The sequence below is a fragment of the Malania oleifera genome, chromosome 5 (assembly GCF_029873635.1).
Source record: "Malania oleifera isolate guangnan ecotype guangnan chromosome 5, ASM2987363v1, whole genome shotgun sequence".
NCBI classification, from domain to species: domain Eukaryota; kingdom Viridiplantae; phylum Streptophyta; class Magnoliopsida; order Santalales; family Ximeniaceae; genus Malania; species Malania oleifera.
Window position 1 is genome coordinate 7,825,004 of NC_080421.1, and position 131,996 is coordinate 7,956,999.

General features: G+C 35.0%; 3 protein-coding genes and 1 non-coding gene across 4 annotated transcripts; 3 read left to right on the forward strand and 1 right to left on the reverse strand.

Moving 5' to 3' along the window:
* Positions 1-28,927: 28,927 nt before the first annotated feature.
* Positions 28,928-29,001, reverse strand: TRNAN-GUU (transfer RNA asparagine (anticodon GUU)). Its single transcript has one exon. It is a non-coding gene; the product is annotated as a tRNA-Asn (tRNA).
* Positions 29,002-29,811: 810 nt separating this feature from the next.
* On the forward strand, positions 29,812-58,929 carry LOC131156458 (uncharacterized). The gene is made up of 11 exons (XM_058110159.1): positions 29,812-30,010; positions 30,246-30,337; positions 45,479-45,584; positions 46,359-46,457; positions 46,575-46,640; positions 46,807-46,923; positions 47,432-47,506; positions 56,503-56,605; positions 57,528-57,575; positions 58,213-58,334; positions 58,491-58,929. The coding sequence occupies exons 1-11, from the start codon at positions 29,936-29,938 to the stop codon at positions 58,590-58,592; spliced, it is 1,005 nt and encodes a 334-aa protein (XP_057966142.1). The 5' UTR covers positions 29,812-29,935; the 3' UTR covers positions 58,593-58,929.
* A 2,618-nt stretch (positions 58,930-61,547) lies between these two features.
* LOC131156459 (uncharacterized) lies at positions 61,548-62,441 on the forward strand. The gene has a single exon (XM_058110160.1). It carries the CDS (start codon positions 61,691-61,693, stop codon positions 62,204-62,206), a length of 516 nt encoding a protein of 171 aa, XP_057966143.1. The 5' UTR covers positions 61,548-61,690; the 3' UTR covers positions 62,207-62,441.
* Positions 62,442-66,869: 4,428 nt separating this feature from the next.
* On the forward strand, positions 66,870-70,208 carry LOC131156460 (uncharacterized). Its single transcript, XM_058110161.1, has 2 exons — positions 66,870-67,740; positions 67,936-70,208. Exons 1-2 carry the CDS (start codon positions 67,282-67,284, stop codon positions 67,978-67,980), a joined length of 504 nt encoding a protein of 167 aa, XP_057966144.1. The 5' UTR covers positions 66,870-67,281; the 3' UTR covers positions 67,981-70,208.
* Positions 70,209-131,996: the final 61,788 nt, after the last annotated feature.

The window sequence follows — 131,996 nt, forward strand, 5'->3', positions numbered from 1 at the left end:
ACTCAAGCCCAATAGTGATTACATTGCTACATACGTAACTACACAAGGTCACCTAGTCTTACATCAATTACATTGCTACATATGCAACTACGATGTGACGACTCAGGCCCAATAGTGATTACATTGCTACATACGGTGTAGAACACACCCCTCGGTGACCAGCCGGAACATACTGGTGATATTTCACACCCCGGATATAGAGCCAGCAACTCTCGCCCATGGTACATAACCGATACATGACTATTTTACAAATCCCTGGAATCATTTTGGAACTCACGTTCCTATACATTTCAACGTACGGTAATTAGCCGCCACGTAGCTGTTTTACAAATACCTAGAACAAATACATACAACCATACCACACTTATTTGGTTTACGGAAAATCATATCGTTTACAAATTCAAGTATATAGTTTATGCAAATATGGATTACGGTCACCTCAATAATACAGTTTCAACGTAACTAACAGTTTTCCAAACCAAGTAGAGATGATACTTGAAATCCCCAATTTTCCCGAAAACTGTAACTCGAAAATCCCATATTTTTACTTGATAGATTTCCCCAAATAAGTAGCCATAACATACATACGATCGTAGTCTACAAGCTTACCGATCCTGATTTCGAAAATAAACTGATATAAACAGAATCCCCTTACCTTAACCCGAATTCCATCTACGAACTCTACGGTCCTCCTCAAAACTACGAACCGAGACTCTAAAACCTACAAACCACAGTACAATACATACTTACAATCTGTACTACTACATATATACTGAATCAAAAACGAAAATCGAGTCTTACCTCAATTTTTGCCCGAAACCCGAAATCCTCCGAAACGAGATTCCAATCCGCTAGAAACGTAGAGAATCCTTTCCTAATCCTCGCAGTATCGTTAGATTTACGAACCGGGCAACGATTGGCAAACAAAACTAGAGAGAGAGAGAGGGTAGAGAGAGTTCTAGAGAGAGTTTGGGGAAAACTTAATCCCAAAGCAACCCAAAAATATCTTTTATAGGTCTTTGACCCGAGAGGATTCGTCGACGAATTGAGATCCTCATCGACAAATTCTTCACTAGCCTCGTCGACGAGCCAGATATTCCAAATTTTTTGGACCTCTCGGCATTCACTCGTCGACGAGCTTCTGAATTTCGTTGACGAGAAGCCTTTAGCCTTCGTCGACGAATTATGGTCTCATCGACGAAATTTGTGAAATTCCATTTTTTTCCCTTCTTTACATAATAAGTTCATACATCACGGTTCGGGTTCATACACATATCAAGTTCGATTATGTTAATTACAATTATCGAGATTGTCAATGTGAAAGTGACTTTATAACCAAAAATTTTGAAAAATTGAACCAAGACAAATGACTAAACAAATTTTCAACGTGATTTTGTTTTGGTTTTTCTTGGTAACAAATAAATTTTCAATTTTCTAACTTATAGGTATTTTAACTTCTAATAACAAACATTGCCCTCTATGCTGTTTATAAGGCAAAACAAATATTTTCTAAGTTTAGCGTAAAATTTAACATTTCAACCGATAACTTTTCTATCCAACCTTTTCACGCCGATTTTTAAAAAAAATAAAATAAAGTAAAATAAAATACACCAGCATAACATACCTTTCACAAAATCAAGTGTGCATTTCATGTGCTTCTAACCTGAATCTTAGAGAGAGGGAGGCATGAGGTATCAAGCATGGCCCTTTCTTAGCACTTAGTATGAATTTTTTTTTAGGATTTTGATATCAATGAAGTAAGCCAATGCATCACTAATTGTCTAAATTAATGTAATGGTAGGATTTTGATATCAATGAAGTAAGCCAATACGTCACAAATTGTCTAAATTAATGTAATGAATTTTAATAGTTTAATACTTAAAACTATTCATGACCTCTTAAATCTCCTTGGAATCAATATGGATTTCATGGTAGTATGTGTCTTGTCTCACCCACACCAACATCACCTTGGATTTTAGTTTCTTTCTTTCTTATTTCCCTTTAAACATTTTCATTCTTTATTTCGACAATTACGAAGGACTAATCTTGACTCGATGAGTCAATATTGAATAATATGAGTATTGCATTGGCATACGAATAACAAATATTTAAATTATAAAAATAATTTTTTAAAACATAGAAGAAAATAGCATATGTAAATTTAGACTTAAACTGTCAGTAATTACGTTTCTTTAAAATCCTAAAAATACAAAAAAATTATGTAATTTTTTTCAATTTAATTTTTCATCATGAAGGTTAGCGTCCTTCGCGTTTTCACATAGTCTAAACTAATGTAATTTGTTTATTAATTAATTATATATATTTGTTTAAAATTATGACAGTGGTTATGACACGTTATTATTCAAGTTTAATATAATTAATTAAATGTTAAGTCATGGGTAAGTATTGGGAGGACTACATGTGTGTGTGTGTGTTTTGTCATAATGAATAATTAAGTGATTAAGGTTTAACTTGCCCCAATGCTTAGGTAGTTTGACTTATCAACAACTTTGATATTTTGGAGACATGTTGAGGGAATCAAGGAAATTCTAATTTTCTTGGTGGTTGAGTCTTCCTATATTGATATAAGTGTTGAGCCTTTGATTTTTCTTTTTAAAATTTTTTTTAAAATTTATGAGATCAAGAAAGTGGGTTATTTTTAAATATTTTTAACTATAAAATTAGAATATATTTGTAAGAATTAAAGAAATTGAGTTCAATTAGGTTTAATTAAATCATATAGACATGGATAATACAAATGTAAATAAATAAATATTATATTAATTAATAAATAAATAATTTTCGGGTGCTCTCGTTATTTCAACCCGTACTTTCTCCTCTTAATTATGCAAATAGTATTTCGTTTTATATTTTACTTAGTGCATGTTTGGAACCCATAAAAAATATTAGAGAAAAGAAACGAAAATACAGGTGAATTCATATTTTCATGTTTAGTTACCAAAGAAAGTGAGAAAGAAAATAAAAAATATATCAAATTTATAAACAAAATTTTAATTTTATACACTATTAATATTTAATTTTTCCCTAATTTTTAATCGTGTTCAAATAAACTTTCATTTTTTATGGTATTCAATAAAGAAGGAAAATATAAGGGAAGTGATTTTTCTCTTTATTTTCCTTTCCTTTCTTTTCCTTTCCCCAATCAAAATTTTTAATCCAAACGGACCCTTAATATCTACAAGATAGACACTTCAAATATTTATTTAAATTGTTTTTGGTAAGACATCCTTAACCATTGGAACTTGGTACTTTAATGTTGGAATTCTTGAATTTGTATTTTCCGAGGAATGGGAAAGAGAATGTGATGAAAGACGGATGGCCTCTCGAAGCTTAAGCTTATTATAAGCTTTCGATAACAAAAATATTTGTAAAATTTCTCATAAATTAACATTATATTAGAACGAGAAATATTATTCAAAATCACTAAGTAAGATTTCCTAAATTATTTTCATCAGTCAAATATTTTCTCACAAAATAAATTCTATGAAAGAAAATTCACTTCACATGTTGACTAGAAGTGAAAAGATCATATGTTCTTGCGAAAAGTCAAACTTGCAATAATTCTCAATATCCAACCAAATACCATTCCCACATTTTAGAGATAATATCTGAGTTAGAAGTGTTTCTCTTCAAGACTTTTCTTGGCATTATAATTATTGAAGTTGGGCTTTCCTAGGTCTGCACTTATGGCCCCTTGGAATTTAGAAAAAGAAAGGAAAAAAATTTAATAAGTGCAGAGCAATTTAGTCGTGAAGAACATTTTTTATTTTATTTTTTAAAAAATTATAATTAATTTTTAATAAAATTTGTATGAAATAAATAAATAATAATAAATAGTTTTGTTAATATTTTTTTGAAAATAGTTTTATTTTATTTTGTGTTGATTATGTATACAATTTCTTCTCAAAATTCACACAAAGTTAAAGTCAATCTCTAAAGTTCACATTATCTTGTATACTTTTTGAAAAATTAAAAAATAATTTGTTTTTTTTATTAATTTTAAAATTTATAAATAAAAATAAAAATTTATTTTGTACATTTAAACAATTCATTTCTTTTCTACCTTTTTAGTAGAAATTTTGAAAAACTAAAAATAAATTAAAATTTTTATAATTATTTAGAATTTTCTTCAATTAAATGGGCCTAATTTTCATATTTAACTATAAAAAATGAAAAAAAAATGGAGAAATATATATTAACCCAATACATAAAACTTTAATTCTATACATCATTAATATTTTTTTAATTCTTAACTATATTAGAATAATTTTTTATTTTTAATAATATTTAATATATAACAAATATTTTGAAAAATATCCTTTTTTCCATTTTTCTTTTTATCTCTTCAAACAAAATTATTGATCCAAACACAATAAGAAAAAAAATAAATTATTTGTTATCTGTGGACTGGATTATCCGATGTATAAAATATTAAAATGCCTGACCCTCTAGCCAAACACATCCCTAAACTTATCATTGACAATTGACATGCAAAAAACTATTTGACCAGAGTCATGGTCCTGCGCAATTTCAGGTTCTGCGACATAACATGGCAAGTGGCTTAAAAGGCTTCACCTTTTGGATGTGAATTGATAAAGGCTTTTATTGAATTGATGAATAATTTAGAAACCCAAAGAGTGATGAATCATGTGACCAAAAAATATCACAAAAAGTCAAATTTTTAACACATTCATTTATTAAAGGGTTAGTTTCCACACTTTAATTTGGTTCTAGCATTAATTTGGGAGGTACAATTTGCATCTTCAATTTAAGTTTGACCAAAGTCATAGTCCTACACAGTTTCAAACATGACAACATAACAAGTGGCTTAAAAAGCTTTCCGTTTTCAATGTGAGTTGACAAACACTTCATTTGAATTGATGAATAGTTCAGAAACCCAGAGAGTGATGAATTATGTGATCAGAATGTCGTAATGTTCAGAAAAAAGGATCTGTAATGGCGAGAGGTGATAATATTAAAGGTTCGATGAGTTGTCACTAACTCGTTATTTACTTAAGTGCGATTAGTTTATCTAATTACTACTTATTAATTGGTCTCTAAACTAATTTTAAGGTCAAAGAACCAGTAGTTTCAGTCAACATTTACTAGAATTGGGATTAGGAGTTTAGTTATGTGAATGGCAGGTATAAGCACCCCCTACAAACTCGTTTTATGAACGGTATCTAATCAACCATGAATTATCCATAAACTGAATCTAGTGGTCTTTAATTAACTCCTTAAAAAAATAAATAAATATTAAACATTTAAAAGAAAATGTGAAATAAAGTGCAATTTAGGATTAAGGTCTAATAAGACCTCCAAATAAAAAGATTTTATTAGATAAACTCCCCTTAAAACTAATACAAATGAGGTTTGAAACACTTATTTAGCGTTTGTTTAATCATTGAGACGCACTCACACAAAATAAAATATATAGATATATTTATACATACATTATTTCCTCAAAATCACGCAAAAAGTCTTTAAACATTTTTTTTATTTTTTTGCATTTTCCTGCAATTTTTTGAGATTTTTAAAGAAAAATTCCTTCATTTTATTTATTTTGATATTTTTATTTTTTTATCATTTTTTGTTATCTAAATCAAAATGACTCAAATAATTTTTATTTATTTTTTTGGTGATTTTTACTGATTTTTATACTATTTTTTAAAAAAAATAATTAAAAATTAATTTTTAAATCCGAAAATAAAGTGAGCGGGTCAAGATGGATCAGACTAGTTGAACTGGTCTTAACCGAGTCAACGAGTCAATTTATGTTGACCAAGGTCAAATTTGGTTGATCCAATTAGTAAAGAGGGTTGTCACGTGTCAAACGGCGGTGGTGACACATAGCGTTGCTATTTTATATTTTAAATTATATATATTTTTTGAATTTATTGCAGTAGAGTGACGCCAGATGAACCAAAAGGAGCTTGTATATGAAAATACGACAAAATAAATAAAAATCCATTAATCTGAACCGAATGTGACTTGCTTAAATCGATTCGAAACTAATCCGTACATTAAATAAGTCGAATATGATTTAAACTTTTTTTATCCGACTCTAAATGAGTCGGTTGATGGATTTAAGATTTTATCTGATGGATATCCGTCTATCCGCAAATAATTAATGTTCAAATTCGTTGATAATCTTAGATATTCATGGTTATTAGGCATAAATTAAATTCATATAAATTCTATTGGTTTAGGCATAATTCCACGCCCCTAACTCTTACATTATTGCATGCGTCTCTAGCTCTAACCATGTCTACATTGTCAAGCCTAAATACTCAATTTTCTAGTGATAAAAATAAAAATCTCTAAATTCATTTTTTAAAAATAAAACAATTATAATTTTATGATTTGTCGTTAAATGTTTAATAATTATCAATTTATAAGTTAAAAAATAATTTTTATTATTATGTTACAAAATAAATTACTTAGCAGATGGTAAAAAAATTATATTAGGAATGAGAATAATGAATAATCCGTCATTCATCACGGATTATTCAACATAAACTATTATAAATCTGTAACTTAAAGTCATATATTATTTGACCTAATCCGCTTTGTCGTGAACAATTGACGTGCCTAGTTAAATGAGTGGAGCTCAACTTCATTTAGGCTACAATTATTTAATAACTAATTAAAAGAAAATCTTATAAGTCACTCATCATGAACATAATTAAATCAAACAAAATTCTATCAACTCAAAATTTCAAATCGGTTATCTTTCCATTGACACCGATAGAAATATATAAAGATAAGATAAGCAAGTTGTCGCAATCCAAAAATAGAAAAATTGAAGAGAGGAAGCAAGGAAATATCGGAGTACAGCACGCATTAATGTCTGTGGTATCCCATACTTCACGCGAAGATATCGGAGTGCAGCATGCATTTATGCATATGGCATCCCATACTTCACGTGGAGATAGTTTTTTTGGATTAGTAAAATTTAAAAGAAAGAATGGCAATCGGACGGCGCCGGGGGTCCCTACATTTTCGCTGAATTCAAACTATAAAAACCATGCCTGACAATACTCTCTCTCTCTCTCTCTATATATATATATATATATATATATATATACACTACTATAATTTTGGAATTATTGAATATTTGTTAAAAGTCGGGGTGAAAATTTCATCGGTTCAGTGATTTTGATTAATTAACCAAATTAATAAAAAAAATTGATTAAAAAATCCCATTAAACGAACTCCACGAAATTTCATATTTAACTGAATTTAAAACTGACCGAACTTGGTGAAGTTGGTTAGTTAACCGAATTAATCAAAAAAATTTGGTTAAAAAATCTCATTAACAGAACTAAATGAAATTTCATATTTAACCGAATTCAAAACCGACTAACCGAATTTCGATTAAATCGGTTAACCGATTTTAACCAATTCAATATTTTAATATATATATATATAATATAAATAATATATATAAAATTTTAATATATATAATATATAAAAATAAATAAAATTCTCGTATATATATAATATATAAAATATTTTAATATAATATATAATTATTTATTATTAATTTATACTAGTCGGTTAATTCGGGAATTAACCGAACCAAAAAACTGAGCCGAAAACCAATAATCAAAATTCAACGAAAATAAAATCGTACTTAACCGAATAAATTTTAATCAAATTATGCTCACCCCTAGTTAAAAGCATTTAGGCTTATTTAGTTTATAAAAAATTGTTTTAATTTTATTTTTAAAATTTTTAAAAATTAAAAATATCTTGTTATTTTTAATTTTTCAAGATTTTTACATACACTAAATTTAAAAATGAAAAAAAAGAAGATATATTTTTTTGGTTGAATTTTTTCGGAAAATTCTAAAATTTCTCAAAAATTATTCATACCATTCTTATTTTCTCTTTTTGTAAGAGTACCTATTCATGTTAGGTGTATTTTAAGAGATGCTTTTAAAGAGATAGTGTCACACAATAGAATATATGTGCAGTATTATCATTTTTCATTTTTTTTTTGTTGATAATTTTATATTCAATCTTATTTAAATTTGGACGTTGATAGAAATTATTCATTTCGTCTCCCTGTCGAAGGCAGATAAAACAAGAATGTTATGAGCGAACCTAAATTTTATTTTAGAGATGACATTTATTGATATCATCTGCGAATAAGAAGATAAGACTATATTTAGAACAATATTTTTCTCGTGAGTCGGGAGCCACATGTTGGACTATTATTATATTTTATTTGTTTTTAATTTTGATATTTGGTTTTGTTAATTTTACTGTATCTAAAATATATATATATATATATATATATATATATATATATTTGTAAGTGAAAAAGTTCTCAATACTTTTGGATGAAAAAATAATTTTTTTATAAACTGGACTTTGAATCTCTTGTAAGTGGAGACAAATATTTTATCTTATAAATTTAAAAGCATCGGTTGTTTTTAATAAATAGTATAATATTGATTTAATTGTAACTTAAGTAACTGAAATAAAACTTAAATTGAAACTAATTTTTAGAAAGACAATGTTGTCAAAATTGAATGCACGGCGAAATAAAACGATCTTACAAATGCAGCAATCAACAATGAAATATACAAAATAACAATCACGCAGATTATAATGAAAACAATGACAATGACACAAAGAATTACGTGTTTCGATAATACTTACATCCATGGGAGCAATCGATAATGTAATTCTTACTATCTTGTGTCTAAAGACACTTTGTTACATAAGCGTATATCTATAAGTTCTCGGAGGCTTTCCCTTCGAAACCTAATATGTCCAACGTCCTAATTCAAAATTTGAAAATAAATACTGATTTGTCAAGCCAAACCATCAATGTTTGCAAAGATACCGTCGACGATTTAATACCGAGAGCAAAACCGTTGATGGTTTCCTTCTACAAGTCAGCATTCCTGTTTTCTTCATGTTTTTTCTATATATATATATATATATATTAATTTGGTCGAAGACTAGTTGATGATTGAACTAGCTAGACTCATTATAGACAATAATCCATTCCTTATCCTACTCTTACCTTTGTTTGGAGAGATCTTAATTTGGAGTTATGCTTTGTTTGGATAAGATGTAATATAAAATTGTATTGAAATTTGTCCAAATCTACCTAAATTTAAATAAAAAATTCGAAATTGATGCTCCCAAATGCAATATTATTACTCTCGGCCCAAAGTTGTAACTTGTGATCAATATATGTAATAAGGAAACCTCTAATTAAGCAATTGAATTTTCTTTAAAAATTTTAAATAATTATATAGGTAACCTGTTTGATGACCTGAAAAAAATTCTACTATATATATATATATATATATATATATATATATATATATATATATATATTTACATAAAACCCTAATACCATATATATACCTCCCGACCCCCAAGTGGGTAACCGGATACAACAGTCCATAAGTTATACTACAACATAGCGGAAGTATAATATACATACATTTCATATGCAATACCAGAGTACTACCATCTCCGAAATACATACACAAATCCCAAAACATAATACATCCATAATCCATCCCCAAAAATATAGAATACATCCTTACACACCCCGGGGTCACACTAGAACTCGCCCTGGGTGTAATGCCCCGGCCCTCTAGGTGGCCTCGGAGTGCTACTAAACATACATACATTCTAATACCTTACATATACAACTCGCCCAAACAAAGGAAAACGGGTGTTCCATACTAATCTGTATAAACATACACAGCGAAAATACAAACATCATCTAATATATACCAGAGTTTCTAACTATTTTCCATATACATCCATACATAATTAAAACATAATCTGCTACTATAATCCCCAAAAGACAGATACTGACTAATATCTCACCAGTTTTGACAATGACTATTTGCTATCTAACTTTGCCTAGAAGAACGCTAGGCTTGATCCCTCGGAGGATTTGAAAATACATTTGTATACTAGGGCGAGACATCTCTCAGTAAGACGAATTACATTATCATTAGTGTGTGGTTAACATGAGATTTCATGTTTACATAATACTGCTAACATTAATCATTTAACTGTCATTTAAAACTGTACTAAATGTATATCTAAAAAATACATGCTTTCATAATAACATACTGATGGCTTAATATAGCCATTTCTATAGTAAATGTGCTCATATATGCCTAGAAGATACAGCCTGGTCTGTAGGACTAGCGTCGGCATGCCATCACATACACGTGCAACATGTTTCTTCTCATGACGGGTTGTGCGGACCGAAGGCTGGACCTAACAAATAGCCAGCCGACTATAGCTAAGTCAGTCGTGAGATTAGTACAAGGTGCCCTACCCCAATGTCTAAGGCTTGAGTCATCCGTTTACTTATACTGCATCGGATTCGAGCCGCAGAAACCTTTTGGGAGTACGTTACCTATGTCACCAATTTTCCCCCCCCCAAAAAAACAACCATTCTCATCCCCACTCTCGTGTGTGGATGCACCGCTACAGACATTTTAGTCTACGTACCGAACTTTACTGATAACGTAATAACAGGACTCTACTGTCATATATGGCAATTTACTCATATAAAACTGTATTCATAATTCATTTTCATAATAACGTACATATCGCCCCCCCCCCCCCCCCCACAAGAAAATCTACATCTTTGTTGGATAATTGATTGGTAAAATCGGAATAATTCCCCCCATATCATATCTCTCATTTCTCATATCTCATATCTCGGCATATAGCCATTACATTTTAGTATTTCACAAAACCTGCTCATTTAATGCCAATTAAAACTATACTCATGCCACACAATTTTTCATTAGTTAATTCATAAATAAATTATATGCTTGATAAAGTAATTTCTGCTGCTAAAACTTGGGTATGAATATCTCCAAGTTGTTATTTTATTAAATATCGAACCCCCCCCCCCCCCATTAAAAAAAATGTTAAAAAAGAAACTCAAACAGGGAAAATGGCAAATCCCCTACCAACCAACTACCGCTTTGGTTAATTTTAAAATAAGCTTATGGTTTAAAATAACGATTTTCCAACAAGTGAAAACGTTCATAAAGACCTATACTATATTTTAAAAATATCATACTTAAATTTAAACGGTTGGTTTCAAAAATAAAGTCTGTTAACCAAACCCTAGGTTCGGAAACCCTCGAAAAGTCATAACTAAATATATAAAAATCATTTTAACATTTCATTCGGTTAAAACTCTTAAACATAACTAACATAATATAATCCCCTTACCTGATTCCTAGAAATGACCTGAGGCGCTCGAAAACCGCACCCGAACTTTTCCCTGAGTTCTAGAATCTACTCCATTAGACTCATAGAGATTTACCCCCTGATCCTCATGATAACTTTTGATCGTCAAAATGGGCGACAAACGACGAATGATCGAAGAGAGAGATAGAATGTGGCGTGATTTCTAGAGAGAGAGAGTTTTTAGATTTCTTAATAAAGAAGCAAAAAAAAATCCTATCTATAGCCCCTTTTGTATAGAGACCCCGACTCACTATCAGAAGTTAATAATAGAGAAGGAGAAAAGAACTAAATTTACTATACCAGCGGTCTCCGTGACGGAATGTAGCATGCCTCGTCGCGAACCATCTTAGGGGATCGTTGACGGGGACATGTGTCTCGTCGATGAGAAGATATCGAGATGCTATTTTTCAGTTCTGAATTTCGTCGACGAGGAATAGCTATTTGTCGATGAACTTCCTTTGTGGACTCGTCGACGAAGTGACGTGGCTCGTTGACGAGTGCAGGTGTATAAATAGCCTAAACTCGAATTTTTCTGCAGATTTACGCGCAGAAACCCTCCTCTCTTTCTCTCTCTCTCCTCTTCGTCCCCTCCCCCTTTTCTCTAAGATTTCAGGTCGGATTCTCTCCGGTTCAACGATCCAAGGCCACCACGACACTCCTAGGAAAGTTCTCTTCAAGTCTGTTGGAGTGGATCGTTGGTGGGGTTAACTTGGATTTCACTCCAAATTTAAGGTAAGACTTTTTATTCAATATTTAGCTTTCCTACAGTTGTAGGAAATGTAATACTCGAAGAAATAGTGAGGTTTTGTTCAGGGGAATATTGTTTTTAGAATATTGAATGGAGAACCCTACGGGTGTAGGACTAGACATTGTAGGGGTTTTTCAGTAGTCAGGTAAGGGAATAAACTAAAGCAGTAATTTTTCATGAAAAGTATTATTATTTAATAGCAGGTTTATGTTCAGAAAGCATGTATTATGTATAAGCATATTTGTGAAAATATATATATTTGGGAAAATACTGCTGTTACACAGGAATATGTATTTTTAGTATGAAATGTCAGGAAATGTGATTTCAGAACAGAATTCATGATTTTATTCACTATTATGTGGCATGAATATTATTTTACGCATATCATATTATGTTAAATCAATTTTATAGTTAAAACATGTTTTAGTGATTTTCAGAAATAATAGGATAACGTAGTACATTATGATTTCAGAATACATGATAAATAATACATTTATTTAGTTCAGTATGTATGTTATGTTCGGTGCAAGGTCGTGATTGATAGCCAGTGCAAGGCCGCAGTTATGCATTTTATTCGGCGCAAGGCCACAGTTATGAATGTATTCGGCGCAAGACCGTAATTATTTATGGTATTGCAGAATTTAGAAAAATGCTATCAATCTATTTACGTTAAACAATATATTATCATGTACTATATGTTATCAGAACCCGGATGATGGTTTGGTTTGGTCTACACCAAACCATTTTCCCTCTTTTCTTATTTATTTTATTCTTATTATTTTTCGGGTCACTACAACCTCAGTTAGAGAGAGAGAGAGAGAGAGAGAGAGAGAGAGGGGAAGAGGAATAAGTTTTAACCTAAAAAAAAATGAATTGAAACCTATTTATAAGTTTAGGACCCAGGGCAAAACCGTCGACAATTTGGTTTTTAACCAAACTGATTTTTACTGTTTTACCCTTACCAAGCTGTGGTAACTCAAAATCGTCGACAGTTTTATGAGCTCACCCAAAACCATTGACGGTTTGGAAAATTTTCCTTTTTCTTACTTATTTTTTTTTTATTATTATTTTTCAAGTCTCTACATTCTCCCCTCTTTATAAAAATTTCGTACTCGAAATTTGTTACTCATCATCACTTATATCACCAACTGAAAAACAAATCACTGAATCTTTATTAATTACCCTCACTTATGACGGAGGAATACCATGGTTACATCTAAGGCTTTTGGGAGATTACAATCAATCACATAAAAATAAAATTCTCCTAAAAACCATTCATAACCTAAAATAAAAAACACTAAATTATAATCAACTACCCTTCACTATACACATCAAAAATCAAAAACAATTACATACCTTTACCTTTACTAGTTCAATATTGGGCCCCGTTGAATAGGTGTGGATACCTCTGGCGCATCTTCTCCTCTAACTCCCATGAAACTTCCTCAACTGTGTGGTTGCGCCAAAGTACTTTTACCAATGTGATCCTTTTAGTGCATAACTCTTATTCCTTTCGGTCCAGAATTTGAACAGACACCTCCTTATATGTCAGGGTATTTTTGGGTTCCATAACTTCATAACTGATCACATGTGAAAGATCTGAAACGTACTTCCTCAACATGAACACATAGAATACGCCATGGATCCTAGATAGTATCAGAGGTAGAGCTAACCTGTAGGTAGCTGGACCAACTCTTTCCAATATCCCAAATGGTCCAATATACCTAAGGTTTAACTTACCCTTTTTCCCAAATCTCATAATTTCTTTTATCGGTGCAACTATAAAAAACACATGATATCCTTTATCAAACTCCAGCTCTTGCCGATGAGTGTCTGCATAACTTTTCTGTCGACTTTGAGCGGTTTTGATTCTGTCTCGGATGAGTCAAATTTTCTCAGAGGTATATTGTATTATTTTCGGCCCCAAAATATGCTTTTCACTGATTTCATCCCAATATAACGGGGATCGAAACTTCGACCATACAACGCCTCATATGGTGTCATCCCAATACTGGCCTCGTAACTGTTATTATATGCAAACTCAACCAATGGCATATACTGGATCCAACTACCACCAAAATATAATAAATAGGCCCATAGCATATATTCCAATATCTGTATAGTCCTTTCTGTTTTTCCATCGGTCTAAGGATGAAATGTTGTATTGAATGTCAGCTAAGAACCCAAGGCTACTTGTAAATTCTTTCAAAATTGAGATGTGAACTGTAGGTCTCGAAAAAAAATGATGGACACTTGTACGCCATGCACTTTGACTATTTCTTGTATGTACATCTCTGCCAATTTACTTATGGAATAGTTATCTCTAATAAGAAGAAATGGGCAGTCTTTGTCAGTTGGTCAATGACTACCCAGATGGCGTCCTATCCATGAAGTGCTAGCGATAATCTTGTGACGAAATCCATAAAGATATGCTCTCACTTCCACTGGGGATGTGAAGTGGTTTCAATGGTCCCACCGATCTTTGATGCTCAGCCTTCACCTGTTGCTATGTCAAACATCGCTCTACATATTTAGCAATTTCTCTCTTCATATTGCTCCACCAGAAGGATACCCGCAAATCCCTATACACTTTTGTGCTTCCTGGATGTACCGTATATAAGGAACGATGCACCTCTTCCAAAATAGTATTTTTAATTTTAGTATCATCGGGTGCATATAACCTACTATAAAATCTCAAAGTTTTGTCATTTGAAATATTAAAATATGTCGCCAACCCGCTCTGAACTTTATCTGCAATCATTACCAATTCTGCATCTTTCATCTGAGCAACTTTAATTCTTTCTTATACAGTGGGCTCAATTATCAAATTGGTGATGAGTGCCTGGTGATTTCCCTCTACTAATTCCAAACCCCATCTCTTTAAATCCATCTTGACCTGATTTGCAGTTACTATTGTTGATACGAATGCGCACCTTGACTTATAGCTCAATGCATCAGTTACCACATTAGCCTTCCCTGGGTGGTAACTGATGGTATAGTCGTAATCTTTAATCAGCTTGAGCCACCTTCTTTGTCTCATATTTAGCTCCTTCTGCGAGAAAAAAATACTTTATACTTTTGTCATTAGTAAATATCTCACACTTTCAACCATACAAATAATGTCTCCAAATCTTCAATGTTTATACCACTGTTGCTAATTCCAGATTATGTGTTGGGTAATTCTTCTCGTACTCCTTGAGTTGTCAAGAAGCATAGGCTACAACTTTTCCCTGTTGCATTAGCACACATATGAGCCCCTTCTAAGACGCATCATTGTAGATTACAAAATCCCCTTCTCCTGAAGGGATTGTCAGTACTGGTGCATTGATGAGTTGCTGTTTTAATTCCTGGAAGTTTTGTTCGTACTCATCTGTCCATTCATATTTTATATTTTTTCTGGTTAATCTCGTCAAAGGGCCTGACAATTTAGAAAATCCCTTTACAAAACGGTGATAGTATCCTACTAATCCCAAGAAACTCCTGATCTCGTGGGCATTGTTCGTTTTTACCCGATTCACTACTACCTTTATCTTGCTTGGATCCATAGAAATACCACCCTTGGATACCACATGCCCGAGGAATGTGACCTGTTCCAACCAAAATTCACATTTCTTAAATTTGGCATACAACTTCCCTTCTCTTAGCATCTGAAGAACTATTCTCAAGTGATCTTCGTGCTCCTTGGGGCTCCTTGAATACATCAATATGTCATCAATAAATACCATAATGAACTGATCCAGATACTGGTGGAAGACCCTATTCATCATATCCATGAATGCAACAAAAGCATTCGTCAGTCCAAACGGCATAACCAGGAACTCATAATGGCTATACCGAGTTCAAAACTCTGTTTTTGGAATATCCTCTGCCTTGACCCTCACTTGATGGTACCCAAATCGAAGATCAATTTTAGAGAAAACTCGTGTTCACTGGAGTTGGTAAAAAAAATCATCAATATGGGGAAAAGAATACTTATTCTTAATCGTCACTTTATTTATCTCCCTATAATCTATACACATCCTCATCGACCCGTCTTTCTTTTTCACAAAGAGTACTGGTGCTCCCTAGGGTGACACATTGAGCCTGATAAATCCCTTGTCCAACAAATCTTGCAGCTGTTCTTTTAGTTCTTTCAACTCCACCAGAGTCATTTTATACGGAGCCTTAGAGATTGGCGCCGTCCCTGGAGGTAGATCAATAGTAAATTCAACTTCACGATTATGAGGCAACCTCGGCAAATCCTCTGGAAACACATTAGAAAATTTACTTACTACCAGGATATCTTCCAACTTTAATTCCCCTTCCGACGCTTCCTTTACATAGGCCAGGTACCCCTGACATCCCTCTAGAAGCAATCTCCTTACCTGAATAGCCGATAACATCTGCAATAAGGAGCGCACACACGTCCCAGCGTATCGGTACTCTTGTTCCCTTGGAGGTCTGAAGACTACCTTTTTCTTATAGTAGTCTATATTGGCATAGTTAACAGCTAACCAATCCATTCCCAAAATCACCTTAAACCCATGCATGTCAAGAACTATGTTGACCCCATGGGTCACACCCCATTTTGTAAGACACATACCTTGGTAGTTCACGTTGTTAAGTTGGGTGGTGCAGGATCATATTAGGAAGATCAACTGATATCACATGAAAGCAAAGCATGAAGACCCTGAGACTTTAATTTGTATGTGTCCATCTTGATTGTAAATATTGGTCTGTAATATTAATTAGGCAGAAATTTCTATAATATTTTGCATTTCAATTATGTAGAGGTATTTGGAAGTCTCACAAGATCCATAGTTTGACCATAGGGACCGAATGACTTTAATGCCAGGTTTTTTGGCATACTCGAAAAGACCCTAGGTTCCTACACTTAGTGCACAAAGTCCCTAATATCACTTATAATATCAGGGGAATTAATCAAAGTGAAAATGAACTTAAAGGCCTAAAGGTGGAGGTCGTCGACGAACACCCAATGAACAATTCACACCCTCAGAGCCCAACTGTTGAGAAGTCAATATTTGACTACACTTCGGGCGACCGAACCCATTTTTGACTTATTGTCCCCGGCCGCCGAATCCCTTGAAAGGGGACTCCCTCACCACCGAGCTACCAAACCATAACATTCAAAAGGACCCCGGGCGACCGCACATGATTTCTGGCTACCAAACCCTAGACCGTGCACCCGAAGTACGAAGAAAAGTTCTGACCTTTTATTCGGGCTACCAAACATGACACGGGTTGGACCAAACCTATTTAAATCACTTTTATCCGTGTCTATCGGGGCGACCGACCTTATTATTACAGCCACCCCCCGACCTCGGCGATTAAATTAAATTAACCACGATAAATTGTGGTTAAGTTGGTTAATGAGCTTTTAACATTTTGAATCTTTCTAATTATTCCCCACAAGTCCCCAACGATTATAATTTGAACCCCTGCCTATAAATCTAGGTTCAGTTGTGAGGAATTGTAACAGATTAGCAAAAATTAATTAGTAAAAATCCTCTCTCATTTCAATACTCTTTTTGTCCAAATATCGCAATTTTCTATTCCCTTGATACATTTTAGTATTGTAAGATATATTTTGTTGTGCTAGTTTTATTAAGTATTGCTAATACTCCCAGTGTGCTTGGTGACTTAGATAGATTATATTTTGGCGATTTAGTTCTTGGTTTACCACAGATTTTTACTACATAATAAAGCTTGTGTTTGAGATAACTAGTAGCTTATTGATATTGCATTAATTATTGCCAGTTGTCCAATGCTTGGTTTTTGTTATGCAATATTTTTCAACACAACATTTTCAAACTAGTATTGTGGATTTCATTGAGGAACATCTTATGAACTAGTTTTGATTATCTGATCATATCTTTAATATTATTTTGCACTGAGTTGTGCATTGCTTGATTCCAAGATACTGCTTGTTTTAAAACACTCTTGAGCATATTAGCAATCATATCTTATTGAGTGTGGCTTGCATAAAAATACACATCACTGAGCTTACATTTACCTACATTGTTGATGTGTATGTGATTGATTAAGTATACTGCGCGTATTTGGGTACATATCTGCTTTATATGAAAGCACAATCACTATACCAACTTGATTGAGAAAAATATTGTTGTATTTCTAGACACGGGCCTAAAAAGGGAGACTAGCCTTTTGAAATAGTCCCAGATTGGTTTAAACCCGGTTAGGAAAGTTAGGTGTGACATCCTGTTAAGGCGTGTAGGTTGAGGTCAACCCTGCTAATTGACCTGGTTAAGGTTGAGGTCAGCCCTGTGCTAATTGACCTGGTTGTAATCGGTGCCGCTCCACCCTTAAGTGAACTATTAGTGGAATCCTCGAGCTTGCAAGCTAGAGGTGGGTACGTAGGCACAGTTGGCTGAACCCCAATAACATATCGTGTGTTTGTTTATATTTTCGCACTTTATATTTACCGCACATGTATGTTATTATGTGAATGATGCGCTTGATTTAAATTTCCGTATATTATATTTATCGGCGTATTTGGAACTGCATAAAAAGACCCTAGGTTGTAATATTCTTCTAACATCTAGTTCAACCTAGGAGAAAAGTTTAAAATTACAATTCACCCCCCTCTTAGGAATACACCAATTTTAACAAACTACTAAATTAGCAGGAAATAGCCTCCCCCGAATATTGATTGGACAGTCCCTAAGTATTCTCCTGCACACCACTACAGCTCCTGTCGATGTAGCCACTAACAAACCGACATCAACTGGCTGAGCTTCTATTCCCCATATTTTGACAAACTCCCTAGCTATAAACGAATGGGTCGCCTTTGAATCAAATAAAATAACAGCTTTATATAACAAAACGGAAATGATACCTGTCACCACATCGCCTGTTGCCTCTGCATCTCTTGGTGTCAATGCATAAACTCGCATCAGGGCGGTGTCCCTCTGCTAATCGCCTCGAGGTGCTTGGTTGTTCCATTGGTATGGTCTAGGAGTAGACGCATTGTTCAGATGCACACGATAGTCTCATGCCACATGATCGGGTTTATTGCGTCGATAACAAACCACCGCTCTCGCCCAACATTCCCCTGAATGTCTCATATAGCATCGAGGGAAAATAAAGGGCATTAGATTACCCTGAGGAACTCGGTGTCCCTCTAACTGCCTATGGCCCACATCGTATCTCCTCCACTGTCCCTAGTTGGTACTTGCCTGAAATCCAGGAGGCATGAGCCTCTTCCTCTAACTCTGTCCTCTTTTGCCCCTTTGCCGACTAGTCTCTACCACAGTGGCTTTATCCACTAGTTTTGAAAAATCCAGTATCTATAGAACTGCCACCTGCTTATATATTTCCTGCCTCAGCCCTCTCCAAACCTCTACGCCTTCCTGAACTCATTAGGAATCATGAATGAGGCGAATTGAGAGAGTTCCATGAACTTAGCGGCATACTTTGGCATTGTCAGATGACCCTGAGTCATATTCATAAACTCTTCTATCTTAGCATCTCTGATGGAGGTGGGAAAGTAGCGGTCGAAAAAGATCTCCTTAAAGCATTCCCAGGTTAGTGTTACTGGTACTGACCTCTACTCCTCGAGAAGCTTCACTGCTAACCACCATCGCTCAGCCTCTCCTATCAGCTTAAATGTGGCATACTGAACTTTATGCTCATTAGTGCATGCAGTACAGTCAAAATCTTTTCAATCTATTGCATCCAATTTTCTGCCATAATTAGATCGGCACTTCCCGGAAAAGCTAAGGGTGTCATCTGGGTGAACTGCTCTATAGTGTAGCCCTGGTCTACTGGCGGACAACCCTGCTGCCTAGAACTCAATGCTATATCCGCCATCACCTGCTGAGCCACGCTACATAGGACTTGATCTAAGTCACTGGAACACAAGCTGGAAGCCCCCACATGACTACTATCTCTCGCGTTATTATTTCCGAGGTCCATCCTGAAAATAGAACAAAACAATCTTAGAATTTCATTATCTTATTATGACAGGTACTATTATGTAATTAAGAAAACAATTTAACATTTCACACCTTCTATATAAACCTTAATACACAAATCAAATACAAAACCATCGATGGTTTGCACCCGCCTCACTAAACCATCGACGGTTTGGCCCCAAAATCCCTCTCCTATCCTTTTCTTATTTATTTATATTTTCTTAACCATTTCAAGGGTCAAACCTCTAATCCACATAATTCCAAACTATCCAACCAACTAACATATCAAATTCCAGTCTCTCTGCTCAAAAACAAAAACCATCAATGGTTTGCCAAAACTTTCCTGAAACCGTCGTCGCAAGAAAACCACAGAAGACCGTCGATAGATTCCTGCTTCCAAGCTTCGAAACTAAGACTCAAGATTCTATCTAGCTTCCAATCTTGACTTGCTAGTTTCCTAATCTACCCATGTTCTACCCTCATTAAAATCCATTCCTATACTCTGGTATTGCTATCCGTTGAAGTCCGCAGAACTTAACAACTTAGGCTCTGATACCAAACTGTGACGACTCGAAAATTCTACTCTATACATATATATATATATATATATATATATATATTCATAAAACCCTGATACCATATATATACCACCCGAATCTCAAGTGGGTAACTAGATACAACAGTCCATAAGTTATACTACAACACAGCGAAAGCATAATATACATACATTTCATATACAATACCAAAGTACTACCATCTTCGAAGTACATACACGAATCCCAAAACATAATACACCCATAATCCATTCCCAATAACACAGAATACATCTTTACACACCCTGGGTTCACACTAGAACTCACCCTGGGCAACACAGTCTATCCCTTCCCTGGAGCGCTTAAGTCTGGTTTCCTAGATTCCTTGAAATGTTGCATTTTATAGGGGCGAGACACCTCTCAGTAAGGGAATAAATTATTATCATGGTGTGACAAATGAGTTTTAGGGTTCTAAAAGCACATTCATTAAATAATTAAATTTAATTGATAAATCATAATAACTGTGCTCATATCCATATACATATATATACATTTGCAACCATATATTTTTCTAAAAAATATGTACTTGCTTAATACGTTTTCCTAGGTCCAAAACCCAACATGTCTGTAAACGTAGATTTATCATGTCTGTAATGAGAAACCATCCTGAGGGCAAACATACATCACCATCATGTAATCACCCCATATGACCAGGTTGTGCGACCTGAAGGCGGGACTTAAACCATGGCATGCCTACTAGGTTAAGTCAAAACAATTCTCGTTTGTAGTACGATTGGTCCACCGCAGCTTGGTCCGAACCCAGGGGCCGTCAACATCTCTCCGCAGGCCCAATCAACTGCCAATACCAACACTCTCCCCAAAAAGTGTGGTTGTACTGACTCATATCCTAGCAACGGTACCGTGCTCTCATATACATCACTTGTTAATCAGGGTTCTCATTTCCACAATTCCATAGTAATTTCATTATAACCATTATCATTTATGTTATTTCATTCCTCAGTTCAAAAGTCATGTCTGTATATATATATAACATTTCTCAGTATCAAATTATCATATTTGTATAAATCACATTCCCAGTATCAAAATATCATATTTGCATTTTCAATATTTCCATAGACCAGTATATATATCACATTTCATCATAAACCAGCATAAATTACATTTCTTATGCTACACAAATTTTAAATGATATTTCACAAAATAATATTTGGCCAAATAAATACATGATAATTCAACTAGTATTTTCAAATGCTTGATATGTCAGAAAACTATATATACAGTATTTTCCATATTCTTATACTTTCAATTAATTGAGTTAATTTCCAAAGTACTTGACATAATTTATTCCTCTTACCTAATTCCTGGAGATATGTCTGCAGGGATCCTAAACAGTGCCTGCGGCGTTCGCACAAAACCTTGTATTCATATACCCTAATTTAATCAATTCAGCCATAGAATAATAATAACCATTAAATATTTCATAAGCCCGCACACTTTCAACAACTGATTAAATTTTAAAACATCTTACTTACCCTAGTTTTGAAGTGGTGCCTGGGAAGCCTAACCCACAAAACCACTTTGATTAAATTGTAGAGAAACGTCGCCAAGATCCCGATATGACGTTTCTCTTTTGATTCGGGCTTAAACCGAGCGAAAAATCGAGGAGGGAGAGAGACTACAATAGCTAGAGAGAGAGAGAGAGGGGAAGAGGAATAAGGTTTAACATTAAAAAATGAATTGAAACCTATTTATAGGTTTTGGACACAAGGCAAAATCGTCGACGATTTCTTGAAACCGTCGACGGTTTGGTTTTTAACCAAAATGATTTTTACTGTTTTACCCTTTCCAGACTGCATTAATTCAAAACCGTTGACGATTTTATGAGCTCTCCCAAAATCGTCGACAGTTTGGCTTGTGCTAAACCAAAATTTCCTTTTTCTTACTTATTTTTTTATTTTTATTTTCCAAGTCTCTACAAACCTGTCCTTCATGTGTCCATACACATGTTTCCTAAATTTCAAATATATTAAAAATTGATCTATCTTTTCATATGTTGATATTAGGTGGTGTTTGGTAATTGGGAATCAACTCTAGGAAACAAAATCGGAATGGTTGATTCCCCTTTTTGACATTTGTTTTACGGTAATCTCATTCCACGCACAAATGGGATTTCCCCTTTTACCTATATTTTGATTTTTGTCTTTGAAATCAAATTCTAATTCTTGAAAATATAGTATTTATTATAATATGATATTTTATATTAATATAAAATAGTATATATTACATAATTTTTTTAAAAAAAATATTAATATCATGATATCATTACTAATATTTAAAATATTATAATATACATCATTATTAATATTTTTATTATATATAATAATGTTATAACATATAAAAATTAATAGAACAATATTAAATGTTAAATAATATGGTATACTCGTAATATGATTATTGATTTATTATATCATTATTTTTAATCTGAAAAATAAATAAAATAAACTAAAACATTTATTGTCATTATATATATATATATATATATATATATATATATAATAATAATAATAAAATTTAATAATGATATAGTATAGAAAATATTTAATGCTTGCACGTATATACTATATATAATATAATAAGATATATACTACATAAATATAAAAAAATAATATTTATGTAATACTATATAATATAATATATTACAAAAGTCTACAAAATAATATTAATATTATAACATCATTGAATATAAATATATAATAATATTTTAAATATAAAATACTTTTACAATAATTATTATTTATATTATATATAATAACATTATTGTGACGACCTGCTTAATTTCCACATTTTTTTTCCATAATATAAATATAATACCACAAAGCTTAGCAGATCATAATCCACCTGAACCTGTGGGTACCACAGATACATTAGAAACACATCACGGAAGCCTATGCAGTAGGAAACATAAATCATAAACACCTCATTATACTATACATTACAATACCAGAGTTACTACAATCATTGTATATATATGTACACAACACACAACCCAAAAGATGTCTTAGGGTCATTTCCACAAAATACATCCGACCCTATCAAAACATTTACCTTTCTGGAAGGAAAGATCAATCGTACTAGATCAGCGGGGCTTTACCCGCTCTCCTATCAGGGGCTCCTGAAATGTTAATAAAATTCGAGGTGAGACACCTCTCAGTAAGGGAAATAAACTAACACTAGTGTGTGGTAACATGAGCATTTTTGTGTATACATATAATCATAAACGTAACCAGTAAAACTGTATATCCATCATTTCTGGGAAAACATGTATAATCAAACATGGCAAAACATAATGGTTTCCATAGCATAATTCATCTCATATAAATAGTAATACGAAAACAATCCTAGTAAGTTAGCTGGCTGTTGTCATGTATTACCCCCATGTGACTGGGTTGTGTGGCTCGATGGCGAGACTTAATAATGGTTGACCGACCACTGCCAAGTCAAAAGTATAGTCTGTAAGTCTGATAAGTCTGCCAGACCTGGTCTGTACATCAGGGACGCTCACACACGTCTTAAAAACCACATCGACCATCCAATCTCACACCATTCCGTACAGTCGTGTTAACACAAATGTCATGATCATGATGACCATGAACACATAGTAACGGTACCGTACAAGTGCTAGCGTAGACCAAGCCAACCAGATTCTGAGATCATATAACATATACTAAAACTGTGATACATGGATATTTCATATCATTAATTATCAAAGTAATCATATCATTTTGCATATTTACGTATATCATAAAAATCATCGGCCCGTACGCCGGTATTTCACATTTTACCATAGTTCGGCCATACGTCGGCAAATCATATTCATAGCTTAGCCCATACGTTGGCAAATTACATCCATAGCTCAACTCGTATGCTGGAAAATCATATAAATAATTTAGCCCGTACGCTGGCAAATCACATCTATAGCTCGGCCGTACGCCGGCAAATCATACACATAACTCGGCGTACGCTGGTTTTTCGTTATAAAAATTTGTACCATCAACACATTCCTAGAAAATAGTATTTTGTAACAATTTCTACTCATGTCACACTAAACAAGTTTTTCGCATATTTAACATACCATCATTTTCAACAGTATTTTCCTAAATATAAATCATATATAGATATATTTATTTTCCCGAAATCTAATGCTATAACAATATACATATTTTTCATAAAATACTAACTTAGTTTATCCCCTTACTTGATTCCGAAAAAGCCCCTAAGAGAAATAGCCCCGCACCTGTAGGGTTCCCCGTACAACACCCTTGAAATAACATTCCCCAGAACTAAAGTTCAGTATTTCTACGCATACTACACTTTCTACAACTGTCAAATAACCAAATATTGAGTAAAAAGTCTTACCCTGGATTTAAGATGGTTTCCAACTCAGCCCCGCCAACGATTCGCTCTGGCAGATTTGCAGATAACTTTCCTAAGAGCATCGTGGTGGCTTCAGATTGTTGAACCGGTGAAAATCCAGCCCAAAAACTTAGAGAGAAAGAGGAGAAACTGAAGGATGAGAGAGAGAGAGGTTCTGCGCAAGAAAATGAACTGGAAAATCACATTTAACCCTATTTATACAGCGGGATTCATCGACGAGCCACGTCACCTCGTCGACGAGTCCTGTAGAAAGTTCGTCGACGAACCTCAACCCTCGTCGAAAAATTTCAGGCTTCCAAAAAATCCTCTCTCGGTATCTTGTCGTTGACGAGACGGAACTTCGTCGACGAGATCTTGAAGCACCCTCGTCGACGAAACCCCTGTGTTCGTCGACGAAGCTTGGAAAATTTCTTGAGACTATCCCATCCAAAATGTAACGTCGTCGACGAAGTCGACTGCCACTTTCTGTTCCTATTTTCATTTCTCTTTATTTTATTATTTAAATACCACTATTCTTCGGGTCGTTATAATTATAACACATAAAAAGTGATAGAATAGTACTATGATAAAATTGTGATTATCATTATGAGTAACCTTACCGTAAAATAAAATATCAATTATTAATATCATTAATAAGAATATATAATAATAAATTTGAATGATATAATATATAAAAAATAATAAAATGCTATTGTGTAATAAAATATAATACTATGTCGGTTGTTTTATTATATTGTTATTTTATATTAAATAATAAATTATGTTATAGTGTTATAATGCATGAGATTTTTATTTAAATTTGATAAATTACACATCAAAAAATCCTATAAAATATAAGATAAAATATATATTAATAACATAGTTAAAGCAAAATAATAATAATAATAATAATAATAATAATAATAATAATAATAATAATAATAATAATAATAATAATAATAATAATAATTAATAAAATATAATATGCAAAGTATAATCAAGTATATAATTATCAAAATGATTTTATTATATAAAAAAATTATTATATAATTTAATAAAATAATATTATGTAATAATTACATATTTATAATGTTATTATTCCATATTAAATTAATTAAATAAATTTGTATACTATAATGACATAATTGATAAATTAAACTAATTTTCGATTCCTATGTTTATATATGCCAAACACTAAAATACAATTTCGATTCCGATTCCTTGTTGAGTTAAGCATGAGAGAGGAATCTGACATTCCATTTCCGATTCTGATTCTAACTGTGAACCAAACTGTAACACCCCAAACCCGCCATGTGAGGCCCGGTGCGTTAAGATACCGACACGCGTCTCTAATACCATTCACGCAGTGGAAATAATAAATAACTTCAAAAAGAAATACCAGAGTGCTATATTTACATACGTTGGTCCAAAATAATTACAACCTAATCCTTCTTAATACAAAACTAGAATGTATATATATTAAACATAAACTAAAAACATATCCAATCTGCTATATTTAACTCAAAAAACTACCACGTCCTGGAGCTATCTAAGCTCGATCACCAAGATGATCTGAAAAGATTTAAAATCATCAACGAGGTGAGACACTTCTCAGTAAGGAATAAATAGTTTATAACAGTGCGTGGCTGAAGTGTTTAATATGCAATATAAAAATATCTGTCCGAATGCACTCCCAATCTTTAAGCAGCCCAAAATATCATACTCAAAGCCATATCATGGTCAATGTCTTTATCATCCAAACTCATGCCAACAATTAAACATATTTTACTGATAATTCTCGAGGATAAGGAATTCTACCCGCCCATACAAGTAGATTCCATCTGCTCTAGTGCTAACAACAAGGCACTCACCATCCTCAGTAAGCACTCAGGTTATGTATTTAGGTAAAGTCACCGAGAATAGGGAAGGTCACCCGCCAATACAAGTGACTTCCCTCTACTCTGATATCCATAAATAATTACCAGAGTACTCGCATTTCTCGGCAAGCCCTCAGGTGGAGTAATTTACTTTACCCTAAATACTTAATTAAAGTCACACCCAAATCAATACCAAACATATCACAAAGTCCCTCACAGGATAATCAACGTAGTTGTCAACCATACCCACACAGGGTCCACAATCATGCAGAAAGCAACGTCCACACAGGACTAATAAACCACATTGCATATATGTCCACACAGGACTGGTCCACATGGGACTAATTAAACCACACCACATATATGTCCACCCGGGACTAATCAAACACACAGGTGACAAAAAAACATCACGTTCATGGTAAATAGGTAAACAACCTCCTCATATCACTGTCAATGTTTGCCTCCCAGTATAAACGTCCATATAACGACCTCCTCATACCACTGCCAATGTTAAATCGTCATTTACATGAACCACACCACAGATCAATAACCAATCATCCACAACCACACCATTACCACAATATACACAACCATTCAGTATTTTCATCCAAACATAACTCACAACCAAATCCAGTATGTTCAACCATACAAGAATTACAACCAAACAATATTCACAATCTCAATAATTCATCATTCCACAGAGTTTATAATCATTTAATTGTCAAAATGGTTTCAACCACACGATTTTTCCCATGTTAATACATCTATAATTAAAACAATATTTCCAATACCAGTATATTGCAGAAAACTATACCTGTATATGTAGGAATTTTTACCCAAAAATTAGTCATTTGAAATTATTGAAAACCTATTATAAAATATTTCCCCTTACTTGATTCCTAAAAAGCCCCTAAGAACAAACAGCCTAACATCCACAGGGTTCCCAAATAACACCTTCTAAACAATATTTCCCATAACGAAAACTCAGCATTTCTACGCATACTACATTTTCTACAACTGCCAAGAAGCTAAAAACTGAGTAGAAAGTCTTACCCTGAATTTGGGATGGTTTCCTAACTTAGCCCCACCGATGATCAGCTCTAGCAAGTTTGAAGAGAACTCTCTCAGAATTATCGTGGTGGCTTCAGATCATCGAACCGAGTTAAATCCGGCCCAAAATCGAAGAAAGAAGGTGGTAGGGCCGAATTTCTAGTGAGAGAGAGAGAACAATGCAACAATTTTCGCGCAGAAATGAAAGATTTCAGTATTTATATTGTGGCCTTCGTCGAGGAGCCACGTCACCTCGTCGACGAGGTCATGTAGAAGACTCGTCGACGAACTATCCCTTCGTCGACGAAATTCATAGATGCTCGAATCATCCTCTTGGTATTTCCTCATTAACGAGACACGTCACCTTGTTGACGAGCTCAATTGTAACTTCGTTGACGAACGCTTCCTCCCTCTCTCCTATTATTTAAATATTATAATTATTCGGGTCACTACACAAACATTGTCATAATATATATAAAATTAATTTGTCACATATTTAACATTTAAAACAAAGACATACCAATATGCCTCTATATAATTTCTCAAAAACTTGATCATTGCAGCCTTTCTATAATAAATAGATGACCTCTTAAATATTTTTGCTACAAAAATGAAAGTAGCTCGTCATTCTGAACTTATTGAAGCAGTTTAAAATAGTTTGGCACGACAAAGGACTTGTCTCTCATCTCGAACTTATGCACTTCTATTTTTAAGTAAAAATATAAGATCTCTAATGACATTCCAATAATCTGAAAATGTCTTTTTTTAAAAAAATAAAAATAAAAAATTAACACAATGATAAATTGCATTTCTTAAAAAACAAGAAATTGATTTTGATGGCATTTTTCTAAAGGAAAGAATTGCATTAACTTGGCTTATATGTATTCAAATGGGAAGACAGAAAAAGTCAATGAGGTATTTTTAAAATTTTATTTTTGGATATGAGGAACTCCGGCACGAACCTTTTGGAACTCCCGGGTGCGGCACGAAACCCCGGAGTATTGTCTGCTTCCCCATGTATCTATTTTTGGCTAAGCATTAAAATAAAGAGGTGGGGATTCAAAAGAACATCGCTAGAAGGAGGGCTTGAACCTCCGACCTTGTGGTTAACAGCCACACGCTCTAGCCAACTGAGCTATTCCAGCTTGACGTCTTGACGAGTTGGTTGATAAAATTAAATTAAATTTTTTAAAAAAAGGAATCGCTCTCCTCCGCGGTAAAAATTTTATTGACAATTGCATGTGTGCACGCAAGCACACTACCAAAAATGTAGGCAACACTGTCAATCTTACTCTGGCAAAGGAGCTTTAAATTGTGTTTTATGTTATGATTACAACATTACACAAATAAACACATTTAATTAAAGAATATGAGATTTTTTTATTAAAGGTTTTAAAATTTTATTATATAGAATAAAAGACATCAATTTCATTTTTTGGATTTTAAAAATTTTACGAGTCTCCATCATGTTTGATTTTGTCCATTTATAGCCAAGTAGTTAATTGTTTTGCCTTTTTTTTAAAACAAAAATTATTTTTACACATAAAATGTCATAAATATTATTCAAATATCTAAATAAGTTAAAAAAAATAAAAATTAAATTTTTGGGAATGAATTTCAATTATTGAAAAGATCTATATAATCTCTCTCAAAAAAGCGATGGATATGAGTTTTTAATTATCGTCAAAATAATTAAATTTTTAAAAATTTAATTTGACTTCTGATGATAAATTGACAAATGTGATACAAATATGTCACATAGAAGTTAAGGTTAAGGGAGCTCCTTAAAATATGCAAAATTTCGGAAAAAGTTCATACCTATTTAGTAGATTAGTGTATTTTCTCTAATTATATAAAGCAAAAAAAAAAAAGGGGATTTGGGGGTGAGAGGTGTGTTACTTTGTTGTACTCAGGCCCAATGGGCCTAGTAGGCATTGGACAAACGAGCAGAAGATAAGATGATTCAATTGAACCAAATCCACTTCCTTCACCCCCGCCCACTCCTCTCTCTCTCTCTCTCTCTCTCTCTCTCCACACCCGCCAGACTGAGCTGTTGCGAGCTCCGTCCAACCGTTTCCAATGGCCGCCGCAGCCTTCTCGATGATGGCGCAGTCTCCGTTCCTGAGGCTAAGCCCTTTGCCTTTTCACCATCCGGTAGCACTCTTTCCTTCTTTCTCCAATCCACATCCTTTTTTTCCTTTTTACTCTCTTTTTAGTCTCAGTTTCCTTGGAAGCTGAATGGAGATTCAATTATCCTTTGCTGCTTCTCCGTTATGCTTTTCTTCGTTTCGTCATTCGTGCTGGGTATTTTTGGTTATATTTGGGCCGCTATCGTTATTTTATTTTTATTTTTTCCAAATTTTAAGCGTGCTATTGCTCCGTAATCTAGATTTCATTTCTCCCTAAATGGAATACCGAAGTTGTCGGGATCGGGAATGTGAGGCTATTCTCTTCTGTTACTCTAATTCAGTGCAAGAAGAGGTATTTATTTGTTTGTTTATTTTTCAAATGCTTTTCTTCTTCATGATCGAAAATAGTCATGTTAAGATCTATCAGACGATTTAAATTGAATTGCAGCTTAATCAGAGTGCATTGAATATTTAGTTGATGCAAGCCTTAATTATCGTGTAGAATGGTCATAGATATTTGTATAGTATACCTTATCAATATTGATCTACTTCCGTAGAGAAACAGGAGTTGATATTTGGCTGGAGCAAATCAATAGACATAATAAGCTTTTCAGTTTTCATGCATACATTTGTGTCACGAGCTAAACTTGTTCAGCGCATTATACTTGCTTGTGACCGTTTGTCTCGTATGCTTGGGATGAGTTTCCATCATGTAAATGCTAGTGCAGGATTATTTTCCAGTATTTGTTTCATTGTATGCCAAATAAGGCCGCATGACTCCTCCGTCACTTTGATGTTTTCTAGTATCAGGATGATATTTACATAAAAACCTCTTTAGGGAAGAGTGAGTGTTTATCCATCTTGTAAAACTCACTATCTATTGTCAACGTATTTAGCCTACTTGTCTCCCTCGCTAAACACACAATGTCAACGGAGGTGTTGTTAATGAATTGCGTTGCTTTAATGTTTACTGCTTGCTTGTCACTGCTTTCGTGATTGATTATTGTTTTTACTACCATTTGATTGAATGCTAATGAAAGTATTTCGTGGATGAATGTTGGTAAACGATAGGCTGCCTAGTTAAGCAAGAGTGTTTTAGCTAGCGCTGCACGGCCCTTTCACAAAGGCGTGAAAATAGTTGGCCTGTAATAATTTGCCATGGAAACATTATTTAGTGCTGGTAATTTCTTAATGACATGTCTCTTTTAGGAGAGACAAGTCCATCCCCAAAACTACAACATTTCACATTTTTGTTTCAAAAGCTAAGCACATCCTAAGAAATTTTGTTCATGCTCATTCAAGTGAACTTAATATTGTGCTCAAGGACTGCATCTTATGTGGTGTGACTCACTAAGCAAAACTGGGGCCTCATTCCATCAGGCTCCGAATGTAGACCTATTAGTGTAGCATTGTATTTGTACTGTTGAGGTGCGCAGAGCTGTTAGAGTTCTTCTTTTTTATGCTATTCTCCTTATTTTATTTTATTTTTAAGGAAGAAGAGGTATGCAACTTAGTTAAAAAAGAAACCCTCGCATTTACTAATGTTATGTTTGGTTTACAAAATGGAACATGCAAAAGTTGTTATTTCAACTAATGTGGAATAACATATGAATAAACTTTCCCATGGTAATATTTCAGAATGATGCTTCCATGTATTCTCCATATTCATTAGAACAACACTAAGATTTTCTTGATAATTTGCCTGGAATGGCACCACTCCCAATACAATACTTACTCCATTCCTTTCTTATTTCATACGTCAAACCAAATGTAACATAATGCCATACTACTAATATGATAAAAGAGTATATGCTCTTTGAAAGTTTGCTATGACCATTTCTTTGCGCTGATCTATGTATGATTGTGATAAACCTAAGAAAATAACTTCCCAATCTTCAACTAAATTCCACATCCTTCTAAGTTATTGAGAGGTCCTTCTATTCCTTTAATTTTAGAGGCTCTAGAGATCACACTATAACAGTGATAAATTATCTACTATATAAGGTCGACCTTTTTGAAGTTGTGTGGATTTGTTCCAACTCTTCTGAGTTTTATGCTTGAGAGTGGAACCTTAAGTGAAATAGCTTGACTTGCTATGTCTTGAGCATATGTGATGAAGCTTTTTTTTTTTTCTTCTTCTTTTATATTATATTTTTTTAAAAGGTAAAATTCTCTTAAGGTTCTTTGTAGAATTTTCATTCTAAAAAAATTTATCCTTGTGCTAAATATGTACACAATGTAACATCACATGCACGTGTGTGCACCATGTGGAACCGCCTCCCTTATGGGGAATTGAACCTTGGCTTCTCTCACGTAAGGCCATGACTTGATCCTTAGGTTGCAAGCCCAAGCTCTTATCCTTGTACAACTAAATTGTTTTCAATTTTTTATTTCTTTTTAATTTTACAATTTTTGCCCTTTTAAATTGAGAGTAACTAGTAATTTTCTAGACACAGATGATTTGATTATGCCTATCCCCCTTGTATCATTTTCATGTTAGAATGGCAGAATGCATTGGCGTTCACAATATAACAAAATTTTAATTTTTTTTTAATGTAACATTTAGCTATTTTCCTTTAAATTAGAAGAATAATAGTTCTGCAGATGCTATATCACTTTTGATTTGATTATGCCTGCTCCCTCTTTATTATTTTCACGTTAAGGTGGCACAATGCATTAGTTCACAATGTAATACCTTTGCAATTTGTTTCCTAGGGAACATTATCTTGCCATCATGCACCCTTTGGGATTACACATTGGCAGCATGGTAATAATGAATTGAAGACTAGTCTAATGCTCCTCCTCCAATATTTGTTAATGTTAAGGCTTGATATACACTGTTAGCACACAACCTAATAGCTTAAGCTTTTAGGTAAAGTGGTAGTCTAACATAATATCAAAGCAGGTTACCAGGAGGTCCTAGGTTCTAGTCTCCTTGCCCACATTTTATTGTGCGATGTTAAAAAAAAAGTTATTTGATCTCAGTAATGAGTGTTATTTATTGTGTGTTTCTCTCCACATGCTTTTGGGCTGCACGCGCGGGGTAGTGTTAAAGCTTGATATACATTGTTAGCCCGCAACCTAATAGCTTAAGCTTTTAGGTAAAGTGGTAATTTAATAGTTAACATAATAAATGGAATGCTCATTGTTACCCCTGGTTGTTCCTTCCCATGGACTGTTGGATTTGAGCCTTTGCAATAAGGGCTCCCCATTTTCAACCACGTGCCACTAATGTTATGACGCATTATTAAGGAGTAGACTTGGTGGGTTGAGAAGAAGGCAAGGTAAGTTGTCATATCGCAAGAAGCACTTCCTTACAATTTACATGATCCCTTAGGAGTTAAGAAAACCAAGAACACGAAATAAATGATTCACCAACCTAGACGTTGTTGTCACCACTCTGGAGTTTATGTGACACTTGCCCTATGCCATTAGTTGTCTAGACTTGTCAATGAACACTTGTGGCCTTGTCTATGGAACTCCACCTTAATGAGGAAATGATTGCATTCCTCAGATTTACAAAAAAGTCTCTCTCTCTCTCTCTCTCTAAAAAAAAGGAAAAGAAAAGAAAAGAGGAGAATGCCACACATCTTGACCCTTCTAACTGACATTTATGAACACCAAGCCCCTCATGCGATTGCTCAGAATTGGCAATTCTATCATGTTTACTCTCTTTTTATTGATTTCAACAATGTTTAGGTTTGACCGTCCTATTGAGAGCTATCATGCTCTATCCAGGATTTAGGATTTTTAATGATTCAATTTTAATATACTATGCTGTTTAGGGAAATAAGACAAATGGGAACAATTGTCCTGCCATGTGGGAGTTGAGGGTCCTACAAGGCAGAATGTGATGTGTTAAAAAATGGGGTGAGCCTCTCCTTCCTCTTCTAAATCAATGTGGAACTGTCAATAGAAGGCCATAAATTATGCCTTGTTAATAGCTATAAATCTAGGCTGTATATACTTTCATAAATAGGAAAGGAGATTTAGCTTGCCATGTATAGCTTCCTAAAATCACTCTATGTAAATTGGCTGACTTACCATATATAGCTTCCTAAGATCACTTTGAGTAATTAGCATGTACAAATTTAAGTTTCCTTGTATAACTGACAGTCTTGCCTATATAATGAAAGACGTTCTCAAAAGAGAGGACAATTCGAACCATTCTGTTATGGTATCAGAGCTATTCTCTAAGAAATCTCAATCCTAGTTTTCTCAGTCATAGCCTCAGTACTTATGGAGAAGTCAGATAATGTTTGTGTCAGATTCATTGGCAAAAATTATGCTGCTTGGGAGTTTCAATTGGAGACCTTTCTCAAGGGTAAAGAGCTGCGGGGACATATAAATGGCAGCAGCAAAGGGAGATCTACTGCAGAAAGGTCTGTGGCTGACAAGGCAGCTTGGGATGCCAAAGATAATCAAATCATGTCCTGGATTCTTGGTTTTATGGAGCCACATCTGATTCTTTCTCTGCGTCCTCATAGGTCTGCAAAGGCTATGTGGTATTATCTCAAGCAAGTCTATAACCAAGACAACAATGCTAGGCGCTTCCAGCTTGAGTTGGCCATTGCTATCTATGCTCAAGGGGATCTATCAGTTCAAGACTACTACTCTGGTTTTCTGATTTTGTCGAATGATTATTCCGACCTTGTTACAGCCACGGTCTCTGCAGAAGGATTGGAGGCAGGATTGGCGACAGTACAACACGTACACAAAACCAGCCAAAGAGACCAATTTCTAATGAAATTGAGGCCTGACTTTGAATCTATTTGTGCCTCTGTAGTAAATAGAGATTCTGTTCCAACTTTAGATGCCTGTTTTGGAGAACTCTTGCGTGAGGAACAACGCCTCAATACTCAGAATATTATGGAGCAGTCTCGTGTTGCTTCTATACTGTCTCAGTTGCCTATGCTGCTCATGGCAAGGGGAAGGGTTGGCTTGAGCACCACACAGTGCTATAGCTGTAAGAAATATAGCCATATTGCCCCTAACTATCCTCAGAAATTTTGTAATTACTGCAAGCAGCCAGGGCACATTATTAAGTACTGTGCTATCCGTCCTTCACGCTCCAACAAGGTCTATCATGCTGTTGTTACTGGTGACTTACAGCCAGCTATGCCTGCTGCTACTGCTGCAACTTCTGCTGTTGCTTTACAGCCTCCAGCACCTTTTCTAACTCAAGAAACGGTGCAAGAAATGGTTGTGAGTGCATTTTCAGCATTGGGTCTTCAAGGTACTGGTTCTTCATCTCCCTCTTGGATCTTAGACTTGGGTGCTTCTAATCATATAACTAATTCTCTCCATGGTTTAAGTAATGTCAGAGAATATTGTGGCTTTTCACATATTCAAACGGCCAATGGTAGTGCTCTACCCGTTGTGGCAGTTGGTGGTGTATCTTCTTCCTTTAAGGGTGTTCTTGTATCACCTAATCTCTCTGTGAAGTTAGTTTCTGTTGGCCAACTTGTGGACCAAAATTATGATGTACATTTTACTCATGGTGGTTATGTTGTGCAGGGTCAGATGTTAGAGTAGTTGATAGCGAAGGGGCCCAAGAATGGGCGTCTCTTTTCTCTACAACTACCCGTTCCATGAGGCTTACCTTCTTTCTCTGTACTGTCTTCACTTTGTAATAAGTCTAGAGTGTCAAATGAAGTCTGGAATAAGCACCTTGGTCATCCTAATTCTAGGGTTTTATCTTATTTTTTGAAATTTGGTCTATTGAATAATAAACTTACTAAAAGCTAGAGAAAGGAAGAGCAAGGACTTTGGAAATGTAAAATGTATAAAAAGTGAGGGTGATATTGTCTTGGTTAAGGACGAAGATATTAAAGAAAGATGGCGAAGTTACTTTAGAAAGTTGTTTAATGAAAACCAAATAGAAGGCTTAAACTTAGAATTGTCAAATGAGGAAAAGACTAAAAGTATAAGATTTATTTGCAAAATTAGAGTTAACGAAGTTAAGTTTGCACTAAAAAAGATGAAAAATGGGAAAGCTATAGGATCAGATAACATCACAATTGAAGTTTGGAAATGCTTGGGTGATAACGGAATTATATGGTTAACTAATTTATTTAATACAATTGTAAAAACTAAGAAAATGCCAGATGAATGGAGGAAAAGCACTTTAATACCTATATACAAAAATAAAGGAGATATTCAAAATTGTAATAACCATCGTGGAATTAAACGTATGAGTCATACGATGAAACTATGGGAAAGGGTAGTTGAACAAAGATTAAGGTTAGAAACGAAGATCTCAGAAAATCAATTTGGTTTTATGCCTGAGAGATTTAACACAGAAGCTTTTTATCTTTTAAGAAGATTAATGGAAAAGTTTAGGGAAAAGAAGAGGGACTTGCATATGATATTTATTGACCTTGTGAAAGCATATGATAGGATACCTAGGGAAGTTCTATGGTGGGTTTTAGAAAACAAGGGTGTATGTTGTAGGTATACCGATGTCATTAAGGATATGTACGATGGAGTAATGACTAGTGTAGGGACTATAAATGGAGAAACTAGAGAATTTCCATTTACCATAGGTGTACATCAACGATCTGCTTTGAGTCCTTATCTTTTTGCTTTGCTGGACCAATTAACTAAGAGTATTCAAAAGGAGGTTCCATAGTGTATGTTGTTTGCAGATGATATTGTATTAATTGATGAAAGTAGGGACGGAGTAGAGGCTGAATTAGAATTATGGAGAGAAGCTTTGGAATCTAGAGGCTTTAGGATAAGTAGAAATAAAACAGAATATATGAAATGTAATTTTAGTAATGGTAGGAGGAATATTGGAGACAAAGTTAAACTTGATGATGAAGAAATAAATAACACTTGTAGATTTCGATACCTTGGATCTATTATGCAAGCTGAAGGAGAAATTGAAGATGATGTAATGCATAGAGTTAAAGCAGGTTGGGTAAAATGGAGAAGTGCTTCAAGTATGCTATGTGATTGTAGAATACCCTTAAAATTGAAAGGGAAGTTTTAGAAGACAGCTATAAGACCAGCTATGCTATATGGATCGGAATGTTGGGCGACGAAGAAACATAATATCCAAAAAGTAAAAGTTGCGCGAGATGAGAATGCTTAGATGGATGAGTGGTATAACATTGAAAGATAAATTAAGGAATGAACATATTCGTGGTAAGTTAGGTGTAGCTCCTATAGAAGATAAGATAGGTGAGGGACGACTTAGATGGTATGGACACTTGCAACGTAGGCCTTATAGTGCACCTGTAAGGAAGAGTGACTTAGTTACTGTGGGGGGCAGTAGAAGGGGTAGGGGTAGACCTAAAATAACTTGGGAGGGGATAGTGAGTAAGGATTTAATATTCTTGAATCTATCAAAAGAAATGGTTCATGATCGCATAAATTAACAGAAAAGGATTCATATAGCCAACTCCACTTAGTGGGACTAAGGCTTGGTTTTGTTGTTGTTGTCGGTCTATTGAATAATAAAGAGCATTCTTCTTCCACTATGTTTCTTGATTGTGCAACTTGTAAACTTGGCAAAAGTAAGACTTTACCCTTTCCTTTTGAAGGAAGTAGAACCACCCACAGTTTTGAGATCATTCATGTTGAAATATTGGGTTGATAGTCAACTATCCTTGTAATTAACTTTGGGATTCTTTCCTATTCTAGAGACAATGTAGCTGTCTAGTAGGTGTGGACAGATTCATTATACGTGTAGCTTGATTGTAGGATCTATACCTCTGACCCATCTCTATATGTACTGTACGAATTCATTGAGAAATATAGAACGAACAAATATTCTTCTCAAGCTCTGTTTTTCAAGTTGGTATCAAAGCCAGGTTCCCAAAGGACCTCTCTTTTTCCTGATCGTGTCCTCCATTGACGCCACACCGAAAAAAACTTCGAAACCTACTCATGTTACCATGAGCAAGTTAGATTCTAAAGCATCTAGGAACAAATATGCTCCTATCATTGTTTAATCTAAAGGTTCATCATTCAACGCAAGGATTGTACTCAATGAAACAAATTATGATGTGTGGTCTCAACTCTTAGAGATGCATATTGCAGAGAAGGAGAAATTCTCCTTTATTCGTGGAAACTCACAACTACCTACGAGAAGGATGATCAATATGAAAAATGGTACGCAGACAATCAAAAGGTCAAGCGATGGCTGCTGATGTCTATGTCCCCAGAAATTATGAAGCGATACATTCGCTTACCCACTGTGCGTGATATTTGGAAAGCTTTTTTCAAATCTTTTTATGATGGAGCAGATGAGTTACAAGTTTTTGCCTTAAATCAAAAAACTTTCTTTGCCAAACAGAACGACAGAGTACTTTTTGTGTATTATGGAGAAGTAACCGAGATTTTTGGTGAGTTGGATCATCGTGATAAGGTGGTTATGGAGTGTGAGAAAGATGTTAAATCTTATCGAAAATCAGTTTAGCGACAAAGGGTGCATATTTTTCTTGCAGGATTGGATGGTGAATTTGAACAAATCCGTGGTGAAATTTTGAGAAAGGAACCTATTCTTGAATTAGAAGAATGTTATACACTGGTCTGCCGTGAATTTGTTTGATGCACAACGATAAATGGAGACCCTGAAAAATCTGAAACTTCAACCATGATGGCTCGAAACGGGCCTCCTCAAAACGAGCAGGACTGAATAAAGTCCAGCCATCACAAGACAAATAATGGTGTTGACAAATCCACCTATAAATGCACTCATTGTGATCAAAATGGTCATACCAAAAGTTGATGCTTTGAACTTGTGGGGTATCCAGAATAGTGGGATCACAACCGTGATCCACGGAAGAGGAATCCCAAGAAGACCTCTACTGCTGTGATTGTTGAAACAAAGGCAGAGGATGAGGTTGCTAAAAAGGTCTCGGCATTGGCAGCAGTTGCAAGTAATGGTGGTAAGGTTTTAAATATGTCTACACCTGTTTCTAATGGTGCATGGATAATTGATTCTGGTGCTATAGATCATATGACATTTGATTCTAGATAGGTCTCAACCCTTAAACCGTCTTCACTAATGTCTGTTTTCACTGCCAATGGTACTTCGACCCCAGTTATTGGGGGAAGGATCTTTGCCCCTCACTGATACTTTGAATTTAGATTCTATTTTAGTTGTTCCTTCTTTGAACTATAATCTTTTGTCAGTTTCCCAAATAACTGCTGCCTTATTTTGTGTTGTAATTTTTTGGCCTGAACTTTGTGTGTTTAAGGACATCTGAACGCGGCAGACAATTGGTTGTGGTGTTAGGCGAGGGAAGTTGTATTACCTAGAATTGGTGTCAAAGAGTTTAGACAAGTTGGGTCAAGCTCTGAAGGTGGATGGTTCTGAGGGGGAAAAAAAAAAATCTGACGTCTTGTTATGACATCGACGTCCGGGACATACTTCTTTTGGTTACCTCAAGAAATTATTTCCTAATTTATTTGCAAAATTTGATGTTGTTAGTTTCCAATGTGATATTTGTGAACTTGCAAAGAGCCATTGTGCTTCATTTACATTAACTTTGAATAAAAGTTCAGCTCCTTTTATGGTTATACATTATGATGTTTGGTGTCCATCCAAAGTCACTACCTTAGGTGGATCATGTTGGTTTGTTACTTTTATTGATGATTGTACCAGGATGACCTGGGTGTGCTTGATGAAGTCCAAAGGGGAAGTGAACTTATTATTTCGAAATTTTCATAAAATGGTTAATACTTAGTACAATGCACAAGTTCAGGTCCTTCATAGTGACAATAGAGGAGAATATTTGAGTTCTGAATTGTAGCAATATTTGGAAGCATACGGAATTATTCATCAAACTACTTGTTCCTATACACCCCAACAGAATGGGGTAGCTGAGCGAAAAAACCATCACTTATTGGAGGTTGTCTGCGCTTTATTGATAGAAAGCTCAAATGCCGTTATCTTATTCACTTTCTTCTGCAATGTATTTGATCAATCGAGTACCCTCGAGCACTATTGATTTCCAGACACCATCCCAAGCTATTTCTAAAGCGATTGTTGCCCCAACTGTCCCAAACTTACCTCCTCATGTCTTTGGTCGTGTAGCATTCGTACACCTTCATAAGCATTAACGCAACAAGTTGACACCTCGAGCATTGCAATGTGTCTTTCTTGGGTACGCTACTCGTCAAAAGGGGTACCGATGCTATCATCCTCCAACTCAAAGAATGTTTATTACTTTGGATGTTGTTTTTCATGAAGACTCCATGAAGACTATGGTGTTGAGGAAGCTTAGACTCTAGACTATGATGTTCACATTTCTAAAGAAGGGAAACTCCCTAAACATGGTAACCGTGATGTGGGTAACTTGGATACAAGTGGTATAATTTGGACGCTAGTGGCGATGAACACTTACAACTTGGGTCAACCAATCAAGAAGTGGGTGAATTGGATTTGAGTGGTACAACTTTGGACCAAAGTGGTGATGCACACCCAGAAACTGAAGTTGTGGCTCCACCTTCGTCCGAGTCCCTCGCACCACAGGCAACTAATACACCAAACCAATTTCTTGCTGTGGATGTTTTTGTATTAGTTAGAAAACAGCTACCACAACGTCACACCAGAGTTATTCCTAAACCCACATATGAACCTAATCCTTCTAGTATAGTTAAATATCCTATGAGTCACTATGTGTCTAACCATCGTTTGTCATAATCAAATCAGTCATTTGTAAATCAATTATCTACTGTATCTATTCCTAACAGTGTGCAGGAAGCCTTAGCTGACCCAAGGTGGAAAGTTGCTATGAATGAGGAAATGAAATCCTTGCAGAAGAATAAAACTTGGGAACTTGTTGATTGTCCACTAGGAGAGAAACCAGTTGGATGCTGGTGGATTTTTATTGTGAAGTACAAAGCAGATGGTACAATTGAACGCTTTAAAGCAGGATTGGTTGCAAAAGGATACACCCAAACCTATGGGATCGAATATACAGATACTCTTGCACCTGTAGCTCAAATCAACATCAGTCGAGTATTGTAGTCTCTAGCTGCGAACTTGGACTGGCCATTACAACAATTTGATGCGAAGAATGCCTTTCTACATGGCTAGTTGACCGAAGAAGTCTACATGGATCTCCCACCAGGAAGCTGATACCAAAAATACATAGTCAGAAGGTGTGCAGGTTAAAAGAAATCATTGTATGGGTTGAAACATCTCCAAGAGCATGGTTTGGAAGGTTCACAAAGGCTATGATAACCTTTGGCTTCCATCAGAGCAATTTAGACCACACTTTATTCCTGAAGAAACAACCAGATAAAATCACTGCACTTATTATATATGTAGATGACATGGTAGTCACAGGAAATGATCTTGAAAAAAGGAAAACACTACAAAGTTACTTGTTCAGAGAGTTCGAAATGAAAGACCTCGGTCCCTTGAAATTTTTCCTTGGAATTGAAGTGTCTCGATCTGATAAAGGGATCTTTCTCTCTCAAAGGAAATATGCCTTAGATTTGTTATAAGAAACTGGTATGTTAGCATGTCAACCAACTGATACACCAGTGGAAGAAGGTTTGAAATTATGTGTTGAGTCTAATAAGGTACCAGTTGATAAAGGGAGATACCAGAGACTTGTAGAAAGATTGATGTACTTAGCACACACAAGGCCTGACCTTGCCTATGCATTGAGTATTGTCAACCAATTTATGCATGATCCTGTAGAACAACATATGAATGTTGTTATGTGTATTTTGAGGTATCTAAAGTTGGCTCTTGGAAAGAGAATTTTGTTCACTAAAAATATAGATTGTCAAAGCGTGGAAGCATATACTAATGCTGACTGGGCTGGAGCAGTAGATGACAGGCGATCTACTTCAGGATATTTCACCTTTGTAGGTAGTAATCTCGTTACATGGAGAAGCAAAAATCAAAAATGTTGTTGCACAATCAAGTGCAGAAGCTGAATTTAGAAGTATGGCACTTGGAGTTTGTGAAGTGTTATGGCTAAGCTTCTCTTGAGGGATTTGGACTATCCACCTAGGCAACCAATTCGTCTATATTGTGAGAATAAAGTAGCATGTGATATTGCCCATAATCCGGTTCAACATGATCGTACAAAACATGTAGAGGTAGACAATTTTTTCATTAAGGAGAAGTTGGATGAGCGAATTGTGGAGTTGCCTAACATTCAATCAAAGGATCAGTGGGCCGATATCCTCACCAAAGCAGTTTCAAATTGAGTGTTCTCAAAGTTTTTGGGCAAGTTAGGCATGTGTGACATCTATGCACCAACTTGAAGGGGACTGTTGAAATATTGGGTTGATAGTCAACTATCCTTGCGATTAACTTTGGGATTCTTTCCTATTCTAAAGACAATGTAGTTTTCCAGTATGTGTGGACAGATTCATTATACGTGTAGCTTGATTGTAGGAACAATAGCTTGATTATAGAATCTATACCTTTAACCCATCTCTATGTGTACTGTATGAATTCATTGAAAAATATAGAACAAACAAATATTCTTCTCAAACTCCGTTTTTCAAGTATTCATAGTGATGTCTGGGGTATTAGTCTCTATTATTTCTCATGCCCAATACAAATATTTTGTGACATTTATCGATGACTACAGTAGATATACATGGGTGTATTTCTTGTGGCACAAATCAGAAGTTTTTCATATGTTCAAACTGTTCTTAGCTCTTGTTGACACTCAATTTTCAGCTGCTATTAGTCTGACTCGGGTGGGAAATATATGTCTCATGAGTTCCAATCTTTCTTGCAATCTAAAGGTATAATCTCTCAACGTTCTTGTCCATATACTCAACAAAATGGAGTAGTTGAACGAAAGAATCGTCATTTTTTAGATGTTGTTCAGACCATGCTCATTGAGTCTTCGGTTCCTCCTACGTTTTGGGTAGAAGCACTTACCACAGCAACCTTTCTTATAAATAGATTTCTTCCCAAGTTTTGGATTTCAAGTCTCCATATTTCAGACTTTATCATCGCAATCCTATTTATACAAATCTTAACATTTTTGGGTGTGTATGCTTTATGCATCTTCCCCCACTGGACAGAAACAAGCTTTCTGCCCAATCCATCCATTGTGCCTTCTTGGGATATATTGTCATACAAGAGGGTTATTTTTGCTATGATCCAAACTCTAATTGGGTTCGTGTTTCAAGGAATGTGCTCTTTTTTGAAAATCAATGGTTCTTTCCTATGTCTTCCTCACCGGAGTCTCTTGTTACTTTCTTGCCTTCTTTTGATGACACTTTTAGTGCTCCTAGTACTCATGTTGAAAGGTTCCAGCCAGGCATGGTATACCAGCGGAGACCTCTAGTGCTGCCCCCTTCTGCTCCTGTCTTGCCATCTGCTCCTTTGTGCCGCTCCTCTAGAGTATATGTTCCTCCTAACCATTATGGATTCCCGTCACGTATGGCAGGTACTACTACTTCTGCACTGTCTGCCACTCTAAATTCTATTGCTATTCCTACTGGCTACTCACATGCAGTCAAAGAGAAATGCTGGCAGCAGGCCATGCAGGAGGAACTATGTGCTCTTGAGGCTAATAAGACTTGGGAAGTGGTGGATTGTCTTGCGGGTGTGACTCCACTTGGATGTAAGTCTATTCTAGTAAGGTTAAGTCTGATGGTAGTTTGGACAGGTATAAAGCCCACTTAGTAGCTCTTGGAAATAATCAATAATATGGAGTAAATTACGAGGAAACTTTTGCTCCGGTGGCCAAAATGACCACCATCTGCACAATTTTGGCTATTGCCGCTTCTCAAAATTGGGGTTTGCATCAACTGGATGTGAAGAACGCCTTTCTTCACGGGGATCTCGAGGAAGATGTTTATATGCGTCTTCCTGTAGGTTTTCTTTCCACCCCTACTTCGGCAATGTGCAAGTTGCGTCGCTCCTTGTATAGTCTCAAACAGGCCCCTCGTGCATGGTATGAGAAATTTACTTCTACCCTACTCAAGTTTGCTTTTCTCAAAAGCAAGTATGATGCATCTTTGTTTCTTCGAAAAACTGAGATTGGTGTTGTCATTCTCTTGGTGTATGTTGACGACATAATCATCACGGGTACTGATTCGGTTCTGATCTCCCAATTAAAGCAGTATTTACAGGATTCTTTTCACATGAAGGATCTGGGATCTCTTACGTATTTTCTTGGTCTAGAAATTATTGCTGGTTCACATGGCATTTTTCTGTCACAGCACAAGTATGCCCAGGATTTGGTGGCTGCTGCTGGTCTCCAGGACTCTACCCCTCTTGATACTCCTATGGAACTTAATCTCAAGCTGCGCAAAGAAGAGGGTGACTTGTTATCAGACCCTGTAGCCTGTCGTACGCTGATTGGCAGCTTGGTCTATCTTACAATTACTAGACCTGATATTTCTTATGCAGTCGAACAGGTTAGTCAGTTCATGGCTTCTCCTCGGAACCTTCTTATGGCTGCAGTTCGACGAATCATTCTTTATGTCCATGGCACAGCTTTGCGGGGACTTTCTATCCTGCTGGTACTTCACTTGATCTTGTAGCATATAGTGATGCTGATTATGCCAGGTGTAGTGACACTCGATGTTCTACTACGGGTTGGTGTATGTTTCTTGGTCCGGCTCGTATTTTTTGGAAAAGCAAGAAACGGGACTCTGTTTCTAAGTCCTCTACTGAGTCTGAATATAGGGCCATGTCCCAAGCTTGCGCGGAGATACATTGGCTCTGAGGGCGCTATTGACTGAACTTGGCTTCTCTCTAGGTGGTCCTACTTCTCTTCATGCGGATAATACTAGTGCCATTCACATTTCAGCCAATCCACTTCATCCGTGAGGCATTTGAAGCTTAGACCATCTCTCTTCCTCATGTGTCTAGCAATCTTCAAGTGGCAGATATTTTCACCAAGGCTCTCACACTGCAACAAAATAATTTTCTTACAAACAAATTGATGCTTATAGATAGCCCACATCAATTTGAGGGGAGATGTCAATAGAAGGCCATAAATTATGCCTTGTTAATAACTATTAATCTAGGCTGTATATACTTTCATAAATGGGAGAGGAGATTTAGCCTACCATGTATAGCTTCCTAAAATCACTCTATGTAAATTAGCTGGCTTACCATATATGGCTTCCTAAGATCACTCTGTGTAATTAGCATGTACAGATTTAAGTTTCCTTGTATAGCTGGCAGTCTTGCCTATATAATGAAAGACCTTCTCAAAAGAGAGGACAATTCGATCCGTTCTGTTAGGAACAAGTTCCCTTGAATTGAAAAATGTGGTTGCCTTTTCTTCACATCCCAAAAGTTCTCATCTGGTAGTATGAAATGATTAATGCAATATATCGTTGCTCTTTGTTGTTCTTATGATTTTTGGTAGATGTGATTGGTTGCCTGGTAAAACTATTCATTCAATGTCATGTTTCATCATTTTCCCAAGCTTCCCTTTACAGAAATGATTGTTTTTCAATAGATATGTTCTACCAATCTGTTATTTTACAGGTGAACTTATTTGATAGTAAAATAGAATGTTTGGATTTAATAATACAGGAGAACTTTGATATGTGCAGTCAATCAAGATGCTGAGGAATCTTATAAAAAGACTGTAGAAGTGGATAGATTGATAAACATGCTGAGGGATGCAAATACAAATGAAGTAGGCTTGCAGACCTTTCTATTTGATTGCTCTCTTTTGTTGAACTATGGATTTTTAAAAAAAAAAATTTCATTGAATATAAATTTGTCACTTTCATGGACCTTTCTATTTGATTGCTCCCTTTTGTTGAACTATAGATTTTTTCAAAAAAGAAGTTTTTTCATTGAATATAAATTTTGTCGCTTGATACTAGTTTATATAGTAGGTCAAATCATTCTTATTACACCCATTTAAGAATTGTTGGCAGTATTGGTTAGCCTGCATCATATTCATGCAGGACAGACTCATAATTCACCAATTCCCCTTAGGATTTGAGTAGATATCTTTATGAGTTGTCCGAGTCATATGAGTGCAGCTATCATTTGCCTTTGGATTTGTTACAATAAGACCAAATAGGTCATAAAGCAGATGCCAACACTTATTACTCCTTAGACTTGTTCCATAAAAGATTTTTCTATGTTGAAAATGTTTAAACGTAACACTTGCTGCTCAAGATTCTCATGCTATTGAGTGTCTGGGGAGGGCAAGAAGTGCATAAGTTTACCTTCATGCCTGGAGAGATTGTTTCTGTGACTTCAATAATTATCCTACACATATTGGTGTATAATCCTTGTGGGATTGGTGATTGCTAACTCTTTTGACCTGATTTAATCCAGATCCAGTAATTTGTAATGTCTAAAAGTTGCTTGTTTGAATCTCCATCCATGATCTATCTTGATAAACCATTTTTTTTTATTTTAAATTTAATACGTTTTCCCTGTCTTCTGAAAACAGCTTCAGAAGCTTGTGGGTGAGAATATCCTTGCCTTCAATGAAGATTTTTGGATACGCCTTGCAGCTAGAAGTGACACCTGCAAATCAGAGGATGATAAAGCACGGTTTTTGACTTGGTTGATTTTTGTTTTAGGATGTTTCTAAGGTGAATTTTTTTCTTGTTTCTGCTGTGTTTGCATAGAAATTGTTTTGACGTATTATTTTATTTGCTCACAGAAAGATTATGAGGAACTGGCAGTATCTGTAATGAGCGTAGTGGATCATTTTGTCCATAAGACCAATGTACCCTCTCTCTCTCTCTCTCTCTCTCTCATGCATGTGTGCACATGCTTTTTTAGAGGAATCCTGCTTGATCACTTTGCTAATAGTTTCATCAGTACCATTTCTGTCTGTCATATTTTTGCTTTGTTACTTTGTATGTTTATTGCACATTTGTTTACTCCTACAGGAAAAAATAGAGTCATCAACTGATATACTTAAGGAGATATTAAAACCAGTAGTTGGTGAAGGGGAAGAAATTGCCTGGCCTCCCAGAGATCCTGAAGCACTAAAGTTAATGGAGAAAGTAATTGTTTCAACTCTCTTGAACTATTTTTTTTGTTTGCACAGGGGCTTTTAGAGAAGTCATAAACAAATATATATATTTATAGCCATTTTTTTGGTTCTTTGGAGTATTTTACTGTGTATAAGACAAAGTTATACTTCGTCTTCCACTTTTTGTCAAGGCTTCACCTAACAGTGTTTTGCTGCATTGCAACATTTTCTAGACACTGGTAGCAGATGTTAATGTTGCGGCCTACATACAACGCAGAATTTATGTCATCCAGTCACGCATGGAATAAAAAATAATAAACAAATGTATGAAGATATGACTTATTTTCTATCTTAGCAGACCCAGGGTTCTCATTATATTTACACACACATACAATTTTTACAGTTCTAGAGCTACTAGAAGATTTTACATGCAAATTACGAATGTTTTATTTCATTTTGGAATGACAGAATGAAAAATTGCTGCATCTGTCTCTGAATGATTATGATGGAATTTTACAAAAGTTCTTTGTGATCAATAGGAAATAATCCAAAGGGTGCAAGAGGGGCAACTGGACGAAGGATTTCTTTCAGAAGTTAATGCTCAACTACGTCAAGTAAGTCTCTTGACTCTTCTATTTTGTATGCACATGCGCACAAACAAACACACACACATCCAGGAATTGCACTTCTATAACTGATATAAAGGTTTTGAATTGGTTATACTAGGGAACTCTATGAGTGTTGGCAAGTATGCAAAATGCAGCATTTTTTTTTTATGAAGAAATTTTGTTAAGGAAAGAAAGACAAATACAAATAAAGGAAGACAAGAAATCTGCCAAACTAAACAAAAATTAAGAAAGAAAAAACATAAAGCAGAAAATCAAGCAACGGTAGAAAATATAATGAAACTTATTGATAAAATGATCGAAGATGGTGATTGGACAATAGGAAACAAAATAGACAAAAACACTCTTTGGAGTATGTGGAGGTGATTCTTGAAAAGTGGGGAGAGCTTTGTTGTGCACAAGTAATGGATGTTTTGGAGAGGGCCTAGAGAGGAGGCTTAGGCAATTCTTAAGAAGGTATTTTGATGGATGTAGGGTTTTCTTGAACTAGTGGGAATCCAAAGTGGAGAGAGAGAGAGAGAACTTGATGGCTCTAGTCCCTAAAGCTAGAAAAAGTTGCTCGTGAAGAATAATAAGGGGATATTTATAGAAGAGAAATAAAATGGTGCAAGATATTATTTTCCAATAATAGATTGACACATCACATCTCAATTAATGAAAAATAAGATATATTATTTGAAAAAATTTGACAATGACAGATGGTTCAAATGAGAAGAAAGAAAGAAAAGACGTGTCATTATTGACGCACAAACACTTGAGCAACTTAAGAAAAGGCTAGGGGGTAGGAACCTACTTAGCAAACCCTGACTCAAGCCCATCAAACCAAAACTCTCTAAAAGTGAACATCCCAAGACTGAAATTGTTAGAGACCCCCCGCCCAATGTCTATATGGCCAATCTTGGCACACGCCACCGATATTGACATCCAACAAGAATGCAAAAATGATATAATTAACACTTAATTAAATTAATGGTGCATGCATGTTTGACAGTGATCAATTTGACAACCTAGGGCAAAGTGGTAATTTTACGCATTTATAGAGTATGATAGTTAGTTCTATTTAAAAAATATCAAAGGAGGTTTTAGGAATCTAGAGGAAGTTTCTGGGTTAGTGAAAAGGAGTCGGTAGGGGGCGGGATCAAAATGTCAAGAAAGACAAAGAACGTGGTTAAAAACATGGCAAAAATATAAAAACATGGAAAGCTTCAAAAAGCATAATGAGACAAGAAAAGATGCAAAAAGCAGTGTTTTGGTGTAAGAATAAGACATAAAAGAAAGATATGGTGAAAAGTTACTTAATAATCTATTTAATGAAGACTAAGAAGAAGGCTTAAAACTTAGAATTGGCAAATGAGGAAAAGGCTAAAAAATTGAGATTTATCCACAAAATTAGAGTTAATGAACTTGAGTTTGCTTTCAAAAAGATGAAAAATGGTAATGCTATAGGACGAGATGTCATACCAATTGAAGTTTGGAAATCCCTAGGTGGAGTATAACTATTTGGTTAACTAATTCATTTAACACAATTATAAGAAATAAGAAATGCTAGATGAATGAAGGAAACGTAATACCTATATACAAAAGCAAGGAGATATTCAAAAATTGTTACAATTATCGTGGAGTTAAACATTTAAGTCATAAAAAAGTGTCATGGAGCAAGGACCGAGGTTAGAAATGAAGGTTTTAGAAAATCAATTTTTTTTATGCTTGGGAGAGAAAATATAGAAGCTAAATATCTATTAAGAAGATTAATGAAAAAGACTAGGGAAAGGAAAAGAGACTTGTAAATGGTTTTTGTTGACTTAGAGAAAGCAATAGGGGTACCTATGGAAGTTTATGGTTGGTTCTAAGAAAAGGGAGTATATAGTAGTAGTATATTGATGTTATTAAGGATATGCTTGATAGAGTAATAACTAATTCTCGGAACACAATGGAGAGTCTGGGGAATTCTCAAACATAATAGGTGTACCTCAAGGGTCCGTTTTGAGTCTTTATATTTTTGCACATGTGATGCATGAACTTACAAGGAGTGTTCAGAACGAGGTTCCATGGTGTATGTTGTTTGAAGATAGTATTGTCTTAGTTGATGTAGAGAAGCTTTAGAGTCTAGATGTCAAGTATAAACATGGCAAAATATATGAAATGTAATTCTAGTCATGAGGGAGGAATACTAGAGATAATATTAAACTTAATGGTCAAAAAATTATTAGCACAAGTGTATTTCAATATTTTAAGCTGGTTAGGTAAAATGGAGAAGTTCTTGGGTTGTATTGTGTGATCCTTGAATACCCGTAAAATTAAAAAAATAAATTCGTATAAGACAACACTAGCTATGCTTATGGAACAGAAGTTGGGGAGCTAAGAAACAACATATCTAAAATGTAAAAGTTATTGAAATGAGAATGTTAAAGTGGACGAGTGGTATAGCTCTAAAAGATAAATTAAAGAATGAATAAATTTGTGGTAAGTTAGGTACAATGCATATCAAAGATAAGATGAGGAAGATGGTTTGGGCATATTCATATCATAGGCCAAATAATGCACCAATGAGGTGAAGTGAGCTAGTTGATGTGAGTGGTAACAGGAGTAGGGTAGACTTGGACTAATTTGAATGAGAAAGTAAGGATGCAACAACTCTCTATATGCGATATTGCTCAAGATTGTGCAAATTGGTAGAAAAGGATTTGTGTAGCTGACCCAACCTAGTGGAACTTGGTTTGGTTGTAGTAGTTGTTGTTTTAGTAAACCAAACAAAGAACTAAACTCTTTATTCTTCCAATCATGCTGGATGCAAGTTAAAGCAATTATTGCAATCACTTGTGCTAGAGGACCAAAAGGAGGCAAAGCACAAGCTTTTTTATGTGTTTAGAGAGTGTTGGGTTTGCCCTGGTGCTTTCGAGGATTTCTGTTGACTTATTTTAGAAGAGTTGGGAGGCATAAGGATGCGAGGAAACTTTGGCAGTGTGCTGTTTTTGCTGTCTTTTGGGTGATTTGGCCGGAGAGAAATGCTCATATTTTTCGAAAAAGTCAAGCTTTGTCTAGAGATTTGATTTGGGATTAGATTTTTTTTTTTTCCTGATTTCTTGTGGATGTCTTCATCATCAGGTTGCTTTGAGACTTGGGAGTGTCAACTTTTATGATGTGCATCAGATTGGTTGGCTCTGCAAGCTTTATTTTGATTTTATAGCTAGTTTATATTTGATTTATTTTTCCTTTTTGCTTTTTTCTGTAAAAAAACCTTATCTTTATAAATTTATAAATTGTAACTTAGTAATTGTGAGTATTCAATAATGAATTGTAGAAATAAATTGAATTAATAAATTGAAGAATTATGCTTAATTACTGAGCTTGCTTATTCTCTTTGGGGGAATTGGAAGTGTTTCTTTTATTTTGCCACCTTTTAGTTTGTACTGCAACCTCTATTTCTAAGATCACATCTTAATATGATGACACTATTGTTTTACTTGGGTGTTTTTTTTTTTTTGGAGTAATTTTTGGTCACTAATAAGCTAAATAATGTTCTTCTACTCATCTGTATGAAAATTTTGGTTGTAAAATGTTGTTGAATCTGTTATATTTCAATTGTTAATTTGTATTAGATTTCCGTACAGTTTGAAAAAAAAAATAGTAGTATTTTCAGACCATTTTGTCTTATTTTAAAAAATATGAATATTTTTGTCCACAAAATGATTTACACTATTTGTACTTTTATAAATAATGTATAGGAGATAGATTGCTTACTGATTTCGAGTGACTTTGTTCATTTTGGAAGCTAATAAGGGCAGAACCTAATATCTTTAGAAGTTCAAACCCAATTACTGTGTTCTAAATCCTCCAGAAGTTTACTCAATATTTCCGAATGGCTCGTGAAAATCATTTTCACAGTCAATAAAGCTCTTTATACTGTTAACAAATGATGTCAATTACATAAACTCTGGCTTAATTCTGAAAGATTGTGCCAAAAAGGAAAAATATATGATGTCTTTGCAAGAGATATAGAGGGTGTAAAAATATTTTATTATTATTATTTTTTTAAAAACATTCAAATCCATCCATTTTGACCTATTTTCACCTATTTAACTGGATTTTCACTGCTTTTTATTATTTCCAACTTTAAGGGCTTAGACTACTGCTGGAACACTGGTTTGAGGTCCAGCTGATCGAATTTGGTCTTTAAAATATTTCTTAAATGCATATAGAAAGGGGTGATATGGTTTCTTCTATGTTTTTGGCATCAAACTGATCATATGATTTTAATATGTTCAAAGTGATATATTTTGAATATTTCAATATAATATATATAGTTTTGCCAACTAAAAATTACAAAATTCTGTAATCAATAAACAAATTGTTTTTAAATCTGAGAAAAATAATAAATAGAATTCAAAAGCTGGTCAAACTGGTCTTTGTCTAGTTTTCACCAATTCTTTTGGCTTTTGACTTCCTTTTTATTATTACAAATTGAAGGAGAGAATATTGAAATTAGGAATAGCTTCCCAAGTGGGGTGAATTAGATTCTAAAAATTTCTTTTAATTCCTTTTAAGATACCTTAAACTTCTTTTATTTCTTTTAACCAATTTTTGACTTGTTTGTTTAATTCTTTAATCAATCAAGAACTTAGTTTCTTTATTTAATCCTTAACCACAGAAACATCCAATCATTCAACAATAATTAGAAAGCAAACAACCAAGCCAATACACAACACTTATGTAATATAAAAACTCAAGATTGTTGTTTGTTTATATTAGTCAAATTTGAATCAAGTCCTGTAGTGAATGAGAATTTATGCTTGTTGATGTAAAGCCCTGTATAAATGAATCCAATCCCTCTTTCCAAATATTTAGAACTCAAATAAACTCTTGGTAAATTTATCTTTGGGATGTTAACCAAGTAACGTATTCTCGTATGGTTTCCGCAAGATATGGTGTAACCAACGTACTCCCTTTCGGTTTCCGCAACCCAAATCAAAATTAAACCTTAAGTTTGTTTGATTTCCAAATATACGGAGTTTATATGATTTTCAAATTTAAACCATCCACGCAATTTAAATATGCACTGAAAATAAAGAATAGGGAAAGAGAGAGTGAGACGGGGATTTTTATGAGGTTTGGCTTGTACCCAGCCTACATCCTCGCCTTTGGCAAACCACCAAAGGATTCACTAAACTTGTTCCGTTGACGGGTAGAACAAAACCTTTACAAGCGATACCCCACGCTCAAACACTCCTTCACTAGGCTAGAGCCCGCCTTTCCAAATGATGTCCCCTCGTTCAATCACTCCTTTAGGCTAGAGCCCGCCTCTCTAAGCAATATCCCCTTAGACAACGATTCAAACGATCCTTGGAACGTCAAAGAACTACAAGAAACACAAGATAAAATCTGCATACAAGTAAACTCTCTCAAAGAGCAAGTTAGTACAATTTCAGCACTATATACTTCAATGTAAAATATCAATATGAAATATAATGAAGCTTAAGTGTAGAATTCATCAATATCCTTCTTAGATGAGGATTAGCAGTAGGAATTCAGAGGAGGAAGGATTAGCACTTCAGAATATCTTAGCAAAAGAGATTTGCAATGAGTGAGTAAGAAAACTTAGGAAGAACAAGAGTACTTTCAGCTTCTCAAAACAGATTTTTCAATTCTTGGATATATTTTGATTTGCAAAATCATGTAGTTATAGGCTTTCAAACTTGTTTCCATGTTGATAAAGTTTCCTTAGAAAGTTTCCCAAGTTGTTAGAAAAATTGAAGTTCAAAACGGCTATATTTTAAAATATTAGAATTTAAAAATTTGCCCGTTGAACAGTGTTTAGGTGCCTGAAGTATCGGGGTCAATCGCTTGAAGTTTTATAAAACTATGATTTTCAAAGTCAGTACATGTTCAGGCGCCTGAACTCATAGGGTCAGTCGCCTGAGGTTGTTCTGTCTGCTGTTTAGGCGCCTGAAGTTCTGCCGTGAACAGTGTTCGGTTGGCTGACAGCTTCGACCCTACTTCAGTATTTTGGCCATAACTTTTTCTATATAACTCCACATTAGGTGTTATTGGTGTCAAAAGAAAGCTAAGAGAAAATCCTATAACTTTCATGTTTGAACACTTTTTAAAATAAAGAGTTTTTGATAGAAAAAAATACACCTCATTGCAGATGTATAAAAACTAACGGCATTTGGAAAAAACTCTTTTTGGTGCTTTTTATTCCAAAAATGATTCTAACCTTGTTAAAATAATTTTTAACCTTATAAAAATATTTTGCAGGTATTTTAAAAGGTATCTAGGTCCAAGAAGTTAACCTAAGAGCTTCAAAATATTTCAAACGATATTTTAAACATTAAAACACTTATATGAGACTTCTAAGACATTAACATTTTAGGTTCTTGAGTCTTCATGCTTGCTTTGGCCCTTTCTTGGTCTTCAAGCTTTAATATTCTTTGAGCTCTCTCATTTTGCTTTTCCTTAGCTTTTTAAACATTCCTTGGCTTTCAACAAATCATGCATGACCTTATATTCTTCAAGGTGTAATATATCATCTTTAAATCCATGCTTTGACTCATTTAAGCTTCATTTGATCCTTGTGAGTACTTTAACCTTGCTTTCTCATATATGAGCCCTGAAATATCATTACTCACACAAATACATTAAATTTCACTTGTTTGTTAGCATCAAAACAAGATAACAAGATTTTAAGTCTTGTAAGGCCAACAAATATAATAAAATTTGTGGATAAAATGAGAAAATATGGTGGCTAGACAATAGGTGATAACATGTATACACACTCTTTACTCTTTAGAATAGGATAGCTAGTTGTATTGAGGAGATAGCAAAAGAGGTTTAGGTGGACACACTATTTAGAATAGGATATTTAGTTCTATTGATGAGATAGCTAAAGAGGTTTAGGTGAATCTAGAGGAAGATGCTTAACTAGTAACAAAAGCTGGTGGGGGGATCAAGACGTCTAAAAAGCCGCTAAGACAAACAAAATGTGGTTAAGACATGGAAAAATTATGAAACATGCAGAACTTCAAAGAATTTCTATGATCTCTAGCTGGCATTTTGGGCTGGTTGAAAGGGACCCCTTTGTAATCCTTGATTTTCTTGATGCTTTTCAGGGAGGCATGTTTCTCTTTTGTTGTTTCTTTTGTACTTGGGAGGCATCCCTTGATGCCTTTTTTTAATATATATTCTCTTTGCTAATAAAAAATAATATTGAGCAATTAAGGAACAACATATCCACAAAGTAAAAGTTGCTAAGATGAGAATGCTAAGGTGGATGAGTGGAATAATGTGAAAAGATAAATTAAGGAATGAACATTTTCGTGGTAAGTTAGGTGTCCCCTATAGAAGATAAGAGAAGGGGTGGCTTAGATGGCTTGGACATGTGCAATATAGGCCAAATAGTGTACCAATGAGGATGTGTGAGCTAGTTATAATGAGGGGTAGTAGAAGGGGTAAGAGTAGACATAAAATAACTTGAAATGAGATAGTAACGGTCTAATAGCCGTGTATTTGTTGGAGGAAATTCCCCATGATCATGTAAATTGATGGAAAAGGATTCATGTAGTTGACCCACTTGGTGGGACTTAAAGCTTGGTTTTTTGTGGTGTTATAAAACTTTGAAAAGTACAAATAGGTAAGAAAATATGCAAAAAAGGTCATTAGTGAAGCTAAACATAGGGCATGAAATAATTTACACACTAGACTAGAGAGAAAAGAAGAGGAAAAATACATACTTAAACTTGGTAAGCGAAAGAGTAAAGATTTAGATAATATCAAATCTATAAAAAATGTGGATTATAGTGTTTTGGTTAAAGAAAAAGATATAAAAGAAAGATGAAGTTATTTTAATAAGTTAATGAAAATCAAGTAGAAGGCTTAAACTCAATCTTGACAAATGAGAAAAAGGCTAAAAATTTGAGATTTATCTGCAAAGGTAAAGTTAAGTTGAAATAAGACAGCGTATATGAAATGTAATTTTAGTCATGGAGGAATAATAGAGAAAAGATTAAACTTAATGATCAGGATATTAGTAGTTCTAGTAGATTTCGATATCTTGGATACATTAAGAAGGATAATTAAAATGTAAGCATAGAGTTAAAGTAGGTTGGTTCAAATGGAGAAGTGCTTCAAGCGTGTTGTGTGATTGTAAAATACCCTTGAAATTAAATTTTATGAAACAACAATAAAACCAGCTATACTATATGGATTAGAATGTGGGCAAAAGCAAAATACCCAAAAAGTAAAAGTTGTCAAAATGAAAATGCTAAGGTGGATGAATGACATTATTCTAAAGATAATTTAAGAAACAAACACATTCATGGTAACTTAGGCATGAAACATGTTAACGATAAGATAAGGGAGTGGCGCCTGAAATGGTTTGGTAACTAGGGACGTGTAGGCCAAATAATGCACAATTGGGAGGAAGTGAGCTAGTTAATCTTACTGGTAGAATGGGGGGAGGGGTACAACTAAAATAACCTGGATGAGATAGTGTGAAAGATTTTCTAACCGCCCTCCATTTTTCAAAAATATTGTCCAAGATCAAAGCTTGGTAGAAAAGGATTCTTGTAGCCAACGGTATCTATAGGGACTTACGGCTTAGTTGTTTTTTTTAGCAGCTGGATGACAAGTTCCCAATTCCATTCAGTTCAATTTTTGAAACATTGCCTAAATCTTCATAAAAAGGTTGATTTGGTTCCTTCTTCTATGCTTTCTGCATCAAACTTATCATATGATTTTTATGTGGCCAAACCAATATTATAGTACATGTAAGATGTTATTTATATTTTATAGATTTCATCAACATTCCTTGTTAATGTTGGTTTAGAATATTTATGGAAATTATGGAAATGCTTGGATGAGTTGCATCCATCATATGTAATGCATTCTAGTTTCCTTTGGAACTTTCTTGCACTGCCACTATTTGGATGTTACTCCTTCAAGAACTTTCTGCATGATCTTGTTTCTGAATTTTTCCAAGTCAACTACAGGCAAAAGAAGACAATGATAAACCTGGGCTTCAGGCCATGCTGCAGAAAGTCTTGCAACTCTATGCTTCTACGGTTCTCTCTAAACGTAGTTATGCAAAGAAAGGTATAAAAAAGTTTCACTGTGCTTGTCATAACATCCCATTGGATTTTACTCGTTTATAATGTGGTTGAGCTTTAAATTGTCCAACAGCACATGAACCAATTGTTTTATATGGTGGTAGTACAAGCTATTGCGGTCATGGGATTCGAAACTTATGTTTGTGCAAATGATCTATTCTTGCATTAACCAATTGGGTTGCAGAGGCAACAATGTGAACTGATGAAATTTTTATTGATTGCATGCAAAGCAGCTGGAATTTCCTTTGAGCTGAGAATGTGTTCAGTTGGAACCTAAATTGGTAAATTTGCATTTATGTGTCTTTTTGTCATATTAGAGGATGCCATTGCCTTTTGGAGTCACCATTTCCCCATTCTAGAACTCAATTACAAACAGAAGACAATGATTTATTGTTAATGTGAGGCTGCCATTATGCAGTATGTAGAAAATATCATCACAATTATGTAGGTTGTTGTGGAGTATGAGACCTTACCTTTTGAGTTTAATTACCAGGAATAAAAAAACTACGAGAACACTTCATGGTGATGGCTAAGGCACATCTCAGGAGATTGATTCCTCTATTGCCATAATGTTTTTCAACTTTTAAGGTTGTCTTCCTTCTTTTATATGCATATTTTTTTTAAAAAAAAAGGAGATCTATAATGTTAAATTGATTAATTTGAACATATTCTGAATTATTAAATTTCTGTTTCCTCACGTTTTGTCATTTATGTATGACAACAGTTTTTGGGCTTCAGGCAATAGACTCTCTCCATCATATATACTCTAAAATTACTTACAATATTTAATTGTCATGTTTTTGTGCCTTGCTGTCGCTGACATCTTTATACATGTGATCGGAGCAAAATTGGTAATTTCTATTATTAGGATACCTTGACACTATCCCCTCGTTATGTTTCTGTTGCAGGTGATGAAATTTTAAAGGCTGAGCAGTTTCTTGAGACCATAATCAAAGGTGCCTACCTGCCCTCTACCCACACATCACAAAGAAGAGAAACTTGTTGTGTCAGCTTATGAATTAGGTTGCTAGTTCCTGACAAAGTGTTCAATTGGTGAACTTTATTTCCATTCAATGTTTGTTTTATTCTGATTGCAGTTACTTTGTGAGGCTAATAGCATCTAAATAGTGTTGTGTATATGGTTGCATGCCCTTGGGAAATTTAATTTCTTCTTGCAAGCCAAAATCTCAGGATTCACATTCACTTTTCGTCCTGGTATATAGTACGTTGTCTATGAACAGAATGCATGGACAAATGGATGAAGCAGTAAGAATATCAGTAAGCTTGAATCCTACATAAGGAGGTCAGGGACATAAATGACGGTGCCTATTGTGAATATAAAAGGTTCCCAAAAATGCAGCCTCAATAAACCGAGTTCAAACAAAAATGGAGGCTGGGTCATTTTATAGGGGAAATTTCTTAATTGATCCTCTGGTAGGAACATTTCTCAATGTTGAGGCTGCCACATGTGGTCTAATCTCCTCATGGTCTTTATCAACTGTTAGCACTTAATAGAAATTGATCTATGGCATATTTGTATTAAGATCAGGCAAATAATATGCCAGTGTCATTGACAGACTTAAGTGGGTGCAGCTCCCGAGGAGGAATGGAATAGACTGTTGATTGATGGTATGACAATTGGTCGAGGGGAAATTTCACCAGAGGAATTTTATGCCATGGTTAAGAAACGAATTGAGCGAACATTGATCCGTACTGTAAGATACTTCTTGCTGCTTAGGTGATGGCAATTTTAAATGCTTCATTTTTTTTTCTGATGTCAGTTTTTTTTTTTTTTTGTCTTTCTTTGTTTTCTGTTTGTGCTTTCTTTCCCTTTCTCTTTCATTTTCCCTCCTCTCCTCTCTCCCTCACAGGAGGGTGGCTCATACCAGCAACGTGTTCTTACTGAGTATCTGAAAGGCATCCAATCAAGGGCAGAGGAGATTATACAGGTACTCCGGGGAAAGCCACAATGATAACATACAGAATTGGAATTGGTAGAATACGATATGTAACGTGCAGCAACTGTGAAATGATGAACTCCATTCTTGTAGCCTCAAAAAACGAGTAAATTTTACAGTGGAAAACATGAAACTTCCGATGCAAATACCATGAATCTTTAAGCAACCAAACCTGCGTGGAGAGCCTTGTGGAATAACACCTTGAAATATTTTGTTGAAAAAAATTATAGCTATGTAGAATCAACTATTCTGTAAATTTTTTTGGCCCTTGTGTGTACAATTTCTTCGATTTGGAAACATGTCTATAGTAGAATCTGGCTGGTTGGGAATAAAGAAACACCATTAACCTTGATCTTGTTATGCCCTTTGTGGCTGCTAGTGTAGTGGCAACTGGATTGCCTAGTGAAATGCTATCTGGATTGCCCCTGTGCCCTCATTCGGTGCCAATACCTGTCTTCACTCTGGATTCCACGTAGAAATCTCTCCCGACTTAACCTTGTTGTGTTTGCTTTTGGTTTGAAGGCTGCACATTGATATGTGTGGAAGGTGCAATTTAACTGTTCTTTGTCATTTTGCTCTTTGTAAAAGTATGCATTTAAATCACTGGTATCACATTTGTACAGATAGCATATTACAGATAATCTTATTTGTAATGTAGGTACTCAATTCATCATTGAATGAGGGTAAAATAATGTGATCCCAATGACACAAACAAGCTCAAGTTAAGTTTGGGATCATGGATTTCATGCCTTGAATTTAAATTTAGGTAAATTTAAAAAAAATCAATACAATTTTGTATTACATCTTGTCCAAATTTATACAAATTCAAATCAAATCTAAGGCTTCTTCTAAACATACGGTTATTGTGGTCGAAAATTCAAACTTACACTCTTAGGCTCCATTTGAATTAGATCTCCTAAAAGTTAAAAAGAAATTAAAAAATAAATCAAGTTTTCATAATCAAAACACTATTAGGGATACAAATTATAAAATAATTAAATGATAATGGCACATAAATAAAGTTTTTATTTTTTTCACTAATTCACTATGCACACGCACACAAATTTTATTAATATTTGAACATTAAAAAGATAATTTTTGTAATCTTTTAATGATTTTTAAGTCCCCAATGGAACCCTACTGTGGTGTTCTTAGCTTTGTCATGTTAAGATTCTTGGAAAAAAATATATATTAATATTATAACTCCAAATAGGCGTGTAGTATAATGCATCCAATCCTCGTTGCTTTTTGATGGGAAATATTTTACTACCAAATAGGTTTTAAAAAATCACAAGCATGTTTGGCTACAATTTTATGTTAACATTATGTTGATAAATTTTACTTCAATGTCTATATATATATATATATATAATTATTCTTTAGTACTAACTATTAAAAACAATTTTATTAAGTATGAAAGTTGAGAATGATTAGAGCAATTTTGGATCATTTTTCTTAGTTTATTATTATTATTATTTTGGTCTTAAATTCATAGGCCACCGATGAAAATTTCACTTTTGCCCCTATAATCGGAAACTGACTATACAAATTTAAAATTAGTAATGCTAACAATTGCATTATTATTTTTTTCTATTTATAATGAGAATAAAAATATCAAACAAAAATGATGGCAAATATAAAGTTTTATAGTCTTTTGAAATATGGAACTACCCTAGAGCTTAATTTCAAACACTCAATACATTAAGTCACGTATAAAAGTGTTATGTATTTGGAACAGAGTATTTAAAAACTATTGAAGTAACTAAATTATGCCTCACAAATTTAATATATATATATATATATATATATAGCTCCACCCAACATGGGAGTATGTCTTTTATCTCCCTCCACGGTAACATCAATTCGTGGATTATGTAACGTCTTTATTCTCAAATTCACACAATAAAAAGATTAGATTTTTTACTTCATTCCATGTCGACACATCCTATGCCTGTTGCTTAGGGGATTTCTTATTTCTATTTATGTGTCTCCCTTGTCTCATGTTTGAATGACAATAATGAGACAAAAAAAAAAAGGAAAAAGTGAAATTGACAATCAAATATAATTTCTTACTAAAAATATTTTTCTATTGGATGAAATAGGATTTAAAAGACTAAAATTCATCTAATTACAAAACAAAATTTCCATTTAACGCTTATCCTCTCTTAAAAACAATATTCTTTTGTCTCACGTTCGTAAAAATGAGTTTGAGCTAGTTAGGGTGATAATCATCCTCTAAGGATGTTCATCACTATTATTTTATTTTATGTAGCTTTTTTTGTTTCAAAAAGAAGGGGTAATTAACCAAACTTTCTATGATTATTATGTATATATGTGCCTGTGAATGTGCAAATATTTTCTATTAGATAATAAGTGAAGAATATACTAAAATTTTAACAATAAAATTTGAAACTAGACTTTTCGACATAAAAGTTCATTGACTTAAACCCAAATAATGGCCCTTTTAACTCATCAAATTATAAATATAATTTGAAAAAATGATAAAACTATTTGCTTTATAAATTTTTTATTAAATTTAATTATGTCTACTACACAAAAAAAAAAACATGATATATAATCCATTGAAATTTATTAAAATTTAGGTAATTTAATTTTAAATTTTTTTGAAAGAATTCGACCCTCTACAACAAAAACAAACCACATTGTAAGTCTTGCAAAAAAAATCAAAAAACTCGAACTTTATTTTTTCTTGTAAAAGCTGGGGTGGTACACGCGAAACTTATGGTCGGATTCATATTAGTTTCTAGATTTGAACCAAAAATAATATTGAAAAAATTATTTTGTGCTTATTTTTTTTTATAATTGATTAATGATGTCATAATTGAATTGTTTGTTTCTTAAAATAAAAAAAAATAGAAAAAGCATAAATGACCAAAGGGCCCCCAAGTCGTCGTTAGAACAAACGGATTGCCCTTATCTGGAGGTACCGTTATTTGAAAAACCGTGCATGACACGCAAAGAGATATTTTTCGCTACGCGCATCCTCATGAGGATAACCGTGCACCCGCACAAACCAGATGTAATAAACCGCCAAAGAGCTACGGAAAATGGGTTGAAATTTTGGGAAGAAGCAAAAGATATCTAGGGCATCCATGGAAGTACTTTCCAAGCAAGAAATGATGATCGCCGAAGACGATCTCTCCAACTGGGAACTCGTCAATGCGTCCGATCTCGACGAGGATGAACAGCACGATCATCTCATCGATTACTCTGACTCTGCTTATGATTCCGACGGGGCTGCTTCTTGGTTGAGTCTCATGAGTCTTCTCTCGTCGGCTCACGATGATGATGATGATGATGATGATGATGATGTTGATGCTGTTAATGAGGGGGAAGAAGAGCCGCTGGACGAGGAAGATGTACTCGAGGATGATTACGGTGATTACGAGGATGACGATGATGACGAGAACGATGATCTCAGCGATGATGGTTTGGACGACGAGCTCGTGCCTCGCTATGTGAGCGACCGGCTCGGCAGGGAGAGAATGAGGAAATTGGGGAAGAGAGCGTGCGCGAAGATGGCTAAGTCTAAGAGATCTCCGTATCTCTACACAAGGCCTGGCTGTGTCCATGGGAAGCATGGGCTCGGCTTGAAACACAGCTTTTAGAAGAAGTGCAGTCTGGTTTCATTTGCCTTATCTGATCTCGAACCATGTAAGTACTACTGCTGTAGTTGGATTAGTTCGGTAGACCTTTGTTTCTTTGTTAGGGTTGTCCTGATTGGGGTTTCTTTCTCTGCGCTGTTGTTGCAAACTTGTTATCTCCGTGGATGATCCTAATTTCTCCTGGGGGATTGGCTTGAATGTTTATAGAAAATTCATTGGACGGGCTCCAGTTTGAAGATTTGATTGCTCCATTATTAGAGTAGTACTTTGTTATTGATTTTAAGCCAATCTTTCAATCGTTTTTGTTATTGATTGATTGCTTACTGGCTTGATCCCTCATCTGCTGGATTGCTCAAATTTCATTCCCTCTCTTCTTGAGTTTAGGAGCACTTCCCAAAACTATTGATTTTGAATCTATAATCTTTGTTTGGTAGCGGGGAAAAGAAACGGAGTGGAAGGAAAAAAGGTAGGGGTAAAAAAGGTAAGGAAGCAAGAAAAAATATTTTTCAAAAACATGGAGAGAAAATACCTTTCCATTCCAATCCAAAGCAGAAGAAAATAAAATTACGAGATTTTTTGTGTTGTATTTTATCCATATCAAAATTTAAGAATAAAAATTCGTTCAAATATGATTAAAATTTAAACAATTAAAATCTAGTGATGTATAAATTTAAGTTTTTGTTAATTTAATCTATTATTAATTTTTTTTTTCTTATTAGATCTTTGTTGCTTAGGGCATTTGGGATGTTTGTTGTTTACTTCTGAAGTTTATTTATCTGGACTATTTTTGGAATTCAATAGAGTTTCAATGAATTCATTCTGTAAATTGATTAATTTTGCTTTAATCAACCACCAGCATTAATTTTTCTCTCTTCCAATAAATTAGGGTTTCTTTTGGTAGTTGGTTAGGCGCATTTGGTTTCTGCAAGGATCAGAATTGATTTTGTTTGAGGGAAAAAAAAAAAGGGAAAATTTTTTAATTACATTTTGTCTTTGGATTAAATATTATTATATATAAATTTTAATTTAATGTGATTAAAAATTAAGAAAAATAGATATTTGTTTTATGGTTATTTATATCACACTTTTCTTTATTATCAAATATGAAAAATGAATGAATTTATTTTATATTTTTCTTTTCGTCTTTTGTCTTATGATTGGGAGCATGAATTTTGAGTATTGGAGTTGAATTTGTCTAAAGTGCACAAAATGTAATGCAAAATTATATTAAATTTTGTCTAAATCCACGCAAATTCAAATTCGAAAACCATTTTTTCAAAACAACATAACAACAAAAGCAATAAACCTACGTCAATTCATCTGATCAAAAATGTTATCATTCATTAGATTACGACACTAAGTCTAAAGTCTCACTAAGTAGGATCAACTACATCAACCCTTTTTCGCTAATTCACCCCATCAAACGCATTTTCCTCTATTAGATTAAGGGCTATTAAATCCTTTCTCACCACTCATTCCAAATTATTTTAGACCTATTTCTACAATTTTTCACGTTAGATACAAAAACTAATCCACTCGTGCTTAAAGGTGCTTCATTAGGCCTATGTTTTAAAAATTCATGATAATAAGATTTGATAAAGTTTTACGTTGACTTTTAGTTACCTAATACAATCTTGCTCTTTTATCCGAGCTTAGGATTAGTTGCGTGTATAAAGAATTTGTGTTATACAGGCGAAGTACACGCTTGTGTTTTTATTTTTTTCACTTAATAATTTCCTAAATCACACCTACAACTAGTAGAAACCACACACACATTTTTTAATATGAATGCATTAAAAAAAATTTTAAGCATTCTAGTTTGAGTGTGAATCGAGCTAAACTACAATTTAAAAAGTACTTTTTGAAAAAGTTTATTTATTCCAAAACTTGCAAATGAAAAACACACAAACATAAAAATGCATATGCTAAGCTTACAAATAATAAACATTAAATCTTCACTACTAACCAACTATTAGAAAATGTTTTAATAATAGTAATAAGTAAAGAAATGATAAGAAAGGAGAAGATGTCACTAATGACTAAAATTAAAAAGAAAATGAAAACCGCTTGAAAAATACGTATATATCCTTTGTTACAGGAAATTTGGTACTACTTACGAAAATTAATTAAACAATATTTAAGCAAAGAGGGATTGCAAGAATTCTTCAATCTAAATTTAAAATTCAAAATTCATGAATATTGAAGAAATAAGATTCCTTAACTCATAAAATCTTTATTGCTTCTTCATAATTTTAGGGCTAAAGAAACAAGAATCTTTGAATTTGATTGGGTCTTTGGCAGAAAAGAAAGAAAGTTCAAAGGGGACTTGCTTGGTGGGTAAGAAAATAAAACCAAAAAGGAAAGAACTGAATAAAGAAAATGAAAGAAAAGAAAGAAAAGAAAAGAAAAGGAAAAGAAATCTTTAAAGGTGGAAGCAAAAAGAAAAGAAACCTTTAGACATTGACATAAAAGAAAGAAAAAAAAAAAAAAAAAAGAGGAGTTTGAGTCAAAGTAGATAAAAAATGAATTCGATTAATTGTGGGTTTTTAAGAGAATTTGATAAAAAATCTCCAAGATTGCATCTAATAGATCTCTCCATTGTTGTCAAAGAACTTCCAAGAATTTGATCCATAATTTCAGCTGGATTAAGAATGATCCTCAAAGTGAAGGAATCACGGATTGTCATAGGCATGGCAGGTTTTTTTTCTTTTTGGGTCAACAGACTAATTGATCCGATATCAAATTCATGTTGGATAGGAATTATAATTCAAAATTCAGAACTAGAGAGAGAATTGAGAGAATTATGGGGAGAGAATTAAAAGAATAGGAATAAGAGAATAAGAGGAACATATCAGAACAAAAGAGAAAACAGGTTATATTGGTAGTAGGGACGGGAAAGAATAGAGAGTAAACAATAGAAAGAATAGAATTCAAGTTATTTTATGTCTATCTTTTATCCCTTTTCATGTCACAAATAATATTTTACTCACTCTTCCTCACAACTTCTACTAGACTTGCGTTTTAGATGCTTAAATCATTTAAATCGCTCCTCCCTTAAAGCTCGTTATTTCAAACACTATCTTAATATTTTTCAATCTAAATGAGATTTTTTTTAGGCAAAAGACATTCATCTCTCTTAAGATTTAACAAAAATATAAGGATCTATCTTGAGATTTTAAAATTTTTGCTAACCACAAAAATGACATAGAACTCACTTGAGGTTTGCCAAAAAGACGCGAATCTTCCCTCAAAAGAGTGATTTTTATTATTATTATAATCTTTAGGGAAAACCCATGAAATTCTTGAATCTTATGAAAGGCCTCTAAAATTTTTAAAACTCAGGGGAGGTTAGTGTCTTTTTACTAAACCTTAGGGAAGGTTAGTGTCTTTTACCCTTGTTTTAATTGCTTGGGTTGTGAATGTAAATTGTAAAAGGGTGTGATGTCTCTCTCCCGTTTACTCCTTAATCTTTTTAATTACATTATGATTTTCACATTGTTCTAATTAATTTAAGATAAAGCTTGAAATAATAATAATAATAATAACAATAATTATAATAATAATAAGAAGAAGAAGAAGAAGATGCATTCACTTGAACTCATAAAAGCTTGAAATCAAGTTATATATTTGAATGTTCAACATTTTTTTATTGTTTGATTAAACAAATTATTACTAGTGATTTTTTCACTTAACGTAATGGATGGGTGTCACATATCCCCTTTTCTTCGTTATATGCATTTCTTGTTATGATATATCCTACTTTACCAACCTTTTTTTTTTTTCGCTCATCTCTTTAATGTAGCCGCTCAAAGATTAAAAATATTTTGATTCTTTGTTTGGGACTTGGGAGAAGTCTTAAATTTATATTTGTAGCATCATAATATAAAATTGTGTTGAATTTCATTCAAATTCATATTAATTAAAATCTAAGACTTAAAATTCATGTTTCAAAATGCAGTATAATTAACAATTTTATTAAGGTTTGCACATAATAAATTTGAGACCCCTATTAAGAAATTTGAGACATTGTAGCACTTTCTTAATCTTTATTATTATTTTTTTGAAACAATGGCGTTCGTTAGAATACTCTACTAATCTACTGAGATAATGGGTCTGTACCTCTGCCGCTCTTCACTTAAAATATTGGGATATTATTTCAATGAAAATTCTAACTCACAAAACTCAAACTCTAATAATTTAATTAGGAGAATCTTGAGTTTACTACTTAAGCCACCCTTGAGAGACTTGTAGCAAATTCTTAAGTTGTTGTAATAAATTGAAGTTGAGCTTTTGAAATAAAACCAAGCATGAAGGTTAGTAAATGAGTGTGCAATTTATCCTTATATATAGGGAAAGGATTTTCTACTTTAAAATATCGCATTAAAATATTATTTAAATAAAATATTATATATATATATATATATATAAAATAAAAATATTACATATTTTATAAATTATGATTACTTATGTCTATTTATATATAAATTTTAAATTTTATATAAACTTGTATTTAATTGAAGTAAAGATTGACTGCACTTCAATTGTTAGAAGATATCACTATAAATTGTGTAGAATGATAAAATAATATGTAGTTCAAGAGTTAAGCTTTTGCTTGTTGTAATACAAGTTTATTTTTACTTAACTATACTCAATATAATAACTCATAGTGGCTCTCGAACTCTTGGGTGATGTAATGCTCTCTCGCTCTGGGTGAACTCAGCTTCGTCTTCGGCCGAGGTCGCGGCGCGCCCCTCGGGCAGCGCCAAAGGCCAGGATCGAACGGCATCTTCCCAGCTAGGTCGCTGTCCCGATATCGGGGCTTTTCTGAGAAGATCCGATGTCGGGGGTTTGGTAGTCGGAGTTCGCCATTTTCGAGGAGAAGAGGTAGGATCTCGCAGTCCTCGCTTGCTTCGTCGTCGCCGGTATCAAATCTGCAGATCAGATCTGAGGAGCGAGCAGTCGATTGATGCCGACAGCGGCAATGACGGAAGCGCCTCTGTAGTTGGAGAGGGAGATTGAGGATTCTGAGTCTCGGTCGGGGGATTGAAACAACAAAGAAGAGGATATTGGGGCTACGAATGGTTATAGTCTCATCTTCAACAAATACTCCTGGATTTGTTTCTTTGAAGAAAGGAGGTAGGAAGAGGACTAGACATTTGAGGTATGTATACGAAGGCTCGGCTGTTGCTCTTACTGTTGACTCTATGACTAAATCAAAATCTAGAAAGCTAAAGAAAGCAGATAGAAAATTGAAATTGGCGGATAGATCTGACTGGTTTTGCCCTAGTTCGCTGGAAGAAGAAATAAAATCCAGTCTCTTTGCCTGCCCTTTGGAGAAAAAGGATGTCTGTGTTCCTGATTTAGGGGTTCCCTTGGATTTTCCCAGCTCCCCTGCTGTTGAGATGGCCCAAGCTTCTGTGCATTCGGTCACGCCCCAACCTGCTGCTGCGGCTACTTTATGGAAATCCCTGTTGATGGGAAATATGGAGGGTGCTACAACTCTGGATTACCAACCTCCTATGGAGACAGGAAAGAAGGTATAGAACACTTTGAGCTTTGCCTAGTTGGGTTCTTCTTAGGTGCAAGACTTCCTTATCATCTTGTCAAATGAGTGGTGGAAAGAAACTGGGGGTCTGATCTGTCAGTAACTGAGAAGGGATTCTATTTCTTCAAATTTTCTAACAGTCAAAAACTTGAGGAAGTGCTTGAAAGAGGTGTTCTTGACATTGCAGGGAAACCCCTTCTTCTGCAAAGATGGCATAAGGCCATCAGACTAGAAAAGGAGCAAGTCTCCTCCATTCCAATTTGGGTCAAGCTTTTTAATGCCCCTCATGTCTTCAGGACAACCTGTGGTATGAGTTATGTGGCAAGTACCATAGGCAAGCCTCTCTATGTATACGGATAAGGCCACTGAGAAGAGAAGTAGACTTTCTTATGCTAAAGTTTGCATTGAGATAAATTACGACAACCCCTTACCATCCAGTTTTGAAGTTGATATAGGGAATGAGGATATTTTTGAAGTAGAAGTAGAATATTGCTGGCTGCCAAACAAGTGCATGAAGTGTAAGTGCTTTGACCACAAGGATTGCACACCTTAGCCTAAAGAGAAGTGGAAACCTAGACTTATCAATAAAGCCTTAGTCCCAACAGAACCTCCCAAGGGGAAAATAGCACCAGAAGAGGCCTTGATCAAGAGGAAGGAAGAGAAAGGGAAAGCAGAGGCAGAAAGCTCGACTCAAACCAGTAAAAATACTCCTATGGCTAAGGAATCTAAAAGGGCATCTCCTAACAAATTTGCAATCCTTAGTACACTGGAAGAGGAAACTGATTTTGAATATCCAAATTTGGGGATGAAGGAAGGGGGTGGGGAGTTATCTCAACCCCCAGACCCATGATTATTTTGTCATAGAATGTGAGGGGCTTAAATAGAAGCCCTAAACAAAAGGAGGTGGGCTCCTATGCTCTAGCTCAATCTCCTGACATTGATATTTTGGTATAGCATAAAATAAAGGAGGATTGTGTTGAATGGGTAACTTCTAAACTCTTTCCAAATTGGGAATTCCTCCATAACTATTAGTTTAGCCCATTGGGCAGAATATGGGTTTTGTGGAAAAGTAGAGATATTAATGTCTCTATGTTGAGTGGCAGTAACCAAGTGGGGGCTGAACCATGGGTCCTTTCTGCAATTTATGGTTTGAATAAAGAAGTTGATAGAAGAACTCTCTGGGAGGATATCAGCAACTCCTCAAGGCAGTTTATCAATGAAATGCCTTGGCTTCTGACTGGAGACTTCAATGAAATTCGTTCTCCAGTAGAAAGAACTGGGAGCAATACGGGCCGGACAGAAGGTATGAATGAATTGTGATAACCTTTGAGATAGCATTGATTTAATTGAACCCCCATTTATTGGTCCTAATTTCTCCTAGTCTAACAAGAGTTGTGGTTCCAATCTTAAAGCTAGTTAAATAGACAAGTCCTTTGTAAATTCTAAGTGGGTTGTATCCTTCCCCAATTTTTCTGTGGATTTCATCCCCCTTGGGGTCTCAAATCACTCTCCTTGTGATATTAAATTCTGTGATCAGAGTAGGAGAAAGAAAAGTATATTTAGGTTCTTCAATTTCTGGACTAACAATGATGATTTCTTGAGTATTATTGCTGACACTTGGAAAATGGAGGTTGTTGGCTATCCTATGTTTAAAGTTGTTCCAAGCTAAAAGCTTTGAAGCCTAAGCTCAGGAGGCTAAATAAAGAGGGTTTTGGAGACATTAGTTGTAAGAACCAAACTCAAGAATTTTGGATTAAATAAATAAGAGAAGGTGAAGGAAATTAAAAAGGTGAAAACAGCAGGGCTCGTCGACGAGGCTCTTTCTCTTGTTGACGAAATCTCTTCTATAGCTCCACGATGAAATTCAGAGGTTCGTTGACGAGATGATGTCGAAAGATTTTGAAATTCTGAAATCTTAGGCTTGTCAATGAGGCCAACTCCGTCGTCGACGAACTCCCTTCTTATGCTCATTAACGAGAACGTCGTCTCGTCGACGAGGCTGGCCGGGTCAACTAAGTTATAAATATTTATTTCCTTATTGGAGAAGAAACCAAAATCCTCTCTCTCTCTCTCTCTCTCTCTCTCTCTCTAAGATTTCGAGCTATCGGTTACCCAAATCGATAATTCGACGTTACTACGTGGATCAGGGGAGGAATCTCTACGGTTATAGCAAATCAGATCTTCGTTTTGAGGATTTTTGGGTTTTGTTTCAAAATCGAGATAAAGGTCTGATTTCGTTTTCGGTTCGGTAGATCTATAGTGATTGGGGTTATATTGAAGTGTTATTCTTTGATTTTTAGGTTTTGGGAACTCGGTTCACTATCTTAGAGTCGTTTAGTTCGTGTTTTGGTTTTCAGGGAAAGGTAAATGGTTTTCGTTTATATCAGTTATTTTGTAATTTGAATCGATAAAACTGTGATTTACAATTATATGAATGTTTTGGTTACTTATTTGGAAAAATCTATCGGGTGAAATTACGAGATTTTCGGGTTTATAGTTTTGGGAAAATTGAGGTTTCGAGTATCATCTCTGTTTCCGTTGGAAAATTATATATTGGTATAAATTGTACTATAGAGATGACCGTACCTTTGATTATGTTAAACTGTATTTTCAAATTATCTGTTATGAGATTATTTGTTTACCCAAATAAGTATGGAATGAGATGATGAATTGAATGATGTGTTTTTGCATAAAAGTGTGTCAGTTAACTGCCGTAGGCTTTGAGTTATTGAAATGAGATATAGGAACAAGAGTTCCAAAATTGTTCTAGGTTTTGTGAAAATGTCGAGTTGGAATAAAATCGAAGGCCTAGAACATTCGAAGCGTGTCGGTTAACTACCGAAAGCTGAGATATGAGGCGTGCCAAAATAATACAGTAAGCGGCCGAGTCAGTTAACTACCATTGGCTCAGATGTTCGACTTTTACCGAAGAGCGTGCAATACCACTAGACAGACCGGTTTATACCGAAGGGTGTGAGAACACCATATCTGCATCGGTTCAACGTTGTAAAGGCTTATGCTATGCTAGGTTACCGAGGGCATCGGCTTTTTGGCGAAAGGTGTGAAATACCACCAGATAGGATAACTTGGGCCGAAGAGTGTGACGACACTAGATCGTATTGTTTTGTATCGTATGTATACAGGAACTGTATTATGAAAATACTGGAATTGTGAAATGTTTATGTTTTACTGTTGAAATAACACTCATGTGTCACACACTGATATAACATGTTTCTCCCTTACTGAGAGGTGTCACACCCCCTATTATACAAATATTTTTTAGGTCCCTCGAGTAGTCGACACTAACGTCCTAGCAGTTCAAGAGTGTGGTTGTTAGTTAGCTTTGTAGGAGTACTTGTGTAAGTATTGTTCTTTGACCGAGTTGTCATTTTGGGTTATATAGACACTTGGAGTATGTTATGTATTTTGGGAATTAGATCCTGTTTTTGTATAGACTCTGGTATGATATTATGATGTAATAGGTTAAATTATTCTGCTGCGTATATTGTGTATGTGATTGTGGATAGGGTATGCGTGATTCCTACAGGGCCGAATCCTTATATTGTATAGTATCATGGATGGTTGTATGATACAGGAATAGGTTAGGTTACTAAATCACACCCTTGGGCTCATTTCTAGGTTTGGGGCGTGACATTAGTGCCCTTGTGAAGTAAGTCCGAATTTAATTGGGTGAGGTTCAGAATCTGCTAGATGATGACCCCACTAATTCTGATCTTAGATAGGAAGAAAGGAACATCATGGATTCACTTATCTATAACAGTAGATGTAACGACCCAACCCTTTATACAGACCCAGGTGTCACTCATTTATACAAAATACATGTACTTATTCAAGATATGTAAACAACCCGCCCTAAACAGGGACATATAAGTATAAATCATACATGATTACGATGTAAATGTCGCGGAAAAACATAAATATCCATTGGGATTTCTACCAGTCTTATACCAGAGTTTACTAATACATCTACACCATTTACATAAATTCATACATAGGATAAATCCTGTTATTATAACCCTCCAAAAAGGAACTTCATCGAAGTTTAATAGAAGATTCAAACGCTTACGTAAGCTAACCAAAAATAATCTCCCCAGTCCCTTTAGCAACTAGGTCTGATGCCCAGAAGGACCTGAAAATAATGATTGTATAATGGAGTGAGACACCTCTCAATAAGGAAGAAAGTGTTACAACAGTGTGTGACTGCATATATACACATTTTCATACAAACTCATATATTTGAAACATATGTTTATAATACTGTATCATATAACATTTATTTGCACATCAAGTATTTAAATCATGCATATGAATATTAGAACAACGACTAGCTTGTCATACATGTATTGCCTTTTTACCCCATGGCACGGGTTGTACATTGATATCTCCAACAATGTCATGTTCGTGCAGGCATATGTCAAGTATCTATATATAGTCCGACTGCTTCTATCTGGTTTATTATTTTACCAATGGTTTCATTTCACCTGCTAGTCGACTATCTATGTACCCAAACTAATTTTAAACATTAATGGTTGCACTGTACCCTTCCAGCTGAGGAATATTCCCTGTCATTGGGGGTTATCTTTCAACCCCATAACTGAAGTTTTTTCAACTTCTAACTGAAGTATCTTTCAACTCTTTTAATAGCAAGTTGTGGTTCCATTTATCATATATACAATTTATAACAAAATATAGTAACTTGTGCAATTTCAGTATTTTCACAAATTCAAATAATCACATCGGGTTCAAACCGGCCCCTATCCACTCGGTTTACCCCTTTTCACAAATACAGTTCGATGTATCATTGGCCTCTGTTTTCCACATACTAAGTATAACAAATTGAAACTTTGTTTCCATAATCTATATTTCGTGAGATTTGAAGATCATACCCCAAAATTCTCGTTTTTATCAAAAATCGTAAAATTATAAACTAGCATTTCTACTCGATATAATTTAGTAACTAAGCAGTTAAATCATACATATAAATATAAGCTAACTTTTTAGTGGTTTAGTTTTTTAAAAATGACTGTTGTAATCAAATTTCCCTTACCTTAAACCCGGAAATGAAGACACGAATGGTTTGGTCCAAAACAACAACTTTGGATCCTCGAAACCTAAAAATCACAGAATATTACCATACTGCAATCTTGACTACTATACAAATACCTAATCGAAATCGGAATCAGATCCTTACCTTGATTTTTGGGAAAAACCCGAAAATCTTCAAAACAACGATATGATCCGCTATAGTTGTAGAGTTTCTCCTTCTGATCCATGCAGGAACCTTCGATCGTTGAAACGAACGATGAATGGCAAAGGATCTTAGAGAGAGAGAAAAAAAAAAAAAGAATTTATAGAATAAAACCTAAATTAGCCTTTAAGTAATTTAAATAAATATCTCCTCTAAGATATTTATATACAAATATCTCAAAATATCTCCTTTCAAAATACCTCCTCCAAAATATCTCTTTATTTATTTATTTATTTATTATTTATTTATTTATTTTATTTTATTTTATTTTTTTCGGGGTCGGGTTACTACAGTAGACATGAAGAAATTCTCCTCAAACAAAGGTCAAGGGATCTTTGGTTGAAAGAAGGGGATAGTAAAAGTAGAATTTTCTTCAAATCCTTGATGAAAATAAAAGCTCTAAATTCTATTAGGAGAATTTATAATGAACCAGGGTCTTGTTGGAGGAAGAGGATCCTATCAGAGATCATATTGTTGAGTTTTATGGTAAGCTTTACGTATGTGAATTTGACCTATATGAGGGGGAAGTAGTTGCTTTTGTGCCTTGCTGCTTCTCTTATCCTGCCCACCTCCACCAAATTCTGCTCGGTTATTGATAGAGTGTATAGATTTGCCACTTCTTGAAGTTTCTCTTCTAAATAAGTGGTCTCAGATCAGTAGGAAGAATTGGTAATAGACACAAAATGGGATTATTCAAAGCAGGCTCAATGGACAACGGGGATGGAATAGTTGTGGGATGGTTAGGACACCCTATCTTTAGAGATAAAAAAAGACATATTTAAAGTTATAAGGGAATTAACAACCAATCCACTTCCTTTTTCCACAGGATGTCTCCTCAATCCCTTCCCTCATTTTGGCTTTTTGAAGAGATGACATATTTTAAAGTTATAAGGGAATTTGATGATTTTAAAGCTCCAGGTCCTGATAGTTTCAACAGCCATTTTTAAAAAAAGGCTTGGTCGGTTGTGGGTGATGATGTAGTGGAGGCAGTTATGGATTTTTTTCTCTTCTAGAAAGATGCTCAAAGCTATAAACTCCACTCTAATATCATTGGTTTCTAAGACTCCAACTGCTGATTCTTTGAAAGACTTCAGACCTATTTCTTGCTGCAATGTCTTATACAAGGTAATTTCTAAACTAGTGGCTAACAAAGTAAATATCTTTTTGCTAAGTTTGGTTAGTGATTATTAAGCTGCTTTTGTGAAAGGAAGGAATATAATTGAAAATGTTTTTGTGACAAGAGTTAATGCACAACTATCATAGGATAGGCTTTGGTAAGAGAGTTGCTATCAAAATTGACCTGATGAAAGCTTATGATTCAGTTGTCTGGAGTTGTATAGGCAATATCTTGGAGGCCATCCATGTTCCAGCCGGCTTGAAGGACTGCATTAAGTTATGTTATTCTACCCCCAGGTACCCTATTAATCTCAATGGTGAACCATGTGGGTATTTTAAGGGTGCAAGAGGTCTTAGGCAAGGGGACCCCTTATCCCCTTACCTATTTGTGATGGTTATGGAGACTTTAAATTGGCTACTTCAAGAAAGAACTTCTAAACCCGATTTTATCTTCCACAAAGGCTGTAAAATTAATAAGATAACTCACATATGCTTTGCTGATGATCTGATTTTATTTGTTCATGGGGATATTAATTCTGCCTTCTGTCTGGTGGATGCACTTGATGATTTTTCTGCCTCACTGGTCTGCAATTTAATCTTAGTAAGAGTCAAGTTTACTTTTTTGGTTTGACTACTATTGAAAAAGATTTTATCCTCGTCCATCTCCCTTTTCAAGAAGGGACCTGCCCTTTAGATATTTGGGTGTTCCTCTCATCACAAGAAGGTTATCTACTTTTGACTATAAAACTTTATTAGACAGAGTTATGAGTAGGATTGATGGATGAGGGTCTAAGATAATTAGCTACAGTGGCAGGTTGCAGCTAGCCAAATCAATCCTTTCTTCAGTTGCTTCATATTGCATGCAAAACTATCTCCTACCGAAACAAATTATCTACGACATCAATAAAAGGATTAGGAGGTTCTTGTGGTATGGTTCATCTCAACTGAATGGAACCTTTAAGGTTAATTGGCAGGATGTTTGTAGTCCTAAAGAGAATGGTGGATTGGGTCTTCTTGATTTGAACTCTTGGAATGTTGCCATGATAGGTAAGCTATTATGGAAAATTCACTACCTCCCCCAATCTTCTCTATGGTGCAGATAGATAAACTCTAATAAATGCAGAGACACTCCTTTGCTTGACCTGGAGGTAAAAGGCCCAATGTCGTGGTGTTGGAGAAGTATCCTTAAGCCAAATTTCTTCTTCGAGAAATTATCTTGAATAACCAGGACTACTCAACTGCTAGAAGTTATAAGTTGTTGGCCAACCCTGGTGAGAAGGTGATCTGGTTTAGTGTGATATGGAAGGGATCAATCACCAAACACAACTTCATTGCTTGGCTTGCTGCCAAGAACAGACTAGCTACTGCAGATAGGATACGTTGTTGGAATGATCAGATTAATTCTTATTGTCCTTTTTATTATGTTGAGGAGGAGTATGTTGAGCACCTATTCTTCAATTGTAGTTGGACGATGGAAATTTGGAGAAGCATTCTTGCGTCTAATGGTATTATTAGATTAACCGGTGGATGGACTCGAGAGTCGGATTGGATTATTTCAGCCACAAAAACAAATTCCTTTGCTGGCAGCCTGTCAACGACCTCATTCAACGTTGCTACTTATCACTTATGGAAGGAACAAAACAATAAAAGATTAGCTAGAAATTGTAATTCAGTTCGGATAGTTTTAGCCAAAAGACATTAGAGGTAATTGTTGTAATAGAATGATCCAAAGATTGTGGAATCTTCTAACCTCTATTTTTCTAGCAGGTTAGTTGCTTGTACTCTAAAGGGTTTGCCCCCCTTCACACGGTTTTTAATATACTGACATTTCACCAAAAAAAAAAAATCATAGTGAAATGTGCAATAAATGATATGAAATAATTTGTTAAATTGTTAACATATAATACAAATTAATATAAATAAAAGAAATAATTAGTTCAAACAATTAAATTAAAATACATTCCATGCCTATTTGAAGAGTACTATTCTTTTTTATAAATACGAAAAAATAGAAAAAAAAAAATTTGACGACTAATTTTAAAAATGAAAATGGAGAAAAAAATGGGGAAGAGTAAAGCCCTCCTTGGCAAGGGGTGCACGACCCCCGTTTGTGTATATATATATATACGATTGAATAATTAATATAAGGGTAAAATTCAGTAATACCCCTTGACTTTTTTATAAAATAAAAAATGACACTTCAACTCCCGTATTTTTAAAAACTATCAAAGAACCTCCAATATTTAATTTTGTTGATAAAATAAACCTTCCATTAGTTGACCATTAGTCAACTATTAAGTATATGTGAAAAATAAAATAATTTTAGTTATAATAAAATGATACTTTAAAATCATGCCTATTTAATAAATTAAATTAAAAAAATGGTCTATATAATACCTTGAAGACTAAGTAAGCGATTCAAAAACCTAATTGATTTTCTAATTAATTATTTTATCCAGTTCAATTGTTTTGGATCAACTAATTGAGATTAACATAATAATAAAAATACTATTATTATTCCAAATTTTTTTTTAAATGTGAGAAAATAAAAATTACTAACAAGTCATAAAATACGTAATAATTATAATATTAACAAATATTTATCAGATATGATTTTTATTAAATATTTAATGGTTAAACACATCATAAAAATGAATAAAATATAGTTTAATATTTTTAAATTTAAGTAACTTATAAAATATAGTCTTAAAAAAAGATAAACTAAAAATTTTAAATTCATTCTCTATAAATTAAATTATAAAATTGGATGTTAGCTTTTTCTATGTGTAAACTATGGATGTTAAATAAATAAAGAAAACTCAAATTTATATTAACTGGTTGACCATTGTTTGAGACAATTCACCGACTTTTTCTAGTTTTATTCTAGTAGCTATATTATAAATATGATATTCAATAAGACTTAAAAAGTAAGACACAAGTCAACAAACCGTCTTATTCGAGTCGGTTTTTAAAACTATATTTTATTTTTTTAAAATATATTTTTAGTTATTTAAAGTTTTTGAAATATATATATAACAAATATTTTTTAATAATATAATAATTTAAATATTTTTCTAAATTTTTATTATTTATTTATTCATTATATTTTAAATTTTTTGAAATAATAATTTAATATGTTATCATGCTTATGTCATCTAATTGACCCAACTTAATTATCAAGTGTTCAATTCATTTATCAATTTAATTTTTAAAATATATTGCAATTAAATGACTAATTTTTTCAATTAAACTTAACGATTGACTAATGGTCAACTAGAAGAAGGTTTATTTTGTTAATAAAATTAAATCTCAGAGGGTTTTGTGGTAGTTTTGAAAACTCAAGGGTTAGAGTGTCATATTTTGAAAAGTGAGGGGGTTTTGCTGGATTTTACCCTTAATATAATTACCTATTTTAACATTTACAAAAAGATACACACTTATCTTAAAATTTTAAAAATTTAATGAATCTCTCTTAAAATTTGACAAAAGATAGATTTATATACTTGAGTTTTCAAAAATCTTACAAACCTCTTATAAATTTTTTTTTTTTGCAATATTTAAATTCTCTGTGCTTGTTTTTTTTGCCAATATAAGAGAAAGTTTACAACATTTTATAAATCTTAGGAGAATTTCGTAGAATTTTTTGAAACATTAGGAGCATTTTCCCAAACCCATATCAAAGGAGGTCATGATAATTTTAGAACATCGAAAGACAAAGTCTATTCACGGTTAGTATTTTTCATTCTAAATATTATAGTAATACATTAAAAATGATGTAGTTTATTAGTGATCCTTCTATCACTTGTCGAGAAGAAAAAAAAAGTGAAAGCATTCTAAAGTAGAAAATATCATAAAAAATCTTAATTTTAAGTTAATAAAGCCATCAGCTTTTCCAAGACAAGCTTATATGATTGTTTGGTTGGCAGTATTCGAAATATTTATGTGGAATAAGATTTTCAGGAATTTGATTTTTGGAAATAGTTTTATTTTGATTCATAATGTAAGATTTTCATAAAGTATAGAGGTTTCTCATGTCAATACTTGGTTTAAAATGAGAATCCTAATAGGTATTTTAAGAATATGACCATCATACCCATGATATATGAGTAAGGAATATTTAAAAAACAATTATATATTTCAGCACAAAAATCTAGTAAGAATGTGAACTTAATTAAATCTATATCCTAAAATTTTAACACCTGTAAATTTAAACCATTTAATACGTAATAATTTATTAAAACTTTATATAATAATAATAGTATTACTTTTATTTAATAAATTATAAATGTCAATTAAAGTGTTAATTTACATAAATAACAGTATTCTTAAATTCTTAATAGACATTTAAATATTGTTTAATTAAAATATTCTTTCCTTAATGGGATTTAAGGCTTCTTATTAATAAGAAGTCTTAAATCCCATTAAGTAGGTTAGTTACATGAATTTTGTTTTGCTAATGCATCCAATCGAGATCTTTGACTAAAAGTTATTAGATTCTTCCTCGCTATCTCACTTTATAACCAAGTTGTCTAATGTGCATTTATTAATAACCTTTTACATTCTCTATGAGAGCTGACCATATTACCATGACCATTCCATTTATTTATGAACGATGTAAAATGAAAAATGCTAGTTTTAAAATTAACCCATTTAGAATACTAAAAGGAATCACCGAATGCTTTGCAACCCAAGAAATAAATTAAGGAAAGAATTCAAAAATATATTGTGATTGATCAAAGTAGTCAAAATATATATATAGTCATTGCCATCCGGCCTTAAAAGCGAGATGTTCTTAAGTTTGAGTCTAATCAAGTTGCCCCCACTTCTTTTTTTAAACTCCCCAAGGTTACTATGACCTTGTGTTAGCAATATTTCTTCTGACCTAATGGCGGGCGTGCTGCAAAACTATTGCTACTGAAATTCGCTAGGTAGACTTATTCACAATCTCGATTCCTGAAAAAGAAAACAAAAAAGAGCTTAAAAGACTCACAATATATTCCTAGTAATACGATGCATACTAGATGTCATTGATTACTTGACCTCTTCAGGCTTTAAAAGCGTGGTATTTTTAGGTCTGAGTCTAATCAAGTCGTCCCCACTTCCTAACTTTTTTGAGACTCCTCAAGATCATTATGACCTTGTGTTAGCAATATTTCTTCTGATCTCATGATGGGCGTGCCATAAAACTGTTGCTACTAGTAAAATTTGCTAGTTAAGCTAATTCGCAATCTCGATTCCTGAAAAAGAAAGTAGAAGGAGCTTGGAAGATTTGCGATATATTCCCATGCTTAAGTTAGAGATTGAAAAAGTGAGAATGAATAAGCAATAAGATAAAAGATATAATAAGCCTTTCATATCCTACCTACTAGGTTATGTAGATAGTCATTTACATTAGAAATGGCATCCACTAAAAGGTGGGAAGTGGGGAGGGCCAGAGGGCAGCGGGTCTTGCGGAAGAAGGGAAGAATAAGCAAGTAAAAGCTGTCAGCTTGAGCTGGCCATAGCCCATAGATATGATGGATGAGCAGCTAATACCTACATGACTTTTATATATTCAGCTATCTACAAAATATAAATTATGAATGCCAAAAGTTACTCGGTCCTAAATGTAAGCTCACATTCATCTTGACATAGTGAATAATTAATATTTTGAAATGAGAAGCCGATATTATTGTTATTATTTTTATTATATGAAGGTTCCGTGAACACTTTTTTTATCTAGTAAAATAATGGATGTATCTCTCTATCTTTCTGTATTTAAATATCAAGGTTAATCTTAATTATAAAGTTTTAATTTTCAAATCTTATGATTTGTTTGATACATAGGAATGGAGTAAAATGTAAAGAAATTGAAGTTTAAAATTTGTGCATTTACCATATAATTTTTTATTTTCATTTTATTTTATGTACTAAATATTGGGTTAAGTTTAGTTTGGCCCTCTAGAGCTTTTTAAAGGTACCTCTTAAAAAGGAATGGATGAAAAATGAGTTTTTTTTTTTTTAATATTATTTTTAAAATATTAGGCTCCTTGTGAAAAAAGGATCTATCAGACAAAAAAGGCTGACTTTGATGTCTAAGAAAAAAGTTGTAAGGTGTCTAAAAGTTTTAAAAATAATTGAAATTAATATAATTTTTATGAAATATAATTAATGCATTGATAGTTTTGTATTATTTGAAAAAAAAATTAAGAACACAATGAAATTAAATGATTTGTTGGGGAAAATTCAAAACCCATTTTAATCTTTTTTTTCGTTAGAAAAAAATAAGTATTAAATCCGACAACTTTTAAAAGTTCACCAAGAAAGTTAAAAGTTAACCTTTAAAACTTAAAAAAATTATTTCTCAACATGTGTGACCTAACTTATATTTTTAAAAAAGAGAAGTTGAGACAAAAAAGGGGGAGTCAATCTAACCCTTAGTATTAATAAAAAAAGACCATCATAATTGAGATTATTATTATTATTATTATTAGATAAAACACATTAATTGACCTTTCTTGATTAGTTTTGGCAAGAAAACATGGTCGTCTTTTAAAAAGTTTTAAAACTTCACAAATCTCTTGAGATTTGCTGAAAAGACAAAAATCTCACTCTTCAAAATTTGAAATTTCATGGACCTAAATGGAGTGATTGCATGTTTTGGGATCAAGGCCTAGCCGTCAAGGGTTCAAAACCCTAGCTCGCTAGGTTCAAAACCCTAGCTTGCTAGTCTAGTCGCTATCAAGACTTTGCTTCAAGAAATCATATATATACTTGGGAAAAATCCTCTATTGAAAAATTGGATATCATGGATCTTGTGGAAATTTGGATAATTAAAAAAATAAGATTATATATATATATATATATATATATATATATATATTATGCATACAAGGACTCTGGCTCTTAAACCAATATGCACTTTTCCATAGTACCGATATTTGTAATGTAATAATATAATATTAATGTGTTGAACTTTGAGGATAAGAATATATAATGGATTATTAAGGAATCATACATGTACAGCATGCAAAATTCTCATAAACCAAATAATGTGTGCTTCCAGGATTACAAACTCATAATCCTGAAACCAAGCCCTCAAAGATTCTTGAAACGTTACTATTAAATTAAGACAAAATGAAATTGAATTCGTCACTCATCTTTTATATTCTCTATTCATCTTCTCAATATTTTTTCCATTTCCACATCACTCCATATGCAAACCAAATGCATTATGTAAAGTAATGGTACAATTCATTATGCCAGAACAGTAGAATTCTTTACAGGAACTGTTTGAACAAATACACTGCATGTACATGGAACCCAGTGTTATATGCTTTTATATATATATATATATATATATATATATATATATATATATATTCTCGTTTTGTAGCTAGCTTTTGTGTTCGAATTTTTTAATCAAATTTGGTTGGCAGTGTGGGCATACAGCATACTGCGCATACGCCAGGCTAGTGTGTGTATGTTCACGACAGCCCCAGGTGCATTTCATACAACACCCAACCCCGCGTCTTAAGTAAAATGATGAATACTTTAATGTCCAAATGGTGTACTGTTGTCTGAAAAAGCTGGGTATACCCCCAGCAAGCAACCCGCATGAGCCAAGCATGCTCTCCTCTATACCTATCTACCTAGCTAGCTCTCGCAACAACAACAACAACAAAAGCAAAGTTGCAAAATCAAGAATTGGTATTTACAAAAACAAGAGTAACAAATTAGAATAGCCACAGAGCAAAGTGTAGTCGATCCAACCACAGTAGTGTCACTACTGTCATATCCCTCACTCATCACTGCTTTCCTCAGAAACCCATATAGTGTTTTCCCCTTTTTTTCTTTTTTCCTTCTTTCTTCTTTCTTCGTTCAGTGAAACATGGAATTAATGAGTTGAGATAAACTGCAGAGAAGTGAATTGCACAGCCAGCTTTTTGAGATGATGATGAGACCATATTACTCTTCTGCAGGATTAAGTGGCAGCAGCAGTAGCAGCAGATGCGAGGACTGTGGGAACCAAGCCAAGAGGGACTGTGCGTACATGAGGTGCAGGACTTGCTGCAAGAGCCGAGGGTTTCAGTGCCAAACCCACGTCCACAGCACTTGGGTTCCTGCTACCTTCAGAAATAGTAACAATAGTACTATTAATCACAACAACAGAAGACAACATCATCTCATCCTCCCTCCTCCTATTCACCAACAGCAACCTCATCATCACCACACCCCCAAAAGGCTCAGACCTGACCGTCCCTCCTTCCCCTCTGGTACTATTTCTCGGCAACCCTTGATTCTCCTCAAAACTACACTTTTCCCAAACAAACCACAACATATGTATATGCTTAATTATTCTTCATGTATAGTTAATTGTTTTATATATATATATATATATATATATATATGTGTGTGTGTGATATCTGAGATGTTGGTTAGGGTTAGAAGAGAGAAAAGAAAAACCTAAGACTAGCTAGCTAGCAACCTTTAGTTTTCATAGCAACCTTTGATCTCCTCAAAAGATAAGAAAAGGGAAAAGGGAGGGAAAAAGGAAACTAGCCAACTAGTTAGCTTTCCTAAGCAAGACATAACTACTGTTTGGTATATAGGAATGGAATGGAATGGAGTGTAATGAAATTGAATTTATCACTTGATTTCTTCATGCTTTCAGCTCAAAATTTCATTTCATTCCTTGCTTATGATATATATGCATTTTTCATAGTTAATCAGTTAATTTGTGGTGTTTGGGACATATGTATGTGTGTTGATGATCATTAGATTTGGAAGAGGGGAATTTTCCGGCGGAAGTGAGTTTTCCAGCAGTGTTCCGGTGCGTTCAGGTGCAGCCAGTGGGTGGTGCGGTCGATCACTACGCATACCAGACATCTGTGGCCATTGGGGGACATGTCTTCAAGGGTATTCTCTATGATCAAGGCCCTGATCATACTACTGATCATGATGAAAGTGGTGCTCATGATGATCACTTGGCTGTAGGCGAGAGCTCCTCCGGTTGCGCCGAGCAAAATCTCATAGCTTCTAGCAGTGCAGAACTAATGCTTAATGACGCTTCTCCTAATTCTTCATTCCCAATATTCCCCTTTGGCGGTCTCCATCTGCCCGGTATGAACATTCTTCCCCGGCGAAAATTGTAATCATATTGTACATTTATATACATACATACATACATACATATATATATATATATATATATATATATGTATATTAACATATATCCAAATTCACAATCTCTATATATATGATGTAGGTCTAGAGGTACAATTAATATGTAATGCCTAGTACTTTATATATATATTGAACTATATAGTATATAGCAGACGAGTTAATTTTAAATGCTGATGGTCTGATGTGTTGTTGTTTGGGTGTGGGATGCAAATGGGTTTGCAGTTTTGTCTGTTCTTGTTGCTTATTGATTTATTTAATTAATAACAATAGAGTTTTTGGGACATGTTTGGCCACCAGCTAGCTCTAGCTAGCTTGTGGGTTGTTTATGAACTTCGAGGCCAGCTTGTATGGCTTTTCTCCAGCTTACCCGGTTCTTTGTTGGGTTGAAATGGAACGAGAACTCATCCTATTTGCTTGTGCAGACTGCCTTTAATTTATTTATTTAATTGCATGTATGAACTATACCAGCAGATGCTCCTAACCAAACGTGTCCCATTTCTCTCACCTTGCATATATATCTTTGTTTGTGTATGGGGTTCTGAGTTCTAACATATAAGGCTGTGTTTGTTTTGAGAGGAGAGAGAGAGAGTTCTTGAAAGGGTATTGCTTGTTGCTATTGATGATTATGCTGATCAATTTGGCTAATTACAGACTATAAATCTGTATATACATATAGGGCATTCTAGTTTATATATGCTTGTAAATTCATATTTATTTCTCATATCTAAGGCTGTGTTAGCTCATGATGTGTAGGGGTCAGACATATAGAGAGAGCAGTTGAAACAGTATACTAACTGCTGTTTATATACGAATTCATATAGAGAGAGAGCAGCTGAGCAGTTGAAACAATTCAGAACTATAGTCTACATAAATAAATTCATATTTATACAGACGCCACACATGCATGTTTTGTTTTCTTGCACTTGAAAAAACTTAATAGTTGAAATCACTGCTTAATTATTGCATTATACATTCATCAATCTTATCTCCACTGTCTCAATCTAAATGATACTATGTAGTACATATATACATAACTTGTTGACTAAAGGCTGGCTGTCTTTAATTGGAAACTGTTTCTTTTCAAAATATTCCAGTAAGCTCCCTCGATTGATGGATTCAATTAAATGCGTGGCACTCAAATTTAATTAATTAATCGTGTTGGAGGAATCGCCGTACTCCTAGTTAGAAAGCATCAGAAGCTAAGCACTGGCCTGAAGATGAATATTTTATGATTGAGACAAAGGAAAGTGGCATGGGGTGGGCATCTTAGCTTGTAGTTTATAGTACTATATATACAATTACATATTGAAGACTATATATATATATATATATATAGCTAGCTACCAAAATCACTGCATATATAAAAGCCTCATGCATGTTTAACACTTTGTGCAAAAAGGAGAGTCACACACTGCTGCATGCCATTGGAAATTAAAGATTGATACCCCGGCCATACACAAGCCCTGGAATATATCCTCTTGTACTTGAGCAGAAGGAAAGCCAGCTAAAGCTATGTCTTGTGCATATGGAATCAATTAATCTGCTAAAAGCTAAAAACCCCTTAAAGTGCATTATCAGTAACAATGATATTATGATTAATTATATGTGTGTGTGTGTGTGTATAGTTAAAGAGGGCTTTATGGATCAAAGTGGGGTTCTTAAGAACTTTTGGGGAAAGAGATTTTTGGGTTCTTGAAGTGGGGGAAAGAAGGTAAGTACGCCAGCTAGAGGATATATATACACATTCAGTCTTTGTTATTGACAATTTAAGATTAAAGAAAAATGGTGATTAGCTAGCTATGTTGGAAGGAAATAATAAATTTGTTTTTTCTTCATTCAATCGTTTGAGGGGAATAAGGCCAGCCATTATTTCAAAGAGGTACCATTAATTAATATCGATCATTTGAACTTTTGCTGGCCATGTTTGATTTCATTTATTTTTGCCATTTGTTAGCTTTAGTACTGCTTTTGTTTAATTAGTCTGATAAGGTAGACTTCTATATTTGTTGTTACTGTCAGCCATCAGTTGCAATATCTGACATCCAAACAAAGCATTTACTTGTTTAAGATCTAAACTTAACTGTTTCTCAAATTCAAAATTTACTATTGCTTACTAACCTTGATTTGCTCATGTATATTTTTATGTATGTTGCACATGTGAGTTTCCATTGAATATGTTATGTGCGTGTGTACTACATGCGTATTCCACAATTAGATTTTCGGCAAACCAAGTGGTATCAATTCAAAAATTAAAAATAACTTCAGTAATGTGCCCTTTTAAAGAGACGATCCACTGACATAGACAAAAATTGATCCGTGGACTGATTTGCCCTAATGTGTCACCTATTATTTTGCGTGCAATATTATATATTATATATACATATATGCGACATTTAATCACTATATATAGTAGTCATCAAATGAGACTTCTAGATTATAAGCCCCAAAACACACACACACACGCACACATGCGCGCGCGCACGAGTACTTTAATTCTGCTGCTTTTCTGTTCGTGATTCAACTATAACATATTTCTATACATAATTTATGTATGTGTGTGTGTATTGCAAACTGCAGGTTTAAACTATTGTTTAATTATTTGATTGGCTCATCAAGAAAAAGAAAAAAAGAGTTCAATTGTTGTTTTGCTGGCAATAGATTGATCTATGAAGGTTAATTGCAACTATAGTTTGATCTTTTTGGTAGCATGTGGCTTGCAATTGCATCTATAAATAAATATATGTATTTGATTTTAATTTCATAGCCATGCATGATGTGGTGTGTCCATGAAATTAAAAATCCTTGGTTGGATTGTTTGATTTCTATGTTCTTTCTAGGCAATTAATTATTATCTCACACTTGAAAGTCGAAACCGTGCATTAATCACGTCAAGTATGCACAATTTATTTATATATATGAGAAGGATTGATAGATAAGGGTGTTGATTATGACTATTACAAAATGCAGTAATACTTGACGATTCTGTTAATGAATTGTAAGTAATTAACTTACATCTTAAGTTTATGAGTTGATCCCAAAGGACAAGGTTATCATCCCTTTATGCACATGCACGCTTTTTCATTTAGCCAATTTTATTTTGCTTGCAATTAATGGAAATTTTTAGAAAGGAAGTGTAACTTCCAAAAATAACTAATAACAATATAATCATTTTTGGTTTTTTTTTTTTTTTTAAGAAAGATATGCATAGTTAAATGAAATTGCAGTTATCTATGTATCTGTTTGGTGCTTGGGCACATATATGGGAAATGGGGTGTGCTAATTCTATAGCTAGCCTTATTGAACTTGTGTAGTCATGAGTAAGTTCTTAAATTTAGCTAGATATAGTTCAATCAAGATGTGCCTTTGTGGTCAATGAGGAGAATTTTTCTATGCTAGGTTAATAGTATTTTTGAGAGTGATAAAAAATATGTCAGCAACAAATGCTAATTTGGTTATGTTTATTTATTTTCTCTTTGCACGTGAATATGTTTGAATGAAATTATGCTTAGACTCACATAATTGCTATTCTTAATAATAGAGTTGGTGATTGTAGGATAGAAATTTAATACTTCAAAAAAACAAAAAAAGGATTGTTATAATAGAACATGTGGCAATATGAACATTTTATTAATGGAAATATAAGGAATTATTATTCTCAAATTGACAAAGTGAATTTTTTTTTTTTTTTTTTTCTATATGATCCATATCAAATGGAATATTCTATGTGTAATGCCCCGAACTCGAGAGTGGGCGGGGGTGTTATTTGTGAATAAAATAACCATCTCTGATACCATAATGCCACAACCCGCCCTAACAAGGGAAACCAGGTGTTCCTATCATTACTAAATATAAAACATACAACGGTAGAAAAACACCTCAATCACATAATACTAGAGTTCTAACTGTCCTCGGTATGTATATAAAACTACCTGTCAATATAATACACCCCAAAAATGACAAACATAATAGCTAGTGGCTCACCAGCTCTGTATACCACTCCCAAAAATCTAATATCAGCCCCATAGTAAGTTAGGCACGGTTCCTTGTAGGACCTAAAAAATGAGATGGATAATGGGGTGAGACACTTCTCAGTAAGATGGATTAAGTTATCATCAGTGTGTTGCTAGCATAAGTTTTTGTGTGAACATAGTATTTTCATTATTTAACTGCATATGAAATGGTATTTTAAAACTATCACGTGACATATTGAAAATACATATAATTTCTGAATAATATATTATAGGCTCAATATAGCTCCTTTTAGTAAATTTGCCCATATATGCATAAAAGACACACCCTGTACTATTGAACTAGCGTCGTCACGCTTTCTCCTCGACATGCTTCCCCCCATGATGGGTTGTGCGGGCCGAAGGCTGGACTTAGCATATGGCCGGCCGACCATAGCTAAGTTAGAAAGATAGTAAGTACGATTGTGCCTACCCAATACCGGGAACTACATCGGGAGGGGTCCCCCAGAACTACATTGGGAGTAGTATTGTACCCAGGCCACAAATCGACTATCCATCATCACACTATCATCCCAGTGTCACACCCCGAACCCGCAGATGGGTCCCAGGTGTGAAAATAGTAACCTAACCTGTCTCTATTTTAATTAAACATACATGATACAATACTGGAAGAGGGTCCGACCCCGTGAGGTTTATGGAAGCCCTACAAAACATACACATACACATCCATACTCATCAAACACACAGCGAAAACTGTTTAATCTATCCATGTAACGTAACATAGCAGAGTCTATACAACACTAGGATATATGTTCCCATAATTACAAAACATACTCCAGGTCTCTACAAAAACCATCACGATAATCCGGTTACAAAACTCGTACCTATCTAGGCACTAACTGTAGTTAAACGACACCCCCGCTTCTGGATGTTAGGATGTTAGTTTCGGCTACCCAAAGGACCTGAAAATATTTGTATATACATTCAGGGTGAGACACCTTTCAGTAAAGAAGAAAGTAGGTTATATCATCATTGTGTGGCATACCAGTGTTATTTTACGTAAAACATAACACCATACAATATGATTTAGTTTCGAAACATTTCCATACAGTTTCATACAGTTCTATACAGTTTCACTATTTTCACAAATTCATTCCAGTATATACGATACCCAAACATACAGTTAGTGTCGTCACACTCAAGCAACCGAAACCCTGTGATAACCAAAGCCTCACAGCGGTACGTCGCCAATACAGTGTAGCTCACACCCATCGGTGACCAGCCGGAACACACTGGTGATATTTCACACCCTCGTATATAGAGTCGAACACTCTCGCCTACGGTAATGAACCGGTACATGGCGCAGCGTACGGTAATTAGACACCACATAGCTATTTCAGCGTATCGTAATTAGCCGCCACTAGCTGATTTCACAAAACCTGAAATCACTTTGAAACTCACGTTCCTATACTCATCAGCGTACGGTAATTAGCCGCCACTAGCTGTTTTACAAAATACCTAGAATAATTACATACAACCATACATTCCATACTTGTTTGGTATATCATAAAATCATATCATTTTCCAATTCAAGCATACAATTTTATACAAATATGTATACGGTCACCTCAATAATATAGTTTAAACACAACATACAATTTTCCAATCAAAGTAGAGATGATACCCGAAAATCCCGATTTTTCCAAAAACTGTAACTTAAAAATTTCGCATTTTTACCCGATAGATTTTCCCAAATAAGTAGTCAAAACATACATACGATTGTAACCTACAAGTTTACTGATCTCGATTTCAAAAATGAACTGATATAAACAGAATCCCCTTACCTTAACCCAAAATCGAACCACAAACTCTACGGCTCCCAAAACTACGAATCGAGACACCAAAACCTAAACAACGTAGAACAATACTTTCTTACAACTCGTACTACTACACATATTTCGAAACAAAAATGGAAACCGAGCCTTACCTCGATTTTGGACCAAAACCCGAAATCACTCGAAACGAGATTCTGATCTACTATTCACGAAGAGAATCCTACCCTGATCTATGCGGTAACATCGGATTTACGATTCAGGCAACAAATAACGAAGGAATCTAGAGAGAGAGAGAGTGATATTCAAGTTCTAGAGAGAGAAGGAGAGGACATTTTGTGATTACTTAGCTTGGAAGTAATGGAAAGTGATATTTATAGCCCTCGACTCGGCCGTCCTCGTCGACGAAATGGCGTCCTCGTTGACGAGTCACTAAAGACACCTCGTCGACGAGATGGTGACCTCATCGACGAGCCTAAGATCCCCGGTTTCTTGAAATCTCTCGGCTTCTCCTCGTCGATGAGCCTCTGAATTTTGTCGACGAGCAGCACCTAAACTTCGTCGACGAACTCTGGCTTCGTCTACGAACTCTGCTCAATTACCAATTTACCCTTATTTTATATAATTAATTCATATATCACGGTTCGGGTTCTTACACCCAGTGTGATTGCACCACCTGCCAAAACTAGTTATGGTACCGTGCTCATCATATAACATCTGATCCTCAGGGTTCTTAAATCATATATGACAATTTACATAATAAAAATTGTAGTCATGAATTTACTTTCATAAACTGTATAAAACATGATCTGTTCATAATTCTATAAAATATTTGTCATATTCTATCTCAGTATAAAACCAGCATCTCAAAACTCGACATCTAGTCGTCATATCAAATCTCAGCTTGTAGCCGTCATATCACATCTCGGCATATAGTCGTCATATCATTGTCACGCCCTGAACCCGGTAATGGGCCCCAAGGGTAATTTAGTAACCTAACATGTCCCTGTATCATTCAAATACACATGATACTATACAATGTAAGGGTCCAATCCCGTGGGGTTCCCGTATATCCTAATCACATTTACCAACACAGTTTACATAGCGGAAAATAGTCAAACTATAATAACATGTCATACCATACCAGAGTCTATACAAACCCAACATTCAGGTCCCATAATAAAAAACAAAGCCTCGGGTGTCTACAAAACCATCACGACAACCCGACCATAATCTAGTACTTACAACTAGTATTAAACGCAGCTTGATCGACAACCACGCTCCCAACGCTAGGACGCTAGTTCTTGCTACTCGAGGGACCTAAAAACATGTACATACGATAGGGGTGAGACACCTTTCAATAAGGAAGAATTAGGTTATATCAGTGTGTGGTATATGAGTGTTATTTTAACATAAACATAACACAATTCCAGTATTTTCTTAATGCAGTTACATTATAATCACAATAATAGTTCCAGTATATCTCACAAACACATGATCCATATCCAGTGTCATCACATTCTTCGGCAATGAAGTTGGTCCGCATTACACGGCGTCCCCGACATATGGCGCAACCCCAGGCTCCCATGGGTTGCCGGTATGATATTTGGTGAACCCACACCCTTCGGTGATCAACCGTATAGAAAGTGATATTTCACACCTTTCGCCTACAGTATTATACCGACCCGTCTCCACATCTAAGCCTTCGAGGATAAGCTGGCGTGCTTCAATTATCATCAACGTTCGACCTTATTCCGACTCGAAATTTTCACAAAACCTGGAATATTTTGGGAACTCATGTTCCTATAACTCATTTCAACAAACCATAGCCTATGGTACACAACCGGTTCGGCTTTTCACAAACCTGGAATTATTCATTCCACACTTATTTGGTAAATACACAAATTACGATTTCGAGAATACAGTTTAAAAACAAGTAAAGGTGCAGCCATCTCCATGCAATATACTCAATTATATTTATACGGTTTTCCTACAAAACCAGAGATGCAAACCAAACCCCCTTTTTACAAAAACTGTAACTCGAAAACCCTGTAATTTTACCCGTCAGATTTTTTCAAATAAGTAGTCAAATCATACATATAATCGTAAACAACAGTTTCACCGATTTCGATTTCAAAAATAACTGATATAAATAGAAACCCTTACCTTTCCCCGAAAATCCAAACCCGAACTCTACAGCTCCTAAACAACGAACCGAGTTCCCAAAGCCTATAAACCACAATACAATACCTACTTACAATTCCATTCTCTACAGATCTACTGAAATAGAAATGAAAACCGAGCCTTACCTTGATTTTGGGTCAAAACCCGAAAATCCTCGAAACGAAGATCCGTTCCACAAATCACGAAGAGTATCCTTCCCTGATCCTCATAATAACGTCGGATCGGCGATTCTAACGATGAACGGCGAACAAATCTAGAGAAAGAGTGTGGAGCTTCGAGTTTTTAGAGAAAGAGAGAGAGCATTTTGATATCTTAGCCATGAAACAAAGAAAAAGATATTTATAGAGCCTTTGACTCAGCTAATCTCATCGACGAGGCGGCGTCTTTGTCGACGAGTCAACGAAGGAAGTTAATTAACGTAGCGGTGGCCTCGTCGACGAGCCTAAGATTTTCAGATTTCCTAAAACCTATCGGCTTCTCCTCGTCGACGAGCCCTTGCATTTCGTTGATAAAACTCTAGATTCGTCGATGAAACCTGCTCAATTTACTGTTTTACCCTTTTCTTACTTATTTATTCCCTATCCCACGGATCGGGTTCTTACAACCTCCCCTCCTTACAAAATTTTGTCCTCAAAATTTGTAATCTCTCATTTACGAACTCATCCACACAACCAAATACACATATCCGACTCTGGGAAGAGCCAGCGGCCACTACAACACATCCCTATTACAATACATACATACCTTCACTTATAGCGGAGGAATACCGTGGTTACATGCATATACCGTCTCAGGAGTTCACAATAACACACACCCCCAAAGACTAACCACCTATCACTATACAATAGTAGAGTAATACACACATACTCACTGATTCTACTATCAAAACCACAACTCAGAACAACTGTGGATACTTCCGGAGTATCTCCGCTTCCAACTCCCAAGAAGCTTCCTCAACCTCGTCATTCCGCCACAATACCTTCACTAACGGTATGTCCTTGGAACGTAGCTTCTGAACTTTATGGTCCAGAACCTGAACGGGTACATCCTCGTACGCTAAAGCATCCCCAATTTCTAAGTTCTTGTAACTAATAACATGCGACAGATCTGACACGTACCTCCTCAACATGGATACATGAAACACATTGTGGATCCTCGAGAGCACTAGGGGTAGTGCAATCCTATAGGCTACCGGACCCACTCGCTCAAGAACGTCGAATGGTCTGATATACCTCGGGCTCAGCTTGCCCTTCTCCCTAAATCTCATCACCCCTTTCATTGGAGCGATCCTCAAGAATATTTTACCCCCCACTTCAAATTCCAACTCACAGCGGCGATCATCCGCATAACTCTTCTGCTGACTCTGAGCCGATCTAATCCTATCCTGGATCAAACCCTCCTTCTCGGATGCCTGCTGCACGAGTTCAAGTCCTAAAACCTGACGTTTACCAACCTCATCCCAATATAGAGGAGACCGACACCTATGACCATACAGAGCCTCGAACGGTGTCATCCTAATACTAGCCTAGAAGCTATTGTTATAGGCAAACTCTACTAGTGGCAGAAACTGCATCCAACCACCACAGAAGTCTAACACACATGCCATAACATATCTTCCAAGATCTGTATTGTTCTCTCTGACTGTCCATCAGTCTGGGGGTGGAACGCTGTATTGAAAGTAAGTTTCGTCCCCAGTGCTTCCTGCAAGCTCTTCCAAAAATGAGAGGTAAACCTCGGGTCTCGATCTGACACAATGGACACCGGTACCCCATGCCTTCTAACTATCTCATGCACATACAGGTCCGCTAGCCTACTCAAGGAGTAGCTAACCCCCATCGATATAAAGTAAGCAGATTTCGTCAACCTGTCCACAATTACCCAAATGGCATTCTATCCGTGAAGCGTTGGCGGTAATCCGATCACAAAGTCCATGGAAATATGCTCTCATTTCTATTCCGGAATAGCTAAGGACTGTAACGGCCCTGCTGGCCTCTGATGTTCAGCTTGCACCTGCTGACACGACAGATACTACTCCACAAACTGAGCAATCTCCATTTTCATACCACTCCACTAGAAGATCTTGCGCAAATCCCGATACATCTTCGTGATACCAGAATGTACCATATACAAAGAACGATGCGCTTCCTCTAGAATCGTCCTTATGATCTCATCGTCGTTTGAAACACACAGTCTGGTTCCAAACTTCAGCACACCTCCCTCAGAGATGTTAAAATCCGCAGCCAATCCGTACTGCACTTTCTCCACAATCTCAACTAACTCCACATCACTAGTTTGCGCGGCTTTAATACGCTCAAACAATGTCGGCTAGATCACCAAGCTAACAATGGAAGCCTGATGATCTCCGACCACCAACTCTATGCCAAGGCTTTCCATATCCCGTCTGATATAATGCTGAGCTACAACTACAAATACTGTCGCATGCTCCAACTTTCGATTCAACGCATCAGCTACCATGTTAGCTTTCCTCGGGTGATAACTGATGGTGCAATCATAGTCCTTGATCAGCTCAAGTCACCATCTCTGCCTTATGTTCAACTCCTTCTACGTGAAAAAATACCTGAAGCTTTTATGATTAGTAAAAATCTCGCACTAAACACCATACAAGTAGTGTCGCCAAATCTTCAGTGCATAAACTACGGCAGCCAATTCCAAATCATGCGTAGGGTAATTCTTCTCGTATTCCTTGATTTGTCAAGAAGCATAAGTTATTACCTTACCCTATTGCATAAACACACATCCCAAACCCTTTAGAGATGTGTCATTGTAAATCACAAAACCGCCATCCTGAGAAGGAATGGTCAAAACCGAAGTAGTAACCAATTGCTATTTCAACTCCTGGAAACACCGCTCGCAATCCTAGGTCCAATCAAACTTCACTCCTTCCTAGTCAATTGTGTCAGAGGCCCAAACAAGTTAGAGAATCCCTCCACGAACCAACGATAATAATCCGCCAGTCCCAGAAAACTCCAAACCTCCTACATACTCTTCGGTCTCACCCAGTCGACCACAGCTTCGATCTTGCTAAGATCAACTGAGATACCGCCCTTAGACACCACATGGCCTAAAAATGCGACCTGATTCAACCACAACTCACATTTCTTCAGCTTGGCATACAACTTCCTCTCCCGCAGAATCTGTAGCACCAACCTTAGATAGTTTTCATGCTCTTCCGGACTCCTCGAGTATACCAGAATGTCATCGATAAACACCGCTACAAAATGATCCAGGTACTCATGGAAAACCCTGTTCATCAGATCCATGAACATTGTTGGAGCATTCGTCAACCCAAAAGGCATAACTAAAAACTTGTAGTGGTCGTATCTGGTTCGGAAAGTCGTCTTCACAATATCCTCAGATCTAACCCTCACCTGATGATACCCTGACCGTAGGTCGAACTTTGAAAAGACCTGCGTACCATGTAACTAGTCAAAGAGATCATCGATACGAGGCAACGGGTAACAATTCTTCACAGTCACCATGTTGATCTCATGGTAATCAATGCACAAGCGCATTGACCCGTCCTTCTTCTTTACGAACAAAACTGGAGCTCCCCAGGGAAAAACACTAGGTCAGATAAAACCCTTGTCCAGTAATTCCTACAACTGCTCCTTCAACTCCTAAAGTTCTTTTTAGAGCCATCCAATACAAAGCTTTAGAGATTAGTGTCTTACCAGGCAGCAACTCTATCACAAACTGCACCTCACGATCTGGAGGTAAACCGGGTATGTCTTCTGAAAACACATCCGGAAACTCGTTAACCACTCGAATATCCTCGAGTTTCAACTCATCTTGCGGTGGTTCCCTCACGCAAGTTAGGTACCCTTGACATCCGTCCAAGAGTAACCTCCTTGCCTATAATGCCGATAAAACCTGTGGCGTCGAACGCACACACGATCCTGTAAACTCGTACTCCTGCTCCCCAGGAGGTCTAAACACTACTACCTTTCCACGACAGTTGATCACAACACAACTGGAGGATAACCAATCCATCCCCAGTATGACATCAAAACTAGACATATCGTATACCACAAGATTCGTCGGTAGCAGCCTTCCCTGAATTTCCACTAGAAAGTTTCCTAACATCCTCCTACAGGTCGATACACTCTCTAATGGTGTAGCTACAGACAACTTTTCATCCATGACTTGGGTCTCAACCCCTCACAATTTTACAAAATTAGCAGATATAGAGGAGTGGGTCGCACCCGAATCAATTAAAACCACAACTCTATTTAAAAGCAATATCATAGTAGTTGTCACCACATTCCCAGCATGCTCAGCATCCGTTGGAGTAAGCGAATATACCCTTGTCGAAGTTGTGTTTGCCTAATAAGTTCCCCAAATACCTGATTACTTCCCTGATTCTGACCCGAAGTGGGCGTACCCCTCTTTGGTGCGTGACAATCCCGAGCCATGTGACCTAACTGGCCACAATTGTAGTAGTTACCCCCAAATGGTTGGCATTCACAGTCATGCCGTCTGTGGCACCTGACACAACACTCCCGATATTGGTCCCCCTGCGAACCCTGCCACTTCGAACTCTAATGACTTCCTGTACCATAGTTTCTCTTCTTTTATTTCCCCTAGTGAGAACCAGATTAAGAGCCAGAAGGCACTGGCCTCTTCTTTGGTTCCTGATCCACCTTATCCTCCCGAATGCCGGTCTCGATCATAGTGGCCTTATCCACCAAAACCTAAAACTCACGGATTGGAAGCATACCCACTCATCTACGAATATCCTTCCTTAGACCCTTCTCGAACCTCCAAGTCTTTTCATACTCGCTCGAGATCAAGCACGGCGTGAAACGAGATAGCTCTATATACCGAGCAGCATACCCCTGCACCGTCATATCTCCCTATGTTAGAGCAAAAAACTCATCTGCCTTTGCATCACGTATAGAGGCTAGGAAGTATCTCTCAAAGAACACTTCCTTGAAGCGGCTTCATGTCATCCCTGTAGGACTAGCTCTCTGCTTCTCCAGCAGACTCACCGCAGTCCACCTTCGCCCAGCCTTCCTAGACAGTTGGAAGGTAGCATAAAGGACTCTCTACCTATCTGTGCAGTATAGGACCTCCAGAATTCTCTCGATCTTCTCGACCCAGTCCTCCGCTATCATCTAATCGGGTCCTCCTGAAAACGTCGGAGGGTGCATACATGTGAACCTCTCGATGGTACACCCTGTAGCAATTGGAGAACGCTCACGTTCCCTAGTTTTCCATCTGATCTCCCGCATAACTTGCCTCGTCAAATCTCAAGGTACAGAATAGGACTCATCGCTCGTAGTTCCCTCGGAACCACTTTCCAAGTTGTTATCCCTGGGCTCCATTCTGAAAATACGATAGGAATCTATTAGCACTCCTACGTCACGTACAGTTAACGCAATCATTTACAACTAATCGTGTTAACTACCATCTCACGGGTCCAGGTCTGTCCTATCACACCGACACGAAATCATTAATGGTTTGTCGTGATTTTACTGAAATCATCATTCCAGGAAAAACACAGAACGCTACAAACAAATCTGTGTCTAGCAACAAAACAACCCTCGACCTACTTTACCCATTTCCTACATCCTATACTCTGGTATGTACACATAACTACGCCTAACCAAGTCTACAAGACCTAGCAACCTAGTTAGCTCTAGTACCGAGTTGTCACGCCCCGAACTCGGCAATGGGCCCCAGGGGTGATTCAGTGACCTAACATTTTCCTATATCATTCAAACACACATGATACTATACAATGTAAGGGTTTGACCCCGTGGGGTTCCTATATACCCTAATCACATTTACCAACATAGTTTACGCAGTGAAAAATGGTCAAACTATAATAACATGTCATACCATACCAGAGTCTATACAAACCCAACATCCAGGTCTCATAATACAAAACAAAGCCCCGGGTGTCTACAAAGCCCATCACGACAACCCGGCCATAATCCAATACTTACAACTAGTACTAAACGCAGCTAGATCGACAACCACGCTCTCAACGCTAGGACGCTAGTTTCGGCTAGTCAAGGGACCTGAAAACATGTACATACAATAGAGGTGAGACACCTCTCAGTAAGGAAGAATCATGTTATATCAGTGTGTGGCATATGAGTGTTATTTTAACATAAATATAACACAATTCTAGTATTGTCTCAATGCAGTTAGAGTATAATCACAATAACAGTTCCAGTATATCTCACAAACACATGATCCATATCCAGTGTCGTCACACTCTTCGGCAGTGAAGTCGGTCCGCGTTACACAGCGTCCCCGACATATGGTGCAGCCCCAGGCTCCCATGGGTTGTCAGTACGATATCTAGTGAACCCACACCCTTCGGTGATCAACCGGTATAGAAAGTGATATTTCACACCTTCTGCCTATGGTATTATACCAACCTGTATCCACATCTAAGCCTTCGGGATAAGTCGGCGCGCTTCAATTATCATCAACGTTCAGCCTTATTCCGACTCGAAATTTTCACAAAACCTTGAACATTTTGGGAACTCACGTCCCTATAACTCATTTCAACAAACCATAGCCTACGGTACACAACCAGTTTGACTTTTCACAAACCTGGAACATTTTCAATAAAATAATTATTTCCACACTTATTTGGTAAATACATAAATTACAATTTCAAGAATATAGTTTAAAAACAAGTAAAGGTGCGGCCATCTCCATACAATATACTTAACTATATATATATACGGTTTTCCTACGAAACCAGAGATGCAACCCAAACCCCCTTTTTCCCAAAAATTGTAACTCGAAAACCCCGTAATTTTACCAGTCAAATTTTTCCAAATAAGTAGCCAAACCATACATATAATCGTAAACAACAGTTTCACCGATTTCGATTTCAAAAATAACCGATATAAATAGAAACCCCTTACCTTTCCCCGAAAATCCAAACCCAAACTCTACGGCTCCTAAACAGCGAACCGAGTTCCCAAAACCTATAAACCACAGTACAATAGCTACTTACAATTCCATTCTTTATAGATCTACCGAAATAGAAATGAAAATCGAGGCTTACCTCGATTTTGGGTCAAAACCCGAAAATCCTTGAATCGAAGATCCGTTCCACAAATCATGAAGAGAATCCTTCCCTGATCCTTGTAGTAACGTCGGATCATCGATTCTAACAACGGACGACGAAGAAATCTAGAGAGAGAGAGTGGAGCTTCGAGTTCTTACAGAGAGAGAGAGAGAGAGAGAGAGAGAGAGAGAGAGAGCATTTTGATATTTTAGCCATGAAGCAAAGAAAAAGATATTTATAGAGCCTTTGACTCAACCAACCTCGTCAAAGAGGCAGCATCTTCGTCGATGAGTCAATGAAGGAAGTTCGTCGACGTAGCGGTGGCCTCGTTGATGAGCCTCAGATTTTCGGATTTCCCAAAACCTCTCGGCTCTCTCCTCATCAATGAGCCTCTGCATTTTGTCGCCGAACAACAGAAGGGCCTTTGTCGATGAAACTCTGGTTTTGTCGACGAAGCTTGCTCAATTTACTGTTTTACCCTTTTCTTACTTATTTATTCCCTATCCCACGGATCAGGTTCTTACAATCATACTGCATCATATCTGTTTAAACATCCTGTTCATTTATGCCATTTAAAATTGTTCTCATGCCACACAATTTTTTTATCTGATAAATCATAAATATACACAACTGCATGGGAAGCATATAAGTTATTGGAAACAGGGGTATGAGCATATCCAAGGTTTAATTTAACTCAAAATATATATTTTACTGAAAATAGGAGATGTTCAACCCATTCACGTCAGTTTTCCCCAAAAACATATAAAAGTAAAAACAACTATTTTTCACATTCACGATTCATTCAAAAAATCATATATACTGTTTTTGTTGACACATACTTCAATTTAATCGGTTCATATTTTGAAAATGACTAACATAACCTAATCTCCTTACCCGTTCTTGAAGAAACTGCCTAAAACCTTCAAAACCATGAAACCTAGCCGTTCGAATCTGCCGAAGATCGACGACCCACGTGCTTAGAGAAGGGAGAGAGGATCGAGGAGCACTTGTGAGTAATCCGGAGGCTTAGGAGAGAGAGAGAGAGAGAGATGAGAGAGAAAAGAGTCTCCAAAACCCTAGGTAAGAAAGAGAAAGCAAATGTGAGAGTTATGAAAAATTTATGTTACTTAGCCCTTAAGCAACTCAGGTCGTAGGAAAACTGTAACGACCTGCTTAATAAACTGGGTTTTTTTTATTTATTTTATATTATGACATTCTACATGCTCTGATACCAAAATGGGGTAAACCCAACCATAAACCTAAGCAGCAAGAAGCAAAAATCGAATAAACATATCCATATGTAAATATATACAATCCAATACCAGAGTACTAACATATTTCCCAAAATATACATATATCACTATTCCCAAAACACCCTCAACTAGTTAGGGTATACAAAAATCCTCCATAATACTCACTTCACTGACAGGACACTACTGAAGCCCCTCTATCTGCTAGTCTGGTCAGCTCGCCTACCTGGATCACCTGAAAAATGATTCAACACTGGGATGAGTCAACGCTTAGTAAAATGAAATATGTTATTACTAGTGTGTGGCAAATGAGCTACAATATAAAGAAAATTCATTTTCATATAAACATGTATAATTGAATATGTAAGTACAGTATAAGTAATAAAATTCACCCCCTTTCCATGTTGCTTAACATAACAGTATCGTAGGTTACTATTCAAAATACTTCTATTATAAATAAGTCTATTCCCTATTTCTGTAAATTTGTACATACGTAATAGCAACTGAAAACTTTCCCTGTGGATAACTGTGTGTCATGATTTAACCCCTCATGACAGGGTTGTGCGCCCGTAGGCGGGATTTACCCTGGCTGGCCAACCAAGAATAAATCACTATACTCCATCGGTCTGATCTGCCCACCTCAACCCATATCTGATGGGGAGCTTGTCCACGTCAAGGGCCTAGGTGATCGACCTACTACCACGTATTATCTAAATAGGTGGCTGCACTCGTAACATAACATAATATCTGTAGTAATGGTACCGTGCTCTGTAACTGTATAGTCCAATAGGGTCTGATACTATATAATATATCTTTATATACCACTATCTGATTTACCATGATTCTGAAATAATCGTAATAACCATGATGCTACATAAACTGTACTATAATTCATACGTCGTAATACTGAGAACTATATAATCATAACACTGAAACTGCATAATCATAATACTGATATTCGTATAATCATGGTACTGAGATTCATGAAATCATGGTACTGAAATATTGTAAAATCAGGATACTGAAATATCGTAAAACATATCTCCGTACTATATTTATATTCACAAGCCACACCATACTTTAATACATAATTTTCATAATTTAATAAACTGTATAATATTTTAAAAATACCTAGCATAGCATATTTCCCTTACATGACTACTGAAAAGGCCCTATGGTTTACTAGCCTAATACCTTGAGGGCCTCCTACACATCACTTTGAAAACCACATTTGTCAAAACAAAATATTAGTATTTCTTCACCTACATCATTTTCTATAACTGTCATAAGGCCAAAAATAGGATAAAAGGCCTTGCCCTGAATTTGGGATGAAATCCAACTTCGTTTCCCCCACGATCCGCTTCGGCAAACTTATAGAGAACTTCGCCAGGAGCGTCGTGGTAGCCTCAAATCTTCGATCCGGCGAGAAACAGGCCCGGAAACGAAGAGAGAAGTGAGAGAGAGACGTAGAGAGAGAGAGAGAAAGAGGAGAGAGAGAGGAGCATTGAAATGTGATAAAAATCGGATTTTTATCTATTTATAGGGCCAGATTCATCGACGAGACACGTCACCTCGTCGATGAGTCCTTTATTAAATTCGTTGACGAAACCCTATATTCATTGACAAAATTTAGAGTAGCCCATTCTTCGCTTGGTATTTTCTCGTCGACGAATCCCTGTATTCGTCAACGAATTTTCTTATGCACTCGTCGACGAACCCCAGTATTCGTCGACGAATCCAAGCAATTCCTTAAAATTATTATTACCCCCCAAAATGCAATGTCGTCGACGAATGCGTACGACCTCCTTTTTTTTCTGTTTCTCTCCCTCTTATTATTTAAATACTATTATTTTTTCGAATCACTACAAAAACTATCGACGATTTTTCTGGGCTTTACAAAATCATTGATGGTTTGACACTTAAACTGCTCTCTATAGTTGTAATCGTCGATGGTTTTTCTAAGACTCCCTGAAACCATCGATGGTTTGGTCTAATGTCAAACCAATTTCCCTCTTTTCGTTCCCTTTTCTCTTTTATTTTTCTTTTATTTTATTAGTTCACATTACTACATTCTCCCCTCCTTACAAAAATTTTGTCCTTGAAATTTGCTAACTGACTTTTATCACATCCACTGAATTATCACTGATTTGCTAATCCGACTCTATGAAGAAACGGTGGCCACCCACACAGTAGCCCCGTCCCAAGTTTATTAATTACCCTCACTTATGGCAGAGGAATACCATGGTTATATACAATGTCTTGGGAGATCACAATAGCCATACAAAACTCTCTCAAAAACCATCCATATACTAAAACTTGAAATGACAAATAACCAAGCAAACCTACTCTAAGCACCCTATATATACAAAACCAAACACTTACCTAATGTCATACTTACCTATTTAGCATTGAGCCTCTCTGAATAGTTGTGGATACTTCTGACGTATTTCTGTCTCTAATTAGCATGAAACTTCCTTGTTTGCATGATTACGCCAAAGTACCTTTACAAGCAGAATTCTCTAAGTGCATAGCTCATGTTCCTTACGATCTACGATTTGACCTAGTATCTCATCATATGCCAAAGTGTCCCTAATCTCCAAAGACTCATAGTTGACCATGTGCGAAGGATCTGAGACATACTTCCTTAGCATGGACACGTGGAACACGTTGTGAATCCTAGACAGTGCTGAGTGTAATGCTATCCTATACGCCACCGGACCAACTCTCTCCACCAGAACAACTCTCTCCAAAATCTCAAACGGCCTAATGTATCTGGGGTTTATCTTACTCCTCCTTCCAAACCTCATCATCCCTTTCATCAGAGAACTCGTAAAAAATATCTCATCTCCTATCTCGAACTCCAGCTCTTGCTAGCGTGTATCCGCATAGCTCTTCTGCCGACTTTGTGCTTCTTTAATCATTTCCTTGATGAGCTTGACCTTCTCAGAGGTCTGCTGAATAGGTTCCCGCCCCAAAATCTTCTGCTTACCAACCTCATTCCAGTACAACAGAGATCGGCACCTTCGACCATACAATGCCTCATATGGCACCATACCAATACTGGCCTAGTGTCTGTTATTGTATCCAAACTCAACTAATGGCAGATATCGAATCCAACCACCCCCAAAATCAAGTACACATGCCTATAGCATATCCTCTAAAAATCTGAATCGTCCTCTCAGACTATCCATCAATCTGTAGATGAAAAATAGTACTGAAAGTGAGTTGAGATCCCAATGCTTCTAGTAGACTCTTCCAAAATCGGGAAGTGAACTGAGGGTTCCTATCTGAAACGATGGACACAGGCACCCCGTGTAATCTGACTATTTCCTGAACATAGAGTTCTCCATTTTCACATAATTACATCCCATAAAACTATACAAAAATAAAATCTTTATCCATACATACCACCTGCATAAATTTAAACCACTAGCCCGGCTCCTCTAGCCTGCTAGATCCGATCCCTAGGATTTCCTGAAAAGATAGTTTTTAAAGTAGGGTTGAGGCACAACTCAATAAGGGAAAGACTAAGTTAATATCAGTGTGTGGCCAGCATGCATTCGGTGTACAAAAAATAACCAGTTCACTAAGTAGATAAACACATTTATAAAATAATTCTTATTTTATACCCACATACACAATTAGCCGAAGATAGAGAAGATTACCCGCCCATACCAGTAGCTTCCCTCTGCTCTAATACCATTACAGCTACTACAACACTCACATTTCTCAGCAAACCCTCGAAGTTTTCTTATTAATTATTCGTATTCACATAAATTAACAGATATGCATATAAGACACTCCCTGTGACAAACACGTCATTTACTTCATCCATGGTATAGGTTGTGCGGCCTGAAGGCTAGACTAATGTCCTGGGAAATCCACCCAGACAATAGTCATTTGTACTTTTTGCTAACATATTCCGCAGGTATATGCAGCTCCAACTGCTAGTCTGATTGCCCTTACCTAGGGGGGTACATTCACCTCACGTAGGCAAATCGAACAAGGCCACCCTACACCTCTTGTAGTAACCAGACCCCGAAAAAATAAATAAATAAATAAATAAATATTTTGGAGAAGATATTTTGAAAAGAGATATTTTGAGATATTTATATATAAATATCTTGGAGGAGATATTTATTTAGATTACTTAAGGGCTAAGTTAGAATTTATTCTATAAATTCTCTTATTCTCTCTCTCTCTCTCTCTCTCTCTCTCTCTCTCTCTCTCTCTCTCTCTCTCTCTCTAAGATCCTTCGCCGTTCGTCGTCCGTTTCTAAAAACGGAGGGTACTGCGTGGATCAGAAGAGGAAACTCTACACTTTTAGTGGATCTAATCGTAGTTTCGGAGAGTTTCGGGTTTTCTCAAGAATTGAGGTAGGAATCTGATCCTAATTTTGATTGGAAATTTGGATAGTAGTAGAAAACATAGTAAGGTTGTGTTCTATGGTTTTAGGTTTTCGGGATCTCAGGTTGTCATTTTGGACCGTTTTCGTACAAAGTTTCATTTCGAATATAAGGTAAGGGGAATTTGATTACAACAATTATTTTTGGAAAACTAAACCGCTAAAAAGCTAGTTTATGTTATTATGTATGATTTAACAACTTATTTGTGAAATTCTACCGAGTAGAAATGCCGGTTTGACGATTTTACGATTTTTGGAAAAAATGAGGATTTCGATGTGTGATCTCCAAATTTTACAAATATTGTTTATTTGTGTTTATACTATAGTAGGAGAGGCTCGATTCCTTTATTTATTTAGTTAAACTATGTATATTGAATTTCTATCATTTAGCGGGTTTTTGTATTAAACTTGTGTGATATATGTTGAAATGGAAATGAATGTATTTTCTATACTACTGATATAAAATATGGAAATGAAATTCCAATTTGTTATACTGACAATGTGATAAATAGAGGCTGGTGATACACCGAGCTGCATCAGTAAACAAAGAGGGGTAAACTGAGTGGAAAGACGTCGGTTTGAATCCGATGGAATTATTTCTATACTATTGATATAGATTATGGGAGATAAAATCATATTTGTATAAATTGAATTTATGATACACGGAACCACAGCTTGAGAGTCTTGGGAGGGTTGAAAAATACTTTCTTTGCAGGGTGAAATGAAACCACTGTTATATGATACGGCACGATATCGTAGCTAGATATACACGTGCAACCACACGTATTAAACGATGTGGGTACCAAGATGGTCGGCTAGCAGGGTGAAACCATTGGCTGATATTGGGCCAATGGGGGCAGTCAGATCGTATGTAGGTACTCGGCAGTGTCTGCACGAATAGGGCATTGGACGAGTACCAGTGCACAACCCGAGCCACGGGGTAAAACTGGTTATAGGGATATTTTGTTGTTGGTTATCTGATAAATCATTAAATGGTCGAAAGACAGATGTGGGAATTTTGTAATATGAATAATGATATACCTGATGCATTACTGTATTGAAAATATTTGATTTATATTCCAGATGTTGAATGAAAATATGCATGTATGCAGTCACACACTGTTGTAACTCCTTCTTCCTTACTGAGAGGTGTCTCACCCTATCTTACAACCTTTGTTTTCAGGTCCGTCCATGCGTCGGTCCTAGTAGATAAAGGGACTGGGGAGGTTATTTTGGTTAGCTTACATAAGCATCTAAATTTTGTACTAAACTTGATGAAAGTCCTTTTTGGAGGGTTGTAATATGACGATTACTCTAAGTCCGAATGTATGTAAATTATGGATGTATTAGTGAACTCTGGTATAAGGCTAGTAGTAATCCCAATGGATGTTTATGTTTTTCCGTGACATTTACATCATGATTATGTATGATTTACACTCGTATGTCCCTGTTTAGGACCGATTGTTTCCATATCTTGAACAGGTATAGGTATTTGATGTATGTGAGTGACACCTGAGTCCGTGTAAAGGGTCAGGTCGTTACACCTCTCAGTATAGGGGTGGGCGCACACGGCTTGTTGAATCAGGTGTAATCCCAAAAGGGGGGGTGAATTAAGTATTTAAAAAAAAATTTGACACTTATTTACCGCTTAAACCCTTCTTATATATTTACCAATGAATTCTTGTTACTCAATTACTTATGTGTAAAGCTATCCAACCTATACATGCAATATACACAATTTAAATGCATTGCTGAAAATAAAGAGTAAAGGGAAGAGAGAAGATAAACACGGTTTTTACGAGGTTCAACCGACTTTGCCTACGTCCTCGCCTTGAGCAACCACTCAAGGATTTCACTAAATCCTTGCTCCTTAAATTGGGACGGAGCTTCCCTTGCAATCCGCTGCTTACAAGAGGCACAGCTCCCTCCTACTCCGCTGCTTACAAGAGATACAACTCTCTCCTCACACACCGGTTCACACACCGAACCATGGATACAATAGAATCTGAAAAATAACACTCAAAAATGCTTCTAATGAAAGCATGTGAGTACAAATCAAATTCCTAACACATTAACATGTGATTAAACTTGAAGCTTATGAATGTATGAAAATGATACAATCGTTTTATGTATGATATGCTTCAACACACAAACCCTCTTTAACCAAAACTCCCACGTAATGATATATTTAAAATGCTTTGGAGTATACTAGAGTTCTAGTTCACTTTGTAAAGATGCACACATATATCTATTGTCAACTTGATAAAATCCTTATCTTGAATATTTTATCAATCTATATAAAAAAGCTTTCTATCAAATATTTAATCCCAACTCGATCTTTGTAATATGTAAATGTATATGATATGTAATTTAAAGAGCAAAATCCTGAGTATAAGATTTTCCAAACAAGATATCCGTTGACAAAATAGATATTTTTTAATACCAAGGATATATTCTCAAGTGTTTTAATATATATAAAATATGAATCCTATAACTGAATGCACACTTGAATCAAACCATTAAATCAATAACACAACCTTAATCAAGTAACGATCTTATTTAAAATAAATATGTATATGTATAAGCAATTTCAAGATCAACCTTTTAATACCTAATCAAAAATAGATTTTTCAATAATATGATATATACTTTTTAATAAAAAAACAATCAATTAATAGCTAAACACTTTCTCAAGTACTGATCTTTTCAAAAACAACTTTTTATATGTATGAACACACACAAGATCAAACTTTTCTAAAGATAATCAAGAACAAGTAATGAGATGAGAAGTTCTTGAAGATAATAACTTGAATGATCAAACCTCAATACTAGAATGAGAATTCAAATGAGTAAACAAGTTCCCTTTGAGATTCTGTGTAACAACCTGCTTAATAAAATGATTTATATATATATATATACTATGATAATCTACATGCTCTGATACCATACTAGGAGTAAACCCAATCAATAACCTAAGCAGTGAGAAGCATAAATCACATAGACGTAACCATATGAAAATTTATATACCAATACCACACAATACCAGAGTACTACATGTTTTCCAAAATATATATACATACGTCTATTCCCCAAAATACCCTTAACTAGCTAGGGTATACAAAAATACTCCCAAAATGTACTCACTCTCCACTAGCAGGGCAGTATAGAAGCCCCTCTATCTGCGAGCCTGGTTCGCTCGCCTACCTGGATCTCTTGAAAAATGTTTCAACACTGGGATGAGCCAACGCTCAATAAGAAGAAATATGTTATTACTAGCATGTGGCAAATGAGCTACTATATCATGAAAATCTGTTTCAAATAAACATGTATAATTGAATATATAAATAAAGTATAAGTGATACAATCCACCACCCCTATCCCTAATGTTTAACATGTCAGTATCGGAGAATATTATTCAAAATACTTCTAGTATAAGTAAGTATGTTCCCTGTTTCTGCAAATCTATACATACGTAACAATAACTGAAACTGTTCCCTGTGGATATCTGTGTGTCATGACTTACCCCCTCATGACAGAGTTGTGCGGCCCGTAGGCGGGATTTACCCTAGCTGGCCAACCAGGAATAAATCACTATACTCCATCGGTCAATCTGCCCACCTCAACCCATACCTAGATGGGGAGCCTAACCTCTTCAAGGGCCTAGGTGATCGACCTTACCACGTATTATCTAAATAGGTGGTTGCACTCAAAAAGTAACGTAATATCTATAGCAACAGTACCGTGCTCTATAGCTGCATAGTCCAACAGGGTCTGATATCATATAATATATTTCTATATACATATCTATCTGATTTACCATGATTCTGAAATACTAAAATAACCATGATGCTGCATAAACTGTAACTGTAGTTCATACGTAATATTGAGAACTATATAATCATAACACTGACATCTGCATAATCATAGTACTGAAACTACATGATCATAATATTGATATTCGTATTATCATGATACTGAGGTTCGTGAAATCATGGTACTGAAATATCGTAAAATCAGAAAACTGAAATATCGTAAAACATATCTCCGTACTATATTCATATTCACAAGCCACGCGATACTTTAATACATAATTTTCATCATTTAATAAACTGTATAACATTTTAAAAAATACCTAACATAGCATATTTCCCTTACCTGACTACTAGAAAGCCCCTATGAGATACTAGCCTAACACTTGCACGACCTCCTACAAAACACCCCGAAAATAATATTTTTCAGAACATAATATCAGTATTTCATCACCTACATCATTTCTTATAACTACTATAAGGCAAAAAATGGGCTAAAAGGCCTCACCCTGAATTTGGGATGAAATCTAACTTCCTTTTCCCAACGATCCACTCCGGCAGACTCGTAGAGAACTTCGCCAGGAGCGTCGTGGTAGCTTCAAATCTTCGATCCAGCGACCGGCGGGGCCAAAATCGAAGAGAGAAATGAGTGAGAAAGGAAAGAGAGAGGAGCGTTAACAGTGAATAAAAATCTGATTTTTAGCTATTTATAGGGCCAGATTCGTCGACGAGACACGTCACCTCGTCGACGAGTCCTTCATTAAATTCGTCGACGAAACCCTATCTTCGTCGACGAAATTCAGAGCAGCCAAAAACCCCGCTTGGTATTTTCTCGTCGACGAAACCCTATATTCATCGACAAATTTCCTTATGCACTCGTCGACGAAGCCCTGTATTCGTCGACGAGTCCTCGCAATCCTCGAATTTATTATATTTTTCAAAATGCAATGTCGTCGACGAACGTGGAAGTGTACGACCTCCTTCTGTTTCTGTTACTATTTCTCTCCCTCTTATTATTATTAAAATGCTATTATTCTTCGGGTCACTACATTTTGAGTTGATTTTCCAAAGCTTGATGGTTAGAGATTGAAGTGTAGGCAATCGTATAGCAATAGGAGCAAATTTTCAATATTCTTTCAACAAGATGTTTCTTCTCTTTCTTGAGTGTTTTAGCTTGGTTCTAGGGTTTAGATATTTAGTATTTATAGCATCTTACCCTTAGGATTGATCTCAATTGTTGGATCAAAGAAATAGCTCGCGAGTTCGTTTCATAAAAATCTGATTTTTAAACTTTCCCGCGACTTCAGGCTACCAATGTTGAAGTTCAGGCTCCTAAAGTGACTTCAGGCGACTGAAGTTCCAGGGTCAAGCAACCGAAGTACCTCGGCCTTCTTGCTGTGTTTTCCCATTAATTCTTCAAGCTACCGAACTTAATCTTCAGGCTCTTGAAGAAATTCTTCAGGCTACTGAGGGTGAGTTCAGGCTACTAAAGTCCCCTTTTTCTCAAATTTCCTTTCTTTTTTAATTTAAAAATCTATTTTACTTTCTTTCTTGACTCTTTTATAAAGGTACTTTCCAAGGTTTTAAGAATATTTCTAAGTCCATGAAAGTCTCCTAATGATATACATGAAATGCATGAATCCTAAAATCATTCTAAGTTATGTTGAGTCTCAAATTAAATCATATGAAAATGTAAGTACATGAGTTCTAAATGCCCATTCCTAAGATGTTCTTGAATTTTGCCGCTTGCATCTTGATTCTCATACTCTTTGAGTTCCATGGATCTTGCCAAGAAGTGTCAGCTTTACTTTTTGGCTTCCATGACTCGTTATCTTTCCGTGCATGCTTAATATGGTTCTTGTTCACAAACTCAATGTACAGACCAAATATCAAGTGATTTTTCATTATCAAAACTGAATTGGACTCATAGAATCAACACGGCCACATAACAAATCCCTAACAACGGTACCGTGCTCACAATACACTAGTCCCTAGGGTTCCTAAAGCATATCATGCAATTTAGATAATAGAAATCACCATTTAAAATATCAATTCACATATATTTTCTATTATTCAAAAAATCTGGGCCCCGACCACAAAATACAGCCCCGCATATAGCCGTCAATTAAAACTCGGCCCTCGGTCGTCAAATAACAATCCAGGCCTTTGACCAATCAAACAATATCTGGCCACTGGCCATTATTTCAAACTCCTACATTTCATAAACAGTTCTAGTATTTTCACAAGCATTTCCAATATTTCTCAAACAATTCAGTATTTTATAATTTCCAACCATTCAAATCATCTGCCACACAATTTCACATGTAAACATATATATTCAACTATCCACCGTTCATTTTATACAAAATTACATATCATATATCCTAATTTTTTAAAATGAATTAATCCGAACAGGGGTTTTCGAAAATAACTTCCATATTCTTAAATCAAATTATATATATAAGCATAACAATTAAATTGATTCAAATTTCATAAAATTACTAACTTAACTTAATCCCCTTACCCAAATCCTGAAAAACCTGGTAAAAATTCCAATCCATGCCCGGAGCGTTCAAAACTTTAAACCCTGAAATCACATTATTCCCAATAAAATCAATTCAACCCCAAAATTATTATTTCCTTAATATTCCTAGGCTCACAAAATTCCCAATAATTATTTAACATTTTCTAAGCCTATAAACTCCAAATAAATAATTAGATTCCCAAAAATAACCAATTTGCTTAGTTCCCTAAATCTTACTCTCGCTTTCGAGTGGTGCCTAGGACCCCCAAATTGACAATTCATTCCAACCAAAATGACGATGATCGAGACTAGGATCCCGTGGTGGTGCCCGATCGTCAATTTAGCCAAAGATTCAAGGAGAATTTGAGGAAAGGGAAGGATTATACCTTTCCCCAGGAGTGGTGCCTTCATCGCGCCCACGACAAATCTACTCTGGTAGAAATGTCGGTGGCGAAGATAGGAACCCAACGGTATCTTTGGTTTTTCGATCGGCCAAATATTGGAGAAGAAATTAAAGAAAAAGGGAGAGGAGACGAGAGAGAGAGAGAGAGAGAGAGAGAGAGAGAGAGAGAGAGAGAGAGAGAGAGAGAAAGAGAGAGAGAGACATGAGACGAAAATACAAAGTGAGAGAGAGCGCAAAGCTCTCTGGATTCTTAACCTGAAGGATAAGATATCCTTTAGGTAACCTTCTTTTATATATATACTATATTATATTATTATATAATTAATTATTTTTATTTTTATTTTAATTTTTATATATATATATTGACATTTCCCTAGATGCAATTTATTGGGAGGTTACATCTGATACCACTTGTAACACCCCGAACCCGAGAGTGGGCTCGAGGTGTTATTTGTGAATAAAATAACCATCTCTGATACCATAATACCACAACCCGCCCTAACAAGGGAAACAATGTGTTCCTATCATTATTGAATATAAAACATACAGCGGAAGAAAAACACCTCAATCACATAATACCAGAGTTCTAATTGTCCCCAATATGTATATAAAACTACCTGTCAATATAATACACCCCAAAAATGACAAACATAATAGCTCGTGGCTCATCAACTCTGTCTACCACTCCCAAAAGTCAAATCCCAACCCCATAGTAAGTTAAAAACGGTTCCCTGTAGGACCTGAAAAATGAGATGGATAATGGGGTGAGACACTTTTCAGTAAGACGGATTAAGTTATCATCAGTGTGTGGCTAGCATGAGTTTTTGTGTGAACATAGTATTTTCATTATTTAACTGCATTTGAAATGGTATTTTAAAACTGTCCTATCCTAACATACTGAAAATACATATAATTTCTGAATAATATACTGTAGATTCAATATAGCCCCTTTTAGTAAATTTTCTCATATATGCATAAAAGACACACCTTGTACTGCTAAACTAGCGTCGTCATGCTTTCTCCTCGACATGCTTCCCCCTATGACGGGTTGTGCGGCTCGAAGGTTGGACTTAGCATAAGGTCGGCTGACCATAGCTAAGTTAGAAAAGTAGTAAGTACGATTGTGTCTACCCTATCCCTAAAACTGCATCAAGAGGGTCACCCAAAACCACATCAGGAGGGATCCCCCGGAACTGCATCGGGAGTAGTATTGTACCCAGGCCACAAATCGACTATCCATCATCACACTATCATCCCAATGTGATTGCATCACCTGCCAAAACTAACTACCGTGCTGATCATATAACATCTGATCCTCGAGGTTCTTAAATCATATATGACAATTTACATAATAAAAATTGTATTCATTAATTTACTTTCATAAACTGTATTAAACATAAGTTGTTCATAATTTTGTAAAATATCTGTCATATTCTGTCTCGTATAAAACCAGCATCTCAAAACTCGGCATCTAGCAGTTATATCAAATCTTGACTTATAGTTGTTATAACACCCCGAACCCTTATACCCGGTCCGGTGTGTTATTCCTGAAAATCATGTTATTCCATAAATAAATACGCAGCGGAAAACATAAACATAATCTTCCATCCATAAAATACCAGAGTTTACTATTTCTATCCATAATCCATACTAACCATTCATTACCTGGATTCTCATATATATACACATATCTCCAAAACATAACCTACACTTCCAATATTCACAATCATCTGTTATCCAAAGGACTTAAAACATAAAACATTACTCATATACATCCCAAATATCATCAAAATGTTTATAACATTTTCTCTTTATATAAACCAAAAATGCTATCAACCTCGAGCTCTCTAAGCTCGATCTCGTGGGGGTCTTGAAAAAGATAAATTCGTATTAGGGTGAGACGCATCTAAGTAAAGGAAGAAGCAATATATATTAAAACAGTGTGTGGTCAACATGATATTATAATCAACATTTTAATATCATTTGCAAACCATTAACATAAATTCTTAAAACTATTTTCTGCTCCTATTCAAACAAATGCAAAGTATTTACCCACAAGACTACCCAAGGATAGGGGTGATTACCCTCCCATACAAGTAGCACCCATTCGCTCTCATACATTAGGCAACCCAAAGGTCACAACTAAAACATACCAGGGTACTCACCTTACTCAGTAAACTCCCAAGTGTTAGATTAATCTCGTACTCACACAGTTCATACAAAAGTTTACCAGTGAAGGCTTCCGAGAATAGGGAAATCTACCCGCCCATATAAATAGTTTCCCTCTACCCTAATGCATTATGCATCCTACTGCCACATCTAATACTATTAGTGCACTCGCCTTTCTTGGCAAGCCCTTAGGCGAAGAGTTTGCCCCAACCTAACGTAACATGTTCTACTAACATAAATACTTGATAATACCATGATACATTATTTTTTTTGTCATTATTCAATCATCCATAACTGTTCATGTTCATAACTTTAGCATTTCATAACATTTCACTTTACGTAACCTTTCAAATTTTACATCGTTCACATTTCATATTTCATATCCATTTCATTCACATTTCCATTTCATTTCATTCCTTCGTACTATAGCTACTTTTAGCCATACATCAGTTAATCCACATAGATATGCGCTAAAATCTGCTAACACGGCTCCTTTTAGCTGTCATCAATTAGTCTATAGCTCCTTTTAGCTGTCATTGTATACATGGTTGCATTATCAAACACAAGCAACATAATCCTTATAACATTTCATTATCAATACATTTCTTACATAGCCTGCATCTCATACATATAACATATGTTTGCATTGTATTCCCATCTACTCATGCCACAGAATTTTGCAGTAAAATCTATACATTGCCTGTAAAATAAGCCAACCAACATTTAACGTTTATATACTGAAAATATACCTTCATTTCTTACATATTTATTCTGAAAAATCTTTTCCATTTCCATTAGTTCATTTTCACATATACGTAGCTAAATAAACAACCCTAAGCTCAGAAACCATAATTTACATGGCTGGCATTTTACACCCACATGAAAACATATATACATATATATAACATAGTCCACTTTTATTTAATTCATGAAAACCTGATTTAATATATATATTTCCCCCTTACCTAACTCCTTGAACTACACCAACAGGTATCCCAAATCGATGTCTGTGATGCTTACCCGGACTCTGGTTCAAAAATCCTAGCTTAATTAAATAAATCCCGAATAAACCACTAATTGTACATTTTATCGACTTATAAACCTTAAATAAACTTATAAAAACCCAAAAATACAAATCTTAATCTTTACCTCAACTTAGGAGCGTTTCCCAAAAAGCCTAGTTTAGAAAACTGATTTGCTAGATGTGTAGAAAATCTTCCCTAGAACACCGTAGCAACCTCTGATCGTCAATTCAGGTTGAATTTGGGCCGGATTCTTAGAAAGAAGGTAAAGAGGTGAGTTTAGAGAGAGAAATACGAAGGAAAAAATGATTTCCTTCGCGTGGAAGCTATGACAACCCGAATAATAATGGGATTTAAATAATAAAGAGGAAGGGAAATGGAAACAGTAACAGAAGGAGGTCGTCGACGACATTGCACTTTGGAATAAATAACTAAGGAAAATTATCAGGGCCTCGTCGACAAACACAGGGGATTTGTCGACAAGGGTATAAGAGGGCCTCATCGACGAAGCCAAGATTTGTCGACGAGAAGATACCGAGATAGGGTTTTGGGGGAGCCTGAAATTTGTCGACGAAGGTGCAAGTTCGTCGACGAACTTTCTTCAGGACTCATCGATGAGGTGACGAGTCTCGTCGACGAATCTGACCCTATAAGTAGTAGAAATCCAGATTTAAACGTAAAAATTAGGAAATATCTCACACTCTCTATCTCCCTACGGTTTCTCTCTCTTCTCTCTTCGATTTTGGGCCGAATTTTCATCGGTTCGACGATCTGAAGCCACCACAACGCTCCTGGGAAAGTTTTATCCAAATCTGCTAGAGTGGATCGTTGGTGAAAGCAAGTTTGAATTCATCCCTGAGTTAGGGTAAGGCTTTTTATGTCGAATTTGGTCTTACTGTAGTTATAAGAAATGATATATACGTAAAAATATTGAAGTTTAGTACTGGAAGTTTTCATTTTCAGGGTGATTAGGAAATCCTACGGGTGTGAGTCTAGGAAAACATAGGGGCTTTTTAGTTACCAGGTAAGAGAATAAACTAAAGAGTTATTTTTCACGCAAATTATTATTATTTATGAGCAAATAAAATTTTCTGAAAAATATATACGATATTTGAATATTATGGAGTAAATGCATATTTGGGAAAATACTATTGTTGTACGGAAATTATGATTTTATAATGAAATGTATGATTTACCCAGTTTTGTGTGGCATGAATGTTATTTTTCATGAAAAGTGTTATGATATGGAAGATTTTACGAGCAAAGCATGTTTTCAGGTATTATGAAAAGATACTGTATGTTATAATGATTTTGACAAATACATGATAATTGATTTATTTTCAAAATGTATATACCTGAAATGATTCCGGCGCGAGGTCGTGTATATCTGAAATGATTTCGGCGCGAGGCCGTATATATAAATGAAATGTTCAGCGCTAGGTCGTATTATGAAATGTTCAGCGCGAGGCCATATTATGAAATGATTTCGGCACGAGACCGTATTTATGAAATGATGAAAAATGCTATATTATCATGTATTATATGTTATCAGAACCCGGATGTTAATTTAGTTCAGTTCAGGAGCTCGGTACCGTAGCTTGTAGATCATATATCTATGATCAGATTGGTGCTAACCACCCTACGAGGGGGTGGGAGATGGATAATCGATGTGGCTTTCAGTAGAGTGTGGATGTCCACCTGGCAGTCCGGACCAGGGTGTGGCAGGCCCATCGTACTTACAGACATTTTTGACTCGGCAGTGGTCGACTAGCCATTGTCGGGTCCCGCCTTCGGGCTGCACAATCCGTTATGGGGGGTAATACATGACATCAGCTAGTTATTCATCCTGGGTATGTTTTCAATATTATCATTTATAATAGATATTTTATGTATGATATGATTTATTAGCAAATATGAAAGTATGAGATTATTCAGTACGATATGATGAACGTTTACAGAAATATGAAATGAATTGTATATGTATAATTGTCTTAAATGTTCATGTTGCCACACAGCTGTATTTAGTTTATTTTCTCTTACTAAGAAGTGTTTCACCCCCGAACCTAATTAATTTTTCAAGAGACCTTGAGAGACCGGTGGGTCGTGGCCGCCGTTGAGTGAGTTGAGCTTTCCCGCTAGAAGGGTAAGCTTTGATCTAGGATCATGAGATTTTTGTTGTAAGATCCTAGGTCTATTTTGATGTTTTGGAGATTGTATTTAAATACTGTATTTTGGAAATGTAGTAGACTTTGGTATTATGTAATTAATGGTTTAATGGATGTAATTTATTTTTACTGCTGCTTAGGTTTCCGCTGTTTATGTAGGGTTATCCCCACTACCCACGGGTTCGAGTTGATGTTATTATTATTTATGTTTATTATGTGATAAGTTAAGTCGGACGTTATAGAAGCTACCTTAAATCCTTATATACTTATCTTTGCCACGTGGACGTGTCGATGAGAAGATAGGACTCGTCGACGAACCACTGAAGAACACTCATTGACAAGGCCGTGAGCTCATCAACGAGTTTTAGAACATCTCAAACCCTCTCGGTTAATCCTCGTCGATGAGACATGCATACTTGGCGACAAGGTTCACAAGATCTCTCGTCGATGAGAAAATCCTGCTTGTCGACGAGCACCTACTTGTTACCTTTTTTCAACTTCTTTCCCTTTCCTCTATTTCCCCGTTTCCTTTTATTGTCTTTCTAATTATTTTAAATAGTTAAAAATTCTCCGGGTTGTTATATTCTCCCCTCCTTAAAGAAATTTTGTCCTCAAAATTTTACTTACTAATTCATTTTTCCCTCATTTCAAACATTTATAAACTCATTCTATTTTGTATATCCATACCATTCATAACATAACATCATCATATAAATTTTCCAACTATCCATAATTTAACTAAATCATTACTTTTTTAAATTATAAATTTATACCTGCTTCTCTAATGGCATCCTCCTCGGCCTGAAGTGTATATAGTCGGGCTGGAGTACCTCTCCCAAGTGGCACCTACTGTTTTCCCCGATCCTGGTTCTGAACAGATACCATAGGCAATAGTTCTCGACAATTTTTCTTGATATTCCCCAACTTACCGCACTTGAAACAATTAGGAGTGTCAAACCAGCATTCGCCCCTATGCCTTTTATTACATTTCAGGCATATGGAGTCCACTACCTCTTTTCCTTTCTTCCCTGATCCTTGACTAACCTCGGCCTGAAAGCTAGATGGTACAGGCCTCTTCTTCTGCTCTAAAGGCTCTGTGCTACCCTAGATACTCTTTTTCAGCACCAAAGTCTTATCAACTAGATCTAAAAAATTTTGAACCGGAAACCCTACCAGCTCGTATATTCTGCACCTTAGGCCTTTTCCAAATTTCCTGGCCTTCCTTGCCTTGTTCGGGATCAAAAATGGTGCGAAGCGTGATAGCTCCACAAATTTCACTACATATTCCGCAACAGTCATAACCCCCTAGGTCAGATTAGTAAACTCCTCAATTTTTACCTCTCTGACAGATGAAGGAAAATACTTGTCAAAGAATAGCATCTTGAATCTTTCCCAGGTAAGAGCTACCTTTACCAGCCTTTATTCCTCTAGCAGTTTTGTAGAAAGCTACCCGCGTTTCGCCTCCTAAGTCATCTTGAATGCTACATAACGGACCTTCTGCTCGTCCGTGCAGTCAAGTACAACCATGATCTCCTCTATTTCATGTACCCAATTCTCTGCAGCCACTGGATCAAGTCCTCCCACAAAGGCCAGAGGGTTCATCCTCATAAACTCCTTAATACTGCAGCCCTGACCTACAAGTGGAAAGTTATGTTCTTTTGGATCCTTCTTCATCTCTGCTCTAACCTGATGGGCTATACCCTGCAACATCTTGTAAGAATCAATGTCCTCTTCATTGGAAGTATCTGAACCTTCTATTCCTTCAGCCTCTACATCCTCATCTCTAGGATCCATCCTGAAAATAGGGTAGAAAAGAGATAAGAATTCCATATTATAACTCCAACATACAATTATATAATTTAAATCTAATATGCATCCAAGTTCTCCATATAAGGACCAGTCTCACAATTTAGAAACGAAAACATTTAAGGTTTACCGTGGCTTTTCTGAGGCCGTTGACTGCTTCAGAAAAATCATAGGAAATCGTCAACGTACTTCCGCTTCTAAACTACAAAACAAAATCATATACTTTCCTACACCAAACCTACTTCTCAACACCTAACCTATTTATCTAGTATCCTTATCCTAACTAATTCCTATGCTCTGGTATAAATCATTCCTAGGTTTACAAAACCCAAAATTTATTGCTCTGATACCAAAATGTAACATCCCGAACCTTTATACCCGGTATGGTGTGTTATTCCTGAAAATCCTGTTATTCCATAAATAAATACGCAGCGAAAAACGTAAACATAATCTTCCATCCATAAAATACCAGAGTTTACTATTTCCATCCATAATTCATACTAACCATTCATTACCTGTATTCTCATATATATATATATACACATATCTCCAAAACATAACCTACACTTCCAGTATTCCCAATCATCCATTATCCAAAAGACTTAAAACATAAAACATTACTTATATACATCTCAAATATCATCAAAATGTTTATACCCTTTTCTCTTTATATAAACCAAAAATGCTATCAACCTCAAGCTCTCTAAAGCTCGATATTGTGGTGGTCCTAAAAAAGATAAATGCGTATTCTGGTGAGACACATCTCAATAAGGGAAGAAGCAATGTATATTAAAACAGCGTGTGGTCAACATGAGATTATAATCAACATTTTAATATCATTTGCAAACCATTAACATAAATTCTTAAAACTATTTTCTGCTCCTATTCAAACACATGCAAAGTATTTACCCACGAGACTACCCAAGGATAGGGATGATTACCCACCCATACAAGTAGCACCCCTCCGCTCTGATACATTAGGCAACCCAAAGGTCACAACATACTAGGACACTCACCTTACTCAGTAAGCCCTCAAGTGTTAGATTAATCTCGTACTCACACAGTTCATAAAAAAGTTTACCAATGAAAGCCCCCGAGAATAGGGAAATCTACCGGCTCATATAAATAATTTCCCTCTACCCTAGTGCGTTATGCAACCAACTGTTACATCTGATACTACTAGTGCACTCACCTTTCTCGGCAAGCCCTTAGGCGAAGAGTTTGCCCCGCGCTAACGTAACATGTTCTACTAATATAAATACTTGATAATACCATATTACATTATTCTATTTGTCATTATTCAACCATCCATAACTATTCATGTTCATAACTTTAGCATTTAATAACATTTCACTTTACATAACCTTTCACATTTTACATCGTTCACATTTTATATTTCATATCCATTTCATTCACATTTTCATTTCATTTCATTTTCATTTTCAATTCATTCATTCGTACTATAGCTCCTTTTAGTTGTACATCAGTTATGTGATGACCCAAAAATATATATACGATTAAAGTACAAGAATAATAAAATAATAAAAATGGTCATTAAGTTAATATCAATACAGGAGTGTTTTTTCTGTAAGATCCTTGATTCCATGTTTGATGCCTAAGAAAGACCTTGTCTAAGGGAGTGCTCAGAGACCATTGCGGCTCAGTCGCTCCCTGGAGGTCGGCTTGGTCAAAATGGAATTTCATAAGATAAATAGGATAGACACTGTTTGTACACGTAAATAAGTATATATACATAAAATAGTGTTTTAACAGACATAATTTGTAGAAATACATAATAAGATGATAATAATATAGGTATCATATGTGAAGCCCACAAGACTATGTGGGGTCCACATGAGTCCCGGAGCCACAAGACACTGTTTATATACGTAAATAAGTACATAAAATAATGTTTTGACTGATATAATTTGTAGAAATATATGATAAAATAATAATAATATAGGTATCCTATGCGGGGTCCACAAGACTGTGTGGGGCCCACATGAGTCTCGAAGCCGTATGGAGGTTTACACGAGTCTCAAAGTTATGTAGGATGCATAAAATCGTATGAGAGTTATTCGAGTTACGTAGGATCCATTTGAGTCTCAAAGTTGTGTGGGGTCCACATGAGTTTTCAAAATTCAAATTTAATTCTTATTCAAAAAATAAAATAAATAAATACTAAAAATAGTTTAAAAGTAATAACAATGATAATAATGATTAAGAAAAATAATAAAATAATTAATTAACTAATTGATTAATTAGGTAAGTAATTAATTAAAAATTTATTTAATGGGAATGGTGGTAAGCACTCCCACATGGCCTCCATCCTCATCCCATACTCAACCCATACCTTGCCCATCCCTTGCCCATTCTTTAATTTTAAAAAAATTATAATTTCACCCATCTCCCCACACTTTTATAAATTCAATTTCTTTCCCAAAATTTTCCTATAAATAGGAAGCTCTCAACCTTCATTTTTCACAACAATTTTCCTAGGAAGAGAAGGATTAGTGAGTGAAAGAATTTGTGGTGGAGAGAGAATTTTTGAGTAAATTCACCCACTCTTTCCAATCTCATTTCTTAGAGATAGTTATTGTGTTCGTGGCACAAGATAAAAGAACAAGGTAAGTAAATTTTGATTATGTTAGTTTCCTTTTTTATTTAAAAGTTCATACGCGAGTTAATTTTGTAAGTAAATTTCAATTATGTTAGTTCCATAAAATTTTCATGAGTTTATTTTTACGTATATTTAATTATATCAGTTCTTTTTTTAATATACTTGCATTTATTTTTGGGTTAAGAAATGTTTTAGTTCCCTCGGATAAATTTTCAGCATTTCTTTCTATTTAAAAAAAAATTATATATATATTTAACACAAAAAATGTGTGACATGAGTTTATTTCTACATTACATTATTCATGAAAATATGAGATTTTCACGAGATTATTTTAAATTGCATAAATTATAATAAGATGATTTTAAAATCCCTTATGGCAAAGCATGTTCATAGTTACAGATGTTCGGTACCGCAGGTTAAAGTTTATACAGATCAGAGTGCACCCACACTGTTTACAGAGTGATTATTTATGTTAGTGGATTTCTCCGGAGTGCACACCTGGTTCCAGACCATTACTTAATAAGGAAAATCTCACTTAAAATTTACGTACGTTGATTTAGTTTGGTCGGCCAGCCAGCTAAGTCCAGTCTTCGGACCGCACAACCCAGTCATGGGAGTAAACATGACTTATGGCAAACAGACCTAAGGGTGACTTTTGCAATATATGTTTATACATATTTAATTACGTGTATAAGATTACTGATGATTTGAAGGAAAAGTGTAAGTTTACATGAAAATGATTTTTATGATACTTAAATGACGATATAAGGAAAACGTATAAGAAAAAGAATTTGTATGTTTATCATTAAATGTTTATACAATTTTAAAGTTAAAAGTTTAATTTAACAGTTATAGTATATGATTATAAAATTTTACTGTTGTAATTAATGACAAAAGTTTTATGTAGAAATTTTAAAATTTATATTTATTCTAGAAGTAGTTTTGAAGTTATAGTATTAAATATTATTTGACGAAATTTTTAAAAAGCTCATTTTGACCATACACTAATAATAATTTTATTTACTTACTGAGCGTCGTCTCACTCCAAACATATTTTTATTTTAGATAACTCTGAAGGGCATGTCGGAAATCAGGCTTAGCAAGCATGCGGGTGGGGATTAGAAAAATAAAGATTGATTAGAAATATTAGTATGATGCCAGATATTTATGTTTATGTAATTTTTCTTCTTTTGAAATAAATGATTGTAATATGGATAATTAGCGCTCTAGTTTAATAATAATTGAGTTTATTTGCTTCCGCTGTAAATCAATGGTAAAAAGTTAATATCCCAGGCCCTTCGGGGTCAGGGTGTTACAAGTTAGTCTACATAAATATGTGCTAAAATCTGCTAACACAACTCCTTTTAACTGTCATTGTATACATGTTTGCATTATCAAACACTAGCAACATAATCCTTATAACATTTCATTATCAATGCATTTCATACATAGTTTGCATCTCATACATATAACATATGTTTGCACTGTATTACCATCTACTCATGCCACACAATTTTGTAGTAAAATCCATATATTGCCTGTAAAATAAGTCAGCCAACATTTAATGTTTATATACTGAAAAATATACTTTCATTTCTTACATATTTATCCTGAAAAATTATTTCCACTTTTTTCACATATACGTAGCTAAATAAACAACCCTAAGCTCAGAAAACGTAATTTACATGGTTGACATTTTATACCCACATGAAAACATATATACATATATATATAACATAGTCAACTTTTATTTAATTCATGAAAACCTGATTTAATATATACATTTCCCCCTTACTTGACTCCTTGAACTATACCAATAGGTATCCCAAACTGATGCCTGTAATGCTCACCTGGACTTTGGTTCAAAAACCCTAGTTTAATTAAATAAACCACTATTTCTGCATTTTCTCAACTTATAAACCTTAAATAAACTTATAAAAACCCAAAAATACAAATCTTAATCTTTACCTCAACTTAGGAGCGTTTTTCGAAAAGTTCAGTTTAGAAAACTGATCCGCTAGATGTGTAAAGAATATTTCCTAGAACACCGTAGCGACCTCTGATCATCAATTCGAGCTAAATCCCAGCCGGATTCTTAGAAAGAAGGTAGAGAGATGAGTTTAGAGAGAGAAACACGAAGGAAAAAATGATTTCCTTCGCGTGGAAGTTACCTTAGATCCTTATATACTCGTCTTTGCCACGTGAACTCATCGACAAGGTAGTGAGCTTGTCGACGAGTTTCAAAACATCTCAAACCCTATCGATCAATCCTCGTCGACGAGACATGCATACTCGGTGACAAGGCTCACAAGATCTCTCGTCGACGAGAAAATCCTGCTTGTCGAAGAGCACCTGCTTGTTGCCCTTTTTTAATTTCTTTCCCTTTCCTCTATTTCCAATTTTCCTTTTATTATCTTTCTTATTATTTTAAATAGTTAAAAATTCTTTGGGTCGTTAAAGTTGTCATATCATATCTCGGTATATAGCTATCATATCACATCTCAGCATATAGTCATCATATCAAACTGCATCATATCTGTTTAAACATCCTGTTCATTTATGTCATTTAAAACTATTCTCGTGTCACATAATTTTCTTATCTGATAAATCATAAATATACACAACTGCATGGGAAACATATAAGTTATTGGAAATAGGGGTATGAGCATCTCCAAGGTTTAATTTAACTCAAAATATATATTTTACTAAAAATATGAGATGTTCAACCCATTCACGTTAGTTTTTCCCAAAAACATATAAAAATCAAAACAACTATTTTCACATTCCCGATTCATTCAGAAAATCATATATATTGTTTCTGTAAACACATACTTCAATTTAATCGATTCATATTTCAAAAATGACTAACATAACCTAATCCCCTTACCAGTTCCTGAAGAAATTGCCCTAAACCTTCAAAACCACGAAACCTAGCCACTCAAATCTTTTGAAGATCGACGGCCCACGTGCCGGGAGAAGGGAGAGAGGATTAAGGAGCACTCGTGAGTGATCTGAAAGGCTTAAGAGAGAGAGAGAGATGAAGGAGAAAGAGAGTCTCCAAAACCCTAGGTTAGAGAGAGAGAGAGAGAGAGAGAGAGCAAATGTGAGAGTTATAAAAAATTTATGTTACTTAGCCCTTAAGAACCCAGGCCGTAGGAAAACCGTCGACGGTTTTTCTGAGACTCCCTGAAACCATCGACGGTTTGCTCCTGTGCCAAACCAATTTCCCTATTTTCTTTCCCTTTTCTCTTTTCTTTTTATTTTTCTTCTGTTTTCTTAGTTCGGGTATCTACACTATGTATGTTGGATGAAATAACAGAATCTTCTACACTTATGTCTGAGTTTAACATTCGACTACTCTAATGAAATAGTGGGAACATCCTTCTATTCTTCTCCACGAGAAATTATATAGGGGAGCTCCTCCTTTTCATGTTCTCATACCTACATTTTAAATGTTATACATGTGACAAATTGGTTTTACATTCATTAATATCAAAGATGTAAAGAAGGAACTTATTTTTAATAGGTGTAGAATTTAGGAAACAGACATACAAACATATGAAGGGAGAGATCCCTGTATAATTTCTCCTTCTGGACTTAAATACTAAAGGATTATATCAAGAAATATTATATATTATACATGTTAAGTAGCCTAATTAATTTTTGAAGGCGCTTAATATTTGACAATAAGATGCCAAGAAGAAGACCTTTCAAGGTAAAATACATCACTTAAAGTTTGTCTCTTATATAAACTCATTGATGTATCATCCTTTTTTTTTTTTATTGGAAAACTCCCATCTAAATTAGATAGAAATTTCGAGAAATGAATGAGATAGTAAACATTGTTATAATTTTTCTCCTGACAACTATTCATCTTTTTCTCCATGTGTTCGTGTTCCAAGTGTGCATGCATTTTTTTTTATAGAACTATATTGTTCGATTGACCAATATCTTCAAATTCATTCAAGAAAAATATATGAGTGTCTTTTCTTGGCATCAAGACTTCTTCCACTTATCATTTGCAGATCAAATTCATTATTAACTGCCTAAAGCATGGGAAGTAAAATAATCAATTAATTAAAAAAAAGGAATGAGTATCGGTATATTTAGATTTTAGGCTAGGGAAGCCAATGTCAATTTTCTTTTTTTTGGTTGAAGCCTATAAAAAATCAATGTATTTTGAACAAATGAAAAACAATTAGGGTACATTCAAGTATACTATGTTAAAAGATGTACATTGATGCTCAAGTTGAAGGGACAAAAGGTGAAGGGCTGCTCTCATTAGTAGCCTAGCTTGTTGAACCTCAAATCCAAAAGTGAAGCAAATGTTTGTGCATTAATTATCGGTAGTCAATGGTGTTGTATTTATTTTTAAGAGAAACTTAAATGATTTAAGTTTAAAATTTTTATGTTATGGAGTGTGGGATGAAAATAGATTAATTTATAAATTTAAAATTCGAATCATAAAAATAGTATGAAATGAAAATGAACTAATTCTCACTATGTAGTCTAGACCTGTTTGAAGTTTCAGTGGACAAAAAAAAAAAAAAAAAAAAAAAAAAAAAGAGATTATAGATTAGGCTCAAAATTAAGGCTATAAATATCATTCTGTACTACTAAATATCATTTTGAATTTTTAATATTTACTTTTTAAAATAAAAAAGTAATTTGATATTGGTATCAATAAATGATGCCCTCTAATAAAAATTGTTATTATATTCTTCATTGTTTATAATATTTAAATAAAAAACACTAATCTACTATGAAATTTGAAACAAAAACAAAAATTTCCTTCTTAGTTTCAAGTATTTTAAGAACCTGTCCTAAAGATTTCAAAAATCTCACAAATCTCCCCTAACATTTGATTTTGGAACACTTACAGCCCTTAAATTTTGTTTTTTGGGCACATATAAAGGGGAGAGTTGCAACTTTTTGGTAAATTTTAGGGGAGGTTTGTAAAGTCTTTTAAATCTTAGGCATCTTAGGGGAGGTCCCAAAGATTTATAAAATTTTGAGGGAGGTTCTTATCTTTTTGCTAAATTTCAATGAAGGTCTATTTCTTTTACCCTAATATTTACTATCTTATTGATGATGGAGTCTCTTCCCAATCATTATCAAAGTCTTTTTTCTTTCCATCTCATTCAATCTAAACTTTATAATAGAAGTAGTGTACTTTTCCTTTCGAATTCCTTCTTAGCATTTTCTATGATTAAAATTTAGAATTTGCAATACAAGCAACTATTTGCATGTTTCTCAATAGACATCAATTATCAATTTCTTGATCTAATAGATCATTGTGCAATACTTAAATCTTTAATTATAGTTAGGTAACTCATGAATCCATTTGTAATACAAGACACAAGTCAAAACGTGAAAACTTTTAAGATTTCATTTAATTTAAGATTCTTCTTTATATAGTATTGTTTGTCTTCCCAAATGGGGTTTCTAACAACTTGTCACACATCAACCTGGGAAAAATAACAAAAACATGGAGAAAATGCACAAATCAAAGAACATCAAATTTTCAAATGTTCTTGTGTAATTTGTATTTTACTCGAACATCCTTATTGCATGTACGCCCTGAACCCTTAAATCCGGGTCCAGCGTGTTATACTTAATAAGATCCCTGATAATCCATAATCCATGATATACGCAGTGGAAAAAATAAACATAATCTCCATATAATATAAAAACCATAATCAATAATACTAGAGTTTATTAACCCTATATAACATTCATACTATCCATCCAACACCTGCATTACCATAAATACATACCTCTCCAAATATTCTTATATTTTCACAATCATTCCTTTCATAACTGACTTAAAACATAACGACATAAAACATAAAATATATACATCCCCAAGTGTTAACAAACATATACCCTTTCTCTTTATGTTCCTAAAAAACGCTAAATACCCTCAAGCACCCTAAGTTCGACCTTGAGAATGTCCTGAAAAAGAAATAATCATATTCGGGTGAGACACATCTCAGTAAAGGAAGAAATGATATATTAAACATAACGTGTGGCTAACATGAGGTATATAAATATCATTTTAATAACATGTGTAAAGCATTTTCATAAACATTGAAATCATTCTTTAAATCTAAACAATCACAAACAAAGATTTAACCCATGAGATTACCCAAGGATAGGGGTGATTACCCGCCCATACATGTAACACCCCTTTACTCTGATACTCAGGCAACCCTAGGGTCACAACTAAAGCATACTAGGACACTCACCTTACTCAGTAAGCCCTCAAGTGTTAGATTGTTCTCGTACTCACATAGTTCAACAATAACTTACAGGCAAAGACCCTAATGATATGGGAATTCACCCGCCCATACAAGTAGGTTCGCTCTGCCCTAGTACGTTATGCAGCTACTACCATATCTAAAGCCACTAGTGCACTCGCCTTTCTCAGCAAGCCCTCAGGCAAAGAGTTTGCCTCGCTCAACCCTAACATGTTCTACATACATAAATACTTCTAATATCATAATACATTATTCTTTTCTATCATTATTCAATCATACACATTTGTTCATGTTCATAGCTTAAGTATTGCATTGCATTTCACTTTACGTAATTCTTCAACATTACATCTTTCACATTGTCATTTCATACCATGTCATTTCATTGTCATTGCATAACATTTTCATTTCATTTCCTTCGTACTACAATTGGTCTTTAGCCATTATCAGTTAGTCTACAGCTCCTTTTAGTTGTCATTACTACAGCTCCTTTTAGCTGTCATTAGGCCTAGAAAAAAGGGTCATGACCCGTCGGGTCACCCTAATCCGCCCGTTTAAACGAGTTCGGGTTTGAAGAAGTTAACCTGTTTAATATTTGGGTGGTTCACGGGTTAACCCGTTTATAAACGGGTTCTCCGGGTTTGGGCGGGTCACCCGCCGGGTGACCCGTTATTTTGGATCCTTAATGGCTTAATGCATAATTCCAGATTTCCAGGCGCCAGCTTCAGAGACTCACGGTGCAGTCACGCACACGGCACACCGCACATGCCTTCGGCCGCCCTTCAGGCTTCAGCAATTCTCAGAGTCTCAATCAACACAAAAAAACCCTAAGGGCTTTAAGTCTCTAACCCGCGCCGCGGCTCTTGAGTCTCAACTCTCAAGCTCTCAGCCTCTCCTGACTCCTGAGTCTCCTCATCTCTGACCTCTCAACGCTCACTCTCTCAAATCTCATTCTTAATCCTCTCCTTTCCTGAATCCTGACTCCCAACTCTCCTCTCCTCTCCTCTGGATCTGGTGCGCTGCAACGTGCCGGACGGCCCCGACCTGTTCTCTCCTAAGTCTCCTCTCCTCTCCTCTGGTGCGCTGCTACTTGCCGGTGCTGTGAGTAGCTCGAGTCGTCGCCTCTAGGTCTCCTCCAGGCTCCACGGACCACAGCGACGGTCAGTCATCCCCAGCTCCACAGACGGACAGACCACTTGACTCCAGAGGTGAGTTGAGATTTTTTTATTTTTTAGGTTCTCTGTTACTGCCTTGTTACTGCCTTACTGAGTTACTGGCTTGTTGGGTTTCATGGATGATGCCATGATGGATTTGTGATGAATAAATAGTACATAAATAAATAGTAGATAAATAAAATAAATTAAGAAAACAAGAAGGATCCCTACCATGTTCAGAAGCTAAGTTGAATGAAAATCAAGTAATAACAAAAGAAATCTTTATAATAATGTTTCTTGTGTTTCCCCTACAGAAAATAAAAGAATAATTTGCTGTCACACACACACGCGCCCAATAACTGATTTGTGTTTGTTGTTTAAATATTTCATTATTTTGTTTATTTTACTATTTTTCAGAGTCTTAACAATTTTTCTTTGTTAGGGCATTAGTCTGGTGCGAAAGCCCAAGACACCCAGCGTATCCAAAAAATTATTCTTTGTTAGGGATAATACAAATTGCAAATAATGGACACCATAAACTTGGATTTTGATGATGAGTGTAATATTACTCCATCTTCAAATAAATCTGAAAATAACAGTTCTTCTATCAATGATGGCACTAGCAAAAAGAGACAACGTAGAAAGACATCAGCTGCTTGGGATGAATTCTATTTGTTACCTATAGATGTTGATGGAAAACAGAAGGCAAAATGTAAAAAATGTGGGGCTGAATATGTTGCTAATGCTTCAACCCATGGAACGGCAAATTTGAGACGCCACTTTAATAATTGTCCATTACGTGATAACTATGATGTGAAGCAAATGCATATGGATTATGGAACCAAACTTCATGCAAAAAAAATTGAGCAAGATGTTTATCGTGAGAAGATGGCAATTGCCGTAATAAAACATTGCTATCCTTTTTGATAGGTTGAGCATGAAGGAAATCGAGATATGCATAAATATCTTAATCCTGATGTTAAACCAATTGCTAGGAATACTGCTAAAGCTGATGTATTGAAAATACATAAAAGGGAGAAGGAGAAACTTAAACTTACACTACAGAGTGCTTTTGGTAGAGTGTATTTGACTTCTGATTGTTTGTCTTCTCCTACGACTGAAGGATATTTATGCATTATAGTTCATTTTGTGGATGAAAATTGGGTATTGCATAGTAAGATTATTAACTTTTCTCACATGACACCCCCGCATTCAGGAGTTGCTTTGTCAGAAAAAACATTTAAGGTATTGAAGGAATGGTGTATTGATAGGAAGATATTTTCCATCACATTGGATAATGCAACTGCTAATGATAGCATGCAAGATATTCTTTCAAGTCAATTGTCTTTGCAAGCACCTTTAGTAAGTGGCGGTGAATATTTTCATGTAAGGTGTTGTGCTCATATTTTGAATCTTATTGTTCAAGAAGGCTTAAAAGTGATTGAACGTGTTGTGTATAACATTAGAGAAAGTGTCAAGTACATTAAGGGTTCATAAGGCAGAAAACTTAAGTTTGAAGAGTACATTTAACAAGTTGGTATACTTGCTTTAATCAGTTTGCGCTTGGATGTACCATCTAGGTGGAATTCAACTTTCATGATGATAGAAAATGCACTCATATATCGATGGGCTTTAATTCATTATGCTTTACTTGATGCAAATTATAAGTATTGTCCGTCAAATGAAGAGTGGAATAGAGCTGAGGTCATTTGTAATTTCTTGAAGCCATTTTACGACATGACAAAACTCTTCTCGGGTTCGGATTATCCTACATCTAATTTGTATTTTTCAAATATATGGAAAATTCAATTGCATTTACTTGAAACAATGGAAAATTCAGACTGCATTGTTAATGGTGTGGCTGCAAAAATGAAAGAGAAGTTCGATAAATATTGGAAGTGTTATAGTGTCGTTTTGGCATTTGCAATGGTTCTTGATCCTCGTTACAAGCTTCAATTTGTCGAGTTTTGTTACTCAAAGATTGATTCATCCACTTCTCGGCAAAAGCTAAATCTCCTTCGTCAGAAGTTGTACTCTCTATTCCAAGATTATGCAAACAAATCAAAATCTTCTTTGAAATCTACTACTCCATCTACTGGGGGTACTGGTGGTAGTGACAATCTCATTAGAGATGAGCTTTCAGTAACTTCATTTATATTTTATAATATTTCATTTCTTATTTTATATATTATTTTTAGTTGTTATATTTATATTGTTTGTTTTTCTATTCTAATATATGACAGGAATTTGAATTTTATGAAAGCCAATATTGCGCTACTACAGAAAAATTTCAATTAGATTTATATTTGGAAGAGCCTAGGCTAAATCGTGTGGAACATGCTGAAATGGATATATAGCTGTATTGGAAAGATAATCGATTTCGATATCCTGATTTATCTCTTATGGCGCGTGATGTACTTACTATTCCTATCACAAGCGTTGCATCAAAATCTGCATTCAGCATTGGAGCTCAGGTTCTTAACAAATATCGAAGATCACTTTTGTTGGAAAATGCATGAGCATTGATAACAACTCGAAATTGGTTGTTTGGTTACGCAAGTATGCATTTTTTTTTTAGTTTTTCCAATATTATTTCAATAATTTCAATACTTACATTTTATTTACTTTCATATCCTTTGTCAATTGTTATTATTTCTTATTTGTTATCTATTTATTTTGTCATTGCAGTGGATTAAAGTGAAGAAAGAGAAGAAGTTGAACAATTAGAAGTCAAATTTGAAAATCTTTTGATTAATGATTTGGGAGAAGCTTCTACAAACAATCATGGCTAATTAAGTTTTTTTGTTATCTTTTGAAAATTGTAATCTTGTGAATTTTTATGGAACTCATTTAAATTTGGTTTTGTTTCTAAATATTTAACTGTTATATTTTTTAAGATTATGTTTTGATTGTGGGACTTGAATATTTGATTCATGTGTTATGCATAATGCATGAATTAAAAAAATATGAATGATGAATGAACTTATTAAATATTTTACATTTAGCTCTGTATGTAAATATTATGGGACTCATTTAAATTTAGATTTATATATAAATATTTTATGCATGTATTATGCATATTTAATATTTTTAGAGGTGTGTGTGTTTTTTTAAATTTTACATTTTTAAAAAAATGTATTCACTAAAGGGATGTATTGTTTTTTACATTTTATGTTCTTTTTATTTAAAAATTAATAAATAAAATGCAGTTTAAAAAAAAAAATGTCATTTTATATGAAAATTTTAAAATAAAATATATATATATTTTTAAACGGGTGACTCGTTACCCGCCCGTTTATTAAATAGGCGGGTTAAGGTTGGCATGTGTGTGATCTGTTTAACATCGACCCGTTTATGACTCGGCCCGTTAGTGACCCGCCAAAACCCGACCCGCCCGCCCGTTTTGCCAGGCCTAGCTGTCATCAGTTAGTCAACGTAGAAACGTGCTAGATTTGCTAACATGACTGTTTTTCAGCTGTCTTACATTTACATGGTTGCATTTAACATATACAGGCAACATAGTCCATATCATATTTTAATTTTAATGCTTTACTTACTTAACCTGCATCTCGTACATTTAACATATATTTACACAGAATCTCATGCCACACAATTTAACAATAAAATTCATATATATTCTTGTAAAATAGGTCAACCCACATTTAACATTTATATGCTGAAAATACATTTCCATTTCTTACATAATTATCCAGAAAATTTCTTCTACTTTTTTTAGTTCATTTCCACAAATACATAACTAAATAAGTGGTCCTAAGCTCATAAATCATAATTTTACGTGGTTGACATTTTAATAATTTACACAAAAACATACATATAATATAACGTAAATTATTAGCTTTAATTTCATAAATTCTTATTTAATATATAATTTCCCCTTACCTGAATTCTTGAATTACACCGATAGGAATCCCACACAGTGCTCGCGGCGCTCACCCGGACCCTGATTCAAAAGCCCTAGTTTCATTAAATTATTCTTAAATAAATTACTATTTAAATATTTTTTAGGGTCATAATTTCCAAATAAATAGTTATACCCGCAAATATAACCAATTTGC

Coding starts and splice junctions, on each gene's coding strand:
- LOC131156458 (XM_058110159.1), top strand. CDS start 29,936: ATGGCCGCCGCAGCCTTCTCGATGATGGCGCAGTCTCCGTTCCTGAGG. Junction 30,011..30,245: donor CTTTGCCTTTTCACCATCCG/GTAGCACTCTTT, acceptor TCCGTAATCTAG/ATTTCATTTCTCCCTAAATG. Junction 56,606..57,527: donor ACGTAGTTATGCAAAGAAAG/GTATAAAAAAGT, acceptor TTTCTGTTGCAG/GTGATGAAATTTTAAAGGCT.
- LOC131156459 (XM_058110160.1), top strand. CDS start 61,691: ATGGAAGTACTTTCCAAGCAAGAAATGATGATCGCCGAAGACGATCTC.
- LOC131156460 (XM_058110161.1), top strand. CDS start 67,282: ATGGTTATAGTCTCATCTTCAACAAATACTCCTGGATTTGTTTCTTTG. Junction 67,741..67,935: donor CTATGGAGACAGGAAAGAAG/GTATAGAACACT, acceptor TTGACATTGCAG/GGAAACCCCTTCTTCTGCAA.